Here is a 110,381-nt window from a genome sequence, read left to right on the forward strand (position 1 = left end):
TATACAAATAAGAAAAATCATTCATAAGCTATTTGATATTTTTTGGTCTGGTACTTATTTTGTATATAATCAATCCACCTTCTCCAGTCCTGTATGTACCTTTCTTGTGTGTGATCCTTCAAATATGCTGAAATTTTAGCCATTTCAGCTAAATTAGTTACTTTCAATATCCAATCTTCAATAGTAGGCAAAAAGTCCTTCTTCCAATGTTGTGCTACCAGCAATCTTGCTGCTGTTATCAAGTTCAAAATCAATTTAGTCTCTGCAACTGTACAATCCATAGTTATACCCAGTAGGAACAACTGTGGAGTAAATTTCAATCTCTTTTTAAGAATATTCTGCATCACCCACCAAATCTTTATCCAAAATGCTTTGATTTTTCTACAAGTCCACCATATATGGTAATAAGTTGCATCATCACAGTCACATCTCCAACATTTAGCTTGCACATTAGAATACATACATGATAATTTTTTAGGATCTAAGTGCCATCTATAAAACATTTTATAAAAATTTTCTCTTAAGTTTTGTGCTTGTGTAAATTTCACATTTCTAATCCAAATCTTTTCCCAAGTTTCCATCATTACTGGCTCTTGAAAATTTTGTGCCCATTTAATCATACAGTCTTTAACCAATTCTGTCTCAGAATCTATTTCCAGTAAAGCACTATATAACCTTTTAATATGCATTTGTTTTTGATCTCTAATTTGTTTAACCAAATTCTCCTCATTTTGCACAAAGCCAGTTTTTTGATCTTCCTTCCATCTAGCTTGAAGTTGACCATACTGAAACCATGTATAAATTATACCTTCTTCTCTCAGTGTATCTAAAGGTTTCAAATACATTACCCCCCTTTCCATAATAAGAAGCTCCTTATAAGTAATCACCTCCTGTTTTTGTTCTATACTTATATTTTCTATTGCATGTCTAGGATTTGCCCATAAAGGTATCTTATAATTTAGCTTATATTGATATTTTTTCCAAACCCTTAACAGAGCATTTCTTAATATATGAACCTTAAATACTTTATCCACTTTTTTATCATATAACAAATAGGCATGCCATCCATATAACAAGTCATAACCTTCTAAATTCAAAATTCTCCCCTCAGTTAAGTTAAACCAATCACTGATTTGTGATAAAACCGCTGCTTCATAATATAATCTTAAATTAGGCATTTTAAGACCCCCTCTTTCCCGTGTATCTTGTATAATTTTCATTTTTATTCTGGGTTTTTTCCCAGCCCAAATAAAAGTATTAACACCTTTCTGCCATTCTCTCAAATTTTCATCTTTCTTAAGCACAGGTATCATTTGGAACAGGAATAAAAATCTTGGTAAAACATTCATTTTAATTGCTGCAATTCTTCCCAATAAAGACAACTGTAATTTTTTCCAATTTTCCATATCCTTCTGTACCTTCTGCCAAAGTACCTCATAATTGTTTTTGTATAATTTTGTATTTGAAGCTGCTATGTATACCCCTAGATATTTAACCTTTTTAACTATTTCAAAGTCTGTTAATCTTGCTAGTTTGTCTCTTTCAAATGTAGTCATATTTTTAACTATCATCTTTGTCTTATGTGAATTAACTTTAAATCCTGATACTTTCCCATATTGATCAATTATATCCAATATGTATGGAGCCGACTCTATAGGTTGAGATAAAGTAATAACCAAATCATCTGCAAAGGCTCTTAATCTGTAATCTTGTTGTCTAATTACAATACCCTTCAATTTTTCTGACTCACGTATCTTAATCAATAGTACCTCCAAAGTCAAAATAAATAATAGTGGGGACAGAGGACACCCCTGTCTTGTTCCTTTCTCAATTTTAAAAGCCTCTGTTAAACCTCCATTAACTATGATTTGTGCTGTTTGCTGCTGGTATATCGCTCTAATTGATTGTGTAAAATATTCCCCAAAGTGCATTTTCTCTATTATTTTAAACAAAAATTGCCAGTTCAAACGATCAAATGCCTTCTCTGCATCCAAAAATATAAACGCTGCAGGGACTTGATTATTTTTTTCCAAATATTCCAGTAAATTTACAATTTGTCTAACATTATATCTCATTTGTCTACCTTTTATAAACCCTGATTGATCATTGTGAATTATTTGTTGCATAACTGGCATTAGTCTATTAGCTAATATTTTAGCAAAAATCTTATAGTCAGTATTCAGAAGTGAAATTGGCCTGAAATTCTCCGGTTTAATGGAATTTTGATCCTCCTTTGGAATTAGTGAAACAAAGGCTGTTTTCCAAGAAGGTGGTACTCCTCCTCCTAATTGTATTTTATTAAATAAAATTTTTAGTGGTTCTAACATTTCAGATTGTAAATGTTTATAATAAACAGCTGTTAGTCCATCTGTTCCCGGAGCCTTACCTATTTTTAATTGTTTAATTGCCCCAACAATTTCCTCAGAAGTTATTGGCTGATTCAATCTCTCTCTCTGTTCCAACGTTAATTCAGGAATCTCCGTCTTTAAATATCTATCAATATCAACATCTTGAATTGCATCTTTAGCATATAATTTTGTATAAAACTCCAAAAAAGCCTTTTTTATTAAATTCTGTTGATAAATCTCTTTACCTCTAAATTCTATCTTGTCTATAATACGTGATTTCTGTTTTTTCCTCATCGTGTAAGCCAACCATCTCCCAGGTTTATTAGCATTACAAAATGTATTATGTCTGGCATATTGTATGCTGGTTGCTACTTGCCCCGCCATTAACATATTAAATTGCTCTCTTAAAATATTAATCATGTCTTTTGCCTTTTTATCTCCCGGGTTAGTTATAAGCAATTGTTCTTTTTTTTTAATTTCCTCCTCTATCTCTTTCCGCCTATTTTGTTGTTTTAATCTATATTTATTATTCAAAAAGATTAATGTTCCTCTCATATAAGCCTTACACGCATCCCATACCATCTCCATCGAAGTTCCTTTGTTCATATTATTAATAAAAAATTCTTTCATTTGTTTTTTAAGCTCACACAAATTATCTTCATATCTGAATAAATTCTCATTTAACCTCCAAGACCTCCTTTCCCCTCTCTCCTGCTCTAGTTCCACCCAAACCGGGCTATGGTCAGTTAAAGTTCTTGGACATATCTTCGTACTCTTCACCCTAGAAAAAAGATCGTTTGTAGTTAATATAAAATCAATCCTCGAAAAAGATTGATGCCTATCTGAAAAAAAAGTAAAATCACTCTCCAATACGTTTCTTTCTCTCCAAATGTCTCTAAGCTCCATATCCTCCAAAATATCAAAAAAAGATTTAGGCAACTTGGCACGCATGGAGGTCTTGGAAAGACTTTTTTTTATCTTTCTGGGTATCTAATACCCCATTCCAATCACCCATTAAAAATAAAGATCTATAGTCCCATTGTAATATTTTGGTATGTAAAAGTTTGTAAAATTTATCTTGTTGTTGATTAGGTGCGTATACTCCAATTACAAGCAGCTTCCCACTCTGTGTTGTTAATTCAATTGCAATATATCTACCTTGAGTGTCAACCTCAATTAAATTGGCCACTAAGCCTCTTTTAACGTATATTACTAGGCCATTTTTCTTTTCTGGTGCTGATGCCACAAAATGTGTACCTAATTTCGAATTTATCAAATACTTTTGATCTGAGGATTTGATATGCGTTTCTTGCAAACAAATGACATCGTTCTGAAATTGCTTCAAATAGTTAAATATTTTCTTTCTTTTTTGTGGAGAATTTAAACCGTTAACATTCCAAGATAGAAATTTATTTGCCATCTCTGGGCGTTGAGAGAGCATCAGCTGAACCTCCTCCGCCATTTTAGACTTCGGCCTAGCTCCTCCCACTGCTTGTGTTTTTTGGGCTTGTTGAGTTGAGTCTTGAGGCTGTTGTGCCAAATGTTGTTTATAGGTAGCTCTTGTCAATCGTTGATCTTTTGGCAGCTGAATCATCGTTAATGACTCAAGGGTTGGTGGTGGACCCCCACTCAGTAATGGGTCTTCTTCCAGAATAGCTCCTCCAGCTAGTGCTTGAGCATAAGTTTGTGGTTGCCCTCCATCTTTCTCTTGTTGAGTAATTTCCAATTGCTTTCTAGCACCCCCTGGTGAGGGTGGCCTTCCAGCCTTTAAAACATTGGCATAAAAATCTTTTGCCTTTCCAACTGTGTTTAAGCGATGTCTTTGCCCAGCGTGTGACACTATTATCCCAAATGGGACATCCCATCTGTATTGAAGTTGCTGGTTTCTTAGTTCATTCACCAAAAAGCCAAACTGCTTTCTGTCTCTTAACATTTTAGGAGGGAGCTCTTTCAGGACCACCAGCTCTTGTCCTTCCACTTTAATCTTATTTCTATAAGACGCTTGTAAAATGTCATTTCTAACTCTCCTTGTTGTAAAATAGATCACCACATCTCTTGGTAGCTGCTTTTGTTTTGCCAGCCAGGAATTGACCCTGTAAATTTTGTCCATTTGAATTGCCACATCTTCTGGCCTTTCTGGAATCAGCTCTGCTAAAGCGTTGGAGCAAACATCTTTTAAATTTTCACCACTCTTTTCTTTCAAACCTCTCAGCCTCAGGGCAAATTCCATTGACCTGTATTGTAACATAACCATCTCGTCATCCACTTTCTCTGTCTGTATCATAACCTCTCCCAGTTTAGTTGCAATCTCCAAGTTGGCATCATCAATTTCCCGCACTCTCTCCTCAATCTTTAACATATGAGTAGCCAATCCTGAAACTGCATAAACAATGTCATCTCTTATTTCATCATGTTTTTCCTCCACCACACTTGTAAGTTTCTTTAACTCCTCTGAAAATTCTTTCATCATTTCTGTCTCATTATTCAGGGCACCCATTATAAATTCTTTAAGGTCTTGTGACTGTGTATCAGCCGGAAGTTGTTGTTTTTGAGTCACTACAGGGGAACCTCCTCCCCCTTTAGAAGTTGGTGGCTTTAGTTGTTTAGCAGCCATTTTATTTTAAAAAAAGTTTTCCTTTTACAGCCAAAAAATCTTGTAAACAGTCTTAGAAAGTATATTTCAAAGTTTTTCCAAAATAAACAATCCTCTCTTCAAACTATACTCAATACCCAGCAGTTTTCTCTTCAGGCAGAGGGCTATTAACAAGCAGTTTCCTTTTAACTTTCACTTTCCCTTCCGCCCATAACAAAGGCTTCCTCCCAGCCTCCAGCTCCTGAGAGCTCCGTTTGCAACAATGTATTCACAGAGTTAAGTTCTGTTTCTCTTAAAAAGCTTGCACTCTTGCTTCCGCTCTGTCTGCCTTGTGAAAATCATTAAAACTCACTGTTTGCCGGCAGAATTGGACGCAGACGTCTTGCTCTGAAGACAGAGGCACCAGCGATCCGGAGCGATGGGAGGGGTGAACTGGGGAGCTCTCACCCTCCGAGTCCCTGGAATTAATCCAGTGACTTTCGGGGAGCTCTACCCACCCCCTCCGACTCTCCTCTCCTTCTTTGCCCGAAGGAGAGTTTTTTCAAACCGCCGGACAGCTGTTTAGCGCTGTCAGGGCGGTTTTAACAGATCGGGTGGCTGGCGGTCTATGGAGACCGTCCTCGACGTCTGCGGAGCCACCGGAAGTTCCAATCATTGCAGTTGTTAAGTGCAATCAGGCTTCCCCATTGACTTTGCTTGTCTGATTATCTTTTAAAATTATCTTTTATTGAGTTTCATGTTTAATGAATAAAAGAAATAATAATAATGACAAATACAAGTAGTCTTTGACTTACAACTGTTCTTTAGTAACCATTCAAAGTTACAATACCACTGAAAAAGTGACTTATGACTGTTTTGGAATCATAAATCTGAAGCATCCCCATGGTCACACGATCAAAATTCAGACGCTTGGCAACTGACTCATATTTATGACGGTTGCAGTGTCCCAGGGTCACGTGATCACCTTTTGCCAACTTCAGGCAAGCAAAGTCAATGGGGAAGCCTGATTGCACTTAACAACTGCAATGATTCACTTAACAACAGTTGTTGTTGTTGGTATTTATTATTATGAATGAAGGCGAATATATACGTCCCAGGATAATGTTGCAGGATCCAATGTGGGTCAGTTACTGGGACCAGAGGTTAGGCTGGATTTGTGCTGGAACCCATCCTTGGGGAACTTCTCTCACAAATTCTGATGGGGGAGAAGTTCCCTGAGGATGGGCACCATCATGAGTCCAAAAGCTCGGAAGACTATATCTCTGGTTTGGGTGACTGACCCAGTTTGGTTCCTGCATTATAATATTCATCTGAATGTATGAGCTGTCCAACTCCAATGACTCTGGGTAGGGTATGATAGTAAGTGTTCACATCTGGCTCTGTAAATCTATTACATATTCAATAATTTGTCAACAGTTTTACTATTTGTTTCAGCTATAAAAAGAATATTTGAACATAAAAGGTGATGCTAGAGGTAGCCCCTAGATCAATGCCTATTGATTTCTAGTTACTTGAATCACAATCAGGAATGGGAGGAAAACACTAGATAGCCTAACCCAATGATTCAAATCCTGCATACTAGTTCACTTCAGATTTTGGAGTAACTATTCGTTTACCACTAACAATGCTGCTAAGACTGAAGTGCAAAGCATCTGCAGATCTTTATTCCCTGCGTATTCCACAGTATGTCAGTAGTCTAATGATCTTTTTATGTATGTATGTATGTCCTGCCTTTATTTTTACAAATAACTCAAGGCAGTGAATGTATCCAACACACCTCATCCTCCTATTTTCCTCACAACAATCCTCTGAGGTGATTTAGGCTTAGAGAAAGTGACTGGTCCAAGGTCAGCCAGGTGGCTTTTATAGCTAGGGAGGACTAGAACTCAGTCTCCCACTTTCTTGCCTGGTGCCTAAACCACTATGCCAAACTAACAGCAATAATAATAATAATAATAATAATAATAATAATAATAATAATAATAGAGCAGAGGGTTGTCGAGGACTCCTACAAGTAAAGCAAAAACGCAGCTTGAATGATTACATCCAGAAAAGTGTAGAACCAATGATTAAGGAAGTAAATAAAGAAGGCTTTTTAAAGACAACTAAAACAAAAGCAGAATGTAAGAAAGAAGTAATTGAGCAGCGAGCTGAAAATTGGAAAAGCAAAGCTCTGCATGGCCAATACTTGAAAAGTAATTGAAGGCAAAGCTGACCAGAAACTAACTTGAAACTGGTTAAGATCAGGAGTACTGAAAAAAGAAACAGAAAGCTTTATTTTGGCAGCTCAAGAACAAGCCCTAGCCACAAACTGCATGAAGGCAAAAATTCAACATGTTACCACCAACAGCAAATGCCGCCTCTGCAATGAGAAAGATGAGACAGTCGACCACCTGATCAGTGGATGCAGCAAAATTTCACAAACTGACTACCTATAACGCCATGACCGTGTTGCTAAGATCATTCACTGGAAATTGTGCCAGAAGTTTGGATTTGAGTACAGCAAAAACCACTGGGAACATCAGGTTGAGAAAGTTTTAGAGAATGAGAAACTCAAGATCTTGTGGGACTTCAGGATTCAGACTGACAGGCACTTGGTCCACAACACACCTGACATAATAATAGTTGAAAAGAAAAAAGTATGGTTCATTGACATTGCAATACCTGGTGATGCACGGATTGAAGATAAGCAGCAAGAAAAAATCACAAAGTACCGGGACTTGCAAATTGAAGTTGAGCGACTGTGGAAAAAGAAATCGTGTGTTGTCCCGATTGTAATTGGAGCCCTTGGAGCAATACCCAAAGGGTTACCCCGCTATTTAGAAATTCTAAATTTGCCAGACTTGAACATTTTGACTCTACAAAAAACCACCTTACTCGGAACAGCTTACATCCTCCGACAATACCTTCTCTGATATGTTCTCTGATATTGCCAAGGAACTTTCACATCAAGATTGGCAGGCAGAAAAGCGGTAATATACAGATCCTCACTTCAACCTAGGCTGGGTGATCTGTTCCTGCAGAGAAGGTGGAATGCTACTAAGCATTCTTGGTACTAAGAAAAGATGAATTCTGATTGTCAGAGAAAAGACTCTCTCTCCCCACTCCATTATGCTCCCAGTCTCTACTGGGAAAATAACATTGTGTGAGAGATAGGGAGAAAATGTGCTCAGCTTAACTTGCCTAACAATTTTTCCCACTTCTGTGCCACTGAAGGATTCTATGGAGTCATTTAAAGGGCTACCCATCCCAAATATTTCCCATCTACAGGGTAAATGTTGCAGCCATCCTGAGAACTTCATTCAGCTGCATTAACAGAGGGATACAATCAAGATCAAGTGAGGTACCAATACCACTCTATAAAGCCCTAGTAAGACCACACCTAGAATACTGCATCCAGTTTTGGTCACCACACTATAAAAAAGATGTTGAGACTCTAGAAAAAGTGCAGAGGAGAGCAACCAAGATGATTAGGGGACTGGAAGCTAAAACATACGATAAACAGTTGCAAGAACTGGGCATGGCTAGTCTAGTGAAGAGAAGGACCAGGGGAGACATGATAGCAGTGTTCCAATATTTGAAGGGCTGCCACAGAGATGAAGGGTCAAGCTATTTTCTAAAGCACCTGTAGGCCAGACAAGGATGAAAACTGACCAAGGAGAGATTCAACCTAGAAATAAGGAGAAATTATCTGACAGTGAGGACAATGAACCAATGGAACAGCTTGCCTTTGAAAGTTGTGGGAGCATCATTACTGGAGGCTTTCAGGAATAGATTGGACTGCCATTTGTCGGAAATGGTGTAGGGTCTCCTGCTTGGGCGGGGGGTTGGACTAGATGACCTACAAGGTCCCTTCCAACTCTGTTAATCTAATCGAAACATTGGAAGATGGGAAAAGATCAAACTCATGATATCTTTTGTATGAAAAATGGAAAGTATTCTTATGCCAAACCATTCTTAGGACTATAGACACATTCTCTATTTTTATAATGAAACCGTAAACATTTAAATTCAAAAAGCTTTAATAACTGATCCCCTCCATGGACTGCTGCTGTTGTTTTAATTTTGTGTTCTTGCTTTCTTTTGTATATTTATTCTTAAAAGTGCAGCTATAAACTTTGCTATTAAGTGGTACATTCCACTATAAACCCAGCCCTTATAAATTAATTTTTAAAAAAACAACCCCTCTATTTTTAAAATCAGTGGAAGTTTCTTCTCCAGCCTTTCCTGTGTTGGGCTATATAATTTTTCTACTTCCAAGGAGTTATTGTTTAATTTTACATGGGGTGGGGAGACTAAAAAAAAATAGTAAAAAAGTTTCCCATCTATAGTCAATTTCAGTTCATTTTATCACCTTAGGACTCCATCCTTTCATTGTGATGCATGAGTTATTTAAGCCAAAATGCTAAGGATAATTAAGGCGTTGGGTTCTACCACAGCTCTTTTTTTGTGGAAGTCATCCAAATACATTATCTCTGCTGCAAAATGCTTGCAGCCCAGACATCATTGCATTTCTTTCTTTCCTAGGGCAAGAGAAGTTAAAAATGAAAATGACCAGACCCTGATCTATAATTAAGCTAAGAGACTCAAACTGATTTGCAAAAAGTCAATGGCATCCTGTCCTCTCTGCAGCATTTTTATTAGAGTCTTACAATTTTTATTTCAGCTTTTATAATCCAGGGTGCCAACAATTTACAGATAAAGAGAATCGTATGTCTTGTAAAAGTTACGTGTTCTCTTCCCTGAGATTTGTCCGTACAGAGACAGACCCATGATGGAATGACTGGGTTGCATATATAAGATGCCTAGGTTTATTTCAGGCAAATAAAAACTTAGGCTAGTAGAACTGGAGAAGAGCAAAGAGCAAATATTAAATAATATCAGCACAGAAAGGGAGTACCACATACTTTTCAAAATATAGCTGAAGAAGATGCCATTGTTGTTGTTGTTGTCTACACCAGGGGCATGGCTTTGTGGGGGGCATCATTACTCAGAAAGTAGTATACGGGATCACAGGATCACAAATAGGTGGAACCAGGACAAATATATTTTATATTTTAATTTAATAGTTAACAATCTTACATGCACAAAATAATTTATTAATCAATTTAGTTGTAATTATTTAATACCCTGTTTTCCCCAAAATAAGACATCCCCTGATAATAAGCCCAATCGGGCTTTTGAGCTCACGGCAATAAGGCTTATTTCAGGGTTCAAAAAAATTTAAGACAGGGTCTTATTTTCAGGGAAACATGGTAATACAATTTATTTCATAAATTTACTCACCAATACATTTAAATAAGCAAATAAACAAATAAAATACTTTCTATGCTTGAAATAATTTCTCTCTCTTTTACATTAAAAATTAGAGTTTGATAGAAAATTTTGGAGAAACTCCAGGGATGCTGCCAACTTTATAATGGCCCCATCATAACCCAATAGACACAAATATATGTTTCTAATCTTCAACATATCTGACAATCCAGAATTGCCATCCTTGTGTGTTTCAAATAGGTGCATGTAAGAAAACATTTTTGATGGAGTGTTGCCCACCAATCCAGCAACTTATTATTATTTTTATTATTCTTCAAAAAAGGATAGGGAAAGCTTTTGTTCAGTCCAACATTGCATCTTCCCATTCTGTATATACAAAAGGCCTCTGAAATGTTGGGATACTCAGTGGAGCCTTTATAAGTAAGATTTATATACCGATTTCCAAAGACCGTAACATATGTGACATTTCATTGAAATAAGAATTACTATCTTGGAAAATTATTCAACAAATTTGTAGCTGCTAGATATGCTTACTAAAATGAAAAAGTTGGTATATATCTGCAGTTAATAATAGAGATGAGGAAAGAGCACTTCCTGGAGCCATGTTGTAAATGAAATTGGACCTGACGGAATGGTGCTGCAATCCAGACATGAAAGAATTGAGCTCTTTTGCATTGTTAGAGCAGAACAAGGAGACAGGCTCCAAAATAACCACTGTTGAGAATGATGGGAAGTCTACGCATATAGAAATTAATGGGTTGGGGGAGGGCAGTGCAGAAGAATCCTTCTGAGGTATGTATTGAAACTGCAGAGTCTACATTGACTGAATTTTAAGATTTATTGTTTCAATGCATCTGGAAGATAACAGGCTGAGGAAGCCAAGTTCAGGACCAATGGGAAGGAAAGGAGAAGGGAAAAAGGCCAATATATCCTGGGCAGAAGATTGGCACTGGAACAGCACATTATCCTTCCATTCATTACCTCCTGGTAATTCACACAGATCTCATCTAGCTTATTCCAGGAGCTTGCCATGGTTGTTCAGTCATCTTGAAGTTTCTGATAACTCCCTCTGCTACTTTCTTGCTATCTAATCTGTACAACCCTAACAATCAATTAGACAACTCTGGACTTTCTTCTCTTTTTTTGTTCTTAAGCTTCTAGGAGAGCACCAATCACTAACCACCGATAGAGATATCTCTGGATGGCTATTGACCATGGGTGGGGTTTCTTGTAATCAATTGTTTATCCTTTGTTTGGCCTGTCTGAACAAGCAAAGGGTTACAGATGATAGAGTGGGTTCCACCCTCCCCCTGGACTGAGGATTTGCATTTAATTAAAAAATGTTGCAACCCGTCACTATAGAATGTGCAAATTGTCCTGTCTAGACAAAGAGACCACTGCAGAGGGGGAAAGTAATAAGACAAATCTGGCTGAAAAGCAGAGCTATTGGACTTGCTCTTTCCAAGGCCATGCAGCTCAAGGTCTCCTGAGGGAGACAAATATTGGGGTTGAATAAAGATGAACGAACAACCAAAGATGGGCATAGAGCAGCTGTAAGAAGAATTGGTTTGTTTCACGAGACCTACCGGTAGTAGTTTTGCTGCCATGGTCTTTTCTATAACTACTGCAGGCCAGTGGTAAAATCCAATTTTTTTTACTACAGGTTCTGTGAGCGTGGCTTGGTGGGCAGTGTGGCTTGGTGGGCGTGGCAGGGGAAGGATACTGCAAAATCTCCATTCCCACCCCACTCCAAGGGAAGGATACTGCAAAATCCCCATTCCCTCCCCACTCCTGGGGGAAGGATATTGCAAAATCTCCACCTCGGGCCAGCCAGAGGTGGTATTTTGCTGGTTCTCCGAACTACTCAAAATTTCTGCGACCGGTTCTCCAGAACCTGTCAGAACCTGCTGGATTTCACCCCTGCTGCAGGCTATGATGATATCAGTGTCAGAATAGCCAAAATCCAGTCCTATTGCCTCTTTCCAGCTTCAGAAGGATTGGGTGAAACTATGTCTATCTAAAAGGAAAATACAATCATTTATGCAAATAATGTACAGTGAAAACTTATGAAAGCTGCTGCAATTTCTTTTAAGATAAAACCACTATTGTAATCACAATAGTGATTTCTTTTTTACATGTTAGGTAGAACTGAGAACTGGCATCTAACTGAGCTAGCTACAATCAAATGTCACTGGTTGTTTTCCTTTCAAAGATAGCCAGTAGAATTATGAATCTGAATATGTTTCCATAGGCTAGGTTGCAAAGCATATTTAGGCTATTATAAGCCACGGAAAGGAAATTTATGGCCCTCTAAATCTTACTAGGCTACAACTCCCAGCATTCTTCATCACTGATTGGTGTTACTGGGAGTTTTAGTTCAGCAACATCTAAAATGCCACTGATACCCTACTCCTTGATATATGGTAATTTGGGGAGGGAGGTTGCATATTTTCAGCTTAAAATAAAATGGAAGTAGTTGTAATCATTTAGGATTTCATTTAGGAATCAAGAGTTATCTTTAAAATCCTGAATGTAATATAGTGCTTCAGAATACAAAAGTGTGTTTGCATGTTGGTTTTTGTATTTATTATTTATTAAATAAATTTATATAGTTGCCCAACTCATACATAGGTGACTCCAGGCACCTTATATTAGAGAAACATGTACACCAAGTGGTACATAATAATTTTGGCACCCTTTCCTTCATCATTCATTTTAGCTGTAAAATACCAAGAGGCTTTCACTGCATTTGTAATCCATTTTTCAATAAAATATATATCCATTGTATGCCAAGATCAGATTGCATCGTCTTGTAAATCCTCTTGCAAATCAGGAGCCACATTGAAGTAAAAAATGTTCTTTGCAAAAAGCAGACATATTTATTGAATGGTAGCTTCAGTTGAATTTGCATTTCCCAAATATGGTCCGATAACTGGCCACCCACCTCTAAATCCAGCCTAGAAAAAGTGCTTGAAAAACATCCTGGTGCTTGGAAGGAGAAGCAAAAGTCTGCATTCATGAAATACACTTAAAACTAGCTTTTGAATGAATCCATTTTCTGGATTCGCACAAGACTTTATTACTTTTATTATTACTAGATTTGAACTATAAACTAACTAAATGAAGTGACATATGCACGAAGGCTTTTATCTCCAAAAGTTCAGTTCTATGATCTTCCATTCTACCGTAATAGGTTGTGATGTGTGTTCCAATGTTAAACCAGCATCTGTACCAGGTATCTTCAAAGGTACAGCAATTTGCTCTGTAGTGCAGTTCTTGGCAGCTCATCACAAACAGAGCCTTCCTGGCAAAATATCAGAATTCTAGGTAGCCCATTGCCTATTAGTATGGAAGCTCATAGAGCTGAACAAATAGAAGGAACTAAAGAGGTCATCAATTTCAACCCCCTGCATACTGCATGATTCACATCATTCCACACAAATGACTATTCACAGCCTCTGTTTGAAAAACTCCTCAGCATTGGATAAACGTATGTAGAGCATGTTAAGCAACCAAGGTTAACGCTAACCAAGCTTAATATGTTGTGCAAATGCCTTAGCTCTTCAGCTAAGCTGATTAAGGGGGTTGTGTGTACAGCGCAGGCAAGAAGTCTTCCTTGCAGATGAATTGCAACACAACAAATTCACCAGCAGAGCTAATGCAATTCTATGGTGCTCCAATCCAAATACTTCACCTTCCTTACTTTCTATTTCATGGTCATGCTGCCCTGTGATGGGATTATGCGGCCTGTCTTTCTATATGCACAAAGGAAGCCTTGCTCAATCCTTTGTAAGGCGCCTGGGGTCCCACCCTACACCAGCCCTGAGCCCAAACAAGGATTCCTATCGGCAGCAGCCAGGAACACTACTGGGAATAGAAGGACTGTGCAATCTCCATACTTTCGCATATTCCAAATTCCTGAAAAGCTGAGATCACCGGCAGAAGGTTGAAAAGAAAAGACCCCAGTCACGATGCTTTTTTTGCTCTGCATTGTCTTTCCTCGCAGAGCCTTTTGTTTGTATTTGGGAAGGTAAAATAAAGGGGTCTAGATAGGTATGTGTCAATTTGTTCCCCTGCCTACAACTTCCAACCAACTGGTTGGATTCACCCGTGGCCTTGAGAAGCGCAAAAGCGCGGCGTTCTTTCCTTTCCCAACCTGACGCCCTCAACGCTGTTAGACATTGGTTCCTTTCTCCCCAAACCCCCTTGTTAGTTGGGGATTGCAAGAGAAGGGCGGCCGAAGGGCTTGGAAAGGCACCATGTTCAGGGTTTCATTCTCAACTGACAACGTTCCCGACAGGGGTGTCTGTTGGACGGGCTCGTGTGGGGATTTCAGGCCCATCTGCTCTGCCCGTCAAGAAAGGAGCAGATCCGATCAAGCCGTGCCCGTTTCCTTTCCCTGCTCCTTCCTTCCCTCGCTGCTGTAATCTGCAGAGAAATAAGGGCTCGCACGGAGCGATCGGGGTCCGCCGCGTTCTGCCCTTACCCAGCGCCGGGGAGTCTACGCCCGAGCAGCAGAGACAGGCCGGCGGCGACCCTGCAGAGCTCCCTATCAGCGGACACCTCATTAATATCCCGGGAGGCGCAACGCTCCGGCGCAGCAGGGGAATCGGCGCAGCGAGGCGCCGTTTACACCGGGCGGAAGGACGTTGAAGCCAGTAAACAGGCGGCAAAAGAGCATCGGGGTCGGCTTCAGTGGGAAAGGGGATCTGGAATCTGTATGACCGCTCCGCACCGTGGATTGGAAGCAGTTGTCAGTGGAAAAGGGCGGCGCGAAGAGGTTCAGTCCGCCAAAGCTAAAATAGGCATAATCATTGAGATAAAATAATAATAATAATGCGAAGGGAATTGGTATGTTGTAGGTTGCCAAAAGCTGTCTGGAGTGAGGTAAATAAATTACAGAAATGCATGCATGCAGAACGATAAAAATAAAATGAAATATCAACCACCCTCTAATAATCACGTTGATTTGATTTTAAAGATTATGGAATTCATAAAAGGTGCGTACACGTTATCATAGTCCTCATGAATTTTCAATCAACATGGACTAAAAGTGGAACAACTTGTGTTGCTTTCAGAAAATAACTTAATGCTGAGTGATTGCATGACATGTGAGCTAAGACAAACATGAGTCATTGTCCACCTCCAGGCTCCCTTCATCAGAAACCACTTAAGACACCAAGCACCGCCAAATGTATGGACGTTATTTTATACTGGTTAAACACAAGAGTATTTTTGATCAGAGTTGGGGAAAGAAGGTGAATTACTATAATCAGTCATGATTTGCAGATGTACGCACATATATACAAGATCCCAAGGTAAAATTTGCCCACCATGCAAAATAATTTGCTGAGTATGAATAGCTATGGGCACTAAGTAGACCAACGAGCTAATCATGTTTTATTTTTTGCTCATAATACTCTCAACACAGATTTTATTTCTCATACCCATAGTAAGCTTGAAAAGTGATATTGGGGTGAGTGGTAGGAGAACGACAGCTGGCCTATAAGCAAGCATTTGAGAACAAAATCAAGGTGCAAAGATATTTTTGTTCCTATTTATTTGGTGCTCAATACGTGCATAGCCATTAGCAAACACTGTAGAGAACATAGGATTCTACCATCAGATCTCATATACAAGGGAGTCAAAAATAGAAAGCATTAAAACAACACACACACCCAACTTCCAACTTGCTTGTAGAACCCCTGCTCCCCACCTCCCACCCCCATTTCTAAATACCTGTGTAGTGCAATGGCCACTTCCTGCTTCCTCCTCAGCTGATGCTCACTTCCTGTTTCTTTCCCTCAGCCTTCTCCAAGAGCAAGGACAATACAGTGGGGAGAAATGAAACTTGGAAACCCGGCTTCCAAGACTTACATTACTACATATTGCTAGTTTGTTTGTTTGTTTATTCTCTTTCTCATCTGTACCAATGACTCCCCAATTCCCCATGATTAACTGAAAAACAGGAAAGCACAGAGGAGGAGAACCAACGCTTGAAATGAAGCAGTGCACACACACCTAAAATCTGATCTGATCAAAAGGACTTAGCTCTCTTTTCTTCTACTAACAATATTAATTCTGTTGCACAGGAGTTACTGAAGAAAAACACTTGCTCTCCCATCTATTTGCAAAGGAAAGTATTGTCTTTGGAAGACTGTACTCCGCCCCTCCCCTCTCCTTGAAATAAGATAAGTCAAGGTAGAAAGAATTCAGTGGTTATAACAACAGAGCTGGTATCCAATGTTTACTTTCATCTTCCTTCCCGGTTCTTTTTTTCCTTTTTTGCTGTGCCTAAATGATTATGATCCTATTAAGTAGACATTCCTTTTTCAAAGATGACAATTATTTTCTCCTCCTTGCATGCAGGAATGTAGGAGCCAGGTCACATGTAAGATCTGAAGTTGAAACCGTTCTCTAGAAAACGCAGCAAGGGCAGGTTTAATAATAATCTATTTCAACTATTACTTGAAGCTACCAGCACCCTAAAGTGACCTGCCTATATTCTAGGACCCCTTGCTTCTTTATGCAAAATTTGGATGTGGATTTATCTTTGTTTAGAAAATGCCTACTCAGACTTGCTAGGAAGACCCATTAGCAGTATTAATTGATTGTAGCAAAGCTATCTGAATCCTAAGGGCGTGCCTTTGATCTTCTCTCCAGAAAGATGCATTTTTCTTTGGGGGGGGATTATGTTTTCTGGAGAGGAAAGGATCAAAGGAACACATTTAGAATACAGATGGCTTGAGTAGTCCCAGCGTTCAAATGCCGAGGCCATGCTAAACTCACTTAAATATTTCTTCACTGAGGTCAGGGGCTCTGTTGGTTGGCCAGAATTAAATATCTGAGTAAAACATATATCAGATGTTCCGAAGCCTTGAAAGATTAGCACAGCTTTCCAAAGCTGGAGCCCTCCTGATACGTTCAACTACATTCCCTATACTCTTTAGAAAGAATGTGCCAGACCCAGACTGGGGAATCTGGACTAGATGTTACAATGGACTCTGATTATATGCAAGGACATAATAAACTTTCAAATTTCATAGAGTTATTCAATAAGTCTGGGGATTAGTCGGTCTTTTGCATATATTTTTTCTTGATCTAATTGGTCATTTGACCAAGCCTTCTATCGTTATGAATTAAGTACAAAGTTCCGTATCCTACTGCACTCAGATTTGAAGATAAATTTACCTATTGCCCATTCTTGATGTGCTCTTACAATAGTTTTCTCAAACTTAATAAATGCCTGGAGTGTGGAAAACCTAGCTTACGTTTGCAAACTTTGTTCCGCAATGAGGAATAGAAACTTAACAGAGGAACTAACTCAGAATGAATCAGACATTATTGATTAATTACAATAATACAGAATCCTATTTTTCCTCCAGCGCTTTGTGGCAAACTGAGATAGCTTCTTCCCCACTTTACAATTTATGATTCAGTGAGGTGAATTTGTGTAATTCTTGAAAGTCATTTTCTGTTCTTTACACCGAACTGAAAATGTTCCATGAAAATGCACTGATTTTGCTCCAGTATAATCAACTGTAAAAAATAAAAATCTTTCTTTAGCTCTTCTGTAATTTAATTTTTGCAGTGGGGTAACTGACTTCCTCAAGAGGTGGATCACAAATCTCATCACTCCGATCAGCATGGCTAGAGATGACAGCGTTCATTTTCCAACACATCTGGAGGACATCAAGATTGTTCTGGAGGCTCATCTTCATCCCTTCCTGTCATATTTTAAGCAAGGTCAAAGCCTACCAGTATCATTTCTGTAATTTCCTCTGCCATATCAGTGGATCCATATGGTCAGGTATGTGAAGCTGGCTGGCTCCATTCTAAGAAATGGTCTAGGCTCCCTGTTATATGAGAAGAGGCATTTCCCCCCACACCCATTTGAATTCAGACTCCCAAACTATTCGAATCAATTGCCTTTATTTTTATGGCTAGCCTGGAAATGTTTCTCAGCCTTGAACTAAGAAGTTCTGGCAGTCCTGGAAAGAGCTGGAAGATACAATTCCACACACAAATGTCCTTGAAATGATCTCTCCTGCTCTTAGCAACAGCGGGGTTAGATTTTTCAGAAAAGAAAAGGCAAGCACAGCAGAAGGAGAGGAAGAAAATAGAAGTGGGAAGAAAGATGGAAGAAAAGCCAGAGAAAGAAAAATGAAAGAAAAGGTAGGAAACTATATCACCAATGTGCATTGAAAGAGAAGACGGGCAGAATGGGTTTAGGGATATATATTTCCTGTACTGAGCACTGGGAGAACTATAAATGAAATGAAGCCACCTATATAATGCGGAAGAAAAAGAAACTAAACAGGATTAGCGGTTTTTTTTTTAACTATTCTAAATGAACGGTGCAGAAGGAGTTGCATATGAGTCTGGCTTGACTCCATCAATACAGACTTGGATGAAGTTGAATCCCGGGCGACCCCCGCAGATGGTCGAGGCTTTCGTTTTTTCAATATATCGGGAGAAAATATCATCCATCTGTTTTTCTACTAAGCTAAGCAGTTTTGAATGTGGCTCCATTGACTCAAATATGATTGTTCTTCAGCAAAACATGATTCAAAAGTTATATTCATTTGTTCATGACTGGAGTTTGGGGATACTTAGGGGGATGAACCCGATCTAGTTTCTGATGAACTTGGCTAATCCCAAACAGTGAACATAAGGATTCATTTAGAATAAAGGGATGGCTGAAGAAATGACCCATTTCATTCTTCCTGCTGTCTGTTTAGATTTTTCTGCAATACCTCACTGCAATCAGCAGACATATTGAAGCCCAACAGCATGCTTAGCACAAGTGCATTTGAACATTTAGTTTATATTTTTAGAGGCTTTGAATTTAAACTTTTCATCATTTGATTCTGATTTCCCTCCCCCCCACCCCATGTCAGGGCAGACTGCAAGTTCAGGTTGCTATCTTATATGCTTACCTGGGAGTAAGTGTCCCAGTGCTTAGTAGGATTTCTGACTAGTAGCATCCTAAATTCCTCTCTTGGGAGTAAATAGATCTCGCTATTAACCTAAAATGTCTTGCATCCATAGCAACACATTTACTGCTACAGCCAGCTAATAAAGAGCTATAATTTACATGAAAATTAATGGGTTGTGCTATTCAGCAAAGCTGTAAGCTATTCACCAGTATGATGAACGAGGGTTTTAGTTGTTTTATTATTGAAATGTTGTCTTTGTAAAGGACTTCTGTTTGAAAGAGGTGCATAAACCCAGTGAAGAAATAGAAACTAATAAAAGAAGACCAACAAGGAGAGTAGATCGCAATGCCTACTTGGTCTTTTGGGTTAAGAAAATATTGGTAAAACAGTACAGCTTTATCTTCTGTGCCCTAAAATTGGTCAGGCATTGTCTTTAATGGGGTTTGTTGTTAGATAACTATGGAGGTGATGGAGCTTTAAGTTTGGTCCTTGTTAACTTGAAACCAGTGAAGAGAAGCTCCAGGGAAGAAAGGCATCCATCTCAACCTCTCCCTTTCTTTATAAGGTGGTGATAGTTGAAACTCACTAACAGAAAAAAATAGGGGGAGGGGGGAGAGATAGTCAAACGTGCAACAGTTTCTACAACAACTAGTTCAGAAAACACCTCTTTTATTTTTATTTATTATAGCTAAAGACAACACTTTTTTACACCCCATGCTAAGTTTTTCATCACGGAAGAGAACTTTTTGATCATGGATAGGATGATTAAAAAGCTAAATCAACGCAGTGGAAGTCAGGGGAGATTGCTGCGGGATCTCCATTGACTCTCTTCTTATAGTCAGGCGCAGCTCATTCCGACTGACTGTAAATGGCGCTGCAGGGAACTGTGCAAGTGCACGATGGCTGGAGGCTTGGTTGCGCTATCTAAGCATTACTCCACGCAACTCAATCCTAAACCTTCTCCAGATCAGATCCCCTGGAGGATTTAGAGCAATGGTTCCCAACCTGGGGCCCACGTCCCACAGAGGGGCAATTTGATTTTTAATGGGGGCAATTGGAACCTTGTTTAAACCAAGTTAATTGCCTTTTAGGCTTCCTCCGCATGAGTAGGAGTCACACTTTCTGAATAGTAAGAATTATATGGGGGGGGAGAGAATCAGGATTTTAGAGATGCTTAGGTGGGGCATGGCCAAAAAAAGTTTGGGAACCACTAATTTAGAGTAAAGCCTCTGACTTTACTAGTGATTAGTCAAGTCTGGCTTACTCTGACTAGTAAAGCCTTCGCTTCTTCACCCATAAGCCCACCTTGAGGCCCATCCGTGACCTTTGATGTAGTCTGGGGACCACTAGGAATTCACCACCTAATGCTGACTTGCAATTAAGTCCCGTGGATGGGCAGCTATTCAAAGGAAGCAGGGCGGCTCTGTGTGAAGAGAGGCAGAAACCACCGACCAACTTCCGAGCCCGATCCTATACTTGCTTATTAGACAATAGCAAGCAGGGAAAAAAAAATGTCAGGGAGAGCGGGGAGAAGGAGCCAAGGCGATATCCGGCTGAGCGAGCCTTGTCTCGGGCTTTAGATTTTGGAAAGGAGTAACAGAATATTTCCCTTTATAACTGAGCGGGAAGAAGATCGGGGCGCTTTTTGGAAGCTGCGTGGCTTTCAATATCACCTGATCGGAAGTCTCCCAACTCTCTTTTCCTTACCCTTCGAACAGGAAATCGGTTTCGCTCCGAAAGGGGTTTGTGATGGACTTTACTTCTCTTTCTCCTTCTCGAGTAAATATGTTGGCGGTTTGCAACGTCAACTGTCTTGCCCAGTTCCTCTTGTGCGCGGAAGAACATTGATACCGGTCTTCTGCTTGGTGCCTGTTTGAAGGCAACAAGACTCGTTAGAGCATCCGAAACGTTAATGTCGGTTAAATCGTGTCAACAAGCCGGGAACGGAGGGAATCCGGAGCAGCGGAAGAGGCCTAAAGCAATCCTGGATTTGAATGGCGGGGCCGTCCTGCCTTTTCATATTTATATAGAATGTATTTTATTATATATAAAGGAAAAGGGATGAAACGTAGCTTTAATTGTATACATTGCATCCTTTTTTTTTTCCTAACAGAAATCCCGCCCCCCCCCCGTACTAAATCTTCTCCCCGTTGATGCCGAAGGGAGGGACATCAATTCGCTTTTAAGATTGCGCGCGTCTTGGCTTGGGAAGAAACCGAGTTCCCGCGGCTGTTTCCAGCCGATCCGGCTTCCCAAAGAAACCGTGCAAGCGGCCTTTCCCGCGTCCTCAACAGCCTCCTCTGTTTCCTTGGAAGGCAGACCCAGAGAACTCTGGTAGACACCCACCAAATGAGGACTTACTTTCTTTCTTTCTTTCTTTCTTTCTTTCTTTCTTTCTTTCTTTCTTTCTTTCTTTCTTTCTTTCTTTCTTTCTTTCTTTCTTTCTTTCTTTCTTCTTTCTTTCACTTTCTCCCTTTCTCTCTTTCTCCCTTTCTCTCTCTCTCTTTTTTCTCTTTTTCTCTCTCCCTTTCTCTCTCTCTCCCTTTCTCTCTCTTTCTCTCCTTCCTTCCGTTTAATTCTTTTTCCTATCAGAATTTCAGTCCTTTCGAATGCGGGTGGGGGTGAGAGAGGCAACGTTTCCACATCTTTTTCGTAAAAGCATGCAATTCTTCTCTCCGTTTATTACCAGACCTTTTTAAAACACACAGCCATCATGGACCAGATGTACAACATTATTTCTTTCCTGATGCATTTTTTTTAAAAAAAAAAATCCTATTGTTAAAAAGAAGAAAAGGTGTGCTAGAAAATATAATTTTAAAATGGAAATTGTAAAGTTTTGCATTGGGGAAGGACAAAAGGATTTTGTCTTGATTTCTTACTATTATTACACTGACATATAAAACATAGCATAAATGTTTTATATGTGTCCCTAGAAACTACCAAGTATCTTTTACTTGAATGAAAGGCATATCTATATGTAAGAAGGTGCATTATATTTCACAGGAAACCGCTTATTTTTTGTTTATCGAGTGACAGCTAATAATAAATTGTTCCTTATCAGAAAATGTATATTCTTACAAAAGTAAAACACACATCGTGGTTCCAAGCTCTTAAGTCCCTGGGAATGAGTTCCATTGAATTCAATAATTTTACTTTTGACATGTATCAGAAATAAAAAAAAACGGTACATAATGATGATTAGGCTATGCATCTCTATGAGAAAACAGAGCCAAATTAATAACATTGTTCAGTGATATGAAGCATAAAATCAATTACCAGGTGGGAAGTGGATGATAGTTAATAATGAATGCTTAACAACAATAAATTTATTTCTGTAGTGGAAATAGCTTTGCAGGCTGCAGTCTCCTCTGCATTTCCACGGCAAAATCTTTCATTTGCTCAATGGAATTAACTTGCAACTATAATGGGCAAATGGGGAAAGTGGATTTAAAAACAAACAACCCCATAATTATATACTTTTAGAAATGCCTATCATGGATTCCGGGTGTACACGTGTGTGACTATTCCATACTTCTTCTACGACAACCTCGCCTTTTAAATTAAAGAAGAACCTGAGAAAAACAATTGTCACTTCTTGACACAGTTTAAGCAAACTTATAACTGAGAAGAAATCCACCCATTTCCCGGGTGTTTAGGCAATTTTATAACTGAGAGGAAATCCACCCATTTCCCGGGTGTTAGAAGCCCTGCTCAGTTACCTTGATCAATTGCGACGCTGAGATTCAGTCACGGTTTCGACACTTCGCTCGGCCAAGACCCTCCTGCAAAGAAAAATGTATGTAGAAAATCCCCCTCGAATGTGGAAAGCAGCACGTCGAATAAATCCGAGGTTCTTTCCATTCTTCGTGACTGCTAACAAAAGTCTCCCTCAGTATCTCGGCCGACTCTCTCTCTCTTTCTCACTCACTCACTCTCTCTCTCTCTGCCTGTTTATCTCAAAAAGATTGTAACGCGGGTTTTTTTTTCTACACATGTTAACTTCATAAATAGCAGGCACTGACCACCCCATTACCAAACGCGTTTTCCCACCTATTAAAAGCTTTTAAAAATATCTGTGTGCCCTGATATTGTTACAGTAAAGGATTGCAGATTAATTCTTCTTTCCAATTGCAATTTCATAAATAAATAAATAAAATAGCACCCTGTGTTGTCGTAATAATTTCCCAAATGACAGCTGTAAATATAAACACGATTTCCATAGGGTCATAGTAAAGGCAGAAATTACAAAAGAAATGTGTTTTAAAACCAGAAGTAGATATTCTTATTTCCATTTTACAGGCGGGTAAATTAAAGCTAAGAATGACTAGTCAAACCCTGGATAGTCTCATATTTGAACTCAGAACTGAGACCCTAGTAGAGTAACTGGATTCACCTTACTGTTGTCTTTTCCTTGGAATTGTTTAAGATTTTCATCCACTGCAAACAAATACTTGTGTTTGTGTGTGTGTGTGTGTGTGTGTGTGTGTGTGTGTGTGTGTGTGCACATATGAATAAACTAGTCTGATTTTTATTTGAAGAAGTAAAACTAATATAAAAAAGAAATTTATAGAAATATATTAATAAAATAGGAGACGGAAGGAGTATTAGCTATGCTCACCACCTTGAGTTATTTATAAAAATAATAAAGGTGGGATTTAAAAAATCTAAAATAAAACAAATAAGTTGTAAGCTATATGGATCATGTGTGGAATGTTTGTATATAAGGCACAATATATCATTTATATTTAATTTTAATTTGATGAATTTCTGGGTCCCAGTCCTAAATCTATCTCTTGCAAGTCAATTTGATTTGTTTCAGAGAGAACTTACTTTTTGGGTAGGAAGAGAGAACTTACTTTTTGGGTAGGAAGATAATGATACTGTATATATACAATGAACAGATTAGTTTAGTCCAAATGCAAATCATGCCATTCAGCCTAAGTTATGCACTTTTAAGAACCTTCAACTTCAAAGGAGAATTAAAAGCCGTCTAGACCACCTATGTGCTCCCATTTAAATGAATCAAATTACAGTCTTTTATTTAGACTCCTGATGCTGAGAAACATGAATTGATCAACACACAGCATCCGTAAATGAATGATACTGACACACATAGAGAGAATCCTGCTTAATGTGCAGTTCGATGTTGTATGCATTTATTTATTTAGAAGTATGTCTGGGTCTCTGTACCCAATACAGTATGCAAAGACATTGCAGACTGCAACTCTGCTCTTAAATACATCTCCATTTAGATAAGAGCCTCTGGCCACATTAAGTAAAGTCCAGATACTGTTCTCCTTACGTAAACATACCTAATAATACTTGGCAGTTCTATCATGTTTTATAAGGGTTTCAAGCACTCGTATGCATCAGTTGAATCATCCTCAGGAGAAGTCATGTTGCAGTGGAAGGGGGGGCTGTGAAACTGGGGGTGCCTTGCCCAAGACCACCTCTCTGGTCCACAGCAGAGGCAAATCAGAGACCAGACATTTCCACAACTTTTCCAGTCTTCTACAACAGCTTGAAAGGAAGCCCCATTAAACTCAAGGGTGGTTTGAGAAAGGTTATCTAGGAACAGCAAAAAATGACTTACGACCAAGAGCAACTTAAACAACTAATCTTTCTGTTTCATTTCACTTTTCGTGTAAGTTTTTATTTAAATAAACTGTGCATCAATCAAAGGCACTAAGGCAAATATTTTTAAAAAACACATTGTTTTAAGATATGAACTTTTAAACAGACATATTCAAATTTCAGACCAGAAAGACATTTATGTGGATGGAGGATCTGTTAAGAACAGCTTTGTTAATGCAAATAAAAAGAAGTATGTAAAACATTATGATTAAAAAGAATTACGGTAATAAAATGTAAAATATTTTGGTTCATGATTTTACATGGCCACTGATCAAGGATTCATTACTGGCAGCTGAATGTTAGACTGTATTGTTAACTATATCTGATCTCTTTTTCCAAGGTTTTGTGTGAGCTGATACCTCTCTCACCCCCACATTTTTTTATCTGTACAACAACATTGTGGGATAGGCTAGCTTGAGAAATACAGGCTAAATTTCAACAACATACTAGATTAAAATAAAATGGGTTTGGGTAGTTCATTACAACTGTGTAGTGATTAAGATTCAGAAGCAAAAAAGATGTTTTAGTAGATTGCAAGGGGTCACATGGCTTTTGCAATTATTTTTGTTTGTTTCCAAATCAATGCTTAACCTTGTAGTGGGTGGATTAAGTAGGTTGTGAAAACCTAATCATTGTCTCAGCATGTCAAGTGAACCAGAAATCACAATATGGTTATTTGAATATTCTCTATCATCTGAATATTAATAGTAGAATGCAGCAATTGTGTTCTAATAATCCAGATTCAAGATTTTTTTGTGCTGTATGAACAAAGTCTATGACTGGCCCAGAACAATTCTTGATTGGCAGGAGACATTATTTGAGGTCCTCAAATCTTAGCTTCAGAAATTGGCGATTGCACATTGTGTCAGAAATGAAATATTTGGGGTTCACCGTTGAACAGGATGGAAAAATGGCAAAGATTCACTCACTGATTGTGTTCATGTAACAGTCACAAAAGGCTAAAATGAAGAGATGATTTGAGATTTGTTGTAGGAGTCCAACTATTATCTTAACATTTTGTGGGAACCAGGACATTGTGTTATGTCTTATTCAGATTTATTTGTTTATATTAGCAAGTATGACACCACAGCAATTATTTTTGTTAACTGGGATAAATGCTTAGTGCATTGTGTAGCCTCAGACACTGCTTTTGTGCATTTGTACATCAGTTGTTCCAGTTGCATATATTTTATATTACAAAGACTGTGTTTTGTTTCATATAGAAATTAAATTCACCTAGGATGACCTTCGGTATGGGGCTGACCTTCTCCCATTCCCTAATTCCATGTTAGTGTGATGTAATGGGTCATGTTTAGTGAAGGCTGCATTAGAGATCAATAAAATATACAGATGTTTTATTCTCTATAGGTTCATTTTCTTTCTTCTTTCCTTGAGATGTACATTATGTAAAACGTGTCCTTATCTGGTGCCAACCTTTGCAAAGGACAATTAAACAATGTTCATTGACCACTCAGTACAGCAGAGAACATGTCATTGTCATAAATAGATTATATTCTTCCCACATAAATCCTTAATTCCTGCTGCCTTTATTTCCTCCTCTTTTCTCTGTTGCTTTGGTTGTGTCAAATTTTAGATTGTAAGCTCTTTGGGTCACGAAAAAGTACTGTTCTGGTACTTGTGAACTAGACAGGGCTGTCAAGTTTGTTTGCTTTAATCATTTATTTAGATGGAGGTTCTGCCTGACTCCAGAATGACTCTGAGCAGTTGACAATATCAAACAAACAAGATAAAAAACACAATACATTATAAATAAACAAGATAGCATCCATCCAAACAATACATTCCATGTACAAAGACTCATCTAAGGGGGTGGGTAAGAAATCTGCCATACCCCAAGGACTGGGAGAAATAGCTACATTTCTTGACTATACAGTATATGAACTCTAAGCAGTATCTGAATATTAGCAGTGGATCAGGCAGATATAGGCAAATTTCAGAGGTGGGCGTCACATACTGTAACAACCGGTTCACCCAGCAGCGGAAATGTGAGCGCAGGCACGCATACGCTCGCTTTGCTCACACCATCCGCACATGCATGCAGTGTCACAAAACACAGCGATATAGGACGGGATTGTACCTGGGTGGGTGGGCAGGGCCAGGGGTGAAATGCTACTGGTTCGGACCGGTTCAACCGAACCGGTAGCAATGGTGGTGGGTGGTTCGGAGAACCGGTAGCAACGGCAGCGCAAGTCTCCGCCCACCGGCCCGGTCATCATTACTTCCTGGTTTTAACCAGGAAGTAACCTGTTTTTTACCTTCTGTGCATGCACAGAAGGGTTTCCGCATGTGCAGAGGGTCCATGCGCACATGCAGAGTGAGCACGCATGTGCGGCATGTACACTTCTGAACCAGTAGAAAAGGTAAATAGATTTCACCTGTGGGCAGGGCCACCGGCAGGTTGCAACTACCAGTTCATCCGAACCAGTTCAAACCAGCAGCAGCCCACCACTGGCAAATTTTTATCACTTTACTATGCATAATTCCTTCCACAGATTATAACTTTTTCAGAAAATGAAATGGTACTTGTAATTGTCTGTTTGTCTGTCTGGCCAGCTGGCCATCCATCCATCCATGGTAGATTCTGGGCTAAAGAAAAAAGGAAATTCGGGACTGTGCAGAATGTTGGTATAGGATTGCCAGGAAATCCATTGGGTGACTTTGGGTCAGGCATTATTATCTTGAAACAGTCGTGATAGATGATACTTTTTTCTTCCTTGTAAATTTTAATGCAGGAGTAGGTCATTCAAAGCTCACGTGTGCACCATAGTCCATCCCACTTTGCATCCCTGCCACTAAAATGTTGCTCCTTTCTATTTTGATTAAAGTAGCTGAAATGTCGCTTTATCTTACTTTTACGCTTGCTCTACAGATTCTAATGTGTTAATCCCAAAGGCTTTCTTTAAATGAACTAATTTATTGCAAGAATATGAGCCATCTTCACTGTTAGTTTTTAATAGGGAATCTAAATCAACAGTGTTGAGGCTGTGAGTCTGCACTTTACTTTCAGCCAGGATATAAATGTAATAATGAGATAAAGTAAAATAAATGAAAATTACTATTACGATGTTATTAAACCAATTTTTCTAGTTCTCATCACAAACAAACTGCATCCTTTTAAAATCTGGGACAAGAACTTATAGTTTCTACATATGAGAATCCAAAGAGATGGACACGTTTCTATTATGGAAAGAAGCTGTCCATTTGAGTGAGGAAGCAACATTCTCTGTTCTTCAGCCTTTTAACAAAATACTCAAGAAAGCCCAATGATCATCCCTGTTTTTAATTAGGTGAAACATGTTCTTCAAGCAGCTATGCTTAAAAATGACAGTTATTTTTAATGTTGCTTTTTGCCCAAAAAATGCCCCCAAGACTCATAAATTAAATATGCAAAATGAAATATAATGATAAAAGGGGAAAAAAAATATACTAAAGCAATGTTAGAGCCGCAATGGCATAGTGGTTAGAATGCAGTACTGCAGGCCACTTCTGCTGACTGCTGGCTGCTTGCAATTTGGCAGATTGAGTCTCACCGGCTAAAAGTTGACTCAGCCTTCCATCCTTCAGAGGTGGGTAAAATGAGGACCCAGATCATTGGGGGCAATATGCTGACTCTGTAAACCACTTAGAGAGGACTGTAAAGCACTATGAAGTGGTAAATAAGTCTAAATGCTAATGCTATTGCTATTGCTATTAATTAGATAAGCATATCTCAAGGCAGTAGACAATATTTACTGATGAACCACCATCACCACCAGAGATTTTTTTAAAAAATGGCCATCATTTGATCAGGCAAGGAGATGGAAGAAGTCAAGGGAGGGAATTCCAGGATGTGGACAGTGCTGCAGAAAAAGTCCTTTGCATCATAGACCCAATTAATTAGACTTTAGAGAAAGAAAGGAAAAATTGTGAGGTCCTCTGCTAAAGATTTCAATTGATGGTTTATGCCCACATGATTGCAGATAGTTTTACAGGATGTTGAATTAAGCTCTGTTATCAATTGTAACTATATATTTTGAACCTCTTCCTCCGTATACATGTTTTTTTTAAAGCAATTTGGGTTTAAGCTACCATTTTACACATCTCTCTTAATAAAATTCTACTGAACTCTGTAGGGCATGTTACTGTGAAAATGTATACCAGGGCTACATGGTTCATTGTTTATTATTTTAGTTTCCCACACTTGCTTCTGTAGATCATTTTGTCAACTGAAATGGAACCAGTTATAGAACATTAGAATATACCATCGTTCTTGGGGGCCCAAGATCTGGGTTGCTTGCCTATTATCAGCGTTAAAGGCTACATGATGATGGGCTATTATAATTTTAATATAGTGATAGTGTTCTCTTACTGCCTTTATTGTTGTTAGTGGTGAAGTCCCATCACAACCCCATGGACAGCGTTCCTCCAGGCCTTCCTGTCCTCTTCCATCCTCTGGAGTCCATTTAAGCTCATGCCGACTGCTTCAGTGACTCCATCCAGCCACCTCATTCTCTGTTGTCCCCTTCTTCTTTTGCCCTCAATCTTTCCCAGCATTAGGCTCTTCTCCATTGAGTCCTTCCTTCTTTTTTTTTTTTTAATTTTTTTATTGAAAATTATTAAAAAATAATAATCATTTCTTTTAATGAGTCCTTCCTTCTCATTAGGTGGCCAAAGTATTTGAGTTTCATCTTCAGGATCTGGCCTTCTAAAGAGCAGTCAGGGTTGATCTCCTCTAGGACTGACTGGTTTGATCACCTTGCAGTCCAAGGAACTCGCTGGAGTCTTCTCCAGCACCATAGTTCAAAGGCCTCAATTCTTTGGTGCTCAGCCTTTCTTATGGTCCAACTTTCACAGCCATACATTGCAATTGGGAAAGCCATCGCCTTGATTATACACACTTTTGTTGGCAGGGTGATATCTCTGCTTTTTAGAATGCTGTCTAAATTTGCCATAGCTTTCCTCTCCAGGAGCAAGCTACTTTTAATTTCTTGGCTGCAGTCCCCATCTGCGGTGGTCTTGGAGCCCAGGAAAATAAAATCTACCTCCATTTCTTCCCCATCTATTTGCCAGGAATTGAGAGGGCCGGATGTCATGATGTTAGTTTTCTTAATGTCAAAACTTCCTGCTACAATGACATCTCTTCACACGCTCAGTTCCAAGCAAGGCTATTGAAGAATGGCTAAAACATTTCTAAAGCAAAATATTCAGAAATTGTGAGGATTCTGGAGATCTACCGTGTTTTCCCAAAAATAAGACCATGTCTTATATTTTTTTGAACCCTGAAATAAGCGCTTGGCCTTATTGCCATGCGCTCAAAAGCCCAATTGGGCTTATTATCAGGGGATGTCTTATTTTGGGGAAAACAGGGTAATATACAGAGAGGTCCCATAAAATATGTTGTTAATGTTTTTAAAATTAGAAACCAACATCAGCCAGTTGAGTGGAATCCCCAAAGCAAGGCAATCCAGGGCAAACTGAGCAGGAAGGTGTGGATTGCTAGCTGACCCTTGGACCTCAGAGTCAACAGAGGGGAGGGAGAATGCCATGGAGGATCATGGGAGGGGTTTTAATAGGCTAGCTCACGAATATGATTGATTGTTCCAAGCTGCCTTTTGGGATGGATTACCATAGCATTTGGATTTCATGAATTAAAAACCAAATTGCTCTAAAAGTCCTGGCAAAATAAATTAGGAATAAAGAGGAAACAGGAATTTTGAGGGATGTGGGAATAACAAAACATGTGGAACAAAGACATAGTCCTGGGACATTGTTGCTACACGAGTACTTGGTTCTGATGTATCTTCAGCCTGAGTATTTTGGTTGGAAAGTCTGTTTCTCATAAGGCTCATCTGCCTCATTCTGCCTGGAGAGAATCCAATCCCTCTGGATTCTCTCTTGCTTGGAAGTTCCAAATTCATTAAATTCATGACTAGCATACTGACTCTGATGTACTCATTGATTAAGCAGACTTTATGTTTAAACCAATCATCATGGCCAAGGCCAGCCCTAGACCAAATGGCGCCCCAATACAAAGGGTCTTTGGTAGTTCCCTCTCCATTTGTTCGGTGTTTGTATAACTTGTTTATTTAATTTCATTTATCATCCCTTGCACAACTTTGATGTGTGCCTGATTAGTTGCATGCACACTTCTGGTGATAGGGCACCAGTTTTGCATGTCTTGTGCTTCATAAAGATAATTTTAAAAGGAAAGAAAAAGAGCAATAATGCCAATCTCTACAACCACAAAAAAAAAAAAACCCAAACATGTTGGTGTGGGCCACTGAACAGAAAATTGAAAGCAAAAGCTAATCCCCCTCCCCTAAGCATGATACATTCCAAGTCCAGCGGTCCAGTTTTTTACTGAAAACCTTTGCTTTTACATATAACCCTAATCACAAAACATAATTAGTCCTTTAGTTATGTTAAATTGGGAGATGAGATTAATGTTGCAAATGAAATGCTCCTAGGTAGGGAACTGTTAGGGCTATCGGATCTGGGTTGCAAAAATCCAGATAACCTTAGATGGCAGCAAAGAGGTCAAAAAAATCTCTATGCAATCATCTATTGGCCATTTGGAATTTTACAGCCCAGTTCTTACCCTCCTAGAAGCCCTAGTCAATGAACCATCGACACATATCAAATGTGTGTGTGTGGTTGGTAGAAATAGGTTTGCTTACCAGTTTGAAGGCCTATTGGAACAACAAGTAAGCATTGTCAGTGGAAAAAATGTGGAGATTCTGCATTCTTCTGCATGAATGCATGTATATTATTTCAGATATGGATTTGGAGATCTTTCCAAGCTTTTCTGCCACACAAAATGGCCGTTTTGTTTTAATGTATTTATCCATTTACTGCATTTGTAGAATGTCCTAGTAGACTGAGACTCTGGGCTGTGTACAACAAAGAAGAAAAAAAGGCAAAGAACAAATTAAAGAAAACAAGACAGAGATATGCATATCTTGATGGAAGACACACAATGGATCAATTAGGGCCAAAGGCACAATAGAAAACAATATGTTAAATACTTCACATAATGTATTTTCAGGCTGGGTGGGGGGCACTTTTAGGAAGGCTGATGCCTGACCCAAATCTGATGTACTGTGTTTGAAGAGAGGAAGCTTAGCAGGCCATCTCAAGTGTTCAGACTAGATGCTCAGAAACCATTTTGACCAATTAACTATTACTTGTTTTCTTACAGCAGCCCATGCTGCTCATTGCAAAACTGCTAATTGCCAATTGATTCATCTCCCTTGCTAAACCAGGGCCAACTTGAAAAGATGAAATACAGCTTTATGATTAATGGGGGTCCATATTTATAAGCCCACACCTTAGGGCAAAAAGTTTTCACATTTGGTGGAGTTGTAATTGAGACAAAACAATAAAATGGAAGACCTGCAAGGAAACAATTAGATGAGCTTCAAAAGTTGAAAGATGTGGCTATTTCAGAATTCCTCAAGTAGATTTCTTGAGAAATGTTGGACTACAAATTCCATCTCCTTCAACCAGCATGACCAATGACATCAAGTGTCAGAAGGCTAGTCTATTCTAATGATGCATTTTTCCCCTAACAAAAGCAATGAAATAAAGATCTTTAGAAGCACTGAGTGATCTACAATACACAAAGAGATTGTCTTCCATCCTAGATTCCATCATTGATGATCACATATCCTTAATGTTCTTTCTGACCAGACATATTCCATAACCTAATTTAAAAGAAAAAAAATCATTGTATACAACTACCTGCGTGGAATGAAGTAATACAAATACATTGTCATATACTGTATGTCTTTATTTTTTCTATACCACAGAAATAAACTTTTTTTTGGAAATCCATAGCTTGCATCCTCTTGAGAAGAATGTCAAACAAAGCCACAAGTGGCTCCAAATTTGGTTGGGACTCTCAAGGCAACTCCAGAAATGTCATTAATTAATGTGGCAGATATAAAACATTAATAAATGCATATGGAATACTCAACTTACTTGTACAGAGGAAGCACACCTATTTTTAGAATTAAGTGTAACTAATTAAATTATATTCAAGTTAGTTTTTCTTCTGCCCACACCTACTTTTTGGACCAAAATGTTCATGCTGTTCAAAGGCTACATATTCTAGCCTTTGAAGATAATCTGCTACTAGAAGTGTCATGGTGTCCAATGACACCATGACAATGAATTAATGAGACTACCCCTCCCCTTTCCTTCTCTCTCCCTCTCTCTTTCTCCCAGGCCTATTGTCATTTCTTTCTCAAGTTCTCCTTTTCTCTGCTACCACTCCCCTCTCTGGTTGGGTTTGCATACAATCTAGGCTAATTTGTGGTTTAGTTCATTGTGCTAACCCACAAAGTCAGCTTCAGTAAGTCATGGTTTAGTTAATGAGTGAATATGACCCTCTCTTCCTCTTCCTGTCTCTCTGTCTTCCTCTCTATCCAGTGGTTTGCCAAGCAATAGAGAGGTCCCTCTCATTAAAGTTTTTCATTGACCATTTGTAAAAGTCAACGCCACAAAGCCACTGATGGCTCCAACTGATGGCTCCAACTGATGGCACTTAAGGTCTTCTTTATATTACAGTGGTCACTTACACATACATAGAGCATATGCACCAAGACAAATTCCTTGTGTGTCCAATCATACTTGGCCAATAAAAATTCTATTCTATTCTATTCTATTCTATTCTATTCTATTCTATTCTATTCTATTCTATTCTATTCTATTCTATTCTATTCTATTCTATTCTATTCTATTCTATCCTATCCTATCCTATCCTATCCTATCCTATCCTATCCTATCCTATCCTATTCTATTCAGGTCAGGTGGTACCTATTATAGCCACTAGGTTTATTGTCCCCCTAATATTTATTATTACTTTATTTTTTTCTCCTTTACATTTTTAAATCTTCTTCTTCCTTGCCCCAAACTGACCATCTGGCATGTTGCTAAAGCTAAACAAAGAAATAGGCACCAGTGCCTTATTTATGCCCTATCTATTGGGTTCATATGAACCCTGGAGGCATTCAAAACAATAGTAGGTGGATGCCACTCAGTAAGTCAGACAGAAGAGTGTCCAACTATCCAGAGAAAAAGAAAAAGGTGATACCAGAAGGCCCGTTAGTGATAAGGGTCTGTTTTGCCTGCAAGGATGGGTATCTTTTACCTGGTGATTTTTAATGTAGTGTCTGCCTGGGAATGTATCTCACCAAATTATTTTGGAGTTGTCTTTGATACAGATATGGGACTTTTGCATCCTTGAAATTGACTTTCTTGCAGCTGGCACTCCACAGTCAATAGGCAAACCTGCTCATGGCAGCCATTTTTTGAGAAGCTTTTGACAATTTCCCAACATTTTAAAGACATCTTTTGGCTCAGAATAGTCTAACACATCAACTCATTTCTGAATATCATCTAAATCTCACCTTCATATTTTGCCTGTTACCTCCTGGTTTGTGGCAGTGAGTTCCAGAAGGTGTTTATAGCTTGGATCCAAATTTTATAGTAATTCTGTTTAATAAACAGAGTTTGTATAACATGCTTCAGTTGGCTGATTAATTTATTAAATATATTTTGAGCATTTACATTTTGCAGGACAATCAATGAGGAACCAGGTTATGTTCACAGAACAGTGTGAAACAAAAGAAACAAAAACACTACCAGTTCTCATACAGAATACTACGTTGGGTTAGTTTTAAAAAAATGGTGTTTACCTAACATGCAATGTATAACATTTATTGTGAGTCAGTACAAGTTAAATTTGTACTGGAAGAGCCTGTAGTACAGTGGACTAAAGCACTGTTATTAACATCTGCTGCTTGCAATTACTGCAAGTTCAAATCTCACCAGGCTCAAGGTTGACTCAGCCTTCCATCCTTTCTAAGGTAGGTGAAATGAGGACCCAGAATGTGGGGGCAATAAGCTGACTTTGTATAAATATACAAAAGTATGAAGGCTATTGCTTAACGCATTGTAAGCCCCCTGAGTCTCCGGAGAAGGGTGGCATATAAATTAAAGCCAAAAAAAAATGACTCACTGCTTGCAGCTTTCTCTTTATGGAAGCAGATGTAATTCCTCCTCCAGTTATCTCCCAATTAAAATCTCTATCTTTATGCTATTCATGTTAATGAATAAAGTGAGGTTCCAATTTGATGTTCATCAGATGTTTTGGACTATGGTATATTTTCCATTATCCTTGATCCTTGGTCATGATAGCTGGGCTGATGGGAATCATAATTAAAAATGGAAGGCAACAGGTTGGAGAAGAATTAGAAGCTCTCTAACCAAGCTGCCCTTCTAGAGGTGGCCTCCATCCAGAAGCAGAGATAAACCATACCAACCAGACTTACCTGATTGACTCAAGGAAGAGGGATCAAGGTCTGTTCTTCAAGTGTAGGTAGCATTGCAGCATAGAGAAACTAAATTGAGCTGACTTTGGGAGTTCTATGTTCAATCTCTCTCAGTCATGTAACTTAGTGATCGAATTCTCACAGTGTAATATCCTGTAAATCCAAATTAATCAAATATGCCCACATACTGTATGCCACATACATGCCACAGTTTACATACTATGTATTTACGATTTTGTAATGAAATTACCCTAGTTCATTTCTCAGAATATGCCCATTCCATTTCAGCCCAGTGTGGCACATTGTATGAATGCAATTAGTGAGTGAATCCCAGCCACCAGAGTTTCCATGAGTTTCCTTCCTTCTTAAATTCACCTTCCCATTCACAAATGGGGGAATGCAAATGGAGAGAAAGCAGAGATGGGGGTGGGGGGGAATGAGGGGAAAGAATGCTTTCATATTTTCTGACATAAGGAAAGCAGTTACCAAAGGGGGCTAAACTGCATGAAGCAGGATTCAGAACGTTGGCTGCAGCTGAGAAGGTGCATCTTCAAATTTGTTTGTTAAAAACAAATCATGCCAAACCAATCTTATTTCATTCTTCAACATAGTGACTAAATTAGTCAACCAGCGAAATACTGTGGGCATAATATACCTACCTGAAATAAGATTGGTTTGGCATGATTTGTTTTTAACTTCAGCAAGGCATTCAACAAAGTAGACGACAACCTACTTTTTTTTTTTTTAATTTGATTTATATGCCGCCCTTCTCCGGAGACTCAGGGCGGCTTACAGTGCATTAAGCAATAGCCTTCATACTTTTGTATATTTATACAAAGTCAGCTTATTGCCCCCACAAACTGGATCCTCATTTAACCTACCTTAGAAAGGATGGAAGGCTGAGTCAACCTTGAGCCTGGTAAGATTCGAACCTGCAGAAATTGCAGGCAGCTGTGTTAATTACAGGGTGCATTAAACCACTGTACTACCAAGGCTCTTCTTCATAAGCTAAAAAAAAGTGGGATAGATAGCTTCACCACCAGATGGATTCGCAACTGGCTGACAAACCCTACTCAACGAGTAGTCTTTAATGGGTCTAAGTCTACATGGAGCAAAGTAAGCAGTGGGGTGCCACAAGGTTCCGTCTTAGACCCAGTACTCTTCAATATCTTCATAAACAACTTGGATGAGGGAATAGAAGGGGAATTCACCAAATTTGCAGATGATACTAAGCTGGCAGGAATAGCTAACACCCTAGAAGATAGGCTCAAGATCCAGATGGATCTTGACAGACTTGAACACTTGGCCCTATCTAACAAAACAAAATTCAATGTAGAGAAAAGTAAAGTCTTACACTTAGGTAAGAAAAACCAAAAGCACACATATAAACTGGGGAAAAACAGGCTTAATAGCAGTTAACTGTGAGAGGGATCTTGGCGTCTTAGTGGACAATCAGCTAAATATGAGCTAGCAGTGTGCAGCGGCAGCTAAAAAAAAGCCAACACAATCCTAAATTGCATTAACAGGGATACAATCAAGATCAAGTGAGGTACTAATACTAATACTCTATAAAGCCCTAGTAAGACCACACCTAGAGTACTGCATCCAGTTTTGATCACCACACTATAAAAATGTTGTTGAGACTCTAGAAAAAGTGCAGAGGAGAGCAACCAGGGTGATTAGGGGACTGGAGACTAAAACATATGAAGAACGGTTACATGAACTGGGCATGGCTAGTCTAGTGAAGAGAAGGACCAGGGGAGAAATGATAGCCATCTTCCAATACTTGAGGGGCTGCCACAGAGAGGAGCGGGTAAAGCTCTTTTCCAAGACAAGGAATAATGGATGGAAATTGACCAAGGAGAGATTCAACCTAGAAATGAGGAGGAACTTTCTGACAGTGAGAACAATCAACCAATGGAACAGAAGTTGCCTTCGGAAGTTGTGGGAGCTTCATCACTTGAGACTTTCAAGAATAGATTGGACTGCCATTTGTCAGAAATGGTGTAGGGTCTCCTGCTTGAGGAGGGATTGGATTAGATGACCTATAAGGTCCCTTCCAACTTTGTTAATCTGTTAAATCTGTTAAAAATTCTCCCACCTAGCCTTGAAGCTCACTAGTTGATTCTCAGCTAAGGCGAGGTAATCATTTCTCTTGGCAGTGAATATTATTTTGGGGGAAGGTAGGAACTGCAGCCACCAAAGCAATACTGCAAAGTGGATGGGAGCATATCACACTCTTGGCTGGATCATGATCACACTCTTGGCTGGATCATGATTTTCTCATTTTCCTAAGTTTTTTTGGGAGGGGAGGAGAAGGGATTTTTTGTTTTGTTGAATGTATGTATCCATTAACCCTATTTTACACCATATGCACTGGTTTTTAAATGTTTCCGACCTCAGAATAGTGGGAAGCTGGTTTAGGCAGTTGGAGATTGAAGAAGCTGTACAAAGGAAGTCCAGGACCAGCCTCATAGGGTTGCAGAAGGAATTAAATGAGAAGAAAGTTGTGGATAAGGTGCCTTCAGAGCTTTAAAGTAAAGCCTGAGGCATATATAGAAGAAAAGTCACTAACTTAAAGGGAGCCCTGTATGTTATGTCATCCAATCTCACTCCTCCTCTTTAATGCAGCATTTCCAAAAGCTGCGGTCCTGCCAATGTCAAAACTCCAGCAAGGGAGAATTGACCATTGCCTCGTTAAACTGGTGCCATTACGAGAACGAACTGTTCTCAGAACACTTCACCCAAATTTGCTTTCCTTCCTTCCTTCCTTTAAATCCGGCAGTTCTATACGTCCAAAATGCGAGTTCTCGCTCCCATGCACTTCTACCCACTTGATCATTTGATCACATGGGGTGAGTTTCTTCTCCGCAACAGTAAATCACCTGACCAAAACCTACCCGGTGATTTGAATTGCCCCTAAGTGCAGTCCCGTTTTGTAGAGCCTGCAGCTGTCAGTCTTTTAGTAGTGGACGTTCCTGCATGGGGTGGAGGTTTTTTTTTTTTTTTTTTTGTTGTTCTTTTATCCTCCTCCAGTAAAATGAATCAGAAAGGGATTCCAGAGGGAAATCTACATAGCGGCAGAACTCACTGCTAAAGATAGGGAACTGCACTCCCTGACGTGGAAGCAATAAAAGGTATGCACAGGATAATTAAGGGAAGGACCTCTCTTTCTGTAAGGGCTCCTGCTGCGTCCCTCTCTTGACATGGAGCCTATTTATTTATTTATTTATTTATTTTATTTTATTCAATTTGCATACCGCCCTTCTCCTAGTGGACTCAGGGCGGTGCACAGCCAGAACTAAAACACATACCAATACAAAATTTAAATTTTTTTAAAAGAATTACATGACTTTGGCCCAAAATTTAAAACATTCAAACTAAAACCCATTGACAATTTAAAAAGCTAAAAAAAAAGGGGGGGGGTTCACGCCTACCAGACGAAACGGACTACGAGACCACTGGCTGGGGATACGGTGGCAGTGATGATGGCAATTGAGAAACACATCTGGAGGGTACCAAATCAGGAAGGGAGGATGAGGGAGAAGTAGTTAAAGCCCTACTCATGTTGTTTGGGGGCACAAGTTGAAAGTGGGTTTCTCCCACCCTGAGCTCACAGCTGCCCCCGCTGACCCACGAACCTGCGTACCTATGTTCTCTCCCTTTCTCTCTCTTTCCCTCTCTCTCTCTTTCTCTCTCTTTCTCTCTCTCCCTCAATGTGCTGTGTCCGTCTATCCGTGTGTGCGTGTATGTATATGTGCATATGTATATATCCCCCCCACAGGAATGAAGCTTGGCGCCGGCTGATGGTGCAACAGATACCCTCGTCCTCCCCCACCCCTACGCCCCCAGCTCATCCCGTCCCTCGCCACGTGGTGTGGAGAAGCCAGTCACCAGGGTGGAGACAAGAAAGGAAGAGTGCAGGGAAAGAGGGACCAAGCGAGGTGGGGGGTGGGGAGGGTGAGAGAAAGAGAAAAGCCGGGGAGGGAAAGCAAAGCGTCCCCATCCGTGGCTGCCCAGAGTCAGAGCGGCAGAGGCTGCGGCGGCGGCGGCGTCACCGGGAGCGAGGCGGGCCAGGCAGCTCACCCGCCTCATCGTGCCCGCTCCCCGGCCGTCCAAGGCAGGCTTTGCAGAGGAAGGAGGCAAAGGCGGACTCGGCTCCTCGCCCCGGGGCACCCAGGAGGCCCGGCCTGGACGGGCGGGGCCGCTTTCGCTCCCGGCGTCTCCGTGTGGCCTAAGAGGTGGCGGCGGGCGGGCGGGCGGACGCGCAAGACCAACCGGCCGATTCCTCCCACCGTAACTTGCGCCGCTCCCTGCTTTCTGACAGGCGCCCCTTTCCAAGGCTTCGCTCGGGCTCACTGCCGAGCCAGCAAATCGCGCAGCGGCGAGCGGAGGCGTTTTTGAAAGCAGGTCGGTCGGTTTGGCTGTGCGGGGAAAAAACTTGAAGTTGATTCTCTCGGTTCCTTTCTAATTCCGGAACTCCAACGCGCCTTTGGCAGCCCCTTTTTTCGTCGCTTTATTCTTTCTTTCCGAAGTTTGTCCGAAGTTCTGGTCCGAGCGACCGTTCCCCGGGAGAAACGTCGCAAGGCGACTTATTTTCCCCCCTCAGATCGCGAGTGGGTTTTCTTCTTTTTCCTCGTTTCATTCCGCTGGAGTGAAGGGAGCCCCGATTTGGAGCGAGCCACGCAGATGTGCTCGCCCGAGTTTTCCTCTCTCTCTCTCTCTCTCTCTCTTGTTCCTCTGGCATCGCTCCTTCCTTCATTGGTGGGTACAGTTTCTGGGTACAGACATCTCGAAAACAAACCCTTTCTCTACCAGCATAAGAAATCGTAACGAATGTAGTTTTAGAAGGGGAAAAAAAAAAGGATTGGGCGTAGCGTTCAACATCCCTTTATTTATCGAACGTGAAAAATAAGACTGTAATAATAACGCACGAAATATGACTTTCCCGATAGTTTTGGTAAATCTTCCTGGCGGGAATCCTATATTGTGTATTCCGGATTTTAGGGGTAGAAATCATTTTGTTTTAATTAATAGCGTGGGTTGTTTTTGAAGCAGCGTTCACAGAAGTCAAAGCAAGGCAAAGAGGTTTTTTTAAATTTCACCGATCTGAATTCGATTTCTTTTTGCGCTAAATTGGCAAGAAGAAAGAGCGCCGAACTTTCTTTGGGTAGAGTTATTACTCTTGTTCCTTTTCTGGCATTGATTACTTCAAGCCTGCAAGATATTTGGGGATAAAAATTACTTTTCTTTCCCGTTTATCCCAATTAAAAGGGGACTCATCTACTGAAACCCACTCCGTTTGTTTTTTTCCTAAGAGAATGGCGGGGGGTTTTTTCAGAGAAAATCTGCAGGCCCGTAGTATATTCTTTGGTTCAAAAACAACAGAATTCTGGTTTTCAAAAGGAGTTGAGAAAAGATTAGAAACGTTAAAAAACAGGAGGAGAGATTACAAATATAGGCCTCCAGTTTTTTTTATATTGCCCCTTTCAGAATGGGTGAATGTACTATGCCGAATTCTTATTCTTATTATTCTACCGCGTCCTTTCTTCTGTTGTGATTATTTTAAAACAGTATAGGGAAGGAATATATTATTTTAACCTGAGCAGGTAAAAATGGCCAGACAGAAACAGTGGATCTGTTTCAACTACTTATTACAATTGGTTATTTCTATTTGCAATAGTTTCAAATATTAACACACTCTTATTTCTCTTCAAATCTGCTTTGAAAGTATATCAATAAAATGATTGCGCATCTTCATGTAAATATTTCTAGAAAATGATGGGTGGAAATAATGCCTTTTGGTGTAATTCTGGTATCTTTATGCTACTTCGATTTTACTTTAAAGATATTAATTCTTTTTCTCTATTATAACAAAGAGATAATGAAATTAGTGTTAAAGGTTCATATTTGCATTCTTTAGATCTATATTTTGAATTAATTGAATTCCATTATCTAGTAGAAATCACTTTCAAGTCCATTGATTTTGATGGAAAATTAATACATATTAGGTAGGAAGTAGGTAAACTGTGTCAGTGAATTGTGCCCATATGTGACTATTTTGTAGAAATGTGTGAAAGTATTTAGGCAGTGCAAATACTGCCTAAAAACAACTATTTTGTTTTATAGATAATATTTTTCATATGTTTTTCCAACTTCTCTTGAACAATTGCTTTATATGTATCCCCTATGCCATTTAAGATTTGCTTGCTTGTTATCAAATGATTTCACTTGAATATAACAATAGACATATTTTCTCAAATAACTTTGAAAAAAATATAGTGATAGTAATATGTTAGTAATTGATATTAAAATGATTTTTAGGCAGTTGGGTTAAGTGATTTTTATTTCACTGGAAATAAATTAGAAACTGCGGGGGAGGGGACATGAGCTTTTTCTAGTTCTTCCGAGATTTCTTTCAACAGTTTTCTTTCGCACTTCTTTCCTTAATTTCACTTTTTGAATTTCTTTCTTTCTTTCTTTCTTTCTTTCTTTCTTTCTTTCTTTCTTTCTTTCTTTCTTTCTTTCTCTTTCTTTCTTTCTTTCTTTCTTTCTTTCTTTCTCTCTCTCTCTCTCTCTCTCTCTCTCTCTCTCTCTCTCTCTCTCTCTCTCTTTCTCTCCCTCCCTCCCTCAGAGACTGATGAATATGGTTTCGCTTGAGGCATTGAAGAGTGGGATGCGATGGAAAGAGACGGGAGGGGGAGAGGAGGCGGCAATCCGAATTCACACTTAAAAATCCGCAGCTGGAATACAGCTCTGTGGGCAACTCCATCTATCCACATTTCACTTTTAGAAAAAGCGCCGATGTCCTAGTGCATAGCCAAGAGAAAAAGTGAGAGGTTAGTAAGCCTGTTCTTCAAAACAGACCCCTTTCCATGGAAAAACTAGTGAGCCCTGAAGGCCTAGGCCTACTTCCCGGAGTGTAAGACTCATTAAATGCAGCAGGATCACCCTCAGACGAGGCCAGCGCAGGATGGCTCTATGAACGGAAAACAATTCTTGGACAATTCTTTGTAGAGCCATGTAATCCTAGATCTCCTCTCCAATCCTTGATGGAGAGCACCCCTTCCCGCACACAAATGCGATGGTGAAAGGTTTCCCAGCCTCTTCTTAACTTTAATCTCTGCTTTTTGCTTCACCTTCTAGTCTTGCCAGCCCAGGTTGCTTAAACTGATCTGGATCTGCTGGGGTCTAGAAGACGATGGGGAAAGGAAAGATCTGGAGAAGGATGACAATAAGCACCGATTGAACATGATGCAACCTGGGGTCTCCAGAAGCAGAGGTTTTAGTAGTTTAGCTGGAACGTGCATTGGTGCATGTAGGAGGCTGGTAGACCCTGAATCTCACTCACTCTAGCTTCTGTTGTTGGGTGAGTAGGAATTTTGTCCAAATCCGCAATGTATGCACAGCTCAGTCAGTTTCTTGATCATAGGTCCTTTTGTAAAGCCATGAGTTTGTCTTGTAAAAAGGAAGTAAGGAACAGAAGAGAAACTTCTGAGACTCTTTGGCACAGAATGGCCAAAGTCTGCCTGTATACATTTGATTTATAGGTCACCAGGTAGACATACTGCTCAATGTACATTTGAGTTTTCTCTTGCATTTTTTCTCTCTCGGGTTTGATCTCAAAACCATATTATATGTGGATTCGCTCAAGACTATACTAAAACAGGATTAAGCATTTTATGATGCAGTTGTGTTGTCAGAACTCAGCTGTTGTTTTAGCATGGTTATATAAAACAGGCAATTACGTTATGCAAATATTTGCTTTCGCATAGTATGTATGTGAGTGCATACATTTTGTTTTGTTAACCTGTATATTGTGTGAATGCAGTCCATAAGCAACAACTGACTTGCTTTAAAGTAGTATTTTTAAATGGTTAAACTGGCTATGGCTGTTTTAACCATTCTTTTATATAAAACCGTCACACACAAGAGTGATTAGAAAACAGATCACAAATAGACTTTTATGGCTGAATGGCCGGGATAGATCAGAATGATGAGAATTGCACTTCAGTATCTCCAGAGGGCATAAATTTGGTGTGTGTGTGTAGGATTTAAGTTAAGAATAGACCTGAGATCTAATAGTTGCGTACTCACTAAGATTAGGGACAGTTTTTTAATAACCCTGTAATGGCAGCTCTGATGGAAGTGAAGTATTGCCATTTTTTGTCTTATTTAGAAAATTCCACTTGGTGACAATGGGGTGGGGGCGTATGTGTGTGTATCTTTGCAATGTATCTTTACATGCAAAGTTAACTGATGCTTGTAAACACACTCAATTCTTTCTGTTCTTCATCATTTACTTAGAGTAGCCACAGACCATTAAGTGCTAGGCAACAGCATAGTCAACCCTCATGGTCATATAGATTGTATGTCAGGAGTGTTCTTGCCAAAATGCTAAATGCTAAAATTTGGGGGATGTGCAACTGAATGTATAATCAGCAAAACATTTTTGCGTTTTGTTAACCTGGGCCAGCCTCAATTTACATTGAGACATAAAAGTTTTCTAATAATTTATCAAGACAACTGGAAGAGCAAGTCTTGTTCTCATCTGGAAATGAATAAGCTCACTTTGTTCCTGAATCAACAGAGTCAGAACAGCCTTCCCCAACCTGCTGCTCTCTAGATAGGAATATTATTAACTGAATATTTTTTTTAGTTGAAATCCAATACATCTAGCAAGTTTCAAATGGGAAAAGGCTGTGTTGAAAGGCTGCATTTCCTTCGGTTTTTGCAGGCACAAACATTTCTTCCTATTCTGATATTTTTAGCTGTTTATGAATTCATTTGGTGGGAACTTACATTGATATGTGTGTGTGTGAAAATTAATGCTGCTGTGTGTATATGTTGCAAGCATTTTCATGCAGTAATTAATCCTGTAAATTATTCCTGAATATGGTTTTGCAGAAATCCAGATCATGGTCACAGTCTTAAACCACTGGAACCTATATTTATGGTGTAAATTCCTGTATTTTGAATCTCGGAGATATTTTCAAATTTGGAACTAAAAATATTTTTTGAAGAAGAAAGCACTACTGATCAATCATTTGTAGAATTTATTTCCATTATTCTAACTTCCAGAAAACATTGAACTTCTTCTGAGGTTTATTTATTCACGTAACCTAGGATTTCTGGGAGTTGTAGTCCAGCATATCTGGAAGGCACCAAATGGGGGAAAAACCCAACAGTAGTATACAACTGACTTCTCCATTACTCATCCTTATGCCCAACATTTTTCATTTTCCTGCATGAATAAGATTTTACTATCACTCCTGTCTTTCGATTTTCCCTTCCTCTCTGCTTAGCAGGCAGAAAAAATTGACCTTAGTTTAGAAGCTAATAAGGATTGGAGCTGATTAACTGCATGATTGTGTCTGTGTAGTTCCTAGGATCTCAGCTCCTTCAAAATTCCACTTCACATTTCCTCATTCAAATCCAGATTTTGAATCTCCTTAATGTGATTTGATCAAATAATAGCCTTGGGTTTAACTTAAACAAAAGGAGTAAGTTATCTGAAGGAAAAGGATTGATTTCAGAAGAAGCATTTGGTTAAGAAGTACAGGTAGTCCTCAACTTACAACAGTTCATTTAGTGACTGTTCAGAGTTACAACGGCACTGAAAAAAGTGACTTACGACTGTTGCAGCTTGGCAACTGACTCATATTTATGATGATTGCAGCACCCCAGGGTCTTATGATCACCTTTTGTGACCTTCTAAGTCAATGGGGAAGGCAGATTCACGTAACAACCTAGTCACTAACTTGACAATTGCAGTGACTCATTTAAAAACCGGGGCAAGGAAGGTTGTAAAGTCACTTAATAAATGTCTCACTTAACAACTGAAAGTTTGGGCTCAATTGTGGTCGTAAATTGAGGACTACCTGTATCTATCTCTAACCTCTTCCCCAACCTTACTTAAAAGACTTTTAATGGGGAGGCCTTTCTGCTTTCTTTTTCTCTTTTTCATTCCGTATACAATCTCATTTTAATTTTGCCTCTGTTGTAGGTGTGAACTGAAGATCCGAAGATTCTGCCAGTCCTGATGGCTCAGGTTAGACAGGAAAGATCTAAAGTGGTATCTAGGCAGTTCTGTTAGGGATTTTTCCTGGATTGGAAACCATCTTCGCTGGATCTGAATTGGAACTGCACGGTCCATCCTGCCCTTTGTGGAGGAAGGTGACTTCATACTTGCCTTCAAACTTGGATCTCTGGAGATAACTTGTCTGTGTGGTTGGGTTGCAAATCAAGGCCCAGTCTGCACCTTCAGACATGTACCAAAGTTTAGCAATGGCAGCCAACCATGGCCCACCAGCATATGAAGGGACCAGCAGTTTTATGCACACCACAGCTGCTGCTTCTCCTGTCTACATACCCACCACAAGAGTCACTACCATGATCCCCAGCCTGCCTTACCTCCAAGGAAGTGGTTCATCCCAGCAAGGCAGCCCAGTCTCCAGCCACTCCATTTGGACTCAGCCTGGAGCTGAGAGTGTTGCTTACAACCCTGGATCTTCTCATCCATCAGTATCCCCAAGGTTCTCCTTTGCTACCAGCACCCCCATCCCAGCAACTACTTCCAGAGAAGCATCTGCTTATAGCAGCTCTCTTAGTATCTCGGCCAACAGCAGGGACCAGTATGCTCGGAGTTTCAGTGGCTCCTATTCCAGTCCATATCCAGCAAGTTATATGACCCCAGAATTGGGTACTAGCTGGACTTCATCTCCCTTTGATAGCCCGATGCTCCACAACCTTCAGAATCGGAGTACTCCAGGAGCTTCAAGGCACACCAACATAGGTAAGAATGAATCTTCTAAACTTTATCACACCGAGAAAGGTCGTATTATTTTCAATCTGGGATGGATTGCATGACATTGATAAAATTTTAAAATATAAGAAATCCTAGGCAGCTCATCAGTGAATTTAGCAATTTAGCATACATAGATTATCAACAAAATGCATTTTTCACATTTTGCCAGTGAGGTAGTCTTTTGAGGATCCTTTTTCCAGAAATATCATGTGACAATTCTCTTACTTCCTTGAATGGGAATTCATTTAGCAGCTATCATAAACCAAAGAACTCAGGGAGATAGTATTTACAATTTCTTCTTCATCAGCTTTAGAAGCCAGTAATATTGGTCCCAATAACATAAATATTAAATGGGTCTTTTAACGGAAGCCAAGAATCAACAGTATGGTGATCTCAGGTGCATTTTAAAAAGTGCACCTGAGATTAAAGTCCGGGAAATTCTGTAACTTCCAATTCCACGTAGTTCTTGTTTTTACTCTATAATTTTCTCCATTGATGAACTGCTTCCTATTAGCTTCATTCCATCGCAATTGCAGTCCTGTCACACTGGGTCTGGGAGGAAGTCCTTATGAATACGTTGGGAATTGTTTCTGGTTATGCCTTGTTGTCCCCATGATCTTCCTCCATCCTATAATTCTGAACTGAAAAAGACCTACTATATGCTTAGCTTAGGGTACAAGCAACAAAAGAGTCATGGCTATATTTATTACTTCGTATCATTTGATGCAGAAGGAGGGCGTTGGCTAACCTTTGAGGTCTTTGCAACATTAAGCAATTTTTAATCTACTATTAAAAGTGTATTGCATAAAAATCGTAACTTAAAAGCTTTAGTTCATATGGATTAAACAATTAAGGCTCAAAGTACTAACCTGTACAATATACTTTGTTAGCTCTACAAATGTTGCAGGTTGTTTTGAGAAAGGCATATCCTTTGGGACAGAGTTTCTCAACCTTGGCAACTTTAAGAGATGTAGACTTCAAATCCCAGAATGCCTCAGCTAATCAAGGCTGAGAAACCATGCTTTGGAAGATATGCAGAAGGGTACTACTGTCTCTTGTGAGCAAAATTATTCCTGCCTGTTCAGCTGTAAAGGAGTTAAAGTGCTTCATGTATATTTGCCAAGGAATCCTTTAAAAAAATAAATTTGAAATTATTATACTTACACATTCAGTGATAAATTGGTAACCTATGGACTGTTGGAAGCGCTGCCATTCTAATCTCCCAGTCAGCCATGTTCTGTGTGTTTCTTTACCTGTCTTTTGACCATATATAATGTCGATACACAATGGTATGTTTTTCTGTAGAAGTTCATTCTATTGATGTTTGAAAAACTGAATAGGGTGTGTATAAGAACCTTCTTAGAAGAAGCTGGCCACAGGTATAGGTTTCTGGAAAAAATAAAATGAGGATTTTAAGCAATCCATTACTTGGTATGATGTGCTTAGTATTTTGTAAGGGCGTGTACCTCCTAGTATTTTGCAAGAACATTATATATATAAAATTCAATATGTATTTCTCTTTAGCCAGGTTCTTCCTACGTAAACCAAGATTTTTATGCAGCCCTAGTTCAGTGAAATCCCAATCCTCTAGTTTCTAGGCTTTTTTTTTCCAGCAGCCAGCAAGCTGCCTGCTGCCCATTGGGAGACTTAGTCTTGGGATTTCACTGAACTAGAGCTGCATAAAAATCTTGGTTTACGTAGGAAGAACCTGGCTAAAGAGAAATATACATAAAGACCTACGAAAAGAAAAGAAAACAAAATTCAATATATATATAGATTTCACACACACACATACACATGATACCTGTGAAATCTTGTTGTAATCTAATTCCAACATTCTTTAGTTATGAGTTGAGTTATTTTACTGTGGTTTCAGTTCAGACTTATCAAGATTCGCTTGTTGATTAAACACAATTCTAGAACAGAGGGAGTAAATGTAAATTAGTGAAGTTTAAATTAGCCCATGGTCTACAAGGACCAGGAAGTATACACAAATTACAACAGGGTTTTCAAACTATGTTCTGCAGAATCCTAGCGTTCCATGAAAGAGTAAAGGAGAAAAGGATAGTTCACTCAGATGCAGCCAAGGATGGTCAAGGTATAGTGGGACTTGTCATCTGACATTCAAAAGCTTCACTCTCACAGTTTTAGTGGCTCAGGATGTGACATCACTCTGAAAGAGCCTGAAAGATAGGCAGTGGCAGGGTGAAAATGATTGCCACAATTTTTCCCTCGGAAAATGCCTTAGCCATACAGCTATGGCCGTCTTTGGGTGAATGCGTATCCTGCCGTCTGCAAAGTCAACCTGTCCCGGCTCTGCCTCCTTGCCCCACTCCCCTGAAAAAGATGAAATGGAAGTTTTGGGGTGAATCTGTACGATTCAGATAACTTCAGTGTATAAATATGCATACCTTGATTAGAATGAGCACAAGTTTGATTGATAAATTTGATTTTTGATTAATTCGATTAATAAATAAATTTCATTTTATTGCCCATTTTCTATCACTAGAGGTTTGCCCCTTGATCAGAATTTCAGGAATTTTATTTTTTAATTAACAGGATCCATAGCCTAAGCAAGTTTGAAAACCTCATAACACTACATAGCAAATTTGTAGCATACTTTATCTTTGTCGTATTTAATTAATATGAGTAGCATTTTTAACACTTTTGCTTTACTAGTGTAGTACGGTTATTGCATAAAACACTGAAATCCTCCTGGACTTTCACTTTATAGACTTGCAATTTATTATCACTAAGGCCAAAAAATGAACCAATCACCATGCCTTTTCACCTCTCTCTCTCTCTCTCTCTCTTTCTTCCTCCCTCCCTCCTTCTCTCCCCTCCCTCCTCCCCTTCTTCCTCTCTTCCGTGGTTCAAGTATTTAGTAATGTTTCTGCTCCCATTCATAGAGAAGGAGAGAAGGAAGTGAGGAGAAAGAAAAAGGAAGTGAGGATTTTAACATCATTGGTTTGATTAAGTTACCATCCTATATAAGGTAGTATTTCCCAGCCTTTCAGATATATTGGACTTTGAGTCCCATAATCCTTTTCCAACCTGAGGCCAACAGAATGGGATAGGCTTCTAGAAATACTTTCTTGTGATGATGCAGTCAGCTTTCCTATTAGTTTGCTTTTCTTCTGCTCCTCTTTTAAGGTCAGGAGACAAGATAATTAACTGCCTTCCTGCTTGTTAAAAACATTACAATAACCCTAAAGGGTTGGTTAGAAATGGCTATGGGTGGTTCAGGTTTAACCAAAGTTTTTCATCAGAAGGTGAAAAGTTGAATCTTAGTTTCCCGAAATTGGCCAGTTATTCTGACCACTAGACCACACTGGCATTTGATGTGAGTTCAGTTGAGCCATCCTTTGAGTGTTAGTTTTATATATGTCCAAATCAATTTAGCTGAGGGATTTTTTTTCTTCTCTCCATGCCCTCCTCTAGAAATGGAACAAAATTAAGAACCTAAAATTGAGACAAAATGATTATTGATTGGAGGCAATAATTCTAAAGGGTGGAAAAGCGTGAAAAATTCAGCTCTCATTTTCCTTGTGACCCTTTTGATCTTTACATAAGTCTGTTTTTACATCAATAAACCAATTGCACTAAACTTCTGTTACATTTATCTTATTTTTTTAAAAAAAGATTTGATTCATTTAATTAAGTTAATGTTCCTAAATGTTTTTATTTTATTTGTCAGTAGGAGAAGGAATTAGAATGATTTACAGAATAGGTCAATATAAAATCATAATTTTGAAATAAAGGCAGAAACAATCTGGCAGCTTAGTAAAACCCAGTATAAAGAAGCGTACATTGTCAGGAATTAAACCATACTGAAGTTGCTTAAATCTGGCATGCCTACCGAGGCAAGAAAAGATAATGTTGATAGGTGCCAAATGGAAATCACAGTTGGCCTCTTAAGGTGAACCCTTTGAAAGTACACATGCTGTAAATTGGGATGAAGGGTGTGTGTGTCTGGGCCAGCTTTTCTTTGAATCTTCTCTCTCAATTAAATTTTTAGATAGTGGATTGGAGAACTTTACAGTAGTCTGAGTGACACTAAACTACAATTTCAGCTTTTAGTCAGGCCGGTGTTATAGGTGGCTGGTCTTTTAGAGATCAGAGCAGCACAATACTAGGTAGTGGGGAACATAAACATTGGGGGTGGTGGGGAGATATAATTAGTTCATTTCCTACTTAAGAAACATCTGGTTGGTTATCGCCGGGACAGGATGCTGGTTTAGATAAGCCTTTGATTTGATCTAATATGCTGTTCTTTGTGTTGAGCAATTCTTGCCCAAAGTTGCTGATAGTGTTGGAGACTTAGATGTAGAAATTAAGAGCTGCGTTTAGCACAATGAAATTCAGCTCTGATGAGATTTGGGTTCTGAAACAAATGCAATAGGAAGAATCAATCTGGTTTTTCAACGGAAGATTTTCAAGGAATACTACAATTGTAGGCTAAGTTGGAAAGTGAAAAACAGTCTCTGAAGACAAATCATTTCTATTTTGCTACCAAGTAAACTACATAGCTGTTTTCTACAAAATCACCAGGAATTGAACTTCATTTGAAGGTTTTGTTCCTTCTCATTTTATTACTTGTTCTGTCTCTAAACAGCAGGCAATGTATGTGACTTTGTACTCTGCTGTGTGATGTAATTAGTGGGTCAAATTTTCCATTCACACCCAGCACAGAGACCTGTATCACATCTATACTGGCAAATTGTCTTTTGTTGTGACAGGGGCACTATGTTGGTCTGCAAATGAGGCTGAGCTTTGCAAAAGTTACACACGGTGTGTTTGCTTTTGCAAGCTGAGAAGAATAGGGAAATTTCTGTGGAAAAGCCTCCCTTTCTTCCTCACTTATACATATTTAAATGAAACACTAGGAGCCCCTGGGCAGCCAGGCAGAGGTGTTACTTGTAAATAAGATCATAGGTTTTTCTTCAGTAAGGATTTAAGGAGAAGAGAAGAAAAATTAGGGATTTGTTTTTATGGGAAGATTTAAATGGAATTTTATTTAGATGGGACTGATACTATTTTGCAATTTTATGAAGTATTTCCATTTTAAGAGATTTATCGATGATAATGAGAATTTCATTCGGGATAGAATTTGGTCTGTCTGTTCCTTGAAGACTGCATTGTTAGGTCAGATTAAATTTGAGATTATCTTCCTCAGATTTTTATATATATATAATGAACCAGAATGTTCAGTTTCAGTATCTATTAGCACCACAATCTAAATCAGATCTGAGCATTTTAGGATCAGTGGGTCATTTCTAACCCTTTGGCTGTCTCTGTCCAGCCTGAGGTGGTGGGGGAGGGGCAGTGGCAGTGGGTGGGTGGAGTGCGGCAGCAATCCTCCACAACAGTTCCAGTTTCTCATATGGCCCTTTGGGAAAACTAATTTCTCACCCTGATTTAAATCTTGCTGAATGACCATGGAGGACTCAGTCCATCTCACATGATCCCTTGATGCTGGAGCAATGGCTTCATGAACTTGGACATGACTTGTTCTCAGGTACTGCTCAGTTTATACAGATGCTTCTCTCTGACATCAGCCCCCCCTCCCGCAAGTACTTTATCAAAAGAAAAAAACAAAGAGAAGGTTTAAAAAATCCTTAACATGAAAAGTATTCGATAAAGTTTTGAATTTGCTTCATGGTGTTATCTTTTTTCTTGGAGATCTAATTATTAATCCCAGCTATTTGGGGCTTCTGAGTCATTCAGTGACTAAAGGATACATTTTGTATCTGCTAGAGGTGCTGCCTCATTTTAGTCCTCTTTTCCTAGCATTCCAAAGTAGGGTAAAACAGGCCCAGTTCAGATCATGTATATAGGTAGTCCTCAACTTACGACCACAATTGAGTCCAAAATTTATGTTGCTGAATGAGAAATTTGTTAAGAGAAATTTGTTAAGAAATTTGTTAAGAAATTTGCCCCATTTTACATTTTACAACCTTTCTTGCCATGTTTGTTAAGTGAATCACTGCAGTTGTTAAATTCCCCATTGACTTTGCTTGGAAGAAGGTCCCAAAAGGGGATCACATGATCCCAGGACACTGCAACAGTCATCAATGTCAGCTGAGTCAGTTGTCAAGCATCCAAATGTAACCATGGGGATGCTGAAACGGTCATAAGCATGAAGAATGGTCGTAACTCACATTTTCAGTGCTGTTGTAACTTCAAACAGTCACTAAGTGAACTCCTGTAAGTTGAGGACTACTACCTGCATATAGCCTACTTTAGATCAATGTATGAATTTATTTCCAATTGTAGGGAATAACATTCAACATATAGAGAAGTGTATCTTACAAAAACATGTGGTTCAAAAATTAATTTTTAATGTTGATACATGTGCCTTTTGATTTGAATTTTAGATTTTTAAAAAAGTGATTTATCATACAGATATTTTATATATATTGTAAACTGTCCAGAGTTGTTTAGGAATTGAGCAACCCATAAAAACAAGCAAATAAATACAATACAGCAAATAAATGAATTGTCCCACATACAATATCCCTCAGAGATTCCAACTGTTTATACTTCTGTTTTATATATCCTTAGATCCTTAGCACTACACGCCCAGCTCTATTTTTGCTTGTTTGCAAACAAGTGGTTTTCTGTATTACTGGGTTACCGGTTGGAAATTGTTTCTTTTAGGAATGTCCAGCCTTGCAGATAATGTAAACCAAGCTCAATTGCTTTCTGCTGCAAATGTTCCTCTCCTCCCCCTTTTTTTTTGCAGTTGTCCAACTTTTTAAAACCTAATAAGTGAAAGCAAAACTGCACCAGAAGCAAACAATACAAAGCAAATCAAGGAAGATACAAGACCAAAGGTGCTTTTTTTTTTTCAGGAGGCAACTGGACTTTCTTGTTTTTTCTTTTGAAGACATTTCACTTCTTGTCCAAGAAGCTTCTTCACTTCTGACTGGATGGTGGGGAATGGAAGGGTTTATAGTCCTTGCAGACAGCTGATCATTTGCATCCTTTTAGAGAGTAGTTGAGGCCGCTTGGATGTTTATTTGCATCCTCAGGGTCACCTGAGCAACAGTAACAGTAACAGAGTTGGAAGGAACCTTGGAGGTCATCTAGTCCAACCCCCTGCTCACGCAGGACACCTGTACTAGGGATTCGAACCGCCGAACCGCCGACCTTTCTGATCGACAGTAGTGCTAATGGTTCCTGTAGTCTGCATTTTTTCTGGAAATCTATTCATACTCCCAAATTGTTCGAGTGCTGTTCATCCCAAATTGCACAGCTAAAAGTCTTCAAAGGAAAAAAAACTAAAAAGTCCAGTTGCCTCCAGAAAAAAAAGCACCTTTGAGACAACCATGACCTGAATGACTGAGAATCGCTACAGATACAAAATGTTATTTAAATGTTAAATCCATACATTTAAATAAGGCTGGTCCCATTGGAACATTCCATATAGTCGGAATTTGTCAGTGATTTTTCAAAATCCTCATCTTCAGAATTACAATTGTGCACGAAGGAAATATTCTTTCTTACCTTGTGAAATGTATGGTTTCAAATTAGGCAGTAAATGGGCGCTATTCAAAAATATTGTCAAACAATAGTTTTTGAATGTCTTTTGGTTTATGTGTGCATATTGCCATTTATTTATATATTTAGCATATGGCAAGTACATGGACTTACAGTAGTTCAAATGTTGATGTACAGTCCACCCAGCCATCCAGTGATGAAATTCAGCTGGTTCTATCTGGCTCGGGCGAACCAGTAGCGGCGGCTGCAGGAGGCTCCGCCCACCCATGTGGACATTATGATGTCACTTTTTTGTAACATTTTAAGCCTCTGCACAGAAGGCTTTGCGCATGCGCAGACGATGGCACGTGCGAGCAGAGCGTGCGTGCATGCACACATTGGCGAACCGGTAGGGAAGGTAAGTGAATTTCGCCACTGCAGCCATCCAAGGACAGGGTGGTCCATGTTGAAAAAAATCAGACATTGGGCTGATGCAAGCTCTTGATGGACATTCGGACACAATGTGATGGATATTTTGTCGAGGAGCACCACAGTCACACTGAGGGGTGGAGACAAGCCCACTTAAACAGTGAGTCCTGGCAGACACCATGTTGGGTATGGATCCTGTTCAGAGTTGACCAATGCTAGTGAGGAAGGTCAAAACCTGGCACCCTTGGTGTAGGGTCATCTATGTAACTGCCTGTATCTGGGCATTCAGCAGCCCATTTGGCTTTCCACTGTGTATTGATGTCAAAGTTGTTAGACAGCTGTTGAGCGAGTGCCAGAGAGGGCTTCTATATTGCCAATTTTGCTTTGATGCTCTTTTTAAAAATCGATGTATCAATTGTTTTCTTGTATTGTTAACATGTATCAGTGTATGGTTTGTGTGTTTTGACTGCATTTAAGCCACTACAAATAATGGCATAATTAGCTAAATAGTTTCTTAATCCAGTGCATCTGCTGAAGGAAAGGATATAATTTAACATTGTACTAGAGTCATGCAGTGTAAAGGAAGTAGAAATGATCTTTTAGTATTTTAACTGTAGTAGCAATGACTGCAGCAGTGAATAAAGCAAAGATTCTTAATGTGAAAATAGTACCAGAGTGTTGGTATTTTAAGTACATGAAAAGTGTGGACTGTATATTGTGCAAATTGCTACCTGGCCACCTATCACTGGGAAAATGTGCTATTTTAAATGTTATGATTTCCAAATTAAGAATTACCTTAGAACAGGGTAACATTTTTTTTTCCAGGTGAAGAACATGCTTTCCAAAAAGTAATAGCTAGAGTGAAGACAAGATATATTCATCTGATTTAAAAGATACTTTATTGAACAGTATATTTTTTTAAAAAAACATCTTGGACTTTTTGGTGACTCCAGGTAGACCAGAATTACAAAAACAATCACAGTTTCATTCTCCTTGAACTGCTATAAGCATCACTATATTTTTCAGTTACTAAAGCCTTCTGCAAGATATCGCACGGAGCATGTCAACAAAGAAGACAGGAAAAATGAAAGAATATAGCAGCTATGTTGAATGAAAGACGCAAAGCACTTCTCCTAAGATTTCAGAAAGTCCAGTGCAGGAAATATGTGGAGAAAAATACTTTCATTTAACATGTCAGTTTATTTTTCCCAAAAATTGTCTTAAGGCATCATGATGAAAATATACATTAGTTTGCCAGTTCAACAGATAAATTTTGTAGTTACGTATAAAGGGGCCTTGAAGCCTGATTGCAAATGAATAGAAAAGTTGGAAAAGAATCACTATGCATGGAATCTCTTTCTGTACATATAAGATTAATTATCCCAAAGAAAATATCCCCCTCTACCATAAGCACAACTCTTTTCTGTAATGTAATGATGTAATTTGCTTATTCTTTTCCCTCCCTGACTTTTTCTTTTTTGCATTTTTCCTTTTAATCAGTCTGTTGCTTTTTGGATGGGTTGGACTATACTCCTATCATCCTCCAACAGCAGTTGTAATGTAACATTTTTTTAAAAAAATATTTTTTTTAAAAAAAAACTTCATATTGGGAGTGTCTTTAGAGATTCTTAGTCATCCAGGTCATGGTTGTCCCAAAGGGGCTCTTTCAAAGCACAACTAGACTTTGTTTTTCTTTGAAGACATTTTGCTTCTCATCCAAGAAGCTTCTTCAGTTCTGACTGAATTGGGAGGATTGGGAGATTGGGAGGACAGAGTTGGTTTAGATTGGGGGCATTTTTTCATTATATTGGAAGGGCAACAGTATATAAGGTTGACAAATCTAACACCAAACATGTTGGATAAACTAATTTATTTACTTCTAATCTGCACTTTTGAGTTTGCTGAATTTATTATTTGTCAAAAGATTCAAAAGTTTCTAATTCATAATTTCATTTTTATAGTGTAAACAGCATGTCATATCCCCTGGCTTATTTATCCCTCATAACACTCCATTAAATAAATTAGCCCAACAGCATGCCTAGAATCATTGTTTTAGATAACTAAATAATTAGATGCCTAGAATTATTGTAAGGCTGTGAGATGAAGAACTGTAAGAAACCAGTGATATGTTAATCAAACATAACCCATTTTAAACGGGTTACATTGATATGTATATGGTATAGAGGTGATTCAGATAACCTGACCTTCTGGTAGGTGGCTAAAGTTTGGAAAAAGTTAGTAGTTTGTATCAATTGACATCAGGAGTCAGGATCTTGAGAACTATAACTTTCAAGGAAGAACATTAATCTTAATGTTAGACAAGAACAGTGTCTCATAAGAAATAAGGAATTGCTGTCTATCTGGTTCAGGCACTCGACAGCACCAGCTGAGTTTAGTCACATTAGTTTTCTGACCCATCTTCCTTTATAGAATTTCCTTATTCAGTTTTATTTCAGCAATGTCAAGTTTTTGAGATGGTTTGGTCTGGAAAAAAGTGGACTTGTCTGATAAATTATCCAGGAAGAATCTTTAATTCTCCCTATTCCTATTCCAATACACGATTAAATACACCAACTGACTTTCAGAAACATTCAAGAGCTTTTTAGTTACCCTCTTTTCATTCATTCATGTTCTGTTGCTATTCAAGAGGCAAACGTACTCCCCAGATTACCAGGCATTTCAAAATCATAGTTTAAAACCATACAACATAGTCGTTCCTAAGCAGTAACCCTACAGAGATAACATTAACAATGAAGTCCACATGTTTTGCGGGAGTTAATATTACATTAATATTGTACAGGGAAAAATCTCCTTTGAGTTGAGAGTGATTCCTTATGAATCAACCGCTTTGGGAATAATACCGAAGTAGTTTGCCATTGCTTTCTTCCAATGCCATGTGTGTGTGTTTCTGTGTGTTTTATCCTCTGTTCCCAATCATCACAGATAGAGTATTATGGCATACAAAGTTGTCAAATGTGTAGCTTTCATGGTAAGTTTCATGCTTCCAAAACAATTTAAATGGGATAGATTGGAAAGCTAGGCAAGTGATGACCTTCTTCTCAGGGGCTTGAATATTTTTTTTAAAACCACATTTCTCCTGTTTGTTAAGCGGAGTCTTCCCTCTGCATTTCCCTGAAGGTTTCTGCTCTTTTTTTTTTTTTTTCACTGTTGGTGAACTCCTATAGCCATTCTATGAGCAGCAGGGGAGCAGTGGCTCCTGTAGCTTGTATTTCCATGGATTGTGACATTTATATGGCTTCAGCCTTTTGCCATAAACCAGAAGACAATGGGAGGGATTTTAACACTGTGCTAATAGCAGGGCTTGGTTCCTTCAGTGTTAATGACCAGTTGAACCTTAACCTTTATGGAACCAAGTGTGGACGTTTGAGATCAAGGTGCCAGCCAGATTTAATACTTGGTTGCCAACTGTTCCGAGTCCTGCTTCATTAGCATCCTTTCACCTAGGAGGCTTAAAAGTAAACTGCTAATGAGTACACAGTAAGTCTCCATCTATAAAAGGAGAGGGTGCTGGGACATGTATTCTTCCTTTGGTTTCATACGTTGCTTGAATAAATGGCTTATTGGTGAAAGAAATAAATGGCTTATTGGTGAAAGGTGTCCATACTGTGACACCTTTAGTTTTATTTACATTGACTTTTCAGTTTCAAGAGTTAAACCTTGACATTGAAAGTAGATTTGAGAGCGGATACATCCTACTAGGCTGTAGCTCAAACTAAATGTTGGAAATTGGTAACAATTAGCCTGGATAGCTCAACAGACTAAAAGCCTGTTATTAACATTCAGCTGTCTGCAATTACTGCAAGTTCGAAACTCACCAGGCTCAAGGTTGACTCAGCCTTCCATCCTTTCTAAGGTAGGTAAATTGAGGACCCAGTTTGTGGGGGCAATAAGATGACTTTGTATAAAATATACAAAAGTATGAAGGCTATTGCTTAACACATTGTAAGCTGCCCTGAGTCTCCGGAGAAGGGCGGCATATAAATCTAATTTAAAAAAAAACACAGGAAACTAAACCTGGTGTATGGACCCATGCTGTGATCCAGTACATTCATCCGTGATGAAAAAAAAATGGGAGGGGGCTCTCAGGTCAAATGAGCAATGCTTACTGCTGCTCGGTGGAAAAAATGTATATTTCTCTTAGGATAACAGGGAAAAAAATACTTCACCCAAAGTGATATATGACACTGTAAGATTGGTAACTGCAAAAATGTTGTCATTTCTTACATGAAGATACTTTATTCTATACGTGGATGTGGACATCCGGCAAATTCTGTGTCCCAAATAGGCAGATAGTTGAGAAGTGTGCTGGCTGTTTGACAATGAATGGTGGAGGATAGGAATAACTTATGTTCCTACATTCCCTTGCATCTTTTTTTTTTGGGATACATGAAAAATGATCATGATAAAAACCATCCTATTTTTAGCTATGATTGCTGAATATAATGTTCTTGTTCAGGGATAATATGTTTTTGGGTAGGAAAGGCTTGGAACCAACAGGGAATAGCTCTCCCTTCATGCCTTCTTTTGTGATCTTCTTGGAATGTTTTGATAGATCCTGTCTAGATCCAGAAGGGCTTTTCCCCCCTGTTCTTCAAGAAAGCAGACTCTTACTTGTAAATGGAAACTCTTAATCTCCATAGTTAAAGGGAGCTTCAGAATTTACACCTCCCGGCTAAGCTTTTGGTAGTCTTTCCCCAGCTTTTTTAGTTTCTCTAACCTCTATTCTCCCATCCTTTATTGAAAGAACTGCCTTTCCCATACTTTCTTTTTAGAAATTCCCTTTAAATGTTTTAAAACAGCATCCTAGCTGAAGTGGGTGTGGGAGCCTTTGAAATGACGTCAAAGGTACATTAAGAGAATGACCCATTTTAGAAAACATTATCAAAGAATTTAAAGAATATGTGGAGAGGAGTAAATTCGAAGTTCCAGCCCTTAAACTGAATGCTATCAACTATGCACAGGCCAAGAGTCTCTTACTTGTTTTGCATTCCACTGCCACTGAGTTAGGCATGGTTCAATTGAGAGCAGTAGCTTTTACCTCCCTTAGTCCATTTATGTTGCTGTTGTCTTCTATTGGGGTTCTGTGCTTGGTCTACAAAGTCTGGGTTGCAAAAATGTGGATAACTAATGACCATGTAGCAAAGAGATGGAACACCTCAATCCGGTGCTTGTCTGGATTTTTGCAGACCAGATAGCATAGCCCTATGGAATAAGTATATAACACCTAGAAACCAGGAAACCTTGAGTTTTAGCCCCATCTTAGGCACAAAGCCACTGGATGACTTTGGACCAGTCACTTTCTAGGAAAGAGGCAACGGCAAACCTCTTCTGAAAAACCTTGCCAGGAAAACTGCAGCAAATTCTCCAGATTCTCCGAGAATCAGACACAATTGGGAAAAAAAAAAGGGGTGGGGCGCGGGGACCTCTAATGCTAACCTACAGAAACAGTTTTTTTTCAAAGCTCAGTGGTAAGGGTGAGTCTCGTGGCATTACCAGTTCTTGTGGACCCCAAAGTTGTTGTTTCTCTTGCCATCACTATATTTATGCTGCCTTCCATGCAGCACTGCCCTCCTCCACCCCACCCCACCCCAGCTTCTGGAATGGAAGCTGTAGGGAAATCTGTCTGGCATATTTACTGCCTTTGTTAAGGTGATTGGTTTCCTCTTTCAGTAAGCGAGGTATTGGCATGCCAGTTTATACATGGCTAAGAATTATACTAAAATGGCTTTTAAAATGTGCAGAACAGCATTGAGAGAAAATAACCTTAGCTAACTGAGTGTTTCTTCCCAGAATATCTGATGGTGTTGCTATATAAAGACTCAGGGACATTTTGATAGTGGGTAGGGACATGATGGGAATTTTTAAAAGTTGTGCTTTTAAACCTCTACCCTCCTCTCTCTCTATATGCAAGAAAGTGTATGTTTGTGTGTGTGTGTGTGTGTCTGTCTGTCTGTCTGTAACCTCTATCCCAGGGGTGAAATCCAGCAGGTTCTGACAGGTTCTGGAGAACCGGTAGCAGAAATTTTGAGTAGTTCGCTGAATCGGCAAATACCACCTCTGGCTAGCCCCAGAGTGGGGTGGGAATGGGGATTTGGCAGTATCCTTCCCCCAGGAGTGGGGAGGGAAGGGAGATTTTGCAGTATCCTTCCCTTGCTATGCCCACCAAGCCACCAAACCACGCCCACAGAACCGGTAGTAAAAAAAATTGAATTTCTGCTCTACCCCCCTCATACATATGCAAGAATGTGTGTGTGTGCCTGTGAAACCATTCACAGAGGAGATAATCAAGTTGTCTTATGAAGAATCAAAAATCATTGATCAATTTCTGAGAAATCCTGAAATTCCTTATAGCCACTATACAGCAAGAAAGATCTGGAAAGGTTGGGTTCTATTGTACACTGTGTGTGATCTTAAGGAAGCTAATTATCCTTTCTTTGGCTTTTTGATAGCCTTTGTTGTTGAAAAAGAAAGCACAATATGAAACATTTTTCAAATATAAAAGGTGATACAAGTACAGATACTTCTTGAGATCTTCAGCCAAAGGCCTATCTTCTTCAAAATACGACCTGCTTTTTATTGTGCATTTTCTAGAATTAATCAATTCTATTTCTCGTCATTTTCTCTCCCAGGCAGTTATCTTTCTCCTCCTAAGCTATTGCTTTTAGCCTTTTCTTATCATATCTCTGTTCAGTTTCTTCTTCCAAACTGTAGTTCCTCGGTCCCTTAGCTTCCATTGAACAAAGTATAGAGGGATCACTTGAGATTCAGGTTTATCTTCTATGTGTGTTCATTTATACATCTTTTCCTTTCCATATCATTTCTGCATCAGTCTTCTGATTGTCATAGCAATGAGACAGCTATCAATCAAGGCCATTTATTACAACGAGATTTGAAGGGATCAACCCCGTTTCTCACCCCTTTCCATCATCTTTTCTCCCCCCCTCCCTCTCTCTCTTCCTCCACCCCCCTCCATCTCAGCTGTTTTTCTTTCCTCTAAACTATTCAAACTTTGTCACTTCCAATCTGAGCCTTGATCAATAGACACTGGTTTACAAAGTTAATGATAATCACAAAATAAACTCTGAGGTTTCAAAGTTCATCTAGCTTCAACCCCTCCCCCACCCCCATCCTGGGACCACGTCAGAGGCTTTCATTGATTGTTGTGGAGGGAGAGCAGGAGTTTGAACCTGGCCTCTCTCCTCTCACCAATCTGATCTGGATTCAAGACTGCTTCAGTTCTCTTCCTTATCTGGATCTTTTTTGCCTATCTTATAATGTCTGTTATTTTAGATAAAAAGAGCCCAATCAATTGATTTAGAAACCAGGCAAGTTCTATTCCTCTCTGATAACTTTGCTCCCTGCTGTTTTATCAGATAGGTCAGGGTTTTTGTGTGACTCTGTAGTTTTGGAAGTGACCTCTGCAGATACTTTTATCAACGGCTGTTAAAAAATCTCTGCTCATGGTAGTGATGGTTGTAGTAATGCTTTCTCCATGAACTAGAAATGAGGTTGTGTGTGTGTGTGTGTGTGTGTGTGTGTGTGTGTGTGTGTGTGTATGTATATATATATATATATATATATATATATATATATATATATATATATATATATATATATATATATATATATACATGAGATCTTTTGATCAAACACAACTGTGTTTTACTTAGAGATCATTTATGCAAGCTCAACAAGTGTGTTAACCGTATTGTGACTTATGATATTTCATGTGATTTAGGGCACGACTCATTCATTGCTATGTAAAGGAAGCAAAAGCACTACACAAATGGAAAAGCCATAAAGTCTGCCTTACAGAGAGTAAGAACTTTAGAAAAATACATGGATTCCAGGGATAGAAAACAATTTCAAACTTTTTGTACGGTCCTTGCTCTCAGATAACACAGTAGTGGTTTCTTGGAAATAAACTACAAGTGGTCTTTCAAGTACAACCACAACGGAGTCCAAAATTTCCATTGCTAAGCAAGACAGTTGTTAAGTAAATTCTGCGCCATTTTACAACCTTTCTTGCCACAGTTGTTGAGTGAACCACTGCAATTGTTACGTTAGCAACAGCGGTTGTTAAGTGAATCTGGCCTCCTCATGGACTTTGCTTGTTAGAAGGTCGCAAAAGATAATCACATGATCCTAGGACACTGCAACTGTCATAAATAGGAGCCCATTGCCAAGCAGCTGAATTTTGATTATGTGACTGTGGGAATAGCAGTAGCACTTAGATTTATATACCACTTTATAGTGCTTTACAGCCCTCTCTAAGCAGTTTACAAAGTCAGCATATTGCACCCAACAATCTGGGTCTTCATTTTACCCACCTCGGAAGGATGGAAGGCTGAGTCAACCTTGAGCCACTCAGGATCGAACTCCTGGAGAGAGCAGTGAGTTAGCCCTGCAGTACTGCATTCTAACCACTGTACCACCATGGCTCTTGTAATTTTGTAATTTTGATCACGTTGTACTATGGTTGTAAGTGTGAAAAATGCTCATAAGTCATTTTTTTGAATCCTGTTGGATGGTCACTAAATGAATGGTTTTAAGTTGAGGAATACCTGTGTTCATTAACTGCTTGGCCTTCTGTAACAATTCTGTTTCCTAGCCACTACGCAATAGTTGCTGTCAAAAGGTTCCTACATTTGGAACATATCCATATCAATTTAAGACATCTGTTGGAAAACCATGGGGTGATTGCTAGTGCCTCTGTGTCTACAAAAAAGGATTAGAAGCATTTAAGGAAAGTTCATAATATATGAAGCCCTAGTGAAATCTCCACAAGAAGGAAAATCTCAAAAGAAACAAATCATTGGCAATGGCAGCAAAGGATTATTGCTTTCAAATGCTATTGTGGGAATCAAAGTATTGACCACGTCAACAAGATTAAGCAAAAGACTGGAAGACACAAAAGATGCCCCATGGGAGATGGACATGCCACTTTATCTACCTTGAAGCACCTAGTTACAATTTTTTTCAGTCTTATTTAGATACATTACTCAAGCAACTATATGAAAATAGTAAGAAAGCAATTTAAAATGTTGGGACTAGGCAAATTGAATTCCACTGTAGTATCGTGTTTCCACTTTTTCTGCAAGCCTTGTCTATATTCTGAGGTATAAAACTTATTTTAGTATTTATTCCAAATTTTACACAGGAAATGCTCCAGAAGGCTGTCAGAGTTCATGGGCAGGCACAAGAGGAATTTCCTTAAAAATGTTTTTTCCTCCCATTACAGGAAGTCAACAGGATATGTCTTTTGCCTTGATCTGTAAGACCTAGTTCCTTGACTGTGCATTATAGGAAAATTTTTGCACATATTTGTATTTTGCTGTTGTCCACCATTTTGTAAAAGATGGAGATTTTTGCAATCATGATGCCATTGACCTGTATTAATGTATAGTCAAGACAGCTAGATACTCATTATCCAAAAAAGGGGACACAGATTTGTTCAAGTCTTCAGTACTTCAACACTAATACCCTGTTTTCCCCCAAAATAAGACATCTCCTGATAATAAGCCCAATCGGGCTTTTGAGCACATGGCAATAAGGCCAAGCACTTATTTCAGGGTTCAAAAAAATATAAGACAAGGTCTTATTTTCGGGGAAACACGGTATATATGCAAGTATTTAAATTTGATTGAAATTCAGTACATTGTAGAATAGTGGGGATGAACTGGCTTAACCTTTTGCGATCCTCATTTCTTAACTGTGGGTGGGTGGCTTCAAAATCTCTCCTTTCTCTTATAGTTCTTTATCTTTAAACCAGATTTCAGTCAGTCAACCTTTCAAAAGGAGGATTGCTGTCTGAAGCATGAGATACCATCGCTCTATCAATTACACTTCTAAATAAACATTAATTTACATAAAATGTTCAGCACCAACCTCGGGCAAACTCAGTGGGGAGTAAATTCCACTGCTTTCTTCAAACTATATTAAATCTCAGATTATCTTAATGAACTCAAAAGGTACATTCTATTATTCTAGCTGCATATTTAAAAATAATAAATGCAATGCAAATCTAAATATTACAAATGGCAAATGCTAACCCCACAGTCATTTTGCTTTTTATCTTAGATATTTCCTTCTTATTACACTGACTTTAGCTCATTCACTATAAGTAAACACCTATAGTGGTTTTAGCTTCAGAATAACTGCTGTGAACCATGCTCATTAAGATTTTCTGAATTGTTTGAACAATTTAATTATAAAATGGAGAAAATTCATAAATTCTTGTTAAACATGGAGCTGGACTCAACGGATCTAACTACTGTCATCCATTGAGGCCTTCAAATACAGAGAGAGGCAGGGAGGAGGAGGTAGGGAATGAGAAGTATCATATGATTGCAAGATATATGCAGAGTGGCCTCAAGAAAATACTGGGCTCTTCTTTGCTAGAGATAATTAAACAGCGGCTAGACAGTCATTTGAAGATTCTTGCCTGAATGAAGATTGGATTAGATGACCTCAAAAAACTTTTCAAACTGAAATTCTAGGTTTTAATGGATGAGCATCTCATATATCTTTATGAGTGGGCAGTGCATACTAGAAGTAAATATGTGAACTATTCCTGATAAGATAGCCAGAGACAGAACCTGCTGAAAATAATTATATTTGCTTTATATACAAAGGCTGAAGAGCTTTCCAGAACTGTTGCTATCAAAGAGCTCTCGCATGGAGCCAGCTTCTCTCTTATTGCTTCTGAGCCAGGGACTTTGATGGGCTTTGGCTTATGGAGGGAATCACATTTGTTGCTCCTAGTTAAATTTCAACTGCTGCAGCCTCCAAACCATAGTCTGAGCTCTCAACCCCTGCTATTCCCTTGGACTCTGCCCAATTGACTGGTAGGAATCTGGCCAAGGAGCTTTGCATAAGCAGTTGATTTGGATCAAGGGCTCCTTGCTTGAAATGCTGTCCTACAGACTTTTCAGATGCTAGTCTCTTACTCAACCCACCCCCAGCCAAAGTCCCGTGATTACATGATTGCATTGTTGCTTTCATCTATCCCTTTTTTCCACTCAGTGCAGTCGAAGAACAAAGCTTAAAGGATGACTTAAAACCTATTGACTTAGAAACTTAAAAGCATTCTTTAAATAAATTTAAAAAACTAATGATTTGAAAGCCAGGCTGGAGACTTGTGGAATACCCATGTTGGAAATTAATGGATAATTGGTATGTGCTACTGGCCTCTGTGAGATGAGTTAAATATAGGTGCTCTCAATTAGAGCCAAAACAAATGAGATTCTCAAAATGTTAGTTGATATGCGTTGCAGATGAACCAGGAGCTTTTAAAAAAGATTATGAAGATTCCAGAGCAAAGAAAGTATGAGTTTATCCAGTGAACCTGAAACTTTAAATCATTTTGGTGATTTCCAATGTATTCAAATAGGTTTATTTCATTTTTTCATTTATTTCATTTATTTTCATTTTTTATATTGAAAACAGTATCCTCAGGCTATAATTGTGTTATACTTAGAACAGTAATGGGATTATTGTTTTCAATAAGTGAAACATCTACAAAATTATTTTCTAGATATCTTATTATTTCTGTCACAATATCAACTTGATTAATGCTTTCAAATATGTATGTCTCATTTTTATACTTTAAAGCCATCCAAATAACTTTTTAAAACTTTATTTTATTTATTTTATTTTATTTTTTTATCTCTTTGCTTCAGCTTCCTTGCTTTAAACGCATATGCCGCCTTTGAATTTTTAATCTATTTCCAAAGCAGAACACAATAAGGATATGTGAAATAAAATTTACATTTAGTTCCTCCCTCCACATTTGCAAGATTTTGTAAGAGTTGCATTGAAAATGATAGCAATGCTTACAAATGGCCATATTGCCAACAAGCAAAGGCAGGATCTTGCCTCAATGGCCTTTGGTGCTACTGTAAAACCACTGGATTGCAAAAAACAATGTTCTCCATTTTTTTCCTGCTTTCTATTAGCCTTCCAGGTTTTTGTAGCTCATAGAGAGCTATTTGGTCTAGTGGTTAAGGCACCAGGCTAGAAGCCAGTAGACTGCATGTTCTAGTTCTGGTTTAGGTATAAAATCTAGTTGGGAGACTTTAGGCCAGTCACTCTCTCTCACTCCACAGTAGTTGTGGAGAAGAGGAAATTCTGTTAGATATGTTCACTGCCTTGAATTATTTATTCAAGTGATAAAGATGGGATACAAATAAATAAAAAAAAGTCTCAGCAGTACTATCTAATAACAGAAAAATAGTTCTTTCTCTCTTGGTTAATGATCGAACTTGGAATTTGTTTCCTTTTATTTTGTTGCACAGTGGGAACCATTCAATTTTATTTTATTTTTTTCCAATAAAGGGAAAATAAGAGGTGAAAGGAATATTAGGCAAGTTCACCCTTTTGAGCTATTTAGACAGACAGACAGACAGACAGATAGTTAAATAGATAGATAGATAAATAGAGATAGATAGATAGATAGATAGATAGATAGATAGATAGATAGATAGATAGATTAGATTCGTATTACTTCATCATTTGTGTTAAGAATCTTTAGATATTTTCAAAACATAAACCTGATGGAACCGGCCAATGGCCGCTTGTCCCAATTCTTTGTTTAATAATAATGCATTCTGGAAGTTCTAGCATGAAACAATATTTTGTTTCATTGTTGCTCCTTAGCAGTGGGTACTTAAAGCGAATAAGTAGCATATAAATGTTTGCAAATATATATATATATATATATATATATATATATATATATATATATATATATATATATATTCTAGATTTAGATACTTCCATCCAGTCTAGAAGGTATTGATAAGCCTCTCTTCAGTGAATTTGTCTTTTAAATTGGTAAATATCACTTAAAGCAGCAGCAAATGCTGAAGTTCAGCTATATGATGTGTTAAGAAATGGTTATAGTTTCAATCCCCTTGCATTTCCATTTAATGAATAACCCTGAGTTCTAATTTTATTATCAAAAGGAAGAAACTTCTTTCTATTCAACTTTTCTCTGCTTCTAAGCAACCTTCATGTTACTCATAATCTACTAATATTTTAAGTTGAAGGCACCCAGAAAGGACATCTGATATATAAACCTGGGGCGGGGAAGGCTATAATAGATAAAGAAGTAGTTAAATTGATGTAAATATATTATCATAAACAACATTTCATAAATAAATCATACAAAAGTTGACATACCATTGCTTATGCCAAGGTTGCCATTCAAGGTCTTAGTCACTGCTATTACATAATTTAAGAATCTCGTTACCTTAAATTGTCATTCAGTTTTCTTTACCAAATGCTCTCCAGATGTTTCAGTTTTCAGTCCCCACAATTCTCAGGCAATCCTCAGTACAGGTTGTAGAAGTTCAATCCAAATATAATACAACAGTGCAGCAAAAATCCACTGTTTTGGAGCTACCTCCAATAATAGAAATAGCACTTAGACCAGTGGTGAAATCCAAATTTTTTTACTACCAGTTCTGTGAGTGTCGCCTGGTGGGCATGGCAGGGGAAGGATACTGCAAAATCTCCATTCCCACCCCACTTCAGGGGAAGGATACTGCAAAATCCTCATTCCCTCCCCACTCCTGGGGGAAGGATATTGCAAAATCTCCATTCCCACCCCACTCTGGGACTAGCCAGAGATGGTTTTTGCCGGTTCTCCGAACTACTCAAAATTTCCGCTACCAGTTCTCCAGAACCTGTCAGAACCTGCTGCATTTCACCCCTGACTTAGACTTATATACCACTTCACAGTGCTTTACAGCCCTCTCTAAGCAGTTAAAGAGTCAGCATATTGCCCCCAATAATCTGGGTCCTCATTTTACTGACCTCGGAAGGATGGAAGGCTAAATTTATATACATATGTAGTCTACACCCGAAAACCCATTTTTCTACCCAGGACTATACTGCAATTTATATACTAAAAGATAGGAAAGGAGATTTAAGACTGAACGATATTGCAACTAAAAAGCCTTTTTGCATTTTAAAAAGCATTTAACATTTAATCTCTATAATTTTCCCCAGTGTGACATTCAAATAGAAGCATATTGAACTTCAAAAAAAATGCTGTAGAATTTACACAACTCTTATATCCTGTTTTTAAGGGTGATATTTTTCAATTTAAATGCTGCACTGTTAAACAAAAGAGGATAAATTTGATCAATTGCTATAGGAGGAAGTTGCAAAATCTGGGTGCTGCTCCAGATAAAGTCATTCCCATGTCTCTCCCCCCCACCCGACAATCTACACTATGACATAGTGTAGACATAGGGTCTCCAAAACAATTTACTTATTTATGAGAAGACAGATATTTCCTCCCCTAATCATTTAATATGACCGAGCACCTTGAGTTGTCTTTGCTGGAAAACAATAGCTCAATAGCCCAAGCTCAAAAAAAAAATAAATAAATAAAAAATGGTTATAGCATCTCAGTAAGCCAGCCAGGTGTTTTAGGTTTAGGCTCATGTGTGGAAGTTGTAGCTGCTTCTAATGTGATGCTATGTTTGTGTTCATGTGTATTTCCAAGCTCCTTTTCTTAAACCTTAAAATACAGAGTGTTTGGTATTTAACTAGCAAAATATAATTAGCAAAGTACACACCATCAAGCACATTAGCTGGCTCTGCATTTTGCAGTAGTAGCAGATTCCAACCATTCTTCCTGGGTTAAGGTTAAGCAAAAATGAACACATAAAGTACTCTGAACAAGATATAAAAACTGTTACCCCCGAAAGATAGGATTACAATTAATAATAGATTATCAGAAATATAATTTTGGCCAGCAGAAACATTGCTCAACAAGAGAAGAAACTGATTTGAGAAATAGTAGAATCGTGTTTGCTACAATGGCTAGAAAACTATACATATCCTTGACTTGTGAAAATCAGTGTGTAATACTGGCTAAAATGCTGAAATGGGATTGCGGACTTTCAGATTCAAGTCATGAAGTGTAGGGGACAATTTTGGGGCTAATCTCAGTCCAGTTATTTTATGATTGTTTTGTTGTCAGGATAAAAATTATCCATATATGCCCCTTTAAGTTTGTTAAAGGAAAAGTGCCACATAAGTGAAAGAAATAAAAATAAATTCTGTGTTGAGCAAGGAAGTTGGATTATATTCAGCTCTATGATTCTATGAAAATAAAAATTCAAAGCAGAAACATAGACAAAAAAAAAAAGATAAATAGGAAGAGTTGAAATAAACAATTTAAATGTCAGGATTTTGCCCCAGACTCTATTTCTATTATTATTATTATTCTAATTTGCCTTAGCATTATTTACATATATAATCTTACATCTATGGAGTTTATACAAGTCCCCTGCTCTGTTTTTATCTTCATAACAATGCTGCAAAGTAGGTGGATTTTCCCCAACATTATCCAGCATGTTAAAATTAGTTGAGCCAGAGTTCCCATTTATCCTTGCAGCAAAATTTTAAGAATCCCTTTTAACACACAGTACAAGTGTTCAATAGCATTAGCCTTTCCTGCTTATCTGCAAGAAATAGTACAGTTCATAGATGTAAGCTGAGATATGGTTGCTTTCCTTTATGTAATTGTTATTTCATACTTTTATACAGAAATTAGGATAATTTACTATTCATATATTTAAGATTAAGAGATTAAAAATTATTAAAATAACTTTCATTGTCATTTTTTACTGTGAGCACACTGGCACATATTAAAAATGAAATTCTGTTGTCTGCTCTCAAAAGAAAGTATATAAGTTTTTTTATTCAATCTGCCTTTGGATTATGGATTTCCTGTCTGGCTGCTTTCATAGGGTCAGATTAGGTAATCATATCTCCTCAGCCCTTATTCTTAATACTGGTACACCAAAGGGTTGCGTGTTGAGTCCTTTACTCTATACTTTTTATCTACATGAGTGCAATCCCACGCACGCCAGTAATACTATTATTAAATTTACAAATGGTACAACAGTGGTGGGACTCATCTCCGGGGGGTGGGGGATGAATCTGCCTATCAAGATGAGGTGGACCAGTTGCTTTCATGGTGTGGAGATAATAATTTGGTCCTCAACATCAATAAGACCAAGGAGTTTATAGTGGACTACAGAAGGAATAGATCAGACATCCAGCCCTTGGTTATCAATGGAGACCAAGTGGAGCAAGTAGCAAGTTTTAAGTTTCTGAGTGTTATCATAAAAGAGGACCTGATCTGGGGTGCTCACATTGCAGCACTGGTCAAAAGGGCATAATCCCAGCAGAGATTATACTACCTGAGACTTCTCAGAAAACAACAACTGAATGAAAAACTGCTGGTGACTTTCTACCGCTGCAACATAGAGAGTATTTTAATTTACTGCACCTGTGTATGGCTTGCTAATTGTACAGTCGCAGATAGGACAGCGCTCCAGAGGGTCAACGTCATTGCCCAGAGGATCATTGGTTGCCCTCTCCCCTCTTTGGAAGAGCTTTATAGCTCCCGCTGCCTTAAGAAAGTTCAAAACATTCTTAAAAGATCCAACTCATCCTGGGCACCTTTTTATTGAACTTTAACCATCTGGCAGACGCTACAGGATAATAAAAACAAGGACAAATAGCCTGAAAAACAGCTTCTATCCCAGAGCAGTAACTCTATTGAATTCTACTGTATAATGCAATATAAATGCAGTATCAGGGGTTTTCAATTTAATTGTATAGAAAGTGAAGGATGTGTGTTTTTGTTTTATTTTAATAGTTTTTCTTATGTATAATGTACACTGAAGATGGCATTTGATTTCATTGTATGAGGTGCAATGACAATAAAGTACTACTACTACTACTACTACTACTACTACTACTACTACTACTACTACATCTACCCATACACATACATAATACGCATACACACACACACCACACACGAGAGTCCACAAGGTTAACATATAGGATAACTATATGGAACAAAGCTGTGACTGAATCTAGATGTTCTGCTTCAGATACTTCCTCGTGAAGATAACAAGGAAAACAGATCATGAAGAGGATGCATACATGTTAAATTGTAGATGTGTTTACAATTAATAATTGCCATTATTAAAAGACACTTAATAATTGCCTTTATGGCTGCAGAGGAGCAAGAGGGAAAGAAACTTTAGGTGTGGCAACATTGAATGACTCAGATGTCCTCCTTGCATTAATAGTGTTTCCTTTTCTTTTCCCATGGAAGATGCTCCTTGTTCATCTTTGTAGAATTTCACATGATCAATTTCAGTGTGCTACACTGATTTATCAAAGCCGTCTCTTATCGTAACAAATTGTTTCAGGAAACCTCTGCTCAGCAGGTGGAGGGGAGGGGGACGAAGAGGCTTTCTCTTGACTTTTGTTTAGAGCCTCTAAGTGCTTGCCCAGTGCACAGATTTGCCTTTGCGGAGGTGCTTCGGCCATCTGACAAGCTGCTTTGCAAACTCTAGGAATGTTGATATTAAATTTCCCTCCTGCCTGTAAACAGAGCACTAGGACAGAATGACTGAGAACCCATTGCCATCTGGCAAGCTGGAGAATGAAGATGAAAGGAGCTGGGATGATAAAAGGAAAGCAAGATGGAAAGCTGATGGAACTGGCAGGTTATGCCAAACATGTCTTGACTGGGTAGCAGAGGGCAGCTTCTTATCCTACTTTGGTGGCTGGCCAGTGGAGTTCTATTTACAAATATACTTTGGTTTTACTTGGTACATGAAAGAGGTCCCCCCCCCCACTTAAGAAATAATAATGAGCAATATCAACAGCAATACCTGGATGTACTAGAAAATGCTGTAATAGTATGGCCTGCTCCGGATCAGGTTTCCAGGCTGACAAACTAATTGTGACTCTCTTTTTTTGTGAGATGAACAGTCGATTCTATTCCACCCTCAAGAATTCCATTTCTCCACAACAGGGAACCCTCTAATCAAAACCTGTGGACTTCAACTCCCAGAATTCCTGAGACAGCCAAGCTGTCTCAGGAATTCTGGGAATTGAAGTCCACAGGTTGTAAAAGGGCCACATTTGCCCACCCCTGCTTTAAGCTATCTTAATGAGAATTTGTATGATGATTTTGCCACAATACCGGCATTGGGTATTATTGTTGTATTTATATGAACATGCTTAGATCTCCAAGCCATGGACATAAAGAAATAAGCCTCAATGAACTGGATAGAATTGACTTCAAAATTGCAACCCAAAGGAGCCTTCTCTGTTTTAACAATGCAAAGCTACCCTGTTTTCCTCAAAATAAGACACGCCCTGATAATAAGCCCAATCGGGCTTTAGAGTGCATGGCAACAAGGCCAAGCGCTTATTTCAGGGTTCAGAAAAATATAAGACAGGGTCTTATTTTCGGGAAAACATGGTAGGTATTTCTATCTAGGGGGTAAAGTTGACTGAATATATTTGGAGTTACCCTAGATAAGTGAGAAGCAGCGGCTGCTTAAAAGACTACCTACAAAATGCTACAAACTGCTACTACAATGATTTATAATCTAATAAATTTTCAAAAAGTGCAGAATTGAACCACTACATCATGAAAACACTCAAAGAACAATACAAACTAAATCCAGTTTCTTACATTTCTCTTTACTGTGCTGGTGCTCCCAATACTTGGAATCACTTCTCATTTTACCAAATAATCCTGAGAGGTAGGCTGGACTACAATAATTGAGTTACTGTAAGTGAACACAATGTGTTACATCAGGTTTATAGCCATGATGGTGGGGAAGGGGACCCTAATTTTTCTTTTCAAATTTTTCCAGAAATGTACATTTTTGTCTGTGTGTATTCCTTTCAGCAGTTATGGTAAAATTGCTAGCACATTTCAGATTTTGATAAATATAGTTTATTTTGAAAAGCAAATTCTTCTAACCCTTGTGATGGGGATGCCCATCAATATACAAAATCAGCAACTATACCTAGACATTTTAATTTATTTGTTTCTTCCATCCATCCATCCATCCATCCATCCATCCATCCATCCATCCATCCATCCATCCATCTATCCATTCATTCATTTTCTATGGCCGCTCGTTCAGTCAATGACAATTAATTAATGGATGCATATTACTGGATTTACTTTTTGTGGTGCAGGATTTTTGATTTCTTGTTACTTTAATCTGTGATTTTATTGTGTGCTTTACTGTACATTCATTGTCCTCAGTCTTTTGAATTGCAAATCTTAGGCTGAGGGTTCAAGGGCATTGTATTGTAGAAAGAACTTGTTTATATTCAGAAGGTTCAGTACTGTTTCTATTTAAACTTCTATTAAAATGAAATCATGTCTGAAGTTTTTCTGATAATTTTCAGAACGTGATTTTCTGGAAGAAGCATAACTATGCACCCAGAAGTATTCTTGAGTTAAGTCTCTATTTCAGACAGGACTGGGGAATCCTGAGAGTAGCAGTGTAATTAGTCCTTGGTCTACTTTATTTAAAATCTAGTGTGGTTGTTCAGTCAACAGAAGTTGCACACTCCTACTGTACGACTATGGTCAGTTAGCTCCAACAGATCCGACCTTGATGTTCTAAGGGCCAGATTTCATATAAGGCAACATCCTATGTCAAACAAGATTGACAGTCTAAACTACCATATATGTTTTGAGTGAATATAAATATCCCTTGAAGTGGACAAAAGGAATTTTTCAAAAGCATTATCAGAAATACATAAATCCTTCCTGAATGGGATGTGGTGGCTTGCTGACCTATTGTTCTGACTCCAGGCAGGAGCCGCTGAGGCCTTTTGCTGTCTCAATAACTATTTCCTTTCCAAATTGCTGAGATGCCCACAGGAAAGAATTGGTGTCAAAAGGCCCCATAATGGCAGAATATAGAGCAGCTGCTGCTGGAGGCAGAAAGCTGTAAATCAAGATGCTTTCGGCAGTTGTGCTCCACAGTAAGATGGGCAATAGCTTAGCAACTTCTCAACATCTATTCCTTTAATAGTTTTATTATTTATTAATCACATTTGTATTCCATTTACTAAGAGCTCAAAGCAGCATTCATGAAGGTCTTCTTTCATTTTATCCCTTGGTCCCTCCTTTTATGTACTTGCTGAGCCACAATGAATGTCCTCAAGTGCCCCAGAATACTTCATAATCAAATATGGCTTGGATCTTGGCCCAAGTCTGATGTTTTAACCACCGCAGCTGCTGCCTGAATTAAACAATTTGCATTCAGTGTTGTGTGCTGCAACACTTTACTGTCTACTAACTATTCCAAAAGGGAGAAGTGACAGGCAAACTGTTAAAAAAATTTTGGAGACGCTGTTGGGATGAATCCTCTTTATGCAAGAAGTATCTCATAGCATGTGAGCCTGGTAGTATTAGCAGATATTATATTTTAATGTGATGGGGTCCTACTCACTGGTAAAAGCCAATATAACAAAGAGGTTAAGGTGTTGTACTGAATGGTCCACCATCTGTCTTGGAAATTCCTGAGATGACTTTGGGACAGTCTGTCACCCAACCGATGTTACAGACTTACGAGAATAAAAGGGAGGTTCCCATGTAAACTATCTTGAACATCTAGAGAAAAGTGGTGATACAAAACTGATAGGGTGGGCAGCTCTTGAAATGAAAAATGTTTCTACCTCAGAGCTCTTCAGGTATGTTGAATCAGGTAGAATAGAGAAGTCCTTCGTGCAAAATTAGTAGGTTTACTTTAAAATGATGGTGGATGAGAGAGGAGAAAGAGGGAACACTGTTATAGTGAACTAAATTAACAGCCCATGCAGACCAAATAATCTATTCCAAATGACATTAATACTCTGTCAGCCCTGGAGGCCATCTTTTCTTTGGAACTTCAGGGCTGCCACATTTAGTGCCTGGGAAAACAGGATGGGGGATTTGCAAGGAGTTGGTGAAGATATATAGCCATAACAACATTCTTTTCTCTGGGAGTCAAGGATGTTCAGCCTGCACCTGGGTAGGAGTGACTGGGGGCTGTCTCCAGTTCAGACAGTGGATTGATTGGATCATGTGACGGACATGTGGGTGCAGGGGGTGGGATTTTCTTTTGGGTGGGGAAAACCTGGAAACTTTCACATTCAGGTCTTCCCAGATGTGCCAATATGACATCTCTAATAAAATGGATCTTTGAAGAATTGCTAGCCTCGAAGTCTTCTATAGTTGGGGGTGTTACTTGGAACCCTGACATACTCTAGGGCAGGAGTGTCAAACTTGTTTTTATTGAGGGCTGCATCAGGGTTGTGTTTGACCTCAGGGGGCCAGTGTGTGTGGCCAGAGTATGTGCGGCCAGCTCAATGTTACTTGTGTTGGGGGCGCCTCGGGTGGCCCGAGCGCTCTGCCAGCGAAAACAGAGCTCCATTTTTGCTGACAGAGGCACCGCAGGCTGGTCCTTCGTTGTTTCCAAGGCAGCCCCGCAGGCCAGATCTAAGCACCCCATGGGCCAGATCCAGCCCGTGGGCCTTGAGTTTGGCACCCCTGCTCTAGTGAATTAGGCAGATATCTTTTCCAGACTAAAGATATGATACATCATGATTTTTATGATACAGAAGTTTTACAACCTGTTTTCTTGTGACTTTAATCTGGAATTTTATTATATGTTTGTATTTACAGTATGTATTAATGTATATGTCAGCTCAAAACGTAGGCCAGATCATGAAGATGACTCCATAGGAAGACTGGAACTATATACTTCATTGAGACTATAGCACAGGTGTCAAACTCGCGGTGTCACATTGTCAAACTTGCAGCATCTCATTGCCATCACATGACGTATCGTGATGTTTTTCCCCTTCATGGAGCTAGGGCGGATGTGGCCTGCGCGTGATACATCTGGCTTGCGGGCCACAGTTTAACAGCCCTGGGCTACAGTAACAGTATCTTGCAAGTTTGTTTCTGTATTACTTATCCTTACTCTGACTCAGGGAGGAACCAGTTTGAGCCTTTTCCTAACATTATCTTCTTTCTGGGGCTTTAAAGAATGCCCTTGTTCCTGTAACTGGCTTCTGAGTATTCTTTTCAAAGCCCCATCTCCATAGCTGTCTACACTTATCCATCTTCTTCCATCTCATTCTCTTGGATTGCAATTCACTGCTGAGGGTTGAAGAGCATCAGGTTGTGAGAGGACCATTTTAACATATTATTCAGGCCTGTTTCTGCTACTGCTAAATTTTATTAAAATGAAAATGCGACTAAAGCTTTACTGTAAATTTTAACAAGAGTCATAAGTATGCATGAAGAGGGGTGTCCCAACAGTTTCTAACTATTTCAGATAGAGTTAGGAAATCTACAGCGGGAGTATATAACATACGGTCTGCAAATATCCCTATTATGGCTCACCTATAGTATCTTTTTCTAGAATTGGTGCACATTCCTATTACAGAACTATTCTTAATTGGACTCAAGAATTATTTGATACAATGACAAGACTATAATTTACACTTTTCTTTTCCATGCCTACATGTTTATATAAAGCTTCTACAAAATGTTCTCACATCATAATAGCATCAGCCACTTACAGTACAATTCTCAGGTATGAGCTGTAGAAGCTGATAATATTTGATAACTGCTACTGTACCAGTCATAACTGATTCTCCATTTACTGTGATTTTTATACAGCACTTCTTTGTGAAAGTACAAAGCACAATAAAAGTGCATTGTCACAGTACTGCCAAAAAGTACAATCTGTCTCCCACAAAGTGTTGGGAGTGGTTCTAAGAACTCTTCCAAAAATTTCCTCTAAATTGCCATTTTTAACGTGAGATATATGGGAAATGATTAGAATCTTGTGAAATGACCATATGCAATGTGCTGAAAATAATATTAATTAAATGTAAATTAAATCAAATTTAATCTCATTTTTCTTGGCTGAGATCATTGTTTGGGGTGTGCCTCCTCCAACACCTTCAAGTACAGGTTTTCATGAAGTCTGACAATGCGTACACACTCAAAAGTAAAACTGCTAAAAATCTTCAGTATGTAAAACTAATAGAAAATCAACAATTATAATACAACCTGTGTCCAGCACAGTTGTGCAGGTTTTCAGTATGCTTTAGAAACCCTTAAACATTATGCAAACAAAACATCCTCCTACTATTGATTAAAACTGATTAAGGTGAAAAAAAGACAAAGCTATTTTATAAGTTATTTTAATAAGTTGACTTTTTAAAGCAGCTGCATCTTTAACCTGATGCATGCCAAAAACAATGTGATTGTTTAGTAAATATTAAAGAGATGAGGTACTCTTTCAAGGTCCAAAGGCATTCTTCCAAATCATTACGGAAGAGTGCAAAATTAGCTTATTCCATCACATTCAAAAGGTAAAAAAATTTATTAGAGACTCTCCAAACCAAATGATGTCTTTCAAAAACCTTCCAGGCAGTTTTTCTAAGCTTTCCAGCTTCTGTCTGGCACAGCCAAGGTTGAATGTCTTCCAAAAAAATACATTGCTTATCTACCCAGGCCTGGACGTTATGTATATTCTGTCTCAATATTCCAACATTCGGCACAAATAGCTCTTTGTTCCTACGTGATAAATCCCAGGCAGCCTCAGTGTGTACCACATATAAATTCAGGACAATGCAGACTGCAAGGACGCCTTTCTTCCTGCTCTTGTTCTTCTCTGTCCTCCTCCAATTTTCATTTGGGATACTTCTTTTCCACTATTTCATATATACATTATTTGTGTTTTATAATCTCCGCTCCTAAATAGAAGACGACTTATGGACTCGGTGTGTAATCTCCCTCTCCCCTCTCCATGTGTGTGTGTGTGTATGTGTGTGTGTGTGTGTGTGTGTGAGAGAGAGAGAGAGAGAGAGAGAGAGAGAGAGAGAGAGAGAGAAGGCAGGAGGGAGAGAAGGAGGGAGGGAGAGAGAGAGAGAGAGAGAAGGGAATGAGAATTTGAACCAATTTCAGTCGGTATTATTTAAAGTGCAGTTATTTTGTTTGCTTGTTATATTTTGTCATTCTTAGCAGCAAGACGTTCCACATTTCCAAGTTTCATTTGGAGGAGGATTACATCTTCACAGTATTTGCTTTGTTTACAATTAATACAAGCTATATTTGGAGGTAAAGAGCTACTGTATCTCCTACGGTTCTCCCTCCTTTGGAACAAAACCCCACAACTATAACAGATGGTACTCTGAATTATTTTCCCAACATTGTTCTTAACTTAGAAACAGCTGCTTGGGAGATATCAGGGCTGGCACTTTTGATCAGAGCAACAGTGCCCTGGGGGATGGTGGGTTTGTATGGATATGTGTGAGTTTTTCTGAAATCATCCTCCCAACTTCTGTTAGACCTTCTGAGTCTATGAACTCACACGTTTATATTGTGTCTTTTTGCTCTTCGCAAGGTTAATAGCTTTGTCCAAGGCACATCACTCTGACATCTGTGGAAGATTCATTTTCCTCAGTATACAAATTCTTGCTTCTAAGAGCTCAAGGTCTTCTAAACATAATTAGTGCGGATGCTACAAAATGATATTTTTAAAAGGGGGTTTGCTTCACAACATCAGCTAATGCCAAAGGAAAATTATCTTCCTCTTCCTTTAGCAACATGTCTTTTTAATGTCATGCACCCATGACAGTACTGACTCCCTCCCCCTCAAACACACAGTCAATGCCTATTGGTGGGACATTTACAAGTGCTCATTTGGTATATAACAATCTGAATTCAGCCACTGTGGTTAATTCAGTAAATCACGACCAACCATCATACTCTAGTTGAATCAAGTTTCTCAGTCAATTTTCTGATTATATCCTTTTTAGATAAAATACAGGCAGATTCTAACATCAGTACTGAAATAGCTATGCTGATGGAAATGAGCTGTGCTAACTCCCAGGATTTGGGAGGAATCATGTGCATAAAGGTAAAAGTAAAGGTTCCCCTCGTACATATGTGCTAGTCATTCCCAACTCTAGGGGGCAGTGCTCATCTCTGTTTCAAAGCCGAAGAGCCAGCACTGTCCAAAGACGTCTCCATAGTCATGTGGCTGGCATGACTAAATGCCAAAGGCACACAGAACGCTGTTATCTTGCCTCCAAAAGTGGTCCCTATTTTTCTACTTGCATTTTTTACATGCATAGACAAGGACAATTTTTTACATAAATGAGACAAGGAGGAACACTGGAGTCAAATCTGCATTCAGCTACAATTATTTCACCAGATGGGATTGTGATATGCACAAATGTGTATATAAGAGGTGGTAATCAGCAGGTTCTGACCAGTTCTGGAGAACCAGTAGCTGAAATTTTGAGTAGTTCAGAAAACCGGTAAATATCACTTCTGACTGGCCCCGCCTCCATCTATTCTCTGCTTCCCAACTGCTTCCTCTGCAGTTGATCGGGAGGAAATGGGGATTTTGCAGAAATCTTCCCCTGGAGTGGGGAGGGAATGGAGATTTTACAATATCCTTCCCCTGCCACACCCACCAAGCCATGCCCACCAAGCCATGCCATGCCCATCAAGCCATGCCCACCAAGCCATGCCACGCCCACCAAGCCATGCCACGCCCACCAAGCCATGCCCACAGAACCAGTAGTAAAAAAAATTTTGAATCGCACCTCTGGTGTGTATATATATAATGCTGGACTAGCAATAATGCTGAATTTTTTTAAAAAAATATCCTTTTTCTTAAATTTTTTTGCTGAGTTAAAATAACAAAGAACAAGATCAAGCTGTCTTTATTTATGCATCTCTTTAGGAGTTTTCTCACTTCTGCCATCCAAATCCCGCCATTAAAATGATTAAACAGGTCTGGGTATAGGTGAGAGAAGAAGAAAACAGTGAATTGATCCTGCAACCCTTTCCAGATGCAACTGAGCCACGTTTTGTCTGAGTGAAAACTTCCCCAGAAATATAAAAGAGCTAATGCCATATCAGCCCAAGAGCTTTTCTTGGACCAGTTCAACTCTTGTGACATTTTGAAAAAATATCCATTAATTTTCTGACAATTCAGTAATGTCTTTCATTATTTCTCCAGGATTTTTTTAAATGTCTCAGCCCTTGGAAGTTTTCAGGGTGTTTCTTAGGAAGATGATAAAATTCTACCTTGCATATATTTTCATCATGGGCCAAGATTATCTAGGCGAGAGGCAGGTTAGATTAACAAAATAAGAGAGAATAAAATTGAATGAGTTTTCTATTTTATCTTTGCAATAAGCTAAGAAGATAGGTTATGTGAAGAAAGAGTTAACTAGCCTACGACCACACAGTATCTGGATTCACACAATATATTAGCATCTGAACAAAAAAACAAGGTTGGGCATTTAGCATTTCTTATGGAAATTTCAGCCATTGTCCTAATACTGTGATGGCGAACCTAAGATGGCACGTGGAGCCATATCGGTGAGCACGCGAGCTCAGCTCCAGCGCGCATGTGCGTGCCAGCCAGCTGATTTTCAGGCCTTCTGGACCCAATAGAAGTAGGGACACAGGCTATTTCCTGCCTCCGAAGGACCTTGGGGGGGGGGAGGCCCGTTTTTCACTCTCCCCAGGCTCCAGAGCCTTTCTAAGAGCTTGGGTAGGGTGAAAATGGCCTTCCCCACCCCCACCCCCTGAGGCCCTCCAGAGGCCGGAAATGGCCTGTGTCGACTTCTGGTGGGACTGGAAGGCCCATTTTTCTCTCTCTCCAGGCTCCAGAGCCTTTCTAGGAGCCTGGGAAGGGTGAAAACTGCTTTTCTCACCCCCGGGAGGCCCTCTGGAGGCCAGAAACGGCCTGTTTGTCAACTTCTGGTGGGACCTAAAGCCTCTGGAGCCTGGGGAGGGTGAAAAATGAGCCCACCATGCCATTGCGTGCCAAAAGCGGGTGGAGCGCAAGGGGGGTGGGGGTGCATAGAATTATGGGTGTGGACACACACACGCGCAACCTCACTGTGCTCCCCCTGCTTTTGGCATGCAATGGCAAAAAGGTTAGCCATCACTGTCCTAATAGGTTGTCTGAATCCAATTATTACGTTTAGCAATATGTTTTTATTATTATTTTGGTTTGGGGATAGTTTAATTCTAGGAGTCCTGCAATTGTGTTTTTTAGCAGGTTTAATGTGTTGTGTGTAAATCCCTTGACCAGCTTTCAGACTTGAATAAGAAGACAGAAGCAGAGCAGTCTGTCTGGTACACATTCTAAGTACAACAGGTCTTTAAATATTTGATAAATTCATTCCACATCTTAATACAGGTCTGCCATTTGTTCTGGCACATATTGAAATAAGAGCTCCCTCTACTGTTCAGTTTTAGGAACTACAGTAATAGGGAGGCCTTGCTTTATGCTTTCCCCAAGCTGATGGTTTCTGTTATGTGCTGGATTTAAACACTCTTAATGTCATAGTCAACATGGCCACTGCTTGGGCTAGCTGGAAATCATAGTTGTAATCCAACACATACGAATGTACAAAACTGTGCAAAGCTATTCTCTGTGTAGGCCACTTGCAGGTTCCTGATAGAAATAATTCATGAAATTGACATGCATTGTCTTTTTATGTGAAATGTGGTAGAAAGACTTTATCCTTTGAAAGACAAAGCAAAAACACTTGAAATAAAAAAGTGGAGATAACAACCTTTAGCTTTTTGCATCAGCCTGGTATACTAAGGAAGGGTATTCAAGCCGCTCAAGAGTTTATACTAAAGACTTGTGAAATGGCTACATGAAAAAAAAATACTTCAATGACTTACTTCATTTTGCCGTCTTGTTGCCTACAGAGTTTTTTGATGATTACTCCGAAGGTCGAGAATGTGTCAACTGTGGTGCTATGTCCACCCCACTGTGGCGAAGAGATGGCACTGGCCACTATCTTTGTAATGCATGTGGACTCTACCACAAGATGAATGGCATTAATCGGCCACTGATCAAGCCCCAGAGGAGGCTGGTAAGGAATGTGATGCAAACCCTCACAGGCTGTGAGAATTTCTACCTGTCCAGGATTAACCTTGACCTGTAAAAAGCAAATTAGATTTACACCATTTATAAGGTTGTATATTATAATACAGTTTCGATATGGCTCTGAAGCTTATTCCTCCTGCTCTGACACACAAGGAATTTGCCTCAGGTGCATAAGCTCGCAATGTACATACGAACAACAAAATGATAAATAAGATACCATAGGAGAAGGTAATAGGAAAGATGAGAAGGATAATAGTAATACAGCCCTACTTACATGGGTAAATGTCCTTAGGTATAAGACAGTGCTGTGGGAATTAGGTATTTAGCAAAGTGATGGCATGGGGAAAAAACTGTTTTTGTGTCTAGTTGTTTTGGCATATTTTATAGCAAATTATGATAATTAGTCAAAAAGATTGTTAGGTAAGATCAATCTTAGTGAATTAATGTTGTTCTTGCTTTGAACTCTTGTCCTCACAGTCAGCCTCCCGTCGGATTGGATTGTCATGTGCAAACTGCCATACATCTACAACCACACTGTGGCGCCGGAACGCCGAAGGAGAGCCAGTCTGCAATGCTTGTGGTTTATACATGAAGCTCCACGGGGTGAGAGGAGAAAACAAAGCATAACCTATCTATGGCAGTTTCCCCCAGTTTGAAAGTCATGCTGGATGGGAATTCTGAGAATGCAAAAACATCTGGAGGGCACCAGTTTGGGAAGGCGGTTTTGTAAGAAACAGATCAAGAAGGTGGCATCAGGACATTTGTCCCTGTGTATGGCTTCCTATTAATAAAGAGTGCAGAGAAACTTCCCCTTCTGGGCGTTACTTTGAAGCCAAAGATGGGAGGGCAGAGGAGCAAAATGGTGAAAAAAATCCAATCATCCTGGCTGGAGGTTTATAGTGTTGCTCTCATAAATCTGGAGGGTGTTTTGGGGGGAGGGCTGGATTTGGTCTTTAGTAGAATAGAATAGAATAGAATAGAATAGAATAGAATAGAATAGAATAGAATAGAATAGAATAGAATAGAATAGAATAGAATATTTATTGGCCAAGTGTGATTGGACACACAAGGAACTTGTCTTGGTGCATATGCTCTCAGTGTACATAAGTAGTAGAGATGTCCTTCTAAGACTCTTCAACCAGAGAGTTTTGATTTGGTTGCTGAAACAACAACTCATTTTCCAAAAGAACAAGAACATTAAATTCTGCTATGGGAAACAATGGGAACTGAACAAAGCTTTTGCCAGCATTGTCATCATCATTTTAGCCATTGTTTATCCACTGCAGGATGAAGGCCTCTTCCCCATGTTTCTAACCAATACAGTCTTGAGCTTTATCAAGTGGGATCCATTCTATGATTGCCTTGGTCCACCTGCCATTAATTCTTCTTGCTATGTGACCAGCCCATTTCCATTTCAATTCTTTTACTCCCTTGATAATATCATATACTTTCAGTTTGTTCTCTAATCCATGTACAGTAGAACTTCTGGTCACGAACACTTCTGACTACAACCAAATAGGGTTCCGACCAAAAAATTCACAAAATTTTTGAATCTGGTCACGAACACATACTTGGCTGGCGATCAAACACGGCCGTGGCTGATTTCCATTTTTGCGCCATTTTTTTTTGTAAGCGCCAAATTTCCTGTTGTTTGTTTACAAACAACAGTGACCGATGTGTGACCGCTCCATTAATTCGGGTCACAACCAAATTGGGTTGCGACCAAAGTTATGGAACGAATTATGGTTGTGACCAGAGGTTCTACTGTATGGGTCTTTCTATCTTGTCTTGTGATGCCAAGCATGCATCTTTCCATGGCTCTTTGCACCACTCGTAGATTTTGTATTGATTGTGAGGTTAGTGTCCATGTTTCACTGGCATATGTTAGAACAGGTAGCACACATTGACCGAAAACGTTTCTCTTCAGGCATAGGGAGAGGTTGTTCTTGAAAATTACGCTTAACCTGCCAACCACACTTAACAAACCTTCAATTTCCTTTATTGTATCACCTTCCATTGAGATCCATTGGCCAAGGTATATGTAGTGGTCTACTATGTCTAGTTCTTCTCCAGATATATAAAAAAAAATCTTTCTTTGGTGAATTTATTAAACATAATCTGGCTCTTTTTTAGATTTATTTTTAAGACAAATGGTTCTCCTGCTTTGTGCAGTTCTTATATGTGTCTTTGTAGCTGTTCCAGATTTTATGAGAAGAGAACAACATGATCTGTAATCTTAAGTGATTTAAATAGGCGCCATTGATTTTTATTCCATCTTTTGCCCAGTCTAGTTTGCAAGATACTTCTTCCAAGGTAGGCTGAGAAAAGGATAGGTGATATTGTATTACCTTGTCATACACCTCATTCTACTGTATGTTGATTTCCACTTTAAGATCCTTAAGGCAAATTGTCACCATTCTTTTTTCATATATTGATTGTAGTAAGTTTATGTAAGCAGTGTCTATACCTTGGTTGAGCAATGCATTCATTATTGCTTGCTAGAATACTGAATCAAACATCCAGGGGTGGGTTCTAAATTTTTTTACTACTTGTTCTGTGGGCGTGGCTTATTTTGTGGGCATGGCTTGATGGTCATGTGACAATTATTTAGGATTTAGCAGAGGTACTGGTCTACCAGGCTGTACCGATCTACCCATTTATTTTTGCAGGCACTGGTCTACTCATTTGTTTTCTTTTAATACTGATCAGATGTAGGGCGGCCCTTTGAAGCCCCGCGGCAAGAGTTTAAACAGTTTTTTTTCCCTCTAGCCATCAGCTGGGACTCAGGAGGCAGCAATAGATTGGGGGTGGGACCAAATAAAAGGTAAGAATAACACGGGGGTGGGTGGGTGGGGCGGGAGGGCCAGAACTGGTTCGGTGACATCATATCGTCACCACTACTGGCTCGGCGGAACCGGGCCGAACCGGAAGGAACCCACCACTGCAAACACCTTTTTGTAGTCATTGAAAGCCATGCACAGAGGTATGGTGTACTCGTGCCTTGCTGAACAACCTGGATGTGATCCATTGTGCTGTAGCCACTTCTGAACCATGCCTGCTCCTTTGGCTGTCATCATCATTTAACGTTCTTGATAGTCTTTTTGCTATTATCTTGGTGAAAACCTTGTAGATGATAGAAACAAAGATTATTGGGTGACAGTTCTTTAAATCATCTTGTATATAAGAATCAGCATTTTTCCATGCATCAGGTATTAGTTCTTCTCTGAGGCATCTCGAGTATAGTTTGCTAGTATCCTGTGTAAACTGTGAATACCAGCTTTCAGCATTTCATCTATAATAGTCATTTCCTGAAACTTTGCCATTTTTCATTGATTTTATGGCACTTGATACAACTAGGATATCTGGCATTTTCTCTTTCGTGAGTGTTGCTGCTGGAATTTTCCAATTATTTCTAACATTTCCTATCTTGTTCCACACAGAAACCATCTTCATGTTTGAATGCAAAAATCTTCTTTCTTGTATATATATGTTTGCATTTTGCTCTATTAATCCCTTTGTTTCCTTCAATTGCCTTTTTCACAAGTTTCATGTTAAACTGACACGTTTCTTTTTGGATACATTTTCTTATGGTCTTGCAAAGTTCAGTGTACTCCAGTTTATTAGTGAAACTTCTGGTATTCTTCATTGTCCATTGTCCATTGTTAAATCAATAGTTTCATCAGAGATTTTTGACTGCACCAAGTGTTTTCCCAGCAGTGCTATAAATGTAGCAGATTCAAGGATGTTTTTGATGTATTTGTTCATTTTGATCTGTAATGTTCATCTCTTCCAAATCTTGCAATAGAGCAAAGCGATTTGACCGATTAATTTCAAAATTGCTATTCTCCTCTAACACCTAATCACTCTTTTTGTATTTCATTATGTCTTTATCATTTTCATATGCCTTTTTTGACAGTCTATCTTCACTTTAGCTCATACCATTCTATGATCACTTCCAACATTAAAACAATTGATGACAGTACAATTGCAGAATATGGTTTTATCATTTGATATGATGTAGTCAATTTTACTGGTGGACCAGATGGACACTTCCATGTCCATTTTCTGCTAGCTTTTTTATTGTAAAATGAGTTCATGATGTAAAGTTCCTGTCCTTCAGCAAAATCTACTAGTCTGTCACCTCAATAGAACAAGATAATAATCTTGTTCACCACTTCTATACGGATCAGTTGTTTTTTCTCCAGTCATTGTTCTTCCTATTCTTGCATTAAAGTCACCCATTAGTGTTTTGTATTAGCTTTTTTCTTTGTCTTGAAGGTGGGCCACAACATTGTAAAACTTTTCGACCTTATCATCACTATATAGCCTATTGTTAAAGTGTAAGCTTGAATGATTTGAAGCTTGTTTGTTCAATTGAATGATGCATTGGGCTACTCTATCTGATATACTTTCAAATTTTACTACAGAGTCTTTCAGCTTTTGGTTGATTAGAAAGCCAACTCCATGTCACATCATCCATCTTCGGTACCTTTAGCATAGAGTAAATTCCCAGTCTTATCAAGTTCAACTAAATTTTTGCCTTTTTGTTGTATTTCACATAATCCAAAGATATCTCAATGCATATTGTTAAGTTCAACCAGCAATTCTTCTGGTCAAAAACCTGTTTTCATTGTTCTAATGTTGACCATTCCTATGTCCAAAGTCAGCCTGATTTAACCCAGTGATTCTTAGCAGGTAGTTGCCACTGCCATGAGTAGTTGCCCTAGAGCCATGATAGCGAACCTATGCATGCTACCTGTGGCCACAGGTAGCATGCGTAGCCATATCAGTGGGCACATGAGCTCAGCCCAGATCCCACTGGAAGTTGGCAAACGGACTATTTTTGGCCTCTGAAGGCCTCTGGGGGGGTGGGGAAGGCCGTTTTTGCCCTCCCCAGACTCCTAGAGAGGCTCTGGAGCCAGGTGAGAGAGAAAAACGGGCCCTCCAGTCCCACCGGAAGTTGGCAAACGGGCCATTTCTGGCCTCTGGGGGTGGGTGGGGAAGGTAGTTTTCACCCTCACTAGACTCCTAGAAAGGCTCTGGAGCCAGGTGAGAGAGAAAAATGAGCCTACCGGGCCATCGCATGCCAGGAGCATGGGGGGAATGTGCACGCATGTGTGGGGTGCATAGAATTATGGATGTGGGCACGTGTGTGGGCAAGCCCCCCGACCCCCCTCCTGGCACAAGATGGCAAAAAGGTTAGCCATCACTGCCCTTTGGGGAATGAGGGCCATTTTTGAGGTTGTATTGGCATGTGGAAGGAATAGAACATAAACTGCCAAGCTGGTCCAAAGTGGTTTGGCGGATGTGAAAACAGCTTTTGCCTTACTGCTGCAAAAATAGGTGAAGAAATAGAATATGCTAAACACTATGTATTTTCCAACCTGCAGAACAATTTCCCAAAAAAATAATTCTTAAAAAAAATGTTTTAAATTTGTATTTGAATCAGTCAAGGGAGACTTTAAGCTTTGGGCAGCACAATGGCCTCAGTGAGCCCATTAAGAATCAAAAGCTATAACAAACAACCCATGAACAACAATAACCAAAAATATACTTCTATTTATAGCCTGAAAGAGGCTTCTTCCTAATACACGAGTGCATTGCACACCTCACATTATGAATCTGACTTGCCTGTCAAAAGGTAATAAAAATACAGTTTGCCAATTTCTTGTCTTTTTGTAAACTGCCTCCAAGAAAATCTCTTGGGCAGTGCACAGCCTTCTTGCATTTGTTGTGTCAACATGTGGAAGCACAACACAAATCACAGTTAAGAAAACAATGAGCTACTCGCACGATTTTGTACATTCAAAAACTGCAGATTTTTCTAGGGGATTAATGTTGATCTCTAATGCATCTTCATAGGTTCCAAGGCCTTTAGCTATGAGAAAAGAAGGGATCCAAACCAGGAAGCGTAAACCAAAGAACTTGAGCAAATCCAAGACATCAGCAGGTGAGTAGAGTTAGAAAAAACTATTTTATCTAATATGACTCAGTGGTAATTACAATTTAAGCTTAACATCTGCCAAAGCTGGAAAAAGTACACCAAAATCAAACATGGGCATTCTATGGTCCTTCAAATAAAACACATCATCTTTCTTTCTTTCTTTCTTTCTTTCTTTCTTTCTTTCTTTCTTTCTTTCTTTCTTTCTTTCTTTCTTTCTTTCTTTCTCTCTCTCTCTCTCTCTCTCTCTCTCTCTCTCTCTCTCTCTCTTTCTTTCTTTCTTTCTTTCTTTCTTTTCCTTCCTTCCTTCCTTCCTTCCTTCCTTCCATCCATCCATCCATCCATCCATGCATTCTCCTTGGATACCACCAATTCAAAATAGACTTTGTGACAGTTTATAAAACAATCAACAAAACCTTCTACATATAAAAAAATAAGTAATCCAAAGTGAAATAAATTTGGTGAGAACCAAGTATTTCATCAAGTGTTCTTTGGAATAATTTCATCTTGTAAGAACCTTAGAAAGAACCTAGCCTGCATTTTAAGGTGAAGGTATTCCCCAAGGCTGAGCAGACAGCACCTCCTTTCCCTCTATTTCATCGGTGGAGTTTGACCAAAGCTGCTGCCATTAAGATGGGCATGTTGGATAGGCCAGTTCAGATAGAAGAAGGGGATCTTGCAGATATTTGGGCATCAACTCATGTAATTACCTAGGAGCTGAATGTCAATACATTCTGGCATGCTATAGCAAGATTCTTGTGTTTTTTTCTGAAAGCCTTCCTGATGAAGATCCATTTGGCCTTTTTCTTATTAAACATTTATAGAATAGAATAGAATAGAATAGAATAGAATAGAATAGAATAGAATAGAATAGAATAGAATAGAATAGAATAGAATAGAATAGAACACAACAGAACACAACAGAACACAACAGAATTCTTTATTGGCTAAGTGTTTAGGAATTTATCTTTGGTGCATATGCTCTCAGTGTACATAAAAAGACAAGATACACTCGTCAAGAATCACAAGGCACAACACGCTGTGACAGTCATATAGTACAATAAGCAATCAAATCATACTAGGAAACAATATCAATATAAATCACAAGGATACAAGCAACAAAGTTACAGTCATGCAGTCACGAGTGGGAGGAGATGGGCAACAGGAACAATGAGAAGACCAATAGCAATAGTAATGCAGCCTAATGTGAATAGTTTGACAGTGTTGAGGGAATTATTTGTTTAGCAGAGTGATGGCATTCAGGAAAAAACTGTTCTTGTATCTAGTTGTCTTTGTGTGCAGTGTCGTTTTGTGGGTAGGAGTTGAAACAATTCAATTATTCTTATTACAGCAGCAACAGTAGCCAATACTTTAATTTTTGGCTAAAGTCTCAGGGCAGATCTGGTTTAACAATTTATCTCTCCTTTTTCCACCTCCCACCCTAGGATCAGCCACCAATGAAAGCCTCCCCACTGCCATTAGCTCAGCCCCCTGCACCAGCACAACCACCACCACTACTGCTGAAGAAATGCGCCCCATCAAGACAGAACCAGGGATCTCATCTCATTATGGACACCCGAGCCCTATTCCTCAGGTGAAGCTCTTTATTATGCAAAAGAATAGTCATATCTTCTCATTGCTTATTGACTCTGCATTTGTATTCTGCCTTTCTGTCAAGCAGTTCAAATTCAGACACAGACGGCTTTCTCTGTATTTTAATTTCTTAACAATCCTGTATTGAATTTAACAGAATAGAGCTGAGTTAAAGCTTCAGCATTCCATGACAACCTTGTTAATAAAATTCCTGCACCCACCTGCATACCTTAAGGTTGTAAAGTAAAGGTTGCAAAATCAGGTTTCATATTCTGGATCTCTCCAGATGTAAGACATTTCTCTCTAATGGAGAAGACTGTGACCATATGATTTATATACAGGTAGTCCTCGACTTACAACAGTGCATTTAGTGACTGTTCAAAGTTACAACAGGGATGCGGTGGTTCAGTGGCTAAGATGCTGAGCTTGTTGATCGAAAGGTCAGCAGTTCAGTGATTCCAGTTCAGCGTGCCGTGTAATGGGGTGAGCTCCAGTTACTTGCCCCAGCTTCTGCCAACCTAGCAGTTCGAAAGCATGTAAAAAATGCAAGTAGAAAAATAGGGACCACCTTTGGTAGGAAGGTAACAACGTTCCGTGCGTCTTTGGCATTTAGTCATGCCAGCCACATGACCACAGAGATGTCTTCGGACAGCGCTGGCTCTTCAGCTTTGAAACAGAGATGAGCACCGCCCCCTAGAATCAGGAACGACTAGCACATATGTGCGAGGGGAACCTTTACCTTTACCTGGACTTGAACTTGAACCTGGGGCACCCCAGTCCAATACCTTAAATACTCTGCCATATAGTGGATCTGATATGCTGTATAACTTTTGATTTCCTGATGGAAAGGGAAAAAAAAGATATTTGTATTTTTTCCCACCTTGATCCATTTCCCTCATCTAACACTCCCCCCCCCCATTGCAAAAACCAGCATTCCAAATCTGAATACAGAAGGTGGAAAAGAGAAGGCAGCAGACAACCATATAGAGTCCATCTGTGGTGGAATTCTAGTAAGCTTGGGTGACATCACAGCAGTGTTCCAATATCTAAGGGGCTGCCACAATAGGTCAGCCTATTCTCCAAAGCACCTGAAGGCAGAACAAGAAGCAATGGATGGAAACTAATCAAGGATAGAATCACCCTAGAACTAAGGAGAAATTTCCTGACAATTAGAATAATTAATCAATGAAACAACTTGCCTCCAGAAGTTGTGGGTACTGTTGTGACCCAGGCCCAAGTAGTTAGTATTAAATACAAAGAGTTTGATAACAAACTGATTTTATTAGAACAGCTGAAAATTAACTCATTCTCAGCGTAGTCCAAACTAAATTAAAGCAAATTCTTCAAAACACCATTCTTCAGTTTATCACTGACCTTGGGATAATTAGGCAAACTGCCAAAGGCTTTTCTTGGCAAAAGTTCAGAAGCAGAAGACGCTGACAAGAAATGAATACAGTGAAACAAGAAGCAATTCTCTCAATGTTATTTTCCGGCAAAAAGGCCAAGAGCCGTTGCTGGTCTTTTAAGCCTTATGGGAGGGGCCAATCATCTCTTGGCCCTACTCCTGTGTCATCCTTTCTGCTTTATCTGCTCCTGCTTTCTGGCAGCTCTTCTCATATGTGCACTAGGAACAGGCTCCTCCTGTTCCTCTGCCTCTCTACTGTCAGCCTCTGGAGGCTCCGAAGTCCGCACATCACTCCCCGATGGCCCTGGCCCCATCTCTGCCTCCGACGCAGGGCCCTCATCCAGGCCTTCCCCAGCCTCCAGGACTGGCCCATGTTATTCCTCAGCCTCATCACTGTCCGACTCCGCTGCTAGCTCCGCAGGTTGCTGGCGGACCACAACAGGTGCTCCAACACTGGAGTCTTTTAAGAAGAGATTGGACATAGACAACTATTTGTCTGAAATAGTATAGATAGTCTGAAATAGTATACAGTCTTCTGCTTCAGCAGATTGTTGGCCAGAGAACCTCCAACATCCCTTCCGACTCCGTTATTCTGCTTCTGAAGCTTAAGGGAATTCAGGTAACCACTATGGCAGCCTTTTCCATTCCCAACTGTCTGTCTTCCATATGTGGCAGATCATCGTTCCTATTATGTGCATCCAGCACAGGAATCCATAGGTTGCTGGGCTGGGGGAGGTTCCACTCTGTCACAGTTGGTAAGCTGAGTGGAGTAGAAAAAAACAGATTGTAGAACAGCTATCTCCAACTGAATGGCAATGTGGCTGGAAATTTTGAAAGTTTACTGAATTTTCATTTTATTTAAACTATTTATGTGCTGCTGATGGCTCAAGACTGTTGCAAAAATATAGCTGCAACAATAGAAATATAATTAAGATAAATATAAAAGTATCATTATTTTAGATTTACTTTAGATAAAATATTATCACATTTTGCAACAGGTAAAAGAAGTGGGACAGTTGAAATTGTTAATAGGCCTCAATAAGCAAGTATACTTCAGCCTCTTAAATTATAAAGCTTCAATTCCAGTGGCAATTTTTTTTAGCAGCACAGAGTCTGCTACGAAGAAGGCAGAATTAACCATAGATCACAAACACACCTGCAATGAAATATCGTAAGATGCTCTTTTGATAATTTAATAATTTAGGGCAAACTGTATAGGTGTATGTGGTAGTTTGGTCCTAAGGCTTATATTCTGACCATTGTGAAGGGAAATGGGAGAAACAGAGCCACATTAAAAAAATCAAACTAACAAACAAAATAGGGGAGGAAACTATTTATAATTTATTTATAATTTTAAAAACCAAACTCCAGTCACCTCAGTATCTCACTAAACCCAGACCATTTATCCACCCAGTCCACCTGTACAAAAGTGAGTGGTACCCATCACTCTAAAAAGCATTTGCTCTAGTCCAGCAGTCCCCAACCTTTCCGGCTTGGTGGACCAGCAAGGGGTGGTGATAAGAGGGGATGGTTCTATGCAAATGGCAGATGAGTGCATGAGCATCTCCATTTGCACAAGAGGCAGACATTCCGCCTGCTTGCCCAAATGGAGCTTTGCACGTGAGCGTCGACTGCTCATACAAGTAGGCCTGCACGCGCACGCTCGCCTGCCCCTTGCGTGGCCTGGTTTTGAGGGGATTGGGGACCTACATTCTAGTCCATCCAATAATCCTCACTCAGAAAATGGATTGAAGAGCAACTCTGTCACTTATTCCATGCTATCGACCTGGAACAGCCCAGCTATCCCTACTAAGAAATTTGGTTTGCTATTTGCTCCATACTTCAGCTGTGTATCTTACTCAACATTTCAGAGATTTTGAAGCAAAGTAATCACCAATTTCTGGAGTGTTGTTTTTTAATTTAGTTCTCCGATGCAGTAAAATTGTAGCCACAATACATTCTGGAAGATACCATTTTTTTATTTATTTGTTTTATAGAATGTATTTATTATTATAGAATTCCAGAAGAGACTGCTGCAGGCAAATGATATGGCATTATTTTCTCTTTTCCTTCCCCATTATTTACATTTCCCCCCCCTCTTTTTCGTCTCCCCACTAGGCATTCTCTGTTGCGGCAATGTCTGGGCATGGACCTGCTCTTCACTCCACTATGTCTACTCTCAAACTTTCCCCACAGGCTTACCAAGCAGCCATCAACCAGTCTCCCCAACCTAGCTCCAAGCAAGATTCCTGGAACAGCCTAGTCTTAGGGGAAACACATGGAGACATCATCACAGCTTAACAATCTTCTGCTTCCTCACCTCCTTCTAAGGGAGTTACCAAGCTTGGGACTCAAAGGCGATGGGCAACTGTCAAGCAATACTATTTTTTTTTTCTTGTTTCTCCCTCCCATCCTTTTGTTTTTGTCTAGTTCTGGTCTTAGAAGAATCATTCCAAATGGCTTTGGTCTGTTGAATCAAAACTGCCAAGTTCTATTTTTTAAAAAATCCTCCAGATAACTTGGACACCAATATTACATGTTTATACATAACTGATATACGGAAATGTAGTATCAAGTGGTATGTTTATCTATGTGTGTGTACATGTGAGGGGTATGTATGACCTAGAATGGAAATTTGTAACTGCAGCTTTCCACATGTTCAGTCTTCAGTCATCTTTTGAAAAACGAAGGAATGTATAATCCAGCCCATAAAAATAGAATGGAGGTTAAGAAAAGATAAAAAATAAAACAAAAAACAGTGCATGAGCCAGCAATATCCCCAAACTTTTTATTATGGAGATCAGTGGCTAGTGACCTTTATGAAAGATCGGATTTCCTGATCTGGGACATGATAATTATCCATCCCGTTGCTAATTCAAAGGCTAAAGAGAAGAACTAGCAGCATATGCAGAGAAGAATGAAAAACAGGCTAGTTGCTAGCATAGGCTTGGGTTTTGGTTCTCTATTTCCCATTTTGATTTATAAAAATTATTCTTCCCCAAAGAGACTGCAGACCAAAATTCATTATCTTTGATAGTAAGAAACTCAAATGAATGTTCAAGGACGGTGGCCCACAAGAATCCAGAAGGAAATGGAAGTGCTGTGGTTGGCAAATTCTGCAATCAATGGTGAACTGAAGATTCGTGTTTTTTGTTTTTTTTGAAAGTGTGGAACAGAAGCAACAGTTTTGTCTTCAAACATAGCTGCAATCCACTATGACTGGTAGATTCCAGCAGGAATTTTGTGGATCCAGCAATTTTATGACTGCCAGCAGAGCACTGGTGTTAATTTAATTGCTTTTCTGTCAACTTGATTAACCCCTTCCTTTGCTATTAATAAATCTATTTTTCCTTTCAAAGCAATCAACTCATAGTGTCTTACCTGTGTGTTTTCCAGCTACAAGAAGGATTCTCTATGATTTATATACAATCTTACAGATAAAGGTCAGCCACAGCTAGAATGAGTGACTGTAGACTAGCAGGCACCCATTTCAGAATATGGCAGGGATAGTGGGTATGCAAATAATTTGAATTGAAGGTCTGCTTTCTCTCTAATACTAAGCATGGTGCCAGTACTAAATAAAACTTAAAATATTTTATACTCATGATCAAGGTGAACATGACCCAGTGGCAGGATTGACACTTGTTTTCATTCAATCTCATTCTTTTAATAGTCATTTTTACTTTTAATAGCTGCTTTGAATCCAGATGCTGCTAATGCTCATCTTCACAATGCCTGGAAAAAATGATAGATAAAAACACTATTAATGTACATGTGGTGGCTTAGAGGTGGTAATCTCGCCTCACAATCAGAAGGCTGTGAGTTCGATCCTAGGTAGCAGCAAACATTTCTCTCTCTGTGGGCACAAAGAGAAAATATCTGGTGCAAACTTATGTGTGTCAGGAAGGGCATCTGGCCAGTAATGCTAAGCTCCATTCAGTCGCCTCAACTCCACCCCAATGCAAGGGGAAAAAAAGAGTAATAATCTATGTTTTTTGACATTTAGATTTTCTTTAGTAAATATTGGTGTTGAAAGACATTATCTCCTGTGATGAAATAAATCAAACCATTACAAAATACAGAATTCTGAAGCTTTTGTTCTGGTTTAACAGAAACAAAGCTTTGTGTGTAATCATCAGTAAAATGGTAATATTCACCCTCAGAACGTTTGCGATAGTTTCAAAGTGTTTAGAACAAGAAGGTTTAAGGCACCCTGTTATTAAGCTGGTTATTAAGACCAGCTGCCTGCAATTACTGCAGGGTTCGAATCTCGCCAAGGCTCAAGGTTGACTCAGCCTTCCATCCTTTCTAAGGTAGGTGAAATGAGGACCCAGTTGTGGGGGCAATAAGCTGACTTTGTATAAATATACAAAAGGATGAAGGCTATTGCTGAGCACATTGTAAGCCGCCCTGAGTCTTCGGAGAAGGGCGGCATATAAATCAAATTAAAAAAGAAAAAGAAAAAGAAAAAAAAAGCAATCAAATTACATGTAGAAGGTCCCTGATTTTATTCCAAATATTTCAAGTTTAGAAGATAAGGGGATGAGGGAAAAATTATGGATAGGGGATTTGCTAAAACCTTTCTTGAATATCTATGGAGATTCTCAATCATCCAGATCATGGTTGTGCCAAAAGTGCTTTTTCAAAAGGTAACTGGACTTTGTTTTTCCTTGAAGACATTTTGCTGTCTTCAAGGAAGACAGCAAAATAGTATTTGAACATTTGAACATTTGAAATAGTAGTTCCTGATTCAGGTAAATATCTCTGAAAATTAGAATCAGCGTAGCTTATCTATCCCTTGATTTTTATTTAGTGAAAGAGGTTACCAGTGTAGGGCATTTGTTAAATCCCTATTCTTTCCAAGATGTAGCAAGTCTTTGGATCAGTGCAATCTCAGACATTTAAACATTTTTATTTTAAACTATCAATGTAGTTTTACTGTGAAACATTCATGTACACATTCTGGCACTATTCTATTCAAAATACGCACACATATTCTGCTTTTAGTTATCCTAGTTGTTTAAAACAATTAGTCCCTTTTAATAATTTAAACAATATGGCCAAAAGACGAACAGAGGTAAATGCAAGCATTTCGAATTGACTCATCAGTACCTACATTACAGTAACATGCTTAAAAGCAGCCTTAAATATAAGATCTAGCAAGAGCACTAATTAAGCCTATAACGTATGCGGGAAAGCAACCAATGGCAAGCCTTACGGGAGGCGTAGATTGACATAAAGCCATTTCTGCATCCACAAGGAAGGGCTTCAGATGGTTAATGGCAACCACCTCAGCAAAACGCAGGAAACAAGAGTTCCTGTGGCACAGTAGAACTTTAAACACAGAGTTTTGATCCACCTTGTGACCAGTAGATAGTAAGTGTCTCGCAATGGCCAAAGAAGGCATTTTATGGCCATGATTTGCTGTTGTGGTTGGATAACTCAAGGCTGTTTGGACCCATTTCGAAAGATGCTCCTTTATTTTGAAAGCCAAACACCTATCAGTTCTGTAATTGTAATTGTCTCCACAATTACAAACAAATTGGTAAACACAATGAGTTTTGGCACTGATAGGTTGTGCTCCCTTAATTAGGGACAGCGGTAGCCTCTGAGTTTGATGTAATATGTGAAGTTCAGCCATACTGAATGTTGCTTCAATTAAGATGTTTAAACGTTGAGTCCTAGTTGTAGTAGCAAGGCCCCAGCAGCAGGAAGAAGAAAGCAACATTAGTATTAACAGTTTTGTCTCTGAACAATATTTTCAGGATTGAATATTACATTGGTATATAATAAGCATACAAATTTAATTAAAACATACAGCTCAGCAATCCCTTCCAAACAGGACTGCCCAATTTGCACATGCAATACACCTACATAAATTATCTTACTTTGTGCTAGCTTGTACACAGTACTGATTTGGGAAAGGAAGGAGCAAGTGTACCTCTAAGTTGTATGGTTTTGTTTTCACCTTAAACCCAGCAAACATTGCAAGTTTCAGTAAACATTTCCCAATGCTTGCCATGCCAGGAATAAGAGATGAGGTTGATAATCAGCACCTGTGTTCTAGTTCCACCTGACATTAGCAAGAATAAATTTAATTACACACACCTGAAATGTGTTTATTTCTGAGTCACCTGATGTCTCTGATTTGTTCACAAAACATCAAAAAACTCCTACTGGGTTATATTAAGTTGATTTATTAGGGAGTAAGCCCTACTGAGCAGAAAGCAACTGGCTTCTGAATGTAGGATGTTGGTATGGGAGGTGAAACCTGTGGTTTGCTGTAGTGGAAGCTAATTCTACCATTATTTGTACTGCAAGAGATCTGAACGTAATCTAAGAAGCCGTTGATCTATCCTTAACCTGGTCTTTCAGATCTTCCAATGGTGCACCTATTACTATTGTAACTTGAGTCCATCCCTCTTGCTGCTGGCTGTCCTTTTCCACCTTTCTAAGCATTAAAGACTTTTTGATAATATGTACAAAGTAGGATAATTTAAGCCTAGTAATTTACGACTTTGATGAGCCTATTTTGTTGCCTGTCCAGTACTAGGAGCCTTCTCCAGGATGCACTTTCCAAAACTTGTGTTGTTTTTAAGGCACTTTAGCATGGGTACATTGTACATTCCCTGAAAACTTTTTTTTTTTTAAAAAAAAGAAGCTTCCTGTGAGAAAAGAAAATCTGTACAAGCTCATAAATAAGCATTAAAAAAAACATTTTGCCCTTTTTATGGAGAAAATAGATTGCAAATCAGAAATTCTACCCGAGCTGCCAAAATGTTTGAAACTAAAGGTTACCAACAAAGGAAAAAGGACATAAGAGGTCCTTGGTGCTCTCTCTGACCTTGGTGGTTTCCTTGCAGACGTTTCATTACCCAAAACTAGGTTTGTTTTTTTCCCTGTCAGAAGCACAATTAAAATAAGGCATACTATATGACATAAATTTAAAAATATAAAATACAAGATTAAGATAGTACAAGTTAAACAGATCTTACCCAGAAACTGATAATGTTGCCTAGTTTGAGTAATGAAACGTTTGCAAGAAAACAACCAAGCTCAGAGAGCATCAAGGACCCCTTCACTTCAACCCTGAGCTACAAATATTCTCCTTTATTGAAAAAGGATGCCTTATTCTCTCACTGCGGCTACATTCACGCAAACTGCAAAACTATCCAAAGTTAATGCTTAGCCATATCTTGCTTTTTGTGCAAACGCTTTTGCACTTCGCCTCTTTTAGCGAGTTGTGGGAACACAACGGTGCACGATTAGATTGATTGCATCTATGCCTCACTTTTTCGCAGTTCAAACAGCGAACGGCAGAACCGGAAGGTGCAAGCTCCAGCCCCAATTACTTCACTCTTCGCAGGATAGGATGGGCTGCGCGGAGATCGATGGAGAGGGGCTGTTCGGTTCTCGATTGAAAAGGTCTGCCCAGATAGTTCCTTTCAGAAGGGAAATAAGCGAAGCGGGAGCAAGAAACTCCCGCTGGAAATGGAAAGAAGGGAAGAAGCGATCTGAAACGAGAAAGCTTTGGTGGCTTCAGGTCCCACTATTTATATTTTACAGAGGAAAATAACTTTATTTTTTTTTTTAAAAAAAAAAATCATTGATCGTACCATCCGCATTTCATTTTCTTCCGACTAGTGCGTGTGTATACATCTTCAGTCTTCTATTACTACAACTTTCAGGAGCCTCCAATGTAAGATGTATGTATTTCGATTTGTGTTGCAGACACACGTCTTTCCCTATAAATGCTCCAAATATCTATTGTAAATGGACTATACATTCCGTTTGTATTTTCAAACTGCTATTGGTTGATAAAGAAAAAAAAATCTGTGGTATCAGAAGCATGCAAATACTTATAAATAACTGGTGACAAGCAATCTAGGATGGTCTTTATTAGGGGCTGGGACACATTTATTTTAAATATTTTAAGAGCAACATCAAAACCAAACGTTTGCCGTGTTTGGAGGTGGGGCGTGGTACCATTCTTGTCCAGGTAGTCCTTGATTTACGACCAAAATTGAGCCCAAATTTTATTAAGTGAGACATTTGTTAAGGGAGTTTTGCCCCGTTTTCTTATCTTTCTTGCCACAATTAAGTGAATCACTGCAGTTGATAAGTTAGTAAACTGGTTGTTAAATGAATCTGGCTTCCCCATTGACTTTGCTAGTCTCTGGGACACTGCAGTGGTCATAAGTATGAACCAGTTGCCAAGCATCTGAATTTTGATCACATGAGCACAGGGATTCTGCAAATGTATCGGTGGTATTTTCATTTTTATCCTCTTAACAGTCTTTCCTGGCAGAGTATACTTTACTAAACGTTAGAAAACAAAGAACTAGGGAGATAGGGTACCAAAAAAATTGACATTTCTGTCTCCCCAGAGGTCTCACTAAAGAGTTAACAATGTGGCTTCCCCTCTTGAAAAGTGCTTGTCTCAAACTGGAAAAAAAAACCTCACACAATTGTGCAAGTTAGTTACAGTCTTAATTATACTTAAAAGTTGATCAGTACAAATTCATGGGACTTACTGAAAGGAAATCCAACTGATTATAATAGGCTTTTTAAAAAGGTTAATGCTGTTATGTTAGGGGCTGCCATTCTACTGCAAGTCTTAGTGTATATTTGATATTGTTTTTCAGGCTAGAAGCTTGGAGGCCATCCTGGGAATAGACATTTTATTGCACAGAATGGCATTTTTAACCATTTTTCCCCCAACACTTTTTCTGCCTTGAACTTAATTGTCTGGAGTCTCAGGAACTCGGCTATCATCCCCAGTTTTTGTGCTCTTGCAGCAATGCCAGAAGGCCCCTCTGTAAAGAAGTTCCAGCTTCTGTGTTCTCCCTATGTAGGGAAGATGGTATCCAAGGTGGGAGGAAGCACTAGACAGATCAATCCAGATGATTTGAAAACACTGACACTGTGGGATATCCAAGTAAGTCTTGCTGTATAATAAACATTTAACTCTTTTTTTTATAGAAACCTTGGCTTGTATTAATCCTGTTTTGCCAACATTATCATTGTTAAAAATGTATGTAGCAGATGACATCATTAACATATACGGTAGAAAATACTACAGTCCAAGAAAGATACAGAAGATAGCGTTTTGCTCCAGGCAAATTAGAGACTTGATTATTATCCCTGCACTTCATGTATGGTTTTTGGCAATGTAACAATCGGCCACCTTTTGGAGACTGCATCTCCCAATTAAAAAAAAAATGAACCAAGTCTTGACAACATTTTGATACCTGTGTTCAAGATTTCATGTTGGAATATGTAAATCCCAATAGATTTGGTGCTTTGGTGCCAGATATTTCTGAAATGTAATTTTAAAAATACAGTAACTTTGTCCAAGGCTGCCATGTAGGATGGCTACATACATTCTGCTGCTTTTGGTTACCATGTTGCTGGCTTTAGGATTAAAAAATCCTAATAGGAATTCTGTTTTGGGCCTGTTTTATGGGAGTTCTAATAGGTAATTCTCCTAGCCTGAATTCCTGCTTCATAGCTAAAGACTTGTCCAGATATTTCTGCTAGTTAACAGGCTCATCTGTTTCTCTCTCCCCCACCCCCACCCTGCACTTTTACTAAATATTAGAAAAGTTATATAAACAAAACAAAGAAGAGGAGGAGGAATAAAAAAGAAGGAGCGCTGCCAGGGTTACTAAAATGAAGAAGATGTAATAGAATGTGAGATTTTTAAAATGATTTTTTCTAGGTCCATGGGAAGAACTTGTTTTTGGCTTTTGGCACCAAAGAGAAATTAAAGCCCAGCCATGACAGCATATCCTCGGATTTGTCTGAACAAAGATTGGAAATGCCTGGAAGCAGTTCCTTTCTCCAGGGCCAGAAAGAAAATGAAGTTGAAATATGCAATCCTGAATGCTATCCACAAGAAGAGTCAGCAAACTGCTTGGCATCTGATATGGATAATAATAATGGGCAGAGTTGGAAATGGCTCCGCTTCCACTTTGGTCTGTATGGAAGCATGCGAGCCAATGAGTTTGCAAGGGCAAATAAAGCTAACAAAAGAGGCGACTGGAAAGATCCAATTCCCAGGTTAGCATTTTGAGGTTTACAAAGGGAGTTTTACCATACTGCTATGCAGATAGTCCTTGAGTTAGGACAGTAATTGAACCTTGCAATTATGGTCATAAATCATGACGGTCATAAAGTAGGTTACTACATGACTGGACCTGATTTTACAACTCTTTGTAATTTGCAATCGGGTGGGTTTTTTTGCTAGAAATCTGAAGTAAACTCCGGTTTCCAGAAAAACCATAATAAATTATGGTCACGTGACTAAGTGGTATTGCAAACAGCTGTAAATGTGGGCTGATTGCACCCTAATGTCATATGGCCACCAGGTGGAGCTGATGGTATAATTTCAAAATCAGGTTGTAAGTAGCTTTTGGGGAGGGGGGTTGTCTGTCATAATGTCAAACAGTCGCTAAATGACCAGTTGTAAATTGAGGACTACTTGTAACTGGACTAGTTGTTGTTGTTTTTTTTTACAAGAAATATGTACTTTTCTTGGCCAAGAAGTGCATTTTATTTTAAACGGTATGCTGGGGCCAGGAAAAAAAAGTCAGCTAGATTTTCTTTGCATTTAGTCAATCAGTTACATTTTAAGTTATTAAGAAATCAAGATTATCCATCATGCATTCACCATTTTTCCTCTTCAGTCACATTAAAACCTACAATTTAAAAAAGGTTTTGAAGAGATAATCTGTCATGTTTTTCAGGGTCACGTATGGCCCATGAAATTCAGGCTCAGCTCATCTGCTCTAAATTAATCGGTGTTTGATTTCATTTTGGATATTTAGGCTGGTTCTCCATTTTGATGCTGGGAGCTTTCTGGTATTTTATAACTGCCGCATTCAGCAGTGCTCTTCTCCTAGCACTGATCCAGCAACTGATATCCTAAGCCTGGAGTTTGACCGGGAGCGGGCTTTGGAGGTCCTTGCAAAAGATACTCCTGTGTGTTACATGCTCCTGAACCAAAGTTATTTCTCAGGAATAGGTAGGTTCAAAATTGATACCAAGATAAAAAGTGTACATACTTGCTTAATTTTGGGATTTATAATGGGAGTTGTTGCAAAATATGCAGGGGTTGTAACCTACTAGGGCAGCAATTCTATTGAAGATTGAATTTTGCAAATGAATGGACTTAAAAAGGGATCTTTGACATCTATTTAAACATTATATTGAGGGCCAATAATGGAACAGGGTCCATAACACCCATCTCTGCCATTTTAAAAATATGACAATGACATGTTTACATACAGAATAATAGCATTAGCACTTATATACCGCTTCACAGTGCTTTTACCGCCCTCTCTAAGCGGTTTACAGAGTCAGCATATTGCCCCCAATGATTTGGGTCCTTATTTTACCAACCTCGGAAGGATGGAAGGCTGAGTCAACCTTGAGCCTGGTGAGATTCGAATTGCCAAACTGCAGTCAGCTGGCAGTCAGCAGAAGTAGCCTGCAGTACTGCATTTGAACTACTGTGCCACCGCAGCTCTAATGAATGAATTTATTAAGCTTATGCCCCACTACAATCTGATAACTCTTGCTTACAGTAACATTAAATCAACCATGGTACAATTAAAAGGAATTATAATTTCATAAAACCTCTAACAGGAATGTGTGAAATCGCATGATGCCCACTGACTAAAATGTTTTCTACTGCCCTGCAGTTACCTAAATAACTGACAGCAGTTTGTTTTTATTGTATCTATCTGTATATCTTCCTAAACAAAATGAGAACATGGAACATATTCGTGTTATCCACTTGATATCCCCTATGAGATAGGATAAGCTAAACAGAATGACTGATTCAAGATTAGCCATGAAGATTAATGACAAGAGTTCATAACCGAACCTGAGCTTTCTAATTTTAAGTTTTCACTCTGCCCTCCAGCAACCTTTCTTAATATTTATAATTCCTGTGATTCCCAACCACCCTGATAATTTGTTAGGAATGAGGGGGATTATTTCCCAAGACTCCTTTAAGGACTCCAGTTTGGAAAGGCTAATCCTTGGCATAAGGAATGCTTTTTTTCATTTCACTTTCTTTAGAGGCTCTCCAGTGTTCACTTTCTCCTGAACTCTTCTCTCTTCCAGGAAATATCATTAAAAATGAGGCCCTGTATTTAGCAAGGATCCATCCATTGTCCCTTGGCTCCTCTTTGGAATCCACAGATCTCAAATCTTTGCTTGATCACGTTGTCCAGTTCAGCTTGGCTTGGCTGCACAACAAGCTGGGAAGACAAAAATTGCAGCTACAGATTTACATGAAAGATAAATGCCCCAAAGGGCATGAGGTAAAGAAGGCAACATTTGGACCACCAGATGGGTTGAAAAGACTTACGTGGTGGTGTCCACAATGCCAGCCTCAAGTGCCACCTGAAGAGATGGATATGCCTCTTGTACAAGGTACCTGATTTGCACAATCTCTTTGGTTGTATGATTTCAAGAGATAATGTGGAAATCAGGGAACAAGTTCATGATTTAAAAGAGAATGTGCAAGCCCAGGTGTCCCTTAAAGGATTTAAGATTTACATACCGTGTGGATTGAGCCATCACTTTCTACAGTCCAAATAGCCACTTATGTAGTACCTGGAGATTTGTGGTTAATGAAAATGATTCAAGATCTGCAAATGTAGCATGCAAAATGAGGCTTTCTACCAATAATGAAGCTATTTGGAGGGAGGGGGAATGGTTCCCGTTCACCTATAATATCAGGAATGCTCTCTCTGCTTGGACCATGCTTGTCTTGGATTTACACAAGGTCAAACATTTTTTTTCAGATTCTCATTCCAATATTCCAATATTATAGGAATGACTCATGTCAAAACAATTCTTTATAATCACCACTGTAATTACATAAGACTGCATCATATTTAATTTTCTGAAGTATTAAGGATCAAAATTATGCAAATTAGTTTTGATTTGTAAATGAGGAATCCATTTATAGTTGACCTGAAATATTGGTAAGCCATTAAAACAAAGGCATGGGATTTGGCTGTGAGGAATAACCCTATACTGGAATTTGAATATGTTTAATGCTAAGTTCAAACAAACTAAATATTTGTAGTTACTAATAACACAGATGGTATTTTGAAAGCTCCACTTTCTCAGTTACTCAATTTAAATCTTGATATAGTAAGGAGAAGAGGCTTAGAATCTTTATTTGAAAGCTGAACGCTCTCTTATACATGGAAGCTCCTGAATTTTATTAAAATATGACTTGTTGGTTTGAATGAAACATTTCTTGTGCTGATTTTTACATGATTGGAGTGTCAGCTTTGGAAGCCATATTAGGCGGAGTTGGGGTTTTTCTGGAACACTGACATGGAATAGAACTTAGAATAACTTTGTCATTTTCAATGTACACTAATTGGCATATATTAAAATGAAATTTTGTTGCATACAGCTCTGAAAGGGTCACCACCTCCAATATACACTACATAAACATGACAAAATAAGTAAATAAATACAAAATTATGCATATACCCACATATTATACTTGCAGACCCCAGCGTGCACAGGTATCACTTCTCCTGCGGTTGCTGATTTGCCTCCGGGTGCAATTCAAGGTGCTGGTTGTCACCTTTAAAGCCCTTCGTGGCTTGAGACCAGGTTGTCTGAGGGACCGTCTTTTGCCAGTCACATCTACTGGATCAGAGCGGGGAGGCAGGGAATGTTGTGGGTCCCATTCCCGAGGGAGATACACGTGGTGGGACCCAGAAGAAAGGCCTTCTCCATGGTGGCTCCCTCTCTCTGGAACATCATTCCCCCAGAGATTAGAATGGTCCCCACTCTAATACTCTTCTGGAAGGCACTGAAGACCTGGCTCTACCAGTGGGCCTGGGGAACCCAGAGTGTGATGGAAGCCATTAAATGGCTCATGTGATTTGCTGTCACTGGGGCAGGAGGTGGGGGTTATTTTGTTATATTGTACTACATTAATTTATTTGATTCTTTTTGTTAATTTTTATTGTTTTTATATTCTGAATCGCCATAGGCGAATAGATGGCAATATAAATTCAATAAATAAACAAATAATATTACACAGAGAAACAAGAGAAAAACGAATCTTACAAGTTTACTAGACGAATGGAATAGTGAACAAAGCTGTTACAGAATCTGGAAGTCCTGCTAGAAATACTTCGAAATCTCCTCCGAGAGGGGAGCAATAAACACAGACCATAAAGTGGGTGTGTGGGGTCTCTAACAATGCTTTGAGCTCTAGACTATTGGGGGCGAGTCGTTGGCCCCCATGGAGAGGGCTCACAACTTGGGTGTCCTCCTGGATACACGGCTGTCTTTAGAAGAACATCTTGATGGTTGTGGCCAGGAGGACTTTCCATCAAGTTCGCCTGATTCGCCAGTTGCATCCCTTTCTGGATCGGGACTTCTTATGCACGGTCACTCATGCCCTCGTCACTTCCCGCCTGGACTACTGTAATGCTCTCTACATGGGGCTCCCCTTGAGGAGCACCCGGAGGCTCCAACTGGTCCAGAATGCGGCCACGCAGGTGGTTATGGGAGCGACATGGTGTTCCCATGTAACACCTCTCCTGTGCGAGCTGCACTGGCTCCCGGTGGTCTTCCGAGTGCGCTTCAAGGTATTGGTTACCACCTTTAGAGCGCTCCATGGCTTAGGACCTGGGTACCGAGATTGCCTTCTGCCACTGGTAGCCTCTCACCGGCTAGTACGCTCCCACAGAGGGGCTCCTCAGGGTGCTGTCGGCTAAACAGTGTCGACTGGCGGCCCCCAGGGGGAGACCCTTCTCTGTGGGAGCACCTGCCCTTTGGAACGAACTCCCCCCGGAGATATGGAGGATCCCGGATTTACGTACTTTCCGCCATGCCCTCAAAACTTTTTTATTCCAACAAGCTGGACTGGCCTAACTCTTTTTAACTGTTCAATTTTAATTTGCTTTTAAAAAAGGGGTGTTTTAATTAGTATGGGCCAAATTTGTTTAATATGTTTTAAATTGTTTTTTAAATTTTATATTGTATGTATTTTATCTTTGGCTGTTCACTGCCCCGAGTCCTTTGGGAGAAGGGCGGTATATAAATCCAAACTAAACTAAACTAAACTAAACTAAACTAAACTAAACTAAACTAAACTAAACTAAACTAAACTAAACTAAGCACATAGTGTTTATAAGCGGTATCCTGAATAACAGGAAGTGAGCTTCCTATAATCTCGGCTATCCTTACCACTCTCTGAATGGACTTTCTATCTGAGCCACTGCTGCCACCAAACCAAACAGGGATGCAGTTTGTTAAAACACTCTCAATTGTGCCTCTGTAAAAAGTGGCCAGGACAGGAGAAAAATGTGCTCTCATCTGACATAGGAAATGCAGACGCTCGTTTGTACACTTCACTAAGAATGTGGTGTGGAGAGATCAGTTCAGATTGTAAATTATCTGCACCCCCAGATATTTAATACTGTTGACCACCTGTACAGCTGCATCCTTGATACTGAGTGGAGTATGACTATGCCGGCTCTTTCTAAAATCTACAATGATCTGTGTTTCATTAACAATTAGAACCAGGTTACTTTTATTGCACCAGTCCACCAGAGCCTTTACCTCTTCCCAATAAGATCCACCACTGCTGGGTCATCCACATACTTCACAATATGATTTGTAGCAGATTTGGCACAGCAATTGTGGCTCATCAAGGTGAACAGTAGTGGACTCCAGACAAAGCCCTGTGGGGAACCCGTACTCGAGGAGATGGTGTTGGAAACTTTTCTTCCAATTTAAGGAGACTTAACATCATGAAGCATGAGCCAAAGAAGTATTTGGGAGTATCTATGGCATATCTACAGTATGTCCCCATCACACAATAGGCTCCCTAAATCTGAAATTACAATAGCGAAAATCTGGTGGGATATTCTCTTACCTGGAACTATGAAATTTTGAATCATAAAACCAAAACCCAGTAAGATTTGGCAATTTTCAAAAAGTAAAAAAAATAAAAAATTACAGCGTTTTGCTTTTATATTCGCATCTGCCATTAGTGTGCAGGAAAGCTATTGGTCTCTGGAAGACATATTGAGTCAAAATAGTAATTTAGAAGTCAGACCCCATGTTTAGAAGTTTGCTGAAGAAAGTAATGGGATGGAAAACCAGGAGTTTTTTGTAAAGTGATTTCAGATTTCTAGGAGAGGCTGAAAAGAGCCCCTATTTCTTAATTTTTATTGTGTATTTCCTATCCTTTTGTCTCTACCATCTTTCTCTTAGGAGCTTAGGGTATTCATGCCACTACACATATTTTTGTACACGTTGCTCTATTCTGCTTTTCACTATGGCTTGACTGGCAGAAGTTTCAACAAATGACAACACTGACCCTATTATGGGATTGGAAACTAAACAGTATTAGGTCTGGTTAACATCAGAATGGGAAACTATCAGAGAATCATAGGAAACCAAACTAGACACGGACGTTGAAAAAAAAAAATCCAGGGAGAAAATAATGGCAACTACTTTCTTATTGTTGGCAAGAACACTGTGATGTGTCCACAAAGTCAGCAGGAGTCACTCATCGGAATCTTTTTGTCTGTTAAACAAATGATACACGAGGCCTGGCAACAGACAAATGCAGAAATTGGGAAGAACCCCATCCCATTTCACTATTTCAGTGGTAAGGAAAATGCTACAGTTGCATACTTCTGGTCTCTTCATTTACTGCAGCACAGTAGGCAAATATTTGACGTTGGTTTTATTTTTGGCTAGGAAGTAAACAGAACTTCGGGGAATGATGGAATGGGCTGAATTTGGGCACAGGGTAAAAAAAAAAAGTGAAGAAAGTCTACAAAGGAATATAGAACCTGTTGCTATCTCCCACGTAGAGGTCAAATGGTTTGAAGAAGGGGAATTTGTGAGTGAGGCTATAAGGATGTAACTAAGTATTTAAAGATAATTGTCCTGAGGAACAAACTGACATTAGGTGATTCCAGCATATTTTTAGGGAAAAGATTTCTCTTTTCTGTGAAATCAAGATCCCCTTTCTAGTGGGCATTTAGGGAAAGGCTTTTCAATGACTACAAGAGCGGATGTAGTCTGCCTAATGTGTTTCTACCAAACACAAGAACTCCTTGAAGAACTGGGGCTCTTCATGAAGTTTATTTTTCTTGACAATTGTATTTATTTTTTCTAAATGTTCAGTGGTAAGAATTGGGTGTATGACAGAAATTCTAAATAGCTCTTTGAAATGGGAGAGGGGACAACATAACCAGCTTCCAGAAGCAGAGATAAAACGAAGGTTGTCTGCAATTGGATTCACAAATTTCATAAAGCTGTGCTTGCTTAGCTATAGTTTGCTGTATAAACTACAATTGCTTAGGTTCGTACAATATTGTCCACAAGCAAGCAAACCACATTATAATTTAGGGTGAATCCAATCTATTTTATCATAATCAGCAACCTCATACCTGTACTAAAAGATGATGTTGTAGAGCACATCTGTTTTTGTATCCTTACAAAAGTGTTGCTCTCTCCAGCCTGGTGTGGTCTGACCTGAGGAAGGCTTTAGTAGAGGGGCAATCTATTGTGGGCTCTAATGGGGAACTTCCATCTTCAACCACAGAATGTCACTGAAACCAATTAATGGAAATCAGCAAAGGAAAATGTTTTGTTTTCCCTTCTAAGCCTCTTTCATAACTACTTATGAAATCTAAGGTGAAATATCTTGGTGCTACTGGAAACCTAAACCTTGTAGATATGAGATAAAGAATGTAGCCTAACAGGTCCAGTTATTCATTGCTCTACTAGCTTGTGGCCAAAATACAAGTTGATAAATCAATGTTATTGAAAACTATCTAATAAATGACATAAATTGACATATATTCTGCCGGATATCAGATAGTTTTGGAAACGGTATAAAATCCAACGTATACCCAATGTCATTTGAGTATAAAATCCAATTTGTTCCTCTCATTCAAAATCCTTCGAATGGTTTTGAATGTATTTATTTATTTCAGTTCTATAACCACCATCTTGATCCAACTGATTCTGTGAAAACCTGATTTCAAATCAGGTTTTCACAGAGTCATTTGGATTATGATGGTGGCTACAGAAATGTAATAAATAAATACATACCATTAAATAAATAAAAATTTTTTTGCTGCAATATTCACTTTTTCTCACAACACATATATAACGGGGCCATTGAAAAATTATTGTGCAATCAAAACAGGGTCAATTGTCAAAAGTCTGAATGAGTTAAATTTACCTTCAAATAACTAAACTTGGCATAAAAATTTATTAATTCTATATAGCCACTCACTTCTGGATTATTGAACTTTCTGATTCATTAATTCTTTTGAATACTGTAACTAAGATGAAACCCTAGAATAGATCCTTGAAAACAATGCTTCTCTGGATGCTCTTCGGTTCCTTTGGCTTTCATCCTCCTGTGGTCCTAAAGGGGCAGATGCTAAAAGAAGTAAGAAAATAAGTGTCAAGAAGTTCATCAGCCATAGTACTGACTCTGATTATACCACTGAAATTTGTTAAAAATATCAAAATGTGGGTAAAGAACCACCAAAGCTTCTTTGAAACAACTGAGTGATCAAAGGCATTCTAACTTTATGTAGTGAGAACTAGTAACTTTGAAAGTTGTATCATTACTACATCTTGCACCTCCCCCAGGGCAAGGAGCTTCCAGTCTTTTAAAATGCACACAATTAATTTCAAAGTTGTGTAAAAACCATAATATATTCTCTTCCCACAAATTTCTTATAAATCCAAATATCACATACTGTTTAATCAAAACTAAATGAAGTCATTAATTGATTAGCATTTGCTCAAAAGCACACAGAAGTCATGGATCATGAAAATCATGAAAGTCCATTTGTTGTGTTTTGTTTCTCAAATATATTTGCTGCAGCTCTAATTCTCTACATTTATAAATGCTCACACAGTGAAATCAAGTACCTATAAGCAACGGTAACCATGGCAAAAAAACAACAGCTAAGCAATGTTTGTAAAATAAATAGACAGCAAATTGCCAAGTAATAAAGTATATTAAATTTCAATTACTTTTTTTTAAAAAAAGTCGATCAATGGCTGAGACTGCTTGTACGTGAGAGTGAGTCCATCATTCTGGTCATGGGAAGAGTGTCAAAACAGCATCTGCCAAAATCTGGATTCCTTCAGTTGTTTTCATGAACACTATCATCCTCAAACACCAAGCTTGCTGAAAATTATAGGCAAAATGATCTGGAGGATACCAAATTGGGGACCTCAAGTAGCAAATTTACAAATAAGGGTATGGATGGGTAGATGGGTTTATTTTATGCTAAATCATAACACTGCATGTTTATAAATAATTAATGGTAACTGATAATTGAATAACAAGCCTTGGTTAAAACAAATGGCTGAGTGAGATTTCTGTCATTGAATTCAATAGAATTTACTCCCATGGATTTTTTTTTCAGTATTTATCCAATAGCTAATTCCAGAAACTATAAGAGTCTGATGGTATTTTAACTTTTTCATCTACTTGCATTGGATTGGTATTGCCTTTTAACACAGGAATTATTTGAATATGGAGCAGAGCAAGCCAGTTTTTGCATTTCCTTAGCATACTTACAATGTTCTAATCTATTTGTAAGTTTTCCTTTCGTCAAAGTGTCTTCAGAACATTTGTGGTGATTGCTATTTTTCCCAGTAATTTTAATTGTAATTTCCATTCTTCTAGTCTAACGTTTCTCATTATATATTCCACTTGTAATAAATGAAGTGGCGGCAATCAA

General features: G+C 39.0%; 2 protein-coding genes across 5 annotated transcripts; both read left to right on the top strand.

Moving 5' to 3' along the window:
• The first annotated feature begins 39,415 nt into the window (after positions 1-39,415).
• On the top strand, positions 39,416-93,995 carry GATA4 (GATA binding protein 4). Of its 3 annotated transcripts, none has more exons than XM_070947367.1 (8): positions 39,416-39,532; positions 42,269-42,491; positions 45,129-45,917; positions 81,475-81,641; positions 82,133-82,258; positions 87,518-87,605; positions 89,042-89,190; positions 92,713-93,995. In XM_070947367.1, exons 3-8 carry the CDS (start codon positions 45,392-45,394, stop codon positions 92,893-92,895), a joined length of 1,239 nt encoding a protein of 412 aa, XP_070803468.1. In that variant the 5' UTR covers positions 39,416-39,532; positions 42,269-42,491; positions 45,129-45,391; the 3' UTR covers positions 92,896-93,995. The 3 variants fall into 3 exon arrangements, with proteins under 3 accessions (XP_070803468.1, XP_070803484.1, XP_070803476.1); XM_070947375.1 differs by lacking the exon at positions 39,416-39,532 and adding an exon at positions 41,919-41,961; XM_070947383.1 differs by lacking the exon at positions 42,269-42,491 and having other exon boundaries at positions 39,511-39,532.
• A 5,399-nt stretch (positions 93,996-99,394) lies between these two features.
• Positions 99,395-103,776, top strand: NEIL2 (nei like DNA glycosylase 2). 2 transcript variants are annotated; one of them, XM_070947394.1, is made up of 4 exons: positions 99,395-99,532; positions 100,316-100,656; positions 101,424-101,620; positions 102,727-103,776. In XM_070947394.1, exons 1-4 carry the CDS (start codon positions 99,395-99,397, stop codon positions 103,044-103,046), a joined length of 996 nt encoding a protein of 331 aa, XP_070803495.1. In that variant the 3' UTR covers positions 103,047-103,776. The 2 variants fall into 2 exon arrangements, with proteins under 2 accessions (XP_070803495.1, XP_070803504.1); XM_070947403.1 differs by lacking the exon at positions 100,316-100,656 and having other exon boundaries at positions 99,395-99,533; positions 101,420-101,620.
• Positions 103,777-110,381: the final 6,605 nt, after the last annotated feature.

This window comes from Pituophis catenifer, unplaced genomic scaffold (genome assembly GCF_029215685.1).
Source record: "Pituophis catenifer annectens isolate HBS135680 unplaced genomic scaffold, rPitCat1.0.hap2 SCAF_1, whole genome shotgun sequence".
NCBI lineage: Eukaryota > Metazoa > Chordata > Lepidosauria > Squamata > Colubridae > Pituophis > Pituophis catenifer.

What these genes read in the sequence shown, in the direction of transcription:
- GATA4 (XM_070947367.1), top strand. Translation starts at nt 45,392, where the DNA reads ATGTACCAAAGTTTAGCAATGGCAGCCAACCATGGCCCACCAGCATAT. An exon ending in TTCAAGGCACACCAACATAG is followed by an intron (nt 45,918 to 81,474) that starts GTAAGAATGAAT and finishes TGTTGCCTACAG; the next exon opens with AGTTTTTTGATGATTACTCC. An exon ending in TATACATGAAGCTCCACGGG is followed by an intron (nt 82,259 to 87,517) that starts GTGAGAGGAGAA and finishes GCATCTTCATAG; the next exon opens with GTTCCAAGGCCTTTAGCTAT.
- NEIL2 (XM_070947394.1), top strand. Translation starts at nt 99,395, where the DNA reads ATGCCAGAAGGCCCCTCTGTAAAGAAGTTCCAGCTTCTGTGTTCTCCC. An exon ending in TGACACTGTGGGATATCCAA is followed by an intron (nt 99,533 to 100,315) that starts GTAAGTCTTGCT and finishes GATTTTTTCTAG; the next exon opens with GTCCATGGGAAGAACTTGTT. An exon ending in AAGTTATTTCTCAGGAATAG is followed by an intron (nt 101,621 to 102,726) that starts GTAGGTTCAAAA and finishes TCTCTCTTCCAG; the next exon opens with GAAATATCATTAAAAATGAG.